This window comes from Schistocerca piceifrons, chromosome 5, assembly GCF_021461385.2.
Source record: "Schistocerca piceifrons isolate TAMUIC-IGC-003096 chromosome 5, iqSchPice1.1, whole genome shotgun sequence".
Classification (NCBI taxonomy): Eukaryota; Metazoa; Arthropoda; class Insecta; order Orthoptera; family Acrididae; genus Schistocerca; species Schistocerca piceifrons.
The window spans coordinates 405844267-405988445 of record NC_060142.1 but is presented as its reverse complement, the minus strand read 5'-3'; the positions used below and the strand labels follow the sequence as shown (position 1 = coordinate 405988445).

Sequence of the window (144179 nt, the reverse complement as noted above, 5' to 3'; positions counted from 1 at the left end):
TCACTGTATGTAGTTGGACTGGGCCATGCTTAGTGGAAGGAAGGTAGAGGCCACCATGATAAATGAAAAGATGGTAATTAACACCACTAGAGGTTGTCCACAAAGAGGAGTTTTGTCCCCTTTATTGTGGAATCTAGTGATGAATGAACTCATTGGGGAACTAAATTTAAGACAATGCTTTTGCCAAGAATATACAGATGAACTTGTAATAGTAATACATGGTAAATTTACTGACAAAGTTAAGAATATGGCTCAATGTGCGCTGGACATTGTGCAAGACTGGTGCGTCAAACAGGATCTAAGGATTAATCCTAAGAAGACTGTTGTGGTACCATTCATGAAGAAGCATATGCAGCACTCAAGCTGGAATCTAAAGCTTTTCAATGAAACTCTACCTGTGAAGGGGATAGTGAGATATCTGGGGATAACCTTAAATGAGAAACTAACATGGGCCCCTCACATTAAGAACATGTGCTCCAAGGCGAGAGGTACTCTAGTGAGTACCAGAAGGGCTTGTGGCAAAAACTGGAGCCTAAGCCCCAGAGGTATGCACTTGATATACTCCATGGTGGTTAGACCTAGGATCTCCTATGGGGCCATAGTGTGGTTGAAGCAGGTAGAACAGCTGGTTGCAGCTAAGGAGCTTGCTAAGGTGCAGAGACTGGCCTGCCTAGCCATAACAGGCCGAATTAGCAGCACACCAACTGCTGGGATGGAAGCCATGTTGGACATGTCTCCATTACACCTCTGGGTCAAGATGAAAGCAGCAGCTGATGCATAGAGACTCAAAACTGGTAGATACTGGATCTCATTGAAATATCCAGAATCACATACTAAAATAGTGAGTGAGGTAAACATAGGAATGGCAGGGGAAATGCTGGCCAACTATATAATAACTCCAAACTGCTTCAACAAGCCATACAATATAATAATTGGAAGCAGGGAGCTGTGGGAAAAACAGTTTGACACCATACGGGGGACATTGTTTGGTTCACCAATGGATTGAATTCAGACCAAGGTGCTGGGACCAGGGTGTATGGTATTTAGCCAAGACTGGAGAGCATCATGACTCTAGGAAAACTGGCCTTGGTATTTCAAGCCGAAATTACTGCAATCAGGGCGTGTGTGGAGGAGAATGTGCATAGGGATCAGTGGTAATGAACGAGCCAACAGATTGGCCAGAATGAGGGCAAAGACTCCATTCATTGGACCGGAACCTGTCCTAACAATCACCAAGGCTATGATCCAACTAGAGCTACGGAACTGGCTTAGAACACAGCATGTGGAATTCTGGACCAAGGTCTATAAACAAAAACAAGGTAAGGTAATGATGCCAAAGCCATGTTTTAAAAGAAGCTCTGTAATCCTGGGCTTGAACAGGAAAGAGATTAAAATCATCATTGGCCTGATGACTGGCCACAGGACTTTCAAAAAACACCTACAATCAATGGGCGTAATGGAATAAGACCCTAAATGTAGGATCTGTGATGAGAGTGAAGAAACTGCATCACACCAAATCTTCGAATGCATGGCATTGGGGAGCAAGAGACACAGACTTTTTGGGACTACTAGACCTGAAGATATTGTATCTAACAAAGAACTGGTAAAGGGACACCTTGCACTATTTAAGGGCATTGGTTGGCTTTACTAGATATACATGGAGTGATACCACACAATAAACTCAGTTTTGGTGTGGGCAGTAGCGGGTTGGACCAAAGGTGTTTTAGCTTCCCTGCCAAAATCAAATCAAATCAACAGTTTGTGCAGAGAGATCACGAGAATATTGAAAATCTCATGTGACGTGAACGCGCTGTAACTCAGGTGCTTTTTGTAGGCCAGTTTGAGGTAGTTTTCTGACTTGATACACCACAAGCATCCTGTATCAAAATGTTTGTCTCAACTTCCTCTATATTACTGTGGTACATTGTAAACAATGACAATGAATAATACATAAAATAAATAGAAAGGTACATTAAAAGTGTTCTATCTCAGAAACCATTTGGAATAGGGCATATGTCCACATCAAGTTTTTTGTTCAGAATCAACGAAACACTTACCTTTCCTCCTGACTCACCCTGTATATACACTAAACCCACCCAAAGATGTAAACAACCATGCATGAGCAGCTCCTATTCGATGGAGGGGGTCCAACAGCTGATCAGTTCCAATCATTCCACCAGGGAGGGGTACACACCTTGCGTTGTCTGTAGTTCAACTGTACCTAGATGGTCAATACCACAGTTCGATCATGTCCGCATTGTTACTTTGTGCCAGGAAGGACTCTCAAGAAGGCAAGTGCCCAGGCATCTCAGAGTGAACCAAAGCGATGGTGCTTTGACATGGAGGAGGTACAGAGAGGCAGGCTGCCCAAGGGCTACTGCTGCAGTGGATGATCGTTACCTGTGGATTATTGATTGGAGAAACCCTGTCAGCAATGCCACAATGTTGAATAATACTTTTTGTGCAGCCACAGAATGTACATGTTATGACTCAAACTGTGCGCAATAGGCTGCATGATGCGCAACTTCTCTCCCGACTTCCATGGTGAGGTCTATCTTTGCAGCCACAATACCATGCAGTGGAGTACAGATGGTCCCAACAACATACCGAATGTCCACTCATGATTGGCATCACATTCTCTTCACCAATGAGTGTCGCATATGCCTCCAACTAGACAATCATCGGAGACATCTTTGGAGGCAACATGGTCAGGCTGAATGCCTTAGACACACTGTCCAGCGAGTGCAGCAAGGTGGAGGTTTCCTGGTGTTTTGGGGTGGCATTATGTGGGACCAACGTATGCCACTGGTGGTCATGGAAAGGGCTGTAATGGCTGTACGATATGTGAGTGCCATCCTCCGACCAATAGTGCAACCATATCGGCAGCATATTGGCAAGGCATTCATCTTCATGGGCAACAATTTGCACTCCCATTGTGCACATCTTGTCATTGACTTCCTTCAGGATAACAACATCGCTTGATTAGGGTGGCCAGCATGTTCTCCAGACATGAACCCTATCAAACATGCCTGGAATAGATTGAAAAGGGCTGTTTGTGGACGACTTGACCCACCAACCACTCTGACGGATCTATGCCAAATTGCTGTTGAGGAGTGGGTCAGTCTGGACCAACAGTGCCTTAATGAACTTGTAGATAGCATGCTACAATGAATACAGGCATGCATCAATCCAAGAGGACATGCTACTGGGTATTAGATGTAACGGTGTGTACAGCAATCTGGACCACCACCTCTGAAGGTCTCATTGTATGGTGGTAAAACATGCTATGTGTGGTTTTCATGAGCAATAAAATGGGTGGAAATGATGTTTATGTTGATCTCTATTCCAATTTTCTGTGGTCCCATACTCCAAGGAGCGTAGGCTGTACTAGGCAAGGTCCTAGGGGAGGTGGTTTGCCATTGCCTTCCTCTGACCAGAATGGGGATGAATGACGATGATGAAGACGACACAACACCCAGTCATCTCCAGGCTGGAAAAATCCCTGATGTTCCAGTTTCAAAATGCTGTATACTACTGATGCAGGATGAAACATCATGGGACCAAAATAAAAAATTAATGAAAATTTGACCAATAGATGATGCTGTAAGTATCATAATATGCAAATCAGATAAGCACAGCACACAACTATTTCTCAGTTTGCATCTGAGACATCCAGAAAGACTGTCTCCATGAAGGATCAAGTGCTCTTGATAAAGCTCTTTTAGAAGAACGGGTACTTAGCGACAGCAGCCCTGCAGAAGCGCTGGACAGTCAATGTTACAAAAAAGCCATTGTTTTGATGTCTGCTAACGGCGTGGAGAAAATTATTACAAAATTCGAAAAGACAGTTTCTTCTGAAATGTAGTGTGGTAGCGGGAGAAAAGCAGTTGATCCAATGACTGTCAAAGATGTGGGTGCAACATTGTAGGAGCGGCCATTTTGTGTGGAATTTATTGCTCACATGGAAGTATACAATGAATGGCCATGAACATTCTGTGGACAGACCAAGACTATTTCTGTCTCTAAGGAAAACAATGTGCAGAATTCCATAATACGGGCAACAGAAAATCTGCATGCCCATCAACCAGTATCATTTCATATCTGCAAAGGTGACTCTGTGGTGTGGGTTAATGGCATTCTTTATCACAGGGCTGTTTTTTTCTTTTTTTTTTTAATAAAGAGATGAGTCTTGCAGGTCTTGTACTTGTACCTTCAGCGGTAAACACTATGAGAGTCTTTTGCACACCAGTGTCATTCCAGGCCTTCAACAGCATGGATGTGTGGGTAGCACATCTTTAAGCAAGGTTGCACTCCTCCACATATTACACAGCCAGTGAGGCATTGGAAATGCTAGCATTACCAGCCATCATTTCTGTACAGCCTGGCCATCTATATCACCTGATCTTAATCCCTGTGACTTCTGGCTGCGTGTTTACCTGAAAGATGTGTTCAGTGCTCCAATTATGAAAGTAGCTGATTTGAAGCATGCATTGTGCAACACATTCTGAACAGGAACTCTGAGACATTCCGATCTGTTGTGGAATGTGCTGTTTCTCAGAAAATGGTAGACAGCATATGGAATATGTCTTGAACCAGTTTCATGATAATGAGAAACCAATGCCATTTTGCTTTTTCGTCTCAGGGCAATTACAAACTGATTTCTCCCATCCAATGTGGTGGAAGGGTTTTCCTGATTAACAGTGTCACAACTGTTGACTGCCAAACTTGTGCAGTTATGCACATTGAACAATACAATGGTGTAATGTGCAACTCAAACCATAGCCCTTGTATTGAGATTCATCTATCATTTGTAGAATTTGACATAATTCTGAGCAGTGGTTCTTTTTATACAGTGTTTTGAAACTAGAATTTTAATATGAAAATGAATGACTTGAGTTCAACAACTAGATTTATTTGTTTCTCTTAATATATTACAGTTAATATGTTTTCTTAGCATTAAAATATTCCCACATGTTGAAATAGTCCATTTCCACATAATATATGTTTCAACACAGAAAAAGCAATATGCCTAACACCTTGGAATTTACATTAATATTTGTTTCAACACAGAAAAAACAAGATAAAGAATATTTAAAAAATAATTTAGATATAGATTCATGCATATAAAATGAGTCTGACAGATAAATATCACTTTTTCTACAGTTGATGGAATTTTATTCTTTGAACTGCTTAGAATACTCATAGCACACTTTACAAACAGTTGATGCATTTATGCATTTTTCTTCCAGCCACTTGGAATAGTCATAGTATATAAAGTTGTAGTATGTGTGATATACATTTTATGTACTTTAAGTACATATGACATGAAATATTTTGTTTGGCCAGCAGCAGTGAAATGTAAGCTATTGTACAAAGAAAACACATGGTGTACAGAACAAACTAACTCACACACACAGTGTGCAAAAAAAAAGCACATATATTGTGCAGAAAACAATATGACTCACACACATGGTGTGCAAACAACAAGCTAACTCTCCACATGTGTTACTAGATATATATGCACCTACATACATGCACTATGATATATATATATATATATCAATTAATGGAAGGAAACATTCCACGTGGGAAAAATTATATATAAATACAAAGATGAGGTGACTTACCGAACAAAAACGCTGGCAGGTCGATAGACACACAAACAAACACAAACATACACACAAAATTCAAGCTTTCGCAACAAATTGTTGCCTCATCAGGAAAGAGGGAAGGAGAGGGGAAGACGAAAGGAAATATATATATATATATATATATATATATATATATATATATATATATATATATATATATATATATATATATATATATATATATATATATATATATATATAAAAAGAAAGATGATGAAACTTACCAAACAAAAGCGCTGGCAGGTCGATAGACACACTAACAAACACAAACATACACACAAAATTCTAGCTTTCGCAACCAATGGTTGCCTCGTCAGGAAAGAGGGAAGGAGAAGGAAAGACAAAAGGATATGGGTTTTAAGGGAGAGGGTAAGGAGTCATTCCAATCCCGGGAGCGGAAAGACTTACCTTAGGGGGAAAAAAGGACAGGTATACACTCGCACACACACACATATCCATCCACACATACACAGACACAAGCAGACATTTGTAAAGGCAAAGAGTTTGGGCAGAGATGTCAGTCGGGGCGGATGACATATATATATATATATATATATATATATATATATATATATATATATATATAGACACACTCACACACACACACACACTGCTTTATCGACCTAGCGAATAAGGTATGTACTGCCGAGCAGGCACTTGAAGTAATCTACAAGCATGGGAGCCATTGATGCCACATGCCATACACCCTTAGCTCTGTGTCTGTGTGGTATACATAGATTTTTGAGCAGAGATCTACAAGGTCCACAAGCAAAGACCCTTTTGCCTTGTCTTTCATCAGGCCAATAACTTTATCGTTAACCAGCTTTATGTCATAAGGATTGTTAGCTGCATATCCAGACATGTCAAATGTGTTAGGATGGCACCTTATTACTTCATTCAGTAGATGAAGCTGTCCATAGACATATAAAACAACTCTGTATCTGTGAAATAGGTTTTCAGAAACTCATAATCGAACTGGTACATATGGAGTTCACAATATACATAGACCCACATAAACATGTGTTTTGAACTGTATCAAAACCTTAGCCATCTCCAGTGTGACAAAATCTTTGTTGAAGCCAGCAGAGTGGTGTTGGAGGATAGATTTCAGCCTGTGCTGTTTCAATGTTTCAACGTCCACTCAGAGCAGACGCATATCATGGTGGCTCTTAGGGTAGAGTGCAAGGGATGTGGTTTTGAAATAAGAAGACAGGCTAGACAATTTTAAAATAATTTATTTATAATCCAATTAAACAGTACTTTTACAATGTCAAACGTGTACGTACTTGCAAAATAAATAAATAAATAAATAAATAAATGAATAAATAAAATAAAATAAATTCTTCTTCCTCTTCTGTCCAAGGTGATGCAGTGGATGACATCTATATCTTGTAAATGTCATGTATAGGTAAAGATTTCTCACTACCTTTCATGTCATCAACTGAGTGTGTATGATCGAAATTTCAAATTATTGTTCAAAGTAATATCATTAGACCTTCAAAAATCATTCCGCTTTCTTCCCAGTTGATGCCACAATAACACTGACTCATCTGTAACACATGTCTAAGCATTTTGAGGCAGCAGATGTCATATAGGAGGCTTATAGGAGCTACACTTGTTGAAAATGTGATAACTCATCCTCATTTGTGAAGGTGATAAATGTGATGTTTGTAGATATGGAATGTCCAAACTCATTGAGGAAGCCTTGAACATATATTATAATGTTAGCACTTGGAGGTGCAATTGTTAAATGCTTTAGTTGTTATGTTGCAACTATCAGTTCATACAAGTCTCTGCACAGTTCCAGTGTGATCTGATTGTATAGTACTAGTGAGAATGTTGCCACATTCTCTGGGAAGTTTTTAGAGGCTTCAAATTCAAGATGAACATCAATAGGACTATTCTTCTCTGACTCATTTTATTTGTAATTTCCATAACAACAATTGGAGGCAGCTCCTTTAATTCACTTGGACTGAGCAGACATCCCTTATTTTCTTCACTCTCATGGAATGAAGGATGTTAGTTAGTATACATGTCAAAAAGCTGACAGTATGCATTATTAGGCCAGTTTTGCCATAAGTTGTCATATGGGAAAATTACAGAGTTTAAATAAACTCTTAAAATCATTAAATTACAATTGTTGAATTCACTTGAATCATTTTGGGGTTTGCTTTCCTATTAGTTTGAAATATGAGGATGATAAATCAAAGTGTCAAACAGTTACCATAATATGAAATCTAAAGGCAGCTGAATTCTACATTCAAGTATTTTTAAAAGTTTCAAATGCATTTCATTGTTGTAGAGATGTGAGGCACGTTTCAGATTAATGTCTTGTGCACAATACTTTTCTCTTTTCTATTGACACTTTGGATATATGCATTACTATCTGTTTCACTTCTTACTAATGTAAGTTACTGATTCACATTAACTAGAAAACTCCTCATATCCTCAAAGTACCCCTTAAGCATTCTGAGAGGTATGCATGCACTAAATTGCTTGTACTCATATGTTGATGATCCATTAAACATCCTACATTTTTTAAACTATTTGAGCCTGATTTCAACACTGTAATGTGCACTTTTGAGGCTGATGTGATATGTACATTCCAACTATGGTCAGTCTCAGTATCATCCAGTTTTTACTTATTTCCTGAAATAAGAAGGCAAATGTGTTACACGTAAGATAGTATGCTGATGTGCAACTCCCAGCCTTTCTTGTGAATTTACCCTCCAAGTATAGGAAACTCCTGCTTGGAATGATCAAAGTATCCAGGTGTTGGATCACAATCTGATCTCATCATTGTTCAGAAATGTTGCTGAAGCAAAGGTTTGTGTGAGTAGCATTCCTGACGAATGACTCATTCATGATATTGAACTGGGGTGATTATGTTGAGTGAAGACATTGTGTTTGTGTGGTTTCAAGCAAATTGATAGAAGGAATTGATGGTTCTTTGGTGTACCACATTGTATTTTAGTTATAAAGTGAAGTGCTGTGGATTGTGTGTGTTGGTTTTATACTGCAGCCCTTACTGCTTTGAATGGAGGTGTACCACGATCCCCCCAATGCAAAAATCAACAAGACTGCACTCTGGTCCACAATTCACAACTCAAGATGTCAAATGTCTGGAAAATGACTAGGAGATAAATCACATTGCTTGGCGTCTCCACAAATTTTGTATTCTGAATTGCCTGTAGGGAAAGAATCTGTAGATTATATGGACCAATTTGTTATTGAGAAATGAATTTGTCACTTTTCACACTCAACTCAAATTGTGCTAACTGCGTAAGTATATCCAGTGAATGAGCTGACTTGTAAAATTTATTCTGGTCATTCTGCAGAATTTAACTATTTTGAAAACCCAGTAGCATTTGTTTTGAATTTTCCTTTGTAGTGTCTAGTAGATGCTTGGTCATTCTCAAAACAGTTTTAAGTATGTTGAAGTTAATGCATAACTCGAAACCTGGCACTGTCCTTTTTAAATATTCATTTAAATCATCAATGTCATATGTACCCAGACATACTTGCACAACTTTACCACTTCTCAGATGTAGATTGTAGTTTAATGCTGTGATATTAGTTATGGTGTTGCATGTTTCTACAGCTATCAGTGCAATGCTCCAAACCCCTTTGCTTGGTTCAATTCATCATCATCATCATCATCATTAGCCAATTCAATCATTAGATGATGTGGCCTCTTCGAGTTGTGGATTCAGGTAGCTTTCAGAAGTCTTGTCCAAGTGGGACGGTCTTGTGTAGTTCTCTGCCAGGTGTTACCAGCGATCTTCTTGATGTCTTTGTCCCATCTGTCTGGTGGTCTTCCTCTAGGCCTCCGGTGCTCTCTCGGACTCCACTCCAGTACTAGCTTCGTCCATCTGTTGTCTTTTCTTCTTGCAACGTGGCCAGCCCACTGCCATTTCAAGGAACCTACTCTCTCTAAGATGTTATTAACCTTCGTCACAGACCGGATGTCATCTGCCCTTTTCCTGTCCTTTCTTGTATAGCCCAGCACTGATCTCTCCAAGGCTCTCTGTGCTGTCCTAAGTTTCCCTTTTGTGAATGAGTTCAGTGTCCATGTCTCGCAGCCATACATCATCACAGGAAGAATGCATTGATCAAATACTGCTTTCTTCAGATTTCCTGGCATTTTTGATCTGAATACTTTTGAATTCTTTCCAAATGCTTGCCAGCCAAGCTTGATGCGTCGATAGATTTCTGGCCTTATGTCTCCATTTATATTTATAATATTTATAATTTGGTTCAATTGGTCAGGTAATTCATACTTAGTACTGATGAACCACCATTTAAAGTCAAAGTGTGTGACATCGCTCCTCAAGCTCAGCTGAGGATCACTATTTTTATATCTTCTTTGTAGCTGTCAGAATGAACATGAGACATAGGTGTCTGCAGAGATGCTTAGTCATTCTCATTTCAGTTTTAACCCTTAACTGGAATTATGGGTCATTTTGGCTGACAACAATAAAACTGTCTAACAATGGAAACGCGTCGAGTTTCAGTTTTGCGGACAAATGTAATCTCAGTACATTGTGAGGTGCACCAGGGACCAGGAGCTCGCTGCTTGAAATTTACTGGAAATGGAAGTAAGTGCCACCCCTGGGTCCAATCTGACCTGTGATTCGAGATACGGGACTTCTTTAGTCAGTGTATAATGACTTATTTTGTGGTGTTTCAGGCACTTTATTGCCACAATGCAGCGGGGTCTCACTGAAAAAGAAATCTGTGAACTATTATTAGATGAAAATTATTCAGACAACGAATCTTTAAGTGATTTTCAACCTTGTGATGAAGAGAACATAAGTGATGATGATATAAGTGATGATGAAAATACACAAGAGATTTCTTCTGATACAAGTAATTCATAGTCTGATGATTCAGTAGAGAGAGATAGCCAGAGGTAAAAATCAATTCAAGTGGTCAACTAATCCACCAAACAGGTCCAGAGTCAGAAGCCACAACATCATCACTCACCTGCCTGGTATCATCTGTACAGCTCGTGAAAAGCGGAACATTTCACCAATTGAATCATGGCAGTTGCTGATATCAGATGAAACGATCACACACATTTGCACTCATACTAATCAGAAAATAACAGAAAATTCAGAAAAGTATAAAACTAATGCCACTTACACTAACCATGTGAGTATTATGGAAATGAAAGCATTCTTTGGTGTATTTAAATCTGGTCATGAAGATATAGAAAGTTTATAGGCAACTAATGGAATAGGCCAAAATATATTCAGAATAATGATGCAGTAAAGCAATTTATGTTCCTGTTATCTGCTTTGAGATTTGATGATGTAAATTCTAGGGAAGAAAGAAGAACTAATGATCGCACTGCTCACATCTCAGAAATATTTGGAAATTTCATTCAGAACTGTCAAAAAAAAAAAAACTATGGCAGCTCAGAATTTGACAGATGATGAAATGCTTTGCCCTTCTAGAGGGAAATGTTTTTTCAGGCTTATATGAAATTGAAGCCTGCTAAATACGGCATCAAGATTATGTGCCTTTGCGATGCTAAAACACAGTATTTATACAATGCTTTTATCTATATGGGCCAAGCAGTCACTAATAAAACAAGCCAACATTCAGTTCCAATACAGAATGCATTGCAGCTTGCAGACCCTTTGTTTGGAACAAACACAAATATAACTGCCGATAACTGGTTCTCTTCTGTGGAGCTGGTTGACAAACTGATTGAAAATGGTTTGACTTACACTGGAATGATGCGCAAAAATAAAAGGGAAATTCCACCAGAATTTTTAGCCAATAAACAAAAGGTAGTAGGATCTACATTATTTGGTTTTGTGAAGGATAAAACATTGGCATCTTAGGTCCCAATAAAGAATTGAAGCATACTGGTGATCTCATCAATGCACCATGACAATTCAGTCAATGAAAACAGTGGAAAACATGAGATAATTGAATTTTACAACAGAACAAAAGGTAGTGTTGATACATTAGACCAGAAATGCACCAATTATTCAGTCTCTAGAAGAACTCAACGAAGGCCATGTGTAATTTTTTCAGCAGTATTGAATGTTGCATGTGCAGATGGATTCATATTATGGAAGGCATCAAAATGGTGGAAAAGATTTGAAGAGTAGGATAGATAATTTTGTAGGGGTAGCTGATGAACAACAAAATGACCTACGACTAGAAAATTCATCTTGTAATCAAATTGGCTCATGAAATAGAGGAAGATGTTATTAATGTGGTCCTAAAACTGACAGAAAACAATCACAAAAACGTGACAGATGTTTTAAATTCATCTGTAAACGACATGCAGAAAAAAAGTGTTGTGTACCAAGTGTCATTCTTAGTTCAGGTACTGATATAGATATCATTTGGACACTTCCATGTTCCGTTTTCATTATTTTTGTTTCTGACTGATGGCATAAAGAGTCCCTATTTATGTTAAGGGGAAGTTATGAGAAACTCCAAAGTATATTTAGGTTTTTTAATGTAAGGCTTTTTTGTAATCATGTGGCATTCCAAAGTAAGTTACTAAAAATTCTCGTAAAATATGAGACATTGGACTTAAAGTTAAAAAAATAACACAATGTGAAATTTTTGCTCAATAAAAGTTGATTTATATTTGAAATAAAACCTATTTTAATACAATCATTACACATTTACATATGAATTATATCTTTTATGGGGATTATGTTGAATTTTTATTTAAGGGTCCATTTGGACCCGCGATTCTAGTTATGTACATCAAAATGTCGATTCTGGTTAAGAGTTAAGCATGTTAAAGTTTGCACATAACTTGAAACCTGGCACTGCCCATTTTAAATATTCATTTACATCAACAGTGTCTTGTGCAACCTGACGCACTTGCACAACTTTACCACTTCCCAGATGTAGATTGCAGTTTGATGCTGTGATATCAGTTACAGTTTTGTATGTTTCTAAATCTATTAGTGCAATACTCCAGTCCCCTTTGCTAAGTTCAATTGTTAGGAAGTAATTCACACTTAGTACTGATGATCAACCATTTAAAGTCAAAGTGTGTGACATCACTCCTCAAGCTCGGCTGATGAAATGGTGTCCACAATTACTGTTTTTATGTCTTCTTTGCAGCTGTCAGAATGAACATGAGACATAGGAGTCTATAGAGATATGTGTAGAACTTTTGGTAGCATAGAAAACTGTGAAGTATGTGATTATAGGCAAAGTAGTGGCACAGTTCTTCTGGAGACAGTAAATTGTCAAATGTACTGAAGTATAGACACTATTTTGGGTTCTTTTTCCTCTTTCATATGCCACCTGGAGAGTTCCAGGTCCTCCCACAGTGTCTTAATTCACAATTACACATTCATTAGATTTCCACATAGTCTTGGGTAGGGTTTTGTGCATGAACTCTCCACAAAATCTTGGGATAAAGAACTTTTTGATGAATTTAAGAAGGTCAGTATTTGTAAGTGGTATAGTTTCAAATATAGTCCTTTGCCAGCAGCCACAGATGACATTAATCTATTATGCTTTTCGACCTCATTAAGCTGCTGCGTTGCATTTTCTGCAGAATCAGGCATGACTATGGGAAAGATAGTTGCCATCTACAGGAAAGTTACAGACCTTCTGAGAAACAGCTGCATGAGTATTAGCTCAAAGGGCAAGGAAGTACTAAGGAAAGAAAAGAAAGCTCAAAGGTAGTAGGAATATATAGAATTGGTATACAAATGAGATGAACTTGACAGTGTTATGAAAAGAAGGGGAACAGTTGGGAAACATAATGAAAGATGTGATACTCTAGAAGAATTTGACAGAACACTGAAAGGCATAAGTCAAAACTGGTCCCCTAGGGTAGAAAACATTTCTTCAAGATTATTGAGATCCTTGGGAGAGCCAGACCTGATAAGGCATGCAAGATAATAGACAGGCAAAGTACCTGCTGGTTCTTCGAGAAGAATCTAATTATTCCTATTCCAAGATGGCAGATGCTGACAGGTATGAATATTACTTAACCCTAAGCTTAATAAGTCATGATTGCCAAGTACCGATGTGAATTATTTCAGAACAGTGGAAAAACTGGGAGAAGCCTGACCTTGGGAAAGATTAGTTTGGGTTCTGTAGATATGTAGGATTGCATGGAGCAATACTGACCCACATAACTTATCTCAGAATATAGACTAAATAAAGGTAAAACTGCATTTATAGCTTTTGTTGAGTTAGAAAAAATTTTTGAGATTTCTGACTGGAATACATTTCTGGAAATTCTAAAATTAGCAGGGACAAAATATAGTGAGCAAAATGCTATGTGTCACTTATACAGAAACAAGATTGTTCAGTTACAGGCGTTGGGAATGAAAGGGAATCAGTAACTGAGAAGGGAGTGACAGAGGTTTGTAGTCTCTGCTGTTATTTGTCATTAGACAAAAAAAAAGTATGAAATATGTTCTTTATCAATATGTCTAATTGTGGATCATGATAAACGAGATAATAGAAATAATGTTTTCAATGAACACAGTGGATTCTTTGCTGTTATCACAAAATAATTGTCCCTCTAATGGCAAGAATTTTATGCAGTAAGGAAGATGATGATAGTACCAAGGACAAAATTCTGTATATCAACATCAGCAAGTTGTGAAAAAATTTCTTCATTAAGCAATATACTTTCCTGTTTTCCTAGTGGGAACAAATGGAAAACAGATCTAGTGCTATTTCTTGAAGGAATATTATATGAGGTAAGAAGTACTAATGTTTTTGTTCTGTCACTTTCACATCATCATAGCCTGGCAGGATGATCTTTTGTAAATGAAGTGGAAAGTGTGGATAGTGAGACATGGTATATATTACAGCAAACTGAAAATTTAACATTTGTAGAGGTAAGCAATTTGGGAAAAAGATTCCACACAACACATGGTTTCTACCTCAATCCACTATGTAAAACTGTCCATTAGGGAGTATTTTGGAAATATTAAATAAGAAAATTATGATAATATTGACGCTTCATATACCTTCACTCAAGGACAATAATTAGTAATTATTATGACAATCTAATGTGTAATCCACTATTACGGAAGCATTACCACTCCAAGACAAGTATGATGTTTGGTTAACTCAAGGAAACCTTCAAGTCAAGTTGTTCACAGACAAGCACAATAGAGGTAAAACCAACACCTGAAGTATCTGCGACAGCAATATTAGCAGTAACAATAACATTAGCAGCAGCAGCAATGACAATAACATTAACAGCAGCAATAACAACAACATTGTCAATGGCAGCAATGAAAATAACACTAGCAGCAACAACAGAAGGTGCACGAAAACTGTACTGCTTAAGCATACCATACTAGGATACCATAAGGAGCACCATATAATGTAACTAGTTTTCATTGCAACACTCAGTGTCTTAGAGACAAACCATTAGATGTTGAGGGAGCAATGGATAGTGTATATATTGACTGCATGTGCATTATGGCGTACTGGTGCAGAAATTTTGAACTAAGTAACGTAAGTAACAAATTAACTGTGAACAACAAAAAACAGTTTGGATAAGCTTCAGACATATAACAAACAAACTAGGAAACAAACTAACAGAAGAACTTGGGCAGTGTATGATAGAGGAAACACCTTTATTAAATTTTTAGGAGTATGGCTATATGAAAATTTAATGTGGGGGACACATACAGAAGTGTTAAACAAAAAATTATGTCAGTATTGTTATGTTCTTAGAATGCTAAAAAATTCTAGAGTATTGATGCAGTACTTTGTTTGTACTTTGTGCTCATACGTAGCACATTAATATATGGCACCATATTTTAGGGAAAACATTCTTGCTTCACAGGAGAGCAATAACGATAACAAAATGAGTGACACATAAAGAATTGCATCAACATTTTTTCAGGGAATTAAAAATCGTGATCCTACCAAGAATCTGTATTTATGAAAGTATATATTTGCTGGGGGCACACCATGACCAGTCCGTGTTCAACAGTCAAGTCCCAAACTATATAACAAGAAAGAGAGATGATTTTCATAGAGAAATTCACACAAAAGCTGTCTATCAAAATGTGCTCTTTATCAGTCTAAAATCCCTTTTAGTGAATTGCCAAAGGAAATTTAAAGAATATCAGAATTCCACATATTCAAAAAAGAACTCAAAATGATGATTATCAAGAGTTTTTATAGTGGCAAAGAATACTTAGACCATTAGCATTCAGAATAGAGCAGCTTGTTTATTTCATCATAGTGACCCGAAGTGCTCATCTGAAAAATAAACTGTATTCAGTTATTATTCTAATTTAGTATATTATGACTGTTGTTATATGAATGGTTTCATGTTATACATAAGAATATTTATTATCCAACATATAAGTGTAAATCTTTCATGTCCTAGAAATCAGAAATGTGCTCCTTATACTCACTTTAAACTTGCCAGTGTGTCCTGTGACAACATCTGTGAACTTGCCATCTCTGTGTACCCATAGACTGAACTTTTGAGTTCTGCCGCAGTACATGTATCACCTGAGTCCATTGTCAGGTACAAGTGGACTCGACTCACTCAAAAAGGAGAGTGAGTACATGAATTCACAACTATAACCGCAGACTTGTGGCATTTCCGCTACATATGCAACCATTCTAAAAGAAATTTTCACAGTTAAACTGTAAATTACTATTCAATTACTTCACACAGTCATGATTTTGGCTTTATAGCCACTCACAAGTGCAACCTGAAATGTCAGACAATGTCCAACCAGCCTAAATGACAAAAGCAAATTATGTACCAATATAATGACTGATCGTTTAGCAGTGAATATTGATGTGTTTATACATACATCTATGCAGATAAAACTTTTTTAAAGACTGCTATAAATTCATTTTAATATTTAACATCCATTCAAAGAATGTCTAACAACTGTGTTGACGTATACACACTTTCAAGGCATTACTGAGTTTGTACCAGCACCAGAAAAGATGACATGAGGATGAAGTACAATCTCTAATTGGTGATTGATTATTAAAATAAATTATAGAAATGAATAATAAGCTAACTACTGACTGTAAGCCCATAAACACAAGTTGCCATGACCAAATGAATATAGAAATAGTATGATTTTTTGTCACAGGGATATAACGGTGACATTGCTCTGTGCCCAGTTTTCATATAATGTAGCACATAATTTTTCTTGTAGTGGAGATGGAATAAACAAGAATACAACTGTTTTGCTGGCATTAGACAAAATTTGTATGTTTTCCATCTTAAGTGTGGAATGTAGCATGGAATTTATTCCAGATATCATCTCTCCTCTAATGGAACACACTTGGAGTTGTGTACTTTACATAATTTAATTTTCATCTTACATCCTCCACAGTCTCACAAAAAACAGCTTCATTAAAGGCCATTGATTCTGACAATTAGTCACTACATCTTGTTAAAATTTCGTGTGACGATGGCCTCCGTCGGTTAGACCATTCACCTGGTGCAAGTCTTTCGATTGGACACCACTTCGGCGACTTGCGCATCAATGGGGATGAAATGATGATGATTAGGACAACACATCACCCAGACCCTGAGCGGAGAAAATCTCCGACCCAGCCGGGAATCGAATCCAGGCCCTTAGGATTGACAGCCTGTTGCACTGACCACTCAGCTACCGGGGGAGGACATTACATCTTGTTAATTCTACGTCACATCAGCAACATCACACACTCATCTTCCATAATGACAATAAGTCATGACTAGCCTTACACTCCAGCATGCTTTAGAAATATAGAACGAGTCGACGAGTATGAAGTGACCACAGCACGGTGGTTCTCAGACTCATCATACTTGCAGAACTACAGCAGAACCCAGTATGTTGTCCTCGATGGTGAGTGTTCATTGGTGGTGAGGGTATCATTTGGAGTGACCCAGGGAAGTGTGGTAGGTCCGCTGTTGTTTTCTATCTACATAAATGATCTTTTGGATAGGGTGGATAGCAATGTGTGGCTGTTTGCTGATGATGCTGTGGTGTACGGAAGGTGTCGTTGTTGAGTGACTGTAGGAGGATACAAGATGACTTGGACAGGATTTGTGATTGGTGTAAAGAATGACAGCTAACTATAAATACAGATAAATGTAAATTAATGCAGATGAATAGTAAAAAGAATCCCATAATGTTTGAATACTCCATTAATAGTGTAGCGCTTGACACAGTCACGTCAATCAAATATTTGGGCGTGACATTGCAGAGCAATATGAAGTGGGACAAGCATGTAATGGCAGTTGTGGGGAAGGCGGATAGTTGTCTTCAGTTCATTGGTAGAATTTTGGGAAGGTGTGGTTCATCTATAAAGGAGACTGCTTATAAAACACTAATACGATCTATTCTTGAGTACTGCTCGAGCATTTGGGATCCCTATCAGGTCGGATTGAGGGAGGACATAGAAGCAATTCAGAGGTGGGCTGCTAGATTTGTTACTGGTAGGTTTGATCATCATGCGTGTGTTACGGAAATGCTTTAGGAACTTGGGTGGGAGTCTCTGGAGGAAAGGAAGCATTCTTTTTGTGAATTGCTACTGAGGAAATTTAGAGAACCAGCATTTGAGGCTGACTGCAGTACAATTTTACTGCCGCCAACTTATATTTCGCGGAAACACCACAAAGATAAGATAAGAGAGATTGGGGCTTGTACGGAGGCATATAGGCAGTTATTTTTCCCTCATTCTGTTTGGGAGTGGAACAGGGAGAGAAGATGCTAGTTGTGGTACGAGGTACCCTCTGCCATGCACCGTATGGTGGATTGTGGAGTATGTATATAAATGTCAATGGAGATGAACCCCATTACCACTGATGTAACAGAGGCATCTTGATTTGTGAAGTATGCAGCCCAAACATTAGCTCATACTCACCATGTTTCTGATCTCTAGTCTTATTATCTACATAAGATTATGTATGACAGATCCTATATCATTTTACAGTGCTGAGATACAAGGATGCAAAATAAACAAATAAATAAATAATTACCAGTAAATTAACATTCACTTATATTAGTTAGCATATCAGTATAACAGAATGAATGACAAAACTGAGTGTATGTTTCCATACCAAATTGAGTATAAAAGGTGTGGAACAGATTCATTTAGGAGGAAAAACATTCCAAAGCAGCAGCTGTTGTGCAGCTTTCAAAGTACAAGTCATGGCAACATATAGACTACCCACTGGGAATATATAAATAGTCATTAATTAGTTAGAAACCCTTCTTAACATTCTGTTTACCAAAAGAACCACTGTAGCTCTGTGTGGAGACTTCAATACGAATCTCAAATCTCGTAAATGAAAGTAGACAGCGCCTTTCTTAAATTTCTTATGTAACATTAACCTTTTCCTTCATACATGGACCTACAGGAATAACAATATGGTAGTGAAAGTTCATGCAGAATGTAAATAATTTAGGAGTTAAGGCAACGGCTTGTTGAATAATAGAAGTGTTGAGTTGTTGACAGGCACCAAAAAAGAAATGAAAACTTCACTAGCTTTTATCACTTCTTGTGATAAATTATCAAATTTTCTGGTTTATTAACTAGTGGGTCTACCATTGTCTATAGGAAACATATTTTCCAAACTGCCTGGTGATACCCTCCAGTAACCTACCTCCCACAGTTAGGTATTGTCAGTGAACTGGCCCTTATTGTGCTGGCTATGATGGGAATTACAAATTACACCCATACTGGTACTTTGTACATTCATTAGCCAGTCCACATGTACTTAATTCAAGTGGCTGCCAAACCAAACATTTATCATTAGATTGGTGCACTTAGCTAAAGACTGCAAGAGGCAATGAAATGTTTTGTTTCAGTTTGCTTAATGCTAAAATTTATTTTAATTTAAAATATTGAGCTACAATGATTCTCTTGTAATTGAACAACTGAAACTGCAATACAGTTTTCCTGTTTGTAATACAGATGAATGATTCTCATTTCAGATTAACTAGCTCAACAAAGTCCTTTGCCTTTTATTTTGACAGTTATTTTCTTTCAATACTTCGAGTCAGTCTTGAAAGTTCTGTTACATTAATGTTGTTGTTGTTATTGCTGTGGTCTTCAGTCCAAAGATTGGTTTGATGCAGCTCTCCAGGCTACTCTATCCTGTGCAAGCTTCTTCATCTCCAAGTAACTACTGCACCCTACATCCTTCTGAATCTGATTAGTGTATGCATCTCTTGGTCCCTCTCTATGATTTTTACTGTCCATAGTTCCCTCCAATACTAACTTGGTGATCCCTTGATGCCTCAGAACATGTTCTACCACCCAGCCCCTTCTTCTAGTCAACTTGTGCCACAAATTCCTGTTTTCCCCAATGCTATTCAGTACCTCCTCATTGGTTACGTGATCTACCCACCTAATATTCAGCATTCTTCTGTAGCACCACATTTCAAAAGTTTCTGTCCTCTTCTTACCCATCCATGTTTCACTTCCATACATGGCTCGCTCCCAACAAATGTCCAGAAAAGGCTTCCTAACACTGAAGTCTGTATTTGATGTTAAAAAATTTCTTTTTCAGAAATGCTTTTTTGCCATTGCCAGTCTGCATTTCATATCCTCTCTACTTTGGCTATCATCAGTTATTTTGAGGTCCAAATAGTGAAACTCATCTACTACTGTAAGTATCTTGTTTCCTAATATAATTCCCTAAGCATCATCGGATATAGTTCAGTTACATTCCATTATCCTTGTTTTTCTTTTGTTTACGTTCATCCTATATCCAACTTTCAAGACACTGTCTATTCCATTCAACTACTCCTCCAAGTCATTTGCTGTCTCTGATAGAACTTCAAAGTTTTTATTTCTTCTTCCTGAACTTTAATTCTTACTCCATTTTTTTCTTTGCTTTCCTTTACTGCTTGCTCAATATACAGATTGAATAACATCAGTGATAGGCTACAACCTATCTCATCTCATTGTCAACCACTGATTCCCCTTATTGCCCCTCTATTTTTGTAACTGTCATCTGGTTCATGTTCAAGTTGCAAATAGCCTTTTGCTCCCTCTATTTTACTCCTGCTATCTTCAGAATTTTGAAGAAATGTTTACAGTCAACATTGCCAAAAACCTTTCTCTAAATTTAAAGATGCTATAAACATAGTTTTGCCTTTGATCAACCTATCATCTAAGATAAATTGTAGGGTCAGTGCTGCCTCACTTGTTCCTACATTTCTCCAGAATCCTAATTGATCTTCTCCAGAGTCAGCTTCTAGTGGTTTTTCCATTCTTCTGTAAACAATCTGTGTTAGTGTTTAGCAACCATGACTTATTAAACTGATAGTTCAGTAATTTCTGAACCTGTCAACAACTGCTTTCTTTGGAATTGGATCTATTACATTCTTCTTTAAGTCTGAGGGTATTTTGCCTGTCTCACACATTTTGCTCACCAGATGGAAGAGTTTTGTCATGGCTAGCTCTCCCAAGGCTATCAGTAGTTCTGACATAATGTTGTTTACTCCTGGGGCCTTGTTTTGGCTTAGGTCTTCCAGTACTCTGTTAAATTCATCTCAGACTAGGATTGAATGTAACAATATTATGAGAAGGAAAGTTTCTGCTCACCAGACAGTGGAGATGCTGAGTCACAGAGATTGTCACAAACAAAGCTTTCAGCCAGTAAGGCCTTCATCAAAAATAAACAACACACACACACACACACACACACACACACACACACACACACACACACACACACACACACACACACACACACACAAAATCATAACTCACACACACAACTGCAGTCGTCTGCGTGAGTTACTTATGTCTGATAGAGAGTGTGTGTGTGTGTGTGTGTGTGTGTGTGTGTGTGTGTGTGTGTGTCATCTGTTTTTGATGAAGGTGTACTGTTAAATTCTTCTCACAGTATCATATCTTCATATTTATCTTCATCTACATCCTGTTCAATTTGTATATTATTGTCTTCAAATTCGTCTCCCTTGTATAGACACTCCATATACTCCTTCTGTGTTCAGCTTGCTCTTCTCTGATTAGAACTGGTTTTCCATCTGAGCTCTTGATATTCATACAGGTACTTTTCTTTCACCAAAGGTCTCTTTGATTTTCCTGTAGGCAGTATCTAAATATCTTCTCCTTAATTTTTACATTTGTTTTCTAGCCATTCCTGCTTAGCTATTTTGCACTTCCTGTCAATTTCATTTTTTAGACATTTGTATTCCCATTTGCCTGCTTCATTTACTATATACGAGGCGTATTTTTTAAGTAAGGTCCATTTTGTTGTAGACACTAGTAGTTCACATGCATACAACAATGAGCACATGCATAGTGTACCAGCATGCCTCAGAAACAACTGTGCTCAGTTTCAGCTCTGTACCTAACATGTACAGTTGTGTTCTGTGCTTTCAAAATGTTTAAGGCTATCAACTCACCCGTCGCATGTGAGGTTCACTCAGTGATACAGTTTTTGTCAGCAAGGAACCTGTCTGCTGCAGAAATTCACCATACACTGTGAAGTGCATAAGTGGGTATGAGAATTCAAAGATAGCTGTGACAACGTCCACGATGAGGACCGCTCCAGTCCCCCTTTTTTTGATTACAGATGATTTGGTGGCTTCAGTTGAAGTGAGGATTCATGAGAACAGGTGCTTCACAATAATAGATCTCTCAAACATATTTTCTAACATGCTGAGATCAGTGCTTGACAACATTGTTTCTGAACACTTAAAGTTTAGGAAACTGAGCTCATGTTGGGTCCCAAAACTCCTAACAGAGGACCACAAAAACCAAAGATTTGAGTGTGAAATGAAGTTCTTAACTCGTTATCATGAAGAAGGTGATGGTTTCTTGAGTCAGATCATAACTGGAGATGAAACATGGATTTCGCATATCACGCCCGATTCAAAGCAACAGAGCATGGAATGGAGACACACACACTCACGTGTGAAGGTGAAGGCCAAACAGACTCTGTCCCTGTGCAATATCATGGTGTCAGTGTTTTGCGATAGACTTAGTGTTTTGTTGGTTGACTTCATGCAATGAGGAACTACTATCAATGCAGAAGCATACTGCAAAACCCTGAGAAAGCTATGCAGGGCGATTCAAAACAAAAGATGCGGCACGATGACAAAGGGAATTGTCCTTCTCCATGACAATGCAAGACCTCACATTGTGGGTCAGACCCATGATTTGTTGGACAGTTTTGGCTGGGAAGTTTTAGACCACCCCATCCTACAGTCCTGATCTTGTGCCGAGTGATTACCATCTGTTCCTCCATCTCAAACAACACCTCAGTGGCAACCGTTACAATGATAATGATGACGTGAAATCGGCAGTGAACTCTTGGTTATCAGAGCAGGGGGCAAGTTTTTATGAAGAGGGTATTTTAAAATTGGTTGAAAGGTATGATATATGTTTGAACAAACTGGGCAACTATGTCAAAAAATAGAGTGAAGTATGTACTTTCTGAAAATAAATTTACTTTTTTGAAATAACTTCTCATTGTGTACTTATGTTCAAATGAACATTACTTACAAAATACATCTCATATTTATATTTTCTCCTTTCATTTATTAAATTCAGTACCTTCTGTGTTATCCAAGGATTTGTCTGTTCTAGGCATCGTCTGTTCTAGTCAACTGTTGCCTAATGCTCCCTCTGAAACTCTCAACCACCTCTGGTTCTTTCAACTTATCCATTTCTCCTTCTATTTCTTTTCCTGTTATTGAATTCCAGTCCCACATCACAATTAAATTTTTGTCCACCTTAACTACCTTGAATAATTTGTTTCACCTCATCATACATTTCTTCAGTATCCTCATTATCTGTAGATCTAGTTGACGTAGAAAGTTGTTTTACTGTGGTAGCTGTGGGCTTTGTGTCTGTCTTGGCTATGACGTATAATACATTCATAAGACTTGAAAGAAAAAAAAAATTTCTTCCCACCTACAATATGTAATTGTCTTGAATTTACTATAATTACTTGTTTCACAAGTGTCAATATTTTACATTTTACATTTTGACATTTATTTGGTTTCCATAAAGTACTTTTATATACAAAAAAATTGCTTTCCCATTCAAGTTCCTTGGTGTTATTTGCTAAACACTGCAATGAAATTTATTTTCCTGCACATTGTTTAACTTAACAAATCTAATTTTTTCTGCTTGTAGTCTATTGAAATATTTCAAGTTGTTGTATCAAAGGCAAGAGTCCTCCCTTTTAATACCCACAAAAATATGAACGTTCTGCCTGATGTTGCCAAAACAAGGTTCTGAAGAGAATAAAGATATTTTATTACCCCTAGCGAGTCCTTATGTAACTTCAAGATTTGGACCTACTTCATTTCATTTCTGCATTTATTATTAACCATTTACTCATTTCCCCTTGTACTGTGTATGTGTGTCTTTTTCTAATTCTTTAAACCTCCAATTTCTTTCTTAAGTATAAATTCTGTTGCTCTTTTGCCGCTAGCCTTCTCTCATTAGTCTCACACTCACCATCCAATAATTTTAAATTGACTTTATCTCTTACCTTACCTTTATGATCTCTCCTGTCCTTTCAGTGAGCAATGTTATCTGCAAGTTAAGTTATTATCCCTTCCTTTCTTTGCTTAATTTCACATTGTTTCCTCCACTAAAAGTTGTATATCTTTACTATCTGGTTTTTTCAAAATAGCTTTATTCTTTACTCCACAGCGATATTGGTATCTATAATTCATTATTTAATTTTTTGTAACTAATTTTGGCACTATAAACAGGTGCAATGTTATCATTTATTTTTCCTGTTTAATGTAACCATATAACATTTACTAACTATTAAATCTATTGCTAGTGTTTGGTTGCCTAAGTTAGTGTGCATGCTTGTAGTGATGAAGTCCAATAAAAGTGACTGCCAAGGCACTCTAGCTCATTTAGCATTACCCAGGGTGCACACTGTAGTGAAACTGGTCTGACTGCATCGTGGTCTATGTACCATGTGTAATTTCCAATACGAGATGTTTTAAGACACATTTTGTGATACTCTTTTCAACTGTCATCAAATTTGTAAATATTTCATATAAAAATTGTATTGATTATTTTGATGAATGTAAATGTCAGAGATGTATGCAAGGTTGGAGAAAATGCTGTCATGTGGTTAATGCTGGGAGAGTGTTGCATTTTATGTCTGAATAACAATGCTCAAAAATATCTTTTTATAATTATGAACCACACAGAGAAAGTGTAATTTAAAATTTGTGAAATGTTTCAAGAATATATCAACAAAATGAAAACTGAAACGTGCTCATTGTCTTGATTAGAATTGATACAACAAGATCAAGCCTGTGAACTCCCAAAAATCCAAGTATTTTGTCAATATTCTACAGGAAAGCAAGAAAGAAGGCTCCTAGACATGGACCATGAGAAATAATCAAGAAGAATTTTACCAGATAAATACCAATTATTTCAATCCATCAACATTTCTGAACTATCCACCCTGTTTGTTCAGTATCTGTCCTGAAAATCAGCAGAGACAGAATTTATATAATTTTTTATATTTTTTTATTTTTTTACAGCAGAGTATTGTACTTCAGTGTGGTGTAATAGTTTTCTTACCAGCCTCATCAGTGAGTGGGAATGGTTTGAGAAGTATAACTGTGGTACTGTGGGTGTTGAACTTGATTGGAAAGTGGGTCAAATCCGACTGGTTGTGGTCCGTGCTCTGACTCACTCTATAAATGGGGTATTGTGGAGTCTCTGAATTGTGACTGGTGCACTCAAGCAGTCTATCACACATATAAGAGAGGAATGCATCCTACTGTGCTATAAGGGCACGTGGAATTATTTTATGAATGCCAATGCCACAATGGTGAAATGGATTAAAAACCTAGATTCATTCATTCATTTCATATAGGCCCTCTTTGGACCACATTATTTCAACTGTCTTGCTTTACATGTTCTGATGTTTGCCCAGTGCTCCTGCATTAAAAACCTAGATATTAATATTTAATCATTTTACTTTTGCTTTATACAATGACATTCACTACATGTTATAAATGTACTACATGTGTGTGCCATTGAATGGTGATGAATACTAAATCCTATTTATACTCAATAAGCAAGAATGATACCATTTTGTTACCCCTCATCCGAAAAATAATTTTCTCCTAAAATTATCTCTCATATGTTTTCCGTCCACTCACTCTCTTTGTCTACTTTCCATCCTAGTGACTGTTGCATCACAGAACAACACCTCTTTATATGTTCTTTTATACTGTATCTCCATTCTTGTTGACTAATACACTCAGCTTCTCACTCAAATGGCCATTCTAAAACTAATATAATGTTTCCTTTGTCTAGGTATCTGCTGTACTGAGGGTTAATGCCTGAAGTGTCAGCAACTAACATCACATTAGTGCTTCAAAGATGCCTAACACACAGCTCCAACCATACACCAGAAGGCCACCCAAGCACTGCTAGAGGCCGTGGACGACATGGATCTGCTCCTTTCCACAAGACACATGATCAAAAATAGGTCCAGCCATATTCTAGTACGGAGTTGTATTTAGGTCAGCTCTCAGGCCAGGCCGGACCAGACCAGTTTGCTCCAGGTGAGTTTCCTGGGGCAGGCACCAATTCCACAAGGATTTCATCAATCAGGATTCTCACTCAAGACCTGTCTCCATGAACTCACTGCCATTCACATCTGACTCTTGCGGCCCCAGGAGCTGCCAGCTGTAGACTTAAGTGTGCTCTTGGCCTCCTCGCTGAAGAAGACGGGGACTGTGTCATGATGGCAGACTTGTGGACTGGTAAGTTTATTCCTGTTTAACTTTCAAATTGCTATGTACTGGACTTAGACAATTTTACCTTCTACGAGACTTTGACTTTTACAGAGTGTTTGTTTAACAAACTTAAGACTCCGTGATGATCTAACTGACCTTTGGCCACCAGAAATATTACTGTTCTATTTGAAGAGGAGTTATTTTGTTTTTAGTTACAACCTTCATTTGTATAGAAAAACTATTAATCTTTGATAAATAAAACTCTTCAATCATTGCTACGTGGATACTTTTTGTGCCGCCATTGGTGGTTATATCAGTTGGCAACGAAGTTTTATATTTACATCAGACTCCGGCATGTGCCATGATCACTCCTTGCATGTGCTTTCCTGTTGACAATATGCTCATTATAAAATTGCTTACAGCATGACTGAACTGGTGGATCCTTCTGCCCAGCTGTTAAGAATACTCCAGCAGATGCAGTGCACCCATGAAATCCGAAATCCTGATCAAGAATCTGGTGGTCACCTCCTCATCACATCCAGTTATCTCCTCCCACATCTCCATTATAAGCACCATATCAGCTCCAAAGTCAAGGGATTCTGCTCAGCAGCACCTGTTTTTCAGCCATTTGACAAGAAGGCCAAACCAAGAGCAAACTATGCCACATGCATGATGGAGCAGCACCTCTAGTGATAATCTGTGACTCATTTTCTTTTTGGCAGACATAGGCCCAGACATTTATTATCTATTACAACATCTACCCCCCCCCCCCCGCCCCCGCCATGAACCATGGACCTTGCCGTTGGTGGGGAGGCTTGCGTGCCTCAGCAATACAGATAGCTGTACCGTAGGTGCAACCACAACGGAGGGGTGTCTGTTGAGAGGCCAGACAAACGTGTGGTTCCTGAAGAGGGGCAGCAGCCTTTTCAGTAGTTGCAAGGGCAACAGTCTGGATGACTGACTGATCTGGCCTTGTAACAATAACCAAAATGGCCTTGCTGTGCTGGTACTGCGAACGGCTGAAAGCAAGGGGAAACTACAGCCGTAATTTTTCCCGAGGGCATGCAGCTTTACTGTATGATTAAATGATGATGGCGTCCTCTTGGGTAAAATATTCCAGAGGTAAAATAGTCCCCCATTCGGATCTCCGGGCGGGGACTACTCAAGAGGATGTCGTTATCAGGAGAAAGAAAACTGGCGTTCTACGGATCGGAGTGTGGAATGTCAGATCCCTTAGTCGGGCAGGTAGGTTAGAAAATTTAAAAATGGAAATGGATAGGTTAAAGTTAGATATAGTAGGAATTAGTGAAGTTTGGTGGCAGGAGGAACAAGACTTCTGGTCAGGTGACTACAGGGTTATAAACACAAAATCAAATAGGGGTAAAGCAGGAGTAGGTTTAATAATGAATAGGAAAATAGGAATGCAGGTAAGCTACTACAAACAGCATAGTGAACGCATTATTGTGGCCAAGATAGATACGAAGCCCACACCTACTACAGTAGTACAAGTTTATATGCCAACTAGCTCTGCAGATTATGAAGAAATTGAAGAAATGTATGATGAAATAAAAGAAATTATTCAGATAGTGAAGGGAGATGAAAATTTAATAGTCACGGGTGACTGGAATTCGGGCGTAGGAAAAGGGAGAGAAGGAAACGTAGTAGATGAATATGGATTGGGGGACAGAAATGAAAGAGGAAGCCGCCTGGTAGAATTTTGCATAGAGCACAACATAATCATAGCTAACACTTGGTTTAAGAATCATGAAAGAAGGTTGTATACATGGAAGAACCCTGGAGATACTAAAAGGTATCAGATAGATTATATAATGGTAAGACAGAGATTTAGGAACCAGGTTTTAAATTGTAAGACATTTCCAGGGGCAGATGTGGACTCCGACCACAATCTATTGGTTATGGCCTGTAGATTAAAACTGAAGAAACTGCAAAAAGGTGGGAATTTAAGGAGATGGGACCTGGATAAACTGAAAGAACCAGAGGTTGTACAGAGTTTCAGGGAGAGCGTAGGGGAACAATTGACAGGAATGGGGGAAAGAAATACAGTAGAAGAAGAATGGGTAGCTTTGAGGGATGAAGTAGTGAAGGCAGCAGGATCAAGTAGGTAAAAAGACGAGGGCTAGTAGAAATCCTTGGGTAACAGAAGAAATATTGAATTTAATTGATGAAAGGAGAAAATGTAAAAATGCAGTAAATGAAGCAGGCAAAAAGGAATACAAACGTCTCAAAAATTAAATCGACAGGAAGTGCAAAATGGCTAAGCAGGGATGGCTAGAGGACAAATGTAAGGATGTAGAGGCTTATCTCACTAGGGGTAAGATAGATACTGCCTACAGGAAAATTAAAGAGACCTTTGGAGATAAGAGAACGACTTATATGAATATCAAGAGCTCAGATGGAAACCCAGTTCTAAGCAAAGAAGGGAAAGCAGAAAGGTGGAAGGAGTATATAGAGGGTCTATACAAAGGCGTTGTACTTGAGGACAATATTATGGAAATGGAAGAGGATGTAGATGAAGATGAAATGGGAGATACGATACTGCGTGAAGAGTTTGACAGAGCACTGAAAGACCTGAGTCGAAACAAGGCCCCCGGAGTAGACAACATTCCATTGGAACTACTGACGGCCTTGGGAGAACCAGTCCTGACAAAAATCTACCATCTGGTGAGCAAGATGTATGAAACAGGTGAAATTCCCTCAGACTTCAAGAAGAATATAATAATTCCAATCCCAAAGAAAGCAGGTGTTGACAGATATGAAAATTACCGAACTATCAGTTTAATAAGTCACAGCTGCAAAATACTAACACGAATTCTTTACAGACAAATGGAAAAACTAGTAGAAGCCAACCTCGGGGAAGATCAGTTTGGATTCCATAGAAACACTGGAACATGTGAGGCAATACTAACCTTACGACTTATCTTAGAAGAAAGATTAAGGAAAGGCAAACCTACGTTTCTAGCATTTGTAGACTTAGAGAAAGCTTTTGTCAATGTTGACTGGAATACTCTCTTTCAAATTCTGAAGGTGGCAGGGGTAAAATACAGGGAGCGAAAGGCTATTTACAATTTGTACAGAAACCAGATGGCAGTTATAAGAGTCGAGGGACATGAAAGGGAAGCAGTGGTTGGGAAGGGAGTAAGACAGGGTTGTAGCCTCTCCCCGATGTTGTTCAATCTGTATATTGAGCAAGCAGTAAAGGAAACAAAAGAAAAATTCAGATTAGGTATTAAAATCCATGGAGAAGAAATAAAAACTTTGAGGTTCGCCGATGACATTGTAATTCTGTCAGAGACAGCAAAGGACTTGGAAGAGCAGTTGAACGGAATGGACAGTGTCTTGAAAGGAGGATATAAGACGAACATCAACAAAAGCAAAATGAGGATAATGGAATGTAGTCGAATTAAGTCGGGTGATGCTGAGGGAATTAGATTAGGAAATGAGACACTTAAAGTAGTAAAGGAGTTTTGCTATTTGGGGAGCAAAATAACTGATGATGGTTGAAGTAGAGAGGATATAAAATGTAGACTGGCAATGGCAAGGAAATCGTTTCTGAAGAAGAGAAATTTGTTAACATCGAGTATAGATTTAAGTGTCAAGTCATTTCTGAAAGTATTTGTATGGAGTGTAGCCATGTATGGAAGTGAAACATGGACGATAAGTAGGTTGGACAAGAAGAGCACAGAAGCTTTCGAAATGCTGAAGATTAGATGGGTAGATCACATAACTAATGAGGAAGTATTGAATAGGATTGGGGAGAAGAGAAGTTTGTGGCACAACTTGACCAGAAGAAGGGATCGGTTGGTAGGACATGTTCTGTGGCATCAGGGGATCACCAATTTAGTATTGGAGGGCAGCGTGGAGGGTAAAAAACGTAGAGGGAGACCAAGAGATGAATACACTAAGCAGATTCAAGAGAATGTAGGTTGCAGTAGGTATTGGGAGATGAAGAAGCTTGCACAGGATAGAGTAGCATGGAGAGCTGCATCAAACCAGTCTCAGGACTGAAGACCACAACAACAACAACATACAACATCTAAATCTGGCAACAGAGCACAACAGCCTTCTGCAAGGAAAGTTAAAGACCAATTTACTTGAGTAATATGACTCCTGAGAGCATGTGGTGGAAGCCCACCACAAGCTTTATAGTTTTCCAAAACTGGAAGGACTGTCACACAGAGAATGGATTACCCGCCTACAGGATCTGTCTTGTGACTGCCATTTTCCATTTAATAACCCCAAGTGCAAGCAAATATATGCAGCTTCCTTGGTTAGATGTATGATTTTCATGCATGCTGATCTCATGAAGCTCAAGGACCCATCTCTAGAAACTTGTCTTCCCACCATCAAAGCATTCAAACAACTTCTTCAGTCCCTGCTACACTACCCCTCACAAATGTTTGCAACTTGGGCAATATGTCATCCTCAAACTCAACTATGCATATCTGCCCAATCAGTTTTCCAACATTCAAGCAAAGAGACAGTACTCTGGTGCCATCACCAACTTGGGTCTTCCTGCAGTCAGTGTTTTGTCAGTGATCAGCAACACTAATGTCACTACCAGTCAGCAAGGTGCAACCTCTTATGGGAAATCCAGACATAAGCCTGAAGCGCGTCAATCAGCTTTGAAGATTCCATTGGACTCTGTTTGCATGGGCTTCTCAGATCTGAGGGCAGACGATATGGATGAACTGTACCCAGACATAGCATATACTTAATCAATATTCCCACACTCTCAGAATCAATATTGTACCCATCTCCATGTAGGTACACTATCTGTCATGACCATTATTGATTGGAAATCATATTATAGCATAGGGTCCCCTCCCCTCCAACCCTTAAACCCCCTCATTTGAAGTTACAGCAGCGACTTATAAAAATTAATGGTCCAAGTACAATATTGGTCCCACAATATCATGGCCAATTTTGATGGTGGTGCCCTAGAACTGTCAGTCTTTTAGCCATGTACCTTTTTAATGCATTTGGGATAGAAGTTCATGACTCTAATTCCACAGCCAACTCCCTGGATAAAAACCCGCACGTCAAAGCATTTTTTTGTTTTCCAGCCCTGTATTTTCACAACTCTCTTCAGATGTTAGAGACATTGAAGCCCATGTGACCCTCCTTCTATCAGCAGCAGTGGAGTTTTTTAAGGCTACCAAAGTTCCTTTTGTGATCAGGTATAAGCTTCAGGGGAAATTAAAGCACCTATGATAGGAGAGCGTCCTCATTCTTATTCCAAACAGTCAATGGGCCACACTCACTGCCACTGCTGAAAAACCAAACAGTGTGATACACATTTATGGAGGTTTCAACATGACCATCAACACCCAGCCCATCGATTATGACAGACCCATTACCTAAGGTAAAGAATAACTGGGCCTGTGAAGCAGATAGAAAAGTGTTTGCAAAAGTTGATATGAGGGACCCATTCTTCCAACTGCTGTTGGACAATTACTCCTGGTGTATCCTAGTTATCAAGACTCCCTTTGGGTTGTTCCAGTACAACAGACTTCTGTTTGGTATAGCCAGCACCCTGAAATATTTCAACAAAATCTGGATGACCTCACTCAGAATGTACCAGGGACACAGAATTATTTATATGATATTCTGGCCATTGGCAAAAATGTCCACGACCTGGTCAGCAACTTGGATGCTCTGTTAATGGTCCTCCAATAGGCAAATCCAAAATGCAACAAGGACAAATATTTGTGAAGATGAATACCTTGGACAAATTTTCAGTGCTTCCAGAATCTGCCACATGTCTCAGTACACCGAGGCAGTAAAAAGCTTTTGATTCCTACCAATACCAGCCAGTAGAAATCAGTGTTGGGACAACTGAATTCCTAACAAACATTTATTCCCCATGCGACCAGCATTGCTAAACCACTACTGTGCCAAAAAATCTGTTGGCAGATGAAAAAACTTTCAGAGACTTAAAAAATGGTTCAAATGGCTCTGAGCACTATGGGACTCAACATCTTAGGTCATAAGTCCCCTAGAACTTAGAACTACTTAAACCTAACTAACCTAAGAACATCACACACACCCATGCCCGAAGCAGGATTCGAACCTGCGACTGTAGCAGTCCCGCGGTTCTGGACTGCAGCGCCAGAACCGCATGGCCACCGCGGCCGGCTGAGACTTAAAACATGCCCTCCTCTGCTCCTCATACCTGATAGCATACGAACATGCCAGCACTCTTATACTGGCAGCATATGCATCATATTATGGGCTGGGGGCAGTCTTGTCCCATTTGATTGAAGGTGTGTAATGCCCAATCACTTTTGTCCCCAAAACTGTCACTACTGCTCATCAACATTATGGGCAGGTTAAGAAAGAAGCATTAGCCATCAGTTTTGGCATTAAAAAATTCCATTATTAAGTGTATGGCAGGCACTTCACGTTGTTTGACAACCATAAACCAGCTTCAGCCAATATTCCCTCCAAAACCACATGTCACTTTCAGCGGTGGGCCCTTTTCCTGTCAAGTTATAATTATGATATTCAGTATTGATCTATGACACAACCACACAACACGCAAATGCTGATCTCCTTTCCCAGCTACCCTTTGGTCACAATCCAGTATATGACAAGGATCCTGAAGTGTGTTTCCACTTTGATATCACTGTAAAAGAAGACATCACCAACCTCCCTTTTGACACCAAGCTCGTCACACACCAAACCACAGAGTTCTCATTGCCCTGTGAGATCCTCCACCTGGTATACAGTGGTTGGCTGCCAGACCACAAACAGTCCTGGTAGTGGGAGGAACAGGCTACTGGCACTCAACACTGAATGATGTGCTGCTGCACCAAGGAGAAAGAGGCCGCACTTGGATGGTCATCCCTGCATCCCTTCATCAGTGTGATTCTGACGATTCTCCACACTGGGCACTGGGACGTGGTGCTCACTAAACATCTGACATGGGCAGTGCTATTACGCAATTGGTATCCTCTTGTACTACCTGCCACAGCAAACAGGCCACCCCTCCACGCCATTTTTCTCCATGGCCAGACGCTTCCAGTTCTTGGTCCAGGCTTCATTCGGATTTTGCAAAAGGCCACAGGACAGCTTGTCTGCTGCCAAGAAACATCAAGGCTGAGCCCATCAGTCCCTCCTTTCTGTCCTTCACCCCACAGTTCACAGTCCCCTGTTCAGTGGTCTAGCCACCACCGTTTTTCATTTAAAGACCCAGTGCAGACCCTTCCATTTACTAAGTGGTGCTAACACTGGTTTCCAGCAGTAATTTCCAAATCTAGGCTGGGGCATAGCCAAAGTGACACTTCAGAATAGCACACACTGTGCCATGTCAACCAAGTATGACCTCACCACAGTCATTCTCCTGACACCAAGGACCAACCGCTTTTTTCTCTTTCAGAGATGGAGCCACCCACCATCTCCACCCCAGACATCACTGGGCCATCTCAATTGCTGCTGGTGACCAGCTCACTGGAGAGGCCTTCAACAGCTCCACATACTACATCAGGATCAACACCAATGGATGTGGATATCATTCCACCAACCCTCTCCGCCCCCCCCCCCCCTCCACTCCCAGCTCCTCTGAATGCTAGTGTAACCTAGATCACCCAGGGATGACTAGATTCACCACCTCCTCCCCTCCATGGGGCGGGAGAGATGCTGTACTGACGCTTAACATCTGCAGTGTCACCAACCAACATCACATCAGACATCAAAGATGCCTAACAAACAGGGGACAGTTTTCTGGAGGACAGATGGCCATGTTCCAACCATACACCAGGAGGGGACCCAAGTGGGCCACATGAACCTATTCACTTCCCCAAGACACATGATCAAAAATAGGGCCTGCTGTATCCTAGCACTAAATGTTATTTAGGACAGCCTTCGGGGAAGACCACACCAGCTTGTTCTGAGTGAGTTTCCTGGGCTAGGCACCAATTCCACAAGGATTCCATCAATCAGGATTCTCATTCAGGAGTTGTCTCCATGAATTCGCTGTCATTCACATTTGACTTTGCAGCCCCAGGAGCTGCCAGCTGTGGCTTAGAGTGTTCATGGCCTCCTCGCTGAAGATGACGGGTACTCTGTCATCATAGAAGAGTTGCGGGCTTGTAAATTTATTCCTGTTTAACTTACAAATGGCTGGCTATATATAGGACTTAGAAAATTTTGCTTTCTGTGAGACTATACTTTTATGAAATATTTGTTTAAAGAACTTAAAGACTCAGTGACAATCTATCCAACCTTTGACTACCAGATGTATTATTGTTCTATTCCAAGAAGTGGCATATTTTTTCTTTTATTAATTTATTAATTTTTTGCAGTTCATGTTGGAGTAGATGTGCATTTAATCTTTGATAAATAATCTTTTTCTGGATATTCTTTGTGCTGCAGTCAGCACACATATCAACTTGACTTAAATGCATATCATTAATGTTGAAATTAATGACTGGTTCTTTGGTAACTTTACTAATGTTTTTTCATTCATTTCTTATATATGTAATCTAGTTACTGGACAACACAGCCCGTATGGTCCTCCAATGCTGTTCCAAAATTCTGCTTGTATTAGGCTAAAAGTAGTACTTGAGTCCAATATTATTCTAACTTCCATATTATTCACCATTTCCTCGACTATAGGGATTTTCAACTAAAATGTTGTTCTTCTATTTGCATTATCTTAGCTCTTCTAAGATTTCATCACTTACATATTTACACCTTTCATCCACCAACTTTTTTTCAGCTAATACTACCATTATCCTTTGTGCTCTCATTACAGTCATATTAGGTTCATTAATCTGTTGTACCTCATCTCATACATTTACTCGTTGAACCTCACTCATCATCTTATCCTGCCATTCTACGCACTTCCTAATACGGTTACTATGTACACCCATATTTTTACCCCAGTACTGGTTCACTTTAACTTTCTCATGTTTTCTGATGTACATTACAAGTCTCCAGATTGCTAAATAATAATTTGGTTTTTCAACAAGTCTACTCTCAACTAAATCTTTACACCACATACATAGGATGCAAGAAGTCCATACCATCTATGCGAAATATTGCTCTGGCCATTTCCTCCACTTTTTTGGTTCAATTTTCCACTATTTCTTGTAAATATATTCCTTTCACTGACCAGGATATTATCTCCCTCCTCTCTTTCACTCCATTCCACCAAGTTTTGTCTGTCAGACATAAATCATAACCTGTGCCAGCTTTTAAACTTACAGTTTTCTCGTTCACTAGCCATTCAACAATAGGCCCAGACTAGACTATGTACTGTTTCTTCCCTCTCACAGAATTCTGCATGATTTGCTTGATTAAGAGACAATAATTCAATATTGACTTACTGGCCCTACCACATCTGTTCAAACAAATTTCAGGCTTGCAGCCGGTCGTCATTCAATACTTCGCACGATATTTCAACTGGGCACCTGCCAGTTGAACCACACAGCCCGCCGGCAGTGCCCTTGCTGGTGGAATAGCGGAACTCAGTCACCCTCTGCGTTGCTGTTTGCCACAGCCATCGACGCGCTCTGTCATCTTTGATTTGAGCAAATCGTGGAGATGATGGGATTCCATGCACTGTCCAGCTGGTAGCCGCTGTCACTGTTTAACAGATTTTCCGCCAGTCATATTTCTACAGATTCTTTAATAATGGAGTCCCAGAAAGACATTGCTGTGGACAAAATCATTGTTTTTTCATACTCCATTGAATGTCCAGTAGAAATACAATGTTCAGCAATAGCGGACTTGCTTGGCTGCAAAAGGCGGGTGTAACGTTGATGTTCAGTGCAGCGTTTTTTCACGGTGCGTGTGGTTTGACCTAAGTAAGCCATACCACATTGGCACGGTATCTTGTAAATTCTGGCCTTTCGTAGTAACATATTGTCCTTAACTGATCCCACAAGGTCCGCAATCTTCGATGGTGGATGGAAAACCACTTTTACCTGTAATTTTCAGAGGATTCTTGCTATTTTAAACGAAGTGTTGCCAACGTAAGGAAGAAAAGCTAAAGATTGTTCCGGCATGTTCTCCTCTTTATTCACTTCCTGCTTCTTAGTTTTAACTGTTAGTGCCCTGTTAATCTGCCAGGTGGAATACCCATTTTCACTGAATACTGTCTTTACATGGGCGAGTTCTTGAGGTAAGCTATCTAGATTTGAGACAGTATGAGCTCTATGAACAAGTGTTTTAAGCAAACTCATGGTTTGCAATGGGTGTTGGCAACTCGATGCTTGCAGGTACAAATCAGTATGAGTGAGTTTCCGGTAAACTGAATGCCCTAAAGAACCATCGGAGGAAGAATGATAGAAAATTTCCAGGGAAATGGCTTGGACGGAGAGGGCCAGTTGTGTGGCCTCCAGATTCACCTCACCTAAATTCCCTGGATTTTTTCCTGTTGGGACGTTTGAAGGAGCATGTGTCTTCTGCTCCATTGACACATGTAGAAGAACTGACAGTGTGTGTTTGTGCTGCTCTTGTGTCTGTGGATGCAGCCATGTAACAAAGAGTCCAGAGCTGTATGATCCAGTGGGACATGCAATGTTTTCATGTGCAGTGGGGTAACTTTTAGCATCTGCTCTGATGACAATGTATTCTTTTGTAAATGGCATGTAGTCATTAATATGGAAATTATTATTGTCACTGGTTGCTAACCTGTTACATCTGAGTGGACGTGCTGCATGTAATGTAAATGGCTAGTAGATGTTGATTTATTTAACTGTTCAATCATCTTTAGCATCTCAAAATTGATATTGTTTTTTAGTTATTCTGTCCTATAACAATCATTTGTTTCAACTGTCTGTTTCTGACTTGTCTGACCATGTTTTTCTTATGTCCACCACGACAAAACCCTGTACTATATAAATGTCAGGTATCTGCAGCTTAAGAAGCAGTGTATACTACAGTATTATGTGGCATAATGAAATTGGCAAATAAAAACAAATACGCCTCAACCCAGAACTAAACCTTCAACCTCCTGCATGCTAACCCAACATGCTATCTACTACACCAACTGCACAGCACTATTTCTACATGCTGTCAGAGATAGTTGCTGTACATGTCATTACAGTGTTGCTAGACTGCCAATCTTTTAACATTCATTTATGCAGGAAGTATGTGCAGGCCAAAAGAGAGAGAGAGAGAGTGGGGAGCGGGGAGGGGGGGGGGGGGGGGGGGGTGCATGGTGGTGCAAATTTAAATGGAAAAAAAAAACGGTGTCAAGGAGGCAGTGACTGTAGAAGCAGATTAGAGGTTTCCCCTGTGACAGCCATCAAAGTTGTTAATATCTTTCTATTACAAGTGGTAGTTCCTCTGTAATTATTGTAATTTGCACATGGTAAGAACCATTGCAGAAGAGGCAAAAAGAAAGTCAAGGAGAGGCAAGAGAGCGAAAAGTACAGGCAAGAAAACGAGGCAAGTCTTTTTCAAACATTTTCAAAAAACATTTGATAATTTTTAGAAAAGAGATGAACGATGGTTTCATCAAGAATGACAACAAATAATAAACTGGTAACATCAACTGCTTCAGTGACAGACCTTATTTTCAAGGAACAGAAGGAATGGGATGAGATTAAAAATTTACAAAAGGAACCACAAGTATTTAAAAAGGAAAGTCAAAGTGCCAAAAGGAGATTAAGAGTCCTTTGATCAGAAGGTAGATAAAGATATTGCTGAAATGCAATTTGGTAATTAAAAAAATCAGAGAATATAATTTTCTGTGAACAATATCAGCATCATAATTGGTGAATTATGCCTTGATGTGAGAAAACAGAGGTGTGTTAGTAGCCCTAATTCATGAAGTGTGAATCTGCATGGGATTTCTTGTGGTTTATGGATGTTCAATGTTGAGGTTATGAGCATAAATATGATTTGTAATGTACCATTTAGAAGATAGTTTGTTGCAGTTGGTATTATTAAATGCAGAGAAATGTCAACCATGTGAACAATTTGAGTGGGAGTTAAAAGCAAATTTTGGTCATCAGAGACCCAGAAACACTTAAGGCTTCAGGTATTAAGAGCTTGGGTTTATAATAAACTTTGTAGAATGCCATATTATTTGAGTTAAATATCTAGATGAAACAACTGATGAATCACATTTGATTGAAATATTAATTAGCCAGTTACCAAGGGTGCTAAAGATAAAAGCTAATACTTAGATATTGGGAGAATGTTCAGGTATTGTTGGAATTTCTAGATGGCTTGGTTACTTAAATTATTCTCGGGAAAATTGTGGGAGAAAGTAGAATAAAGTAACCCTAATATGGAGAGATGGTAGGGGTGGTGGTACACCTGAGGTGAATTGTTATCAAACAGCCCTGAGCTGCCTCCAAATTATAACAATGAATTTAGAGATGATAATATGAAAGGCCAGATGCTCAAAACAGAAAAAATGAGAGAGGAAATGGGTATGAGAGAATAGACTTTCTTGGAAAAACCCAAGAGCAGTGGGCAAATGTGAGGGAAAATAGATTTGGTAGGAATTTTAAAATTTTCCTGGCGAATTGACTGTTCAAACAAATTTCGGGCTTGCAGCTGGTCGTCGTTCAATACTTCGCACGATATTTCAACTGGGCACCTGCCAGTCATCTTCAGGTGAGCCGTCACAGACTGGCGAAAACGTCCTCCGTTCCGAAATATATATCGTACTGTAACTATTCTGCGCATGCGTTGAAAACTTGATAGTTGAACCACACTGTAGCACACTAATTCCAAAGTGTGGAGGGGCACTATCATGTTGGAACTATCACCTCTGCCATACATGATGTAGGACATATTCCAGTGTGTCAGGCAAATAGTTTGAGAGGAGTGCATGATATCTTTGTGCAGTCAACAGTCAGGCAACAAGTAGGGACTCAAACTCCTGTCTCCCAATATTCTGAACCAGATGTTGATGTGAAAGCGAATTTGATATCCATGGGCTTGGGTGATGTGCGTGTTAATGTCACGCCAATGGTAGGCATTGTGCATAATGAAGACACCTTCATGAGTGAACTCTGCTTCATCTGACCATATTACAGTGTTTATGAAATTGTCAGTGGCTTCCTGTTGTTGTTGCAACCACTCACAGAACTGAATCTGCATATGGTGGTCTGCAGGATTCAGGTGTTGTGTTAAAGAATAATGACAGGGGTGCAGCCAATGGTTGTGCAGTACATCAACTACCATTGTATTTGAGACACACAGCTGCCTTGCTACACTATGTGTACTTCATTGGGGTTCTTGGTGTACGGCCTCCAGAATAGCTTCCTCAGTAGCTGGTGTATGATAAGTCCCTGGATGACCTCTGTCACATGATGGTGGAAAGAGAGAACCTATCTCCTGAAGGTGAAGCTCTAGACATTGAAACACATTTTTATCTGGGTGATGTTGACGAGGATGACTAGCAGCATATCCATGAGTGGCAGTACCAACCCAGTTATCAGATGCACAAAGGACCAGAAGCATACCCAAATATTCATTGTCTGTGTATGCCATATGTCTGCTACACTGTTTTAGAATAACGCAAGAAGAAAATATGATGTGTGTATGAATGTACCTGGAGTCTGTCACAGGCGCATTGCTCTTCTAGCAGCTGCTCCCTGTCTGGTGAACAGTGCATACAGTATAAACATGTCGTTAGTCGCAGCGGGCTGTTCCACCTAAGGCGCATCACCTCTTTTTTGTTTGGCATGATTCATCCCAACACTGCCAATGGTGAAATGGTTGTTTTTGAAATATACGGTTTCCCTAATGCTAATGGATGTGGTGTTTCCACATTTCCATCAATAATAATAATAATAATAATAATAATAATAATAATAAGAAGAAGAAGAATAAGATATGGAGATACTTACTAAACAGCATTTGTTTATCAGACTCAATGTTGAAAGTCATAATCAGTGGTTCCAGCACATGAAAATGGTAATTGTGTGTGCAAATTATTTGCAAACCACGTTTTGTTAGTCCTACTGGTGACATAAGGCATTAATGAAATGTAATGAACTTGAAAATGGCAAGAATAATAGTTGCTACTAATTGATGGGACCACTGGAGGAGGGTACACAGGAAACAGGTTTGGAATTTAGTAGACGCAGTGGTGTGAAACAATTCATGTCCACGATGTGGCTGGACACTGTGGCCGAGTGGTTCTAGGCGCTTCAGTCTGGAACCGCGCTGCTGCTACAGTCGCAGGTTTGGATCCTGCCTTGGGCATGCATGTGTGTGATGTCCTTAGGTCAGTTAGGTTTAAGTAGTACTAAGTCTAGGGGACTGATGACCTCAGATGTTAAGTCCATAGTGCTTAGAGCCGTTTGAACCATTTGAATTTCCACGATGTGCAAAGGGCTTCTTTCAAAGCTGACCAATGAAAATCATTGTACTTCCATTTCTGTTTTTGTAGTATGTAAGTGTTATTGTTTTACAGAAGACCCATTGTAATCACTGTATGATAGTTAAGATGCCGGTTACCATACCATACAGACTACATTTAGCAAATAAAAACAGATATGCACCGACTCAGAATTGAACCCTTGACCACCTGCTTGTTAACTCAAAACACTACCCACTTCAACAACTGTACACCACTGCTCCTACATGCTGACGAAGTTAGTTACCCTACATGCACTGCCATATTGCCAATCTTTAAAGTTCCATTTACTGCTGGAAATATGTGAAGGATGAAATTTTGTGAGAAATATTTTTGTATTGCTTGTATGTGGGGAAACACACAGTGAAGTCCAAGTGGGAAATTGTTTCTACCCTGTATGTGACTCTGCTTGATCTTCTTTGAATTTTACATATGTCTACACAAGTACTACAACCAAAAGAAAGTATTGTTTATCCTTGTCCTTTCTTAAGTCAAAGTCCCATGTGGAACTGTACTGCTTTCATTTCTTGTACTGAAAAACTCTCCTTTTGATGTGTATTCTTTGTGTGTTCATAGAAAGATTTAAAACAATCTCAAAAAATCAGTATGGATTTCAAAAAAGCAAAACCACAGTATCTGCTATAATTAATTTTGTTGATAAAATTAGCTCATATATAGACAACTTACTGCATGCCACAGGAATTTTTGTGACCTGTCAAAGGCCTTTGATAGTGTGAATCACTCCTTGCTACTCTGTAAACTGGAAAAATATGGAATTGGGGGCACAATATTAGAATGGTTTAAGTCCTATCTAACAAACTGAAGGCAAAGAGTGGTTATAACATCGGAGAGAGGAACTTACACTTCAAAATGGAAAACCATTTCACATGGAATACCCCCAAGGTTCTGTCTTAGGTCCCATTCTGTTTTTGTTTTACATAACTGAGCCGCCACTTAATATGGGTGTCACTCAGTTTTATTTGCAGATGACACATCTTTAATCATTGAAAGTAACAGTACTGCTCAAATTCCACAAACTGTATTAAATACTTTAGAAAAATTAGATACCTGGTTTGATTTAAACAGGTTAAACATGGAAAAGACTCAGTTAATGCAGTTTAAAACAAAACAAGCAAAATTAAATGATTTTCAGGTCAGTCACAGAAACCAGGATTTGCAGGAAGCTGTGTGATATTCCTAGGAATGCAACTAGATAAAAATCTATCTTGGGGATCACATATACAGTACCTTGCAAATAAATTAAATAGTCTAGCATTTGCCATGAGAATATTGTACAATGCTACCAGTATGGGCATAAGAAAAGTAGTATATCACAGTGACTGAGTCAGTAATAAGGTATGGAATTGTTTTTTGGGGTAACTCAAACCATATGTGTCAAATACTAAAACTTCAGAAAACTATCATCAGAAATATGCACAATGTAGGGCACAGAAAATCATGTCACCTACTCCTAAAAAATCTAAGTATATTAAGTGTTCTCTCACTATACACATATGAGCTGATTATCTTTGTACACAATAACCCTGATTTATTTGTAGCAAATCATTTTCAAGATGATTACAACACCAGAAATCAAAATAATTTTATGCTGCCCACCCACTGTTTGAAACTTTATGGGTATGAAAATTTATAACAAAGTGAAAGGAGGAGAACTGCTCAGCATAAATTTAGAAACACTGAAAAATCCTTATATGAGAAACTAGTGCATAAATGTTACTATAATAGAAGAATTCATAAATGACAACTTGAAAATTTGAGGAGAGAGCAAATACGTAGGACTTTTAATCTTAAAAGTATGTTACGTTTGAAGAAAAATTATTAATTGCTTAATTAAGTAATTATTAAGTACTGTATATTATATTACTGGTATTGTGTTTTGACGAGTCTCCTGTACTTTAAGTCAATGGTTTGAAATTGTATGTTACAAGACAATAAACTTCTACTTCTACTAAACCAGAAAATGTGTGACTCAAAAACTTTCTCAGCTCAGCTGAAATTTGGAAAATATGGGCAGTATTCACGTTCTTCAAATATTTGTATCTAAATAAAATTTTGAGATAATCCCTTTCTACTATTGTAATATGTAAACTGAGTTTCTCTGTATTACTATTGTATACTGCTTGAGAACCAGATTTGAAAATACAGGTTCCCTTTACTGTTTACAGACTGGACTTGACCATAGTCACTTTGCCACGTCTTATGATAAATGATTAAATTTTCAGTTAATTAACAAGTGGGTCTATCACTGCCTTTAGGATACACAATACCCAAACCACTAGGTGATACCCTCCAGTAGCCTATCTTACACAGACAAATATTGTTTTCAGTCAGCTCTATCCCTTATTGCACTAGCTATGATGTTTGCTGAGACAGGAGTTTTGCCTACACTAGTAGTTACTTCATATATTCATTAGCATCCCACATGTACTTATCATATGTGGCTGCTGAATCAAACCTTTATCATCATCTTAATGCACTGAGAAAGAGTGTACATGGCAATGAAAAGTTATATTTCAGTTTGCTTAAAGCCATGATTTATTTCACATTAAAATTCTGAGCTGTAATGGTTCTTTTGTAATTACATAAACAAAACTACACTGCAGCTTGTTTTCCTATTCATAATTAAGATGAAAGTTTCTCTTGTTTCAGATCAACTCTCATCTATTGCCTTTTATTTTGACAATTCTTTTTTCTTCAGCAATTTCAAAATCAACCTCAAAAGTTCATTCAAAAGTATTAACAAGACTCACGAAAGTTTTTCTTCTTCCCACTTATCACACACTATAATATAGTTCTCAATTTATTTTAAATCATTTTTGATTGTTTCAAAGAGCCCACCTGTAGTGTTTACTGTCTCTGGATCAGAAGCTGTGTGTAGCATTTATTGTCTACAGATCAAGAGCTGCACTCTGAGAGCAAATATTGTAACTGTTTTTTGCCCTCTATTTCACCTCAAAGTACACAAAATTCACTTCACCTTGCATCGTTCATGTTAGAAACAAATAAAAACCTTCAGAATCCTATTTTTTACTGAGATATTTTTGTACTTATGTCACTTCTTTTTAATAAGATGGTAAAGAGTAAAATGAAAGGAAAGAGAAAACAATCCATAGCTACTACGCATGTCAGTAGCACACCACAATGCTCGTGTTCTCAAAATTCCTTTAATGTTATTGAAACAAACAAAAGCACATTTCATGTGTAAATGATTTTTTTCTGCAGAAAATGATGTAAACTTTGTAAATATGCTACTTAATGAGTCCTAAGAAGAGTCTCTAAAATATCAAACTTCATTATTGTCTCCCATACTTTCCTGCCCCTGACTTGATTTGTTTAGAACATAAGCTTCTCCATCTTTTCCTGCCCTCCCACCACATCTCTCTCCAATGTCAAGAATCAGATCCCACAGCAACACAGAGCCAAGTTCTTGGATCACAGGTGGCATTAAATACTCTTGTGGAACCCTAAAAAGACCAATATCTAAAATAAAAACATCCACAGTTTGTAGAATATCTTAAGAATAACAAGGGGGCCTATCAAAAAGTAATTGCTATAGCAAAATTTCTGAGTAAGGACAGCTTAATAAGACAGTCTGATAATAAATGAGAAGCTGTATGGGGAATTGCAAAAATTAAAATGGAGAGGAGATGTGAAGGACTGGAAATCATTATGAAGAGCACATAAAATGTTAATATAAAAAAGATTATTTGCCAAAGTATATAAATGCAGCAAGTTCATTAAGCTCAAAATTCACATATCAAGAAAAACAGAATATTCAATAGCTGCTTGTAACGTGAGGGTAGATCCAACAAACAGGTTAAAAGTGATAAAAAGCTTGAAACCTGAAATGTCGGCGGGAGTAGATGAGGTGTCGGTGTCTGTCACAATGAAAATTGCAAGACCCTTGTCATATATTGTGAGCTTATCATTCACTGATGAAGAGTTTCTGAAAAGTTTAAAATCTCAAAAGTGTGTCCTTGTTTAAAATTGACAACAACTTCAAGCAGGAAAAATCATCTAACAATATCACCACTCCTAAAAACAAAGATTCTGTAACTTACCAAATGAAAGCGTTGGTATGTTGATAGAGACAATAACAAACACAAACACACACACAAATTTCAAGCTTTTGCAACCCACGGTTGCTTCATCAGGAAAGAGGGAAGGAGAGAGAAAGACGAAAGGATGTGGGTTTTAAGGGAGAGGGTAAGGAGTTATTCCAATCCCGGGAGTGGAAAGACTTACCTTGGGGGGAAAAATGGACAAGTATACACTCGCACACACACACACATCCATCTGCACATATACAGACACAAGCAGACATATTAGAAAAAATGATAAAGCACAAAATTAACAAATATTTAGATGAGAATAAGTTATTGATCAGTAATCCAACTTGGCTTTCAGGTAGGTAAAAACACCAAAACAGGAGTAATCTGCTAAACTGAACAAATAAATAGAAATCTTAAAAAACTAGTATAGTTGGAGATAATTTATATGAATATCAATTTATATGAATATCAAGAGCTCAGATGGCAACCCAGTTCTAAGCAAAGAAGGGAAGGCAGAAAGGTGGAAGGAGTATATAGAGGGTTTATACAAGGGCGATGTACTTGAGGACAATATTATGGAAATGGAAGAGAATGTAGATGAAGACGAAATGGGAGATAAGATACTGTGTGAAGAGTTTGACAGAGCACTGAAAGACCTGAGTCGAAACAAGGCCCCGGGAGTAGACAACATTCCATTAGAACTACTGATGGCCTTGGGAGAGACAGTCATGACAAAACTCTACCATCTGGTGAGCAAGATGTATGAGACAGGCGAAATACCCTCAGACTTCAAGAAGAATATAATAATTCCAATCACAAAGAAAGCAGGTGTTGACAGATGTGAAAATTACCGAACTATCAGTTTAATAAGTCACAGCTGCAAAATACTAACGCGAATTCTTCACAGATGAATGGAAAAACTGGTAGAAGCGGACCTTGGGGAAGATCAGTTTGGATTCCGTAGAAATGTTGGAACATGTGAGGCAATACTAACCTTACGACTTATCTTAGAAGAAAGATTAAGGAAAGGCAAACCTACGTTTCCAGCATTTGTAGACTTAGAGAAAGCTTTTGACAATGTTAACTGGAATACTTTCTTTCAAATTCTGAATGGAGAAGAAATAAAAACTTTGAGGTTCGCCGATGACATTGTAATTCTGTCAGAGACAGCAAAGGACTTGGAAGAGCAGTTGAATGGAATGGACAGTGTCTTGAAAGGAGGATATAAGATGAACATCAACAAAAGCAAAACAAGGATAATGTAATGTAGTCAAATTAAATCAGGTGATGCTGAGGGAATTAGATTAGGAAATGAGACACTTAAAGTAGTAAAGGAATTTTGCTATTTAGGGAGTAAAATAACTGATGATGGTCGAAGTAGAGAGGATATAAAATGTAGACTGGCAATGGCAAGGAAATCGTTTCTGAAGAAGAGAAATTTGTTAACATCGAGTATAGATTTAAGTGTCAGGAAGTCGTTTCTGAAAATATTTGTATGGAGTGTAGCCATGTATGGAAATGAAACATGGATGATAAATAGTTTGGACAAGAAGAGAATAGAAGCTTTCGAAATGTGGTGCTACAGAAGAATGCTGAAGAGAAGGTGGGTAGATCACGTAACTTAGGCGGAGGTATTGAATAGGATTGGGGAGAAGAAAAGTTTGTGGCACAACTTGACAAGAAGAAGGGACCGGTTGGTAGGACATGTTTTGAGGCATCAAGGGATCACAAATTTAGCATTGGAGGGCAGCGTGGAGGGTAAAAATAGTAGAGGGAGACCAAGAGATGAATACACTAAGCAGATTCAGAAGGATGTAGGTTGCAGTAGGTACTGGGAGATGAAGAAGCTTGCACAGGATAGAGTAGCATGGAGAGCTGCATCAAACCAGTCTCAGGACTGAAGACCACAACAACAACAACAATTTATATGTCTCCAAAGAATTTGATACTGTTAATCATGGCATCCTTTTAGAAAAATTGGAAGCTCTTGGTATTCAATGGGAAAGCAAAATGTGGTTTGTACTATACCTGTGGAACCACAGACAGATTTTATGAGTGATGTTAGCTTATTCCAATCACAAAGTCAGTTTAGTATCAGATGAAAAAAGCCAGTGCTCTAGGTCCCATTTTATTTCTTATTCATATAAATGATGTATACACCTTACATAGTGAAACCAATCTCATGTGTTTGCAAAAGATACTAGTGTGATAATAAGCAAACCAAAGCCATTGCTGCATACAATTACATATCAAGTTTTTAAGCAGTGTAAAACCAACAAAATGCTACAAATTCATGTTGATCAAAACTTAAATTTTATGATAATTCAGTAAAGTGTACACAGGAATCCAGTTCAGCCTGTGTTGCTCAGAGAGTTATCTCAGACATTTGTACCTCTGATGATACCTGGATGGTGTACTTCATTTATATCCAGTCCATCACAACAAATGGAATATTTTGTGTTACCACCACTTGCCACCTAAAACAGTTTCTTTTCTGTTACAGAAGAATGCTATCCAAGTAATAACACACAGTCCTCCACAGACATCATACAAACCTATATTCAAAAAACTGAAAGTACTAACTATACCCTCACTCTATAAAAAAATGTGTTTTGTATTTCAGGGCCAACCTTGAAGATGTTCTGATAATTCCTGACTTCCATAACTACTGCTGAAATAGCACAGCAGTCCATACACAGTAAACTAAAAAAAGCTGACATACAAAGACATATGAGCCACATTAGTGTTACATTTTACAAGAGCTCACCAGTCTAATTGTAAAGTTAGAAGATGAAAATAGTTTTTAAGCAACATTTAAAAAACAATGTTACTCTGCATGTGAATGTTGGGTAGTAACATTATGCTAATATGTTTATCTGAAGCCAAAATTCAAAATACTCTTTTGCCCCTTAACATTTTCATTATGTTTATGTATCACAGACAACTATTTTTTGATGGCAAACTTGTACTGAATCAATGCTGTTTATAAATAGATTTGCTGTTTAGGAAGGACAAGAGTGTAAGCTTACAAAGAACAGACTATGACAGACTGTGTAAGTATGCAATTTTGTATGGGTCACTTTGTATTATCTTTTGTGTGTGCATGTGTTATTTTATGTGCAGTACATATTCATATGCTCCATTTCCTTGTAATGAATTAAAGTAAAATTTACGTGTACATTTGAACAACTTCCATACAATATTAGTCTAATAAAAAATGCTGAAAATTTGCTCAATGGTAAATAGAAATTTAAATAAAAATTTGTTATAGCTTCAAATTAACCTTGTTCTCTTACGACTTCATATTATATTTAAATGATACTTTAGATGAAGAATTGGTTTAGGCCCTACATAACATAGGGCACACAGCCTACGAATAATGATATGTTGAATTCTTACCATGGTGTTCTATTGCGAAAAGAATCACCACTTACTGCACGAGACCTGTGGTTTTGCAAATTAAAAATAATGGACTGTTATAGGAATAAATTTAAACTGGTATTACAGAATAAAACCAATAACCACAAATTCAGAAGTACAGCTCTCTCCTGAAACTGTCAATGTGGCCTATCATTTCAATGTAATGATGAGTTGCCACTTTAACTTAACAGGTATTGGTGCTGTGTAATTGAACTCTGTGTACTCAAATGATAACAAATCAGCAACATTAAATCAACTTTGATTCTGTTTCCTTTCAATCATATTCCCCACCCCCCCCTCCCCACTCATAAATATCACTTTGCTATGTCACATGATAGACAAGTAACAGCCATTTGTGCCACAAGATCCGAAAATTTTCATAGCTATTCTAACATTTGATGCAGCCATACTACACACATTTGTTGTAGCTTTTAAGCTACAAAAAGTTTTAATATCTCAGGAACATGACAGGTACTTTATTTGATTACTAGCTCACAAACACAGCATTGCCCAGGAATTCATTTTGCCAATTCTCTGTTAGAAACAGAAGCAAAAAATGAACTATGTTTGCAGTGCAAAGTTTCTGTATGTTGGGCACAGCTGCTTTGTGTGTCCACAATGCAATTCTGTAAATGTCTCTATGGCAACCGCTCTTCATAGCGCAATAGACAGCTATTGCTTTTGCCACAGCCATTTGCATTTTGTAGTTGAAAGCTTTCAAAAGTATAAGGCATTTTCTGAAGTTGACTCAACTGTGGGCCTGTCTTAGTGGTAAAGGAAAAAAGTGTATTAAAGCTTAACAGATGATGAGGCTTCTTTTTTTCACACATCTCAACATTTATGATGTCATATCTCTTGAACTATATGTTGTAAAATGATATATTTCTGTAGCTACATTCATCAGCATATGTGGACACTGTCTGTTAAATATGTTGTGAATAGAGTTAGTAGCAAATAAGTAATAAATTTAAATGCCATGCACAATGCAGCAGTTTTTCATGCATCTCAGCTTTTATGATGTCATACCTCCTGATCTACATGTGGTACCATGCTATAATTTTTTAGGTATATTAGGCAGTATATGTGAATACTGCTTGCAAAATTTGTTATGAATAGTGTTAGTAGTACAGAAGTAATAAATTTAGATGTCATGCACGACATGGCAGTTTTTGTCAGATTACATTGTTTACAACATAATATCTCCTGAACTATTATGGGTAGATGGTTCTTACTCACAAAGTTATTATTGCCTTACAGTACGGGATATGTGAACCAAGTTTTGCTGAAATTGGTTCAGTGGTTTAGGAGGAGATGTGGAACATACAAACATTTTTATAATATGTACAGTTAACAATCCACCTTTGTCACAATTTATTTACAAACCTGTTCTGATGATAACAATTTTAAATAACCTTAATTCACAAATAAAACAATTCTTTGCTGTGAAATTTGTCTATAAATTTCACTTGTAGTTTGATGGTTCCACTTAACATCTGCTGACAATGGTGTAGGCAGACAAACAGAGTACAGTGGGTGCAAACACAGTGAAGCATTGTATTTTGTACTTCAACTGGAGCTACATGTGTGTGAATTACAGGCAGATTTTGGTGTTGCTGTTCACATATATCACAACACAATGAACAGTACATTAAAATCTGCCATGCAGATTGATGGATGTACCAAAAAGGGGGGGGGGGGGGGGGTATTGCAGGACCTCACCTCTGTTACTTTTATAAGAACAAGAAGAGAAGGAAAGTTGCTATTCACCATATAGCAGAAATGCTGGGTTGCAGATAAGCACAACAAAAGACTCACAATTATAGTTTTCGGCCATTAAAGCCATTGTCAACAACAGACACACACATATGTATACAGACTCACGCAAATGCTACTCAGACACATGACTGCAATCTCAGGCAACTGAAGCCACACTACGAGCAGCAGCACCAGTGCATGATGGGAGTGGTGACTGGGTGGGGGTAAGGAGGAGGCTGGGATGGGGAGCGGGAGGGATTTATGGTGGAGGTGGCAGACAGTGAATTGCTGCAGGTTAGACAGAGGACATGGGAGAAGTGGGGAGGGGGGCAGGGGAAAAGCATAAAAGGAGAGAAATAAAGAGGCTGGATGTGGTGGTGGAATGACGGCTGTGTAGTGTTGGAATGGGAACAGGGAAGGGGCTGGATGGGTAAGGACAATGACTACTTTCCCCTCCCCATCTCTCCCGTGCCCTCCGTCTAACCTGCAGCACTTCACTGTCCGCCACCCCCACCATAAATCCGTCCCCCACCCCACCCCAGCATCCTCCTTACCCCCACTCAGTCGTCACTCCTATCATGCACTGGTGCTGCTGCTCGTTGGTTTCAGTTGCCTGAGACTGCAGTCATGTGAGTTGCATTTGCTTGAGTGTGTGTGCGAATGTGTGTCTATTGTTGACAAAGGCTTTAATGGCTGAAAGCTATAATTGAGTCTTTTTGTTGTGCCTATCTGCGACTCAGCATTTCCACTACATGGTGGGTAGCAACTTTTCTTCTCATAATATTGTTACATTCCATCCTGGATTTTCCATTGTTTGATTTTATAAGAACAGCATGAAATTGAAGTCTGTATGTGTCTCAATCATGCAAGGTAACATGGGACAATGTCCTAGATAGCCTCACTGGAAAGTACAGGTTGTCACCATTGTGAACCAAAATACATTGCCAAAAAATGGTTCTGTTAAATAGAAAAAAAAGCAACTGCACATTTTGAGTGTAACAAGATGTGATACAAATTATTGCTCATTGGTGATACATGGTCATAATGGACAAAGACTAGTAAAATTATTTTCTTCTAGATGTGTTGAACTATCACCCAAGACTATGCTTCTTAAAATAGTAATTTGAAACGGTGATAAATTAACACATTGACTGCCATATGCACAGTGATGGATATTTCACCACCAGTCCAGGCCTTGGTGTCATGCATAAAGGCTCTGTTGTGGTCACCGGTGGCTACATGGCAGGCAAAGTGTTGAAGGCTGAAACAGGTTTCCTTATATATTAAATATGTCCATTTTCTATAGCATATTTTACATTATCTGCTAGTCGCTTGATAGTTTGCTTATTTGTTAATGGTGGAAACTTCCAAATTTCATGAAATGGAATAAATTCTTCTCCTTCCATTAAGCTGGGTTTCGGTTTGTCCTGGTCATCCAGTGTGCTCTCTGCCACTGCTTCCAATGACATAATGAATCCAAAAATTGAGAATTGTTTTACCTCAGCTTCAAATATTTTGTATGGGTAAACAACTTGTGGATCAGATCCCAAATCTTGAATCATCTCAGAAAGACTTTGGTGGTAAGTTTTAAGTAAATCTGAGATATTTGACTCTCTCAATTCCTTGGATGTGCTTGAATACAGAAAGAATGAGAGATCACATACTGGATTTGCCCACCGTGACATTTGAAAATCAATTATACGAACATCTTTTAAATGTTGATCATCAGAACCATCATACAGGAATAAAAAATTTGGACCCCATGTATCTCCATTCAGAACTACAGAGTGAGGTTTGTCTGGCTTAACCAGATCAATGGCTTTATCATAGACTGCACTTTCACAGAATTCTCTCATCTTTTGTTCATATACGCTGTCAGGATATTCTAAGGAAACTGCCTGCATAGAATAATTTAGTACATTTTTCATCATTCCTTGGTACCATTCTCGTTGTGCTTCACTGTAGAGCACTTCCTGTAATAAAGGAATTTGCTATTAAACATTGCTAACTTACTTATATAATATTTAAGAATAATTAAAAAAACTAACAAGGCAAATACAAAATATACAATTTGCTCCCAGAATGGTTCATGGTGGAAGGAGGAGGGGTTCAATGTCACAAATCCATGGATAAACTTTTTAAGCAGGTTTAAGGGAAAAGGCTACACAAATCAGGAGCTGGGTCCTTATTTACACATCAATTAAAAATACAAAAACTTGCAAATCTCAGACAAATGGTATGATAGTTTTCATCTATGGTCAGGCAGTAGACAACACATATATTTAGCAAAATGAGTCACCTTTTTACAAAATTCTGATCCTGTAAATTACATCATAAGAATTTGGAGTGGCCATCTTCAGCTATGCTGCCAGTTCATTCAGCAATCTTTGTCAAGAAGATAGGAGACAACAAGTTACACTGTTAAAGCAACATGAAACTGAGATGTTTATCAGGCAAATCCTGAAGAGATAAATCCCATCTGCAAGAAAGACTTTAGACTTGTGACAATCATGTCAAGTTATACTGACTTAAACGTCTGAAACAGAGTCAGTTAAAAATAACCAACAAATTAATGAAAATGAAGTTTTCTATGAAGGCAAAAGAACAATTGTGTGATAATTATTTTTCAAGCTTTCAAAGCCGAACTTGGTATGTATTTCTGAGAAAAGTAGAGAGAGAGAGAGAGAGAGAGAGAGAGAGAGAGAGAGAGAGAGAGAGAGAGATTAGTTAGTTGTAATCAAAGATTTTACATTTTATTCATAAGCTGAAGAGTTTTCGGTATTTTCATTTGTGACTATTCTCTACTCACTACCACCTGCATTTGCTGAGTACTGATATTCCTCTTATATGTATTAAGATTAATCCAGTGGTAGAGTATCAATTTTCTACAATGTATGTGGCACATTCCAGAATTTGATCCATTGCTTAATTTTCAGCAAGTAGTGATGTTACCTCCAAATTGGCAGCAGCAGTTCTGAATTCTTCCAGTTCCTGGTCTTTCATAGCAAATGAAAGAGCATGGAACTTAGCCATGCATTTCAAAACTTCTGCACAATGTTCAAAGTTATATGTGTCTTGTCCTTTTGCCGGCTGGAAACCAAACACACTCAGGTCTTCCAAAACAATGAAGTCATGATCACCATCTGTAAATGCCTTATAGCACCTGTGAAATTGGAATTTAGTATCAGAGAATTAAAAAAGTAAGTTTTATAGCATTAAACCCATGAGCAATTGAATTAGAAATAGCTGTTATACAGGAGAGCACTTCTGCCACCATGACAAATAGAGCTGTCCAGGATGTCATACAAGTGGAATTTCAGTGAGACATTCGAACGCAGTGTAAGGAAGATCCATGACAAGCCACCATATGACTGCAACCAGACAGTAGTTGTCCATTTCATGGTAATGCACTCTATTCCTGAGGTCATGCAGACACTATGCTATCCATGTGCCATCTCGTCAAGAGTATATCATAATTTTGGAAAGATTGCTACTGCTAGAGCCAGGTGCAGTGGACAATAATGTGTTCTTGGCTTGGGTTGCCAATGTTTATGATATATACTGTAACAGCATATAGATGTACCACAGTGCAGCTCATCATTTACTAGTTCATTACTGGACAACACAAAGTGTGCCTTAGCCTGCCATCATCACAGGTCTCAGGAATTAACATTAGCATAGGAACACAACCAATGGTAGCTCAAAGTGTGGTGAAAGTATACTGGGACTGATGGACCACTGTATATGCTGTACTTGAATACTGATCATCTGTAATGGATCTGTATTTCATAGTACTGATAAGGGAAAGGCAGCAGATCCAAAGAAGAGAAGCACACTTTGTTACAGGTTCATTTAGTAAGCCCAAAAGTGTCACAGAAATGATCAACTAACCCCAGTGGCAGACACTGAAAGAGGGGCATTCTGCATCATTGTAGAATTTATTGTTAAAGTCCTGAAAGTGTATGTTCCTAGAAGAGCCAATAAATATATTGCTTCCTACTACATATATCTCACAAAAATATTATGAAAATAAAATAAGAGAGATTCAAAGCCACACTGTGGGTTACCAGTAATTTCTTCCCAAAGAACTATTTGCAATTGGAACAGAAAACAGGAGGAAGTGACAATGGTACACCAGGTGCCTCTACCACATTCTGCAACGTGATTGTGGAGCACAGCTGTGAATGTAAATGTATATGCAATGGCAGGCCATGTTTACGTAAAAAACAACATGACAGAACCTACCTATATATGGCTTTAAGTACTATGGGACTTAACATCTGAGGTCATCAGTCCCCTAGTCTTAGAACTACTTAAACCAAACTAACCTAAGGGCATCACACTCATCCATGCCTGAGGCAGGATTTGAACCTGCTAACTGTAGCAGCAGTGTGGTTCCGGAGTCAAGCACCTAGAACCACTTGGCCACCACAGCTGGCTCATGACAGAATACATCAACCTGCCAACAGGACACAATCCAGGCAACTGGAGGTATTCTTCTGTGGGGGATGTTTAAACAGGAGACTCCAGAAAAACTGCCACCATGCCTCACTAGCAAAAGATAACATACTGGAAAATGGAGGTACTCTCCTGTGAGGGATATTTACACAGGATGAAATGTGGGCTCTGATACAACTGCCACCATGCCTTGCTATAATACCAGGACATACTATTTTATAATGCATAGCTATTTGCTCAGCAACAACACCTGTAACTTCAGCAAGACAATGCACCACTTCATTCTTCATAATCTGTGTCAGAATGATTGAAGGAACACTCTTGAGACATGAGAGTGCTTGAGTGCCCTCTCTAGGTCACATAACCTCAGTCTTATGGAACACATCTACATCTACATGTATATTCTGCAAATCACTGTGAAGTGCATGACAGGGGGCACTGAAAAATTATCTGGACTGTGTCAGTCAGTAATGTCCACCGATATAAAGTACAACACAGTTTGGCAGCCCCGAAAATTGTGGTCATATCATCTCAGTAGCATAAGAAATGTTTAAAAACAGTCCATAGCCCACGCTCATTTTGTGAGGGAGGAGTAAGAACTACAATAATACTAAAACTAAAATGCTATAATGACTTACACCTATGAAATAGTTAACCAAAATAATATTCTCGCAAACTCTACAGCAATATGTAATAGTCCTGTCACATCTATGTGCACCAAGCATTGTGCCACAGTGGTTAGCACACTGGACTCCCATGTGAAAGGATGATGGTTCAGATCCTTTTCCGAATACAAAGTTTACTTAATAGGCATAATCCTATAGAGGCCAGAGGTGGTAGGCCTCTGTGGTGGTTGGTGGAACTGGGATGCAGCTTCAAACATGAAAGAAAATTTGTAACATCAATAAAATATTAATGGATTACTTTTGATAATCCTACAGGCTAGATAGCGTGTAAATTTCTATTTATATTGTCTGTAAGGTCATTAAAGTACTACATGGTTCCGAGACACTTTGCTGGGGCACACCTGAAGTTACTTCTACATCTGTTGATGACTCTCCATCCATAGGTACATGATGTGTCCTCCTCACAAAGAAATCCTCAATCCAGTCTCAAATTCTCACTTGACACCATATATGACCATACTTTTGATAACAAGCCAGAGAGTCAAATGCCTTTCAGAAGTCAAGAATGAGTGCATCTATCTGACTGCCTTAATTCCTGGCTTGCAGGATGTAATGTAAGAAAAGTGTGTGTTGGATTTCACACAATTTCTATTTCCAGAAACCCAAACTGTTAGAATGGAGGACATAAATCAGTTTGAGATACCTCATTACATTTGAACTCAGATTCTTCAGCTAATGGATGGCAAGGGGATTGGTTGATAATTTTGTGGATCACTTCTGCTGACCTTCTTGTAGATGGGTGTGACTGTGCTTTTTTTCAACCACTGGGCAAAACTTTTTGTTTGACGGATCTTACACTATCAAGTGAAAAGTGTTTGTCTTGGCAGCAGCTTCCATGAACTTCCATGCTTTTGATTTATGAATCGCAGCTAAGTCATCACATATTAGGGTGCCTCTCCTTTGGTTTCAGTGTCTTGTGTTCATACCACAGTGTTTCACCACTGACATCAGTGCAAAAGGTAGGTTTGCATATTTCAGTTGCTCATGAGTGTGTATTTCAGCACAAAAATAAATTTTGTTTTCTTAAAATAATATTTTATTTGGTCTAAAGGAACTATATGTTGTTTGAAAGCACAACCCTGGCAATGTTGTAGATGACATGACTTCCACTGCAGTTCATCATATATCTGTAAGCTATGCTTTTTAAGTTACAATCATACTTGTGTTGGCAAATGATCTGAGATGTCAGGTTTTGGAACTAAAGGTTCCCCAGTCAGGAGCTAAGAAATTTAGATGTGAAGAAAAGTAGTACAATTCTGGCAAACATAGCACCAGAAGAACTAAATGACCACAGTCCAGATACGTATAAAAGATAACAAAGAAAGAGGGGAAACATCAAAAGAACTTGGTAAATGAATTTAGTTTTTCTTTATGAAGAACAAGAAAGATATGCACACATGCATTTGGGTATTATCCTGCATGACAACTTTCTTTTAATAACCCCCAGCTACAGAAAGCATTGTGTGGCCTTCTAACAAAAGAGGCAATTATTTGTATAACTTTTTTTCAGATTGTTTGTTTTCATGACCTCAGCCACCATAGATACTTTTTTTTATTTATTTTACTGAACTAATAGTTTCCAGGAGAGATATTAAATTAATAATCCCATTGTTGTTGAAGAACCAGACCATGATGTCCCTCTTTATTTGAATTTGCTATCTGACTATAGGGCTGTGCCAACAAATACAAATTTAATTACCATGATGATTTGCAAAAGAGAATTGGGTCACTTTCAACATGTTTTTGATCAATGTTGTACCTCCTTTCCATTCAACAGCCACAGCACTAACTCTGCCACAGTGTTTCTTGTGACAACAGTACCCCAGACAGCAGGCCTGTATTTCTGAACTGCAACTAATATTAAAGCAGTATTTTCTGGACTCATACATATCACTGTAAGTAACTGTGCCCTATTCTTATGAGCTCTTAGATACCACCAGATATTAGGTTGTTTTTTATAGCACCTGCTAATTTAAAAGTAGTGGGAAAGGTGGCATTATCAACGCAACAGATCATTACATATGCTACACAAGAAAAAAGTAAAGAAAAGAAGATGAGGTACTAAAGATGAAATTATTGTTGGCTTAGGCATGGTGAATGACATAATTATGTGGAAGGTGTAACCCACTGCATTGAAAAAATAAAAGTGTATTCTCTATAAATAAAAGAATGGGTAGCAGACACTAATTATGTACTATGTAGTCAATTTGTGGTTGTTTTGAGTTATGGATGGAGAAATGTAAAAGTACATCATTAGATAATGTGTGACAGATGCATCATTTTAGTAACTCCTTTGCTGTGCTGCTTTAACAAACACAGTTGGACTCTGTCAAAGTAATCAATTTATGTTTGATGTAAGTGTTTTTATGAAGCAAAGTCCAGGAAATGGAAATATTAACTAAAAAAGAAATTTTCATCTTTTTCTGATTACTTTGTAATGAAAATTGTTGGATCTCATACTGTTTATCAACATAAATATTAAGAATGTAGTAGTAGGTAAACACTGGCTATTCAGCTGAACAACAGCACCAGTAGCCTTTGCTGCCTTCCTGCAAATTTTGTTGTATCCATTTTTATTTGCATAAATACAAATAATACATAGCAGTTTAATCATGGATAACTTTTAATACAGCACAGAGAAGTACTTTTTGACAGCCACTTTTGTTATTGATTTATATTTTGGCTCAATCTATACTGCTGAAGGTTCTCCTTCCTGATGCGACCTACAGAACACAATCAATCACTTGTTTTTCCTAACAATGTTCACTTCTGTTCAGTGGAAATCATGTCTTCAAACTAACCTTGGAATTTGTGTAAAGGGATTTTTTGGCTTTTTCTTCTTCTGGAATGCCATCAACTTCTCAAATACCTGAAATGTAAAATGAAAGTTATAGACAGTTGCTGAATGTTAAAAGAAGTTATACTTGTAGATACTAGATCTTCTAATCTGGTGGATTCTGAATGGGGCAAAATTCAGCATGGACTTCCCCAGCGATCTGTCCTTGAACCCTTGCTGTTTTTAATATATGTTAATGATTTACCCCTGTCCATTAGTAAAAATTGTGAATTCACAATGTTTGCTGATGATACAAGCATTGTAGTAGATGGTAAGTCTACTGCTGATCTGGAGACTGATGTGAATGATATACTCAGAGAAGTTACAGCTTGGTTTTCAATTAATTCTCTTTCAATTAATATTAAAAAAACTAATTTTATACAGTTTCACACAAAAAATAAAACTCTAGAAAATATAGTAATTGCTCATGACAACCAGGAACTACACTCCGGGAAATTGAAATAAGAACACCGTGAATTCATAGTCCCAGGAAGGGGAAACTTTATTGACACATTCCTGGGGTCAGATACATCACATGATCACACTGACAGAACCACAGGCACATAGACACAGGCAACAGAGCATGCACAATGTCGGCACTAGTACAGTGTATATCCACCTTTCGCAGCAATGCAGGCTGCTATTCTCCCATGGAGACGATCGTAGAGATGCTGGATGTAGTCCTGTGGAACGGCTTGCCATGCCATTTCCACCTGGCGCCTCAGTTGGACCAGCGTTCGTGCTGGACGTGCAGACCGCGTGAGACGACGCTTCATCCAGTCCCAAACATGCTCAATGGGGGACAGATCCGGAGATCTTGCTGGCCAGGGTAGTTGACTTACATCTTCTAGAGCACGTTGGGTGGCACGGGATACATGCGGACGTGCATTGTCCTGTTGGAACAGCAAGTTCCCTTGCCGGTCTAGGAATGGTAGAACGATGGGTTCGATGACGGTTTGGATGTACTGTGCACTATTCAGTGTCCCCTCGACGATCACCAGTGGTGTACGGCCAGTGTAGGAGATCGCTCCCCACACCATGATGCCGGGTGTTGGCCCTGTGTGCCTCGGTCGTATGCAGTCCTGATTGTGGCGCTCACCTGCACGGCGCCAAACACGCATACGACCATCATTGGCACCAAGGCAGAAGCGACTCTCATCGCTGAAGACGACACATCTCCATTCGTCCCTCCATTCACGCCTGTCGCGACACCACTGGAGGCGGGCTGCACGATGTTGGGGCGTGAGCGGAAGACGGCCTAACGGTGTGCGGGACCGCAGCCCAGCTTCATGGAGACGGTTGCGAATGGTCCTTGCCGATACCCCAGGAGCAACAGTGTCCCTAATTTGCTGGGAAGTGGCGGTGCGGTCCCCTACGGCACTGCGTAGGATCCTACGGTCTTGGCGTGCATCCGTGCGTCACTGCGGTCCGGTCCCAGGTCGACGGGCACGTGCACCTTCCGCCGACCACTGGCGACATCATCGATGTACTGTGGAGACCTCACGCCCCACGTGTTGAGCAATTCGGCGGTACGTCCACCCGGCCTCCCGCATGCCCACTATACGCCCTCGCTCAAAGTCCGTCAACTGCACATACGGTTCACGTCCATGCTGTCGCGGCATGCTACCAGTGTTAAAGACTGCGATGGAGCTCCGTATGCCACAGCAAACTGGCTGACACTGACGGCGGCGGTGCACAAATGCTGCACAGCTAGCACCATTGGACGGCCAACACCGCAGTTCCTGGTGTGTCCGCTGTGCCGTGCGTGTGATCATTGCTTGTACAGACCTCTCGCAGTGTCTGGAGCAAGTATGGTGGGTCTGACACACAGGTGTCAATGTGTTCTTTTTTCCATTTCCAGGAGTGTAGAACAGGTGCACTCCACTAAATTCCTGGGGGTTCACATTGACATTAGGCTCAACTGGGAACAGCATGTGTCCCTTACTGTAAAAAGGCTTTCATCAGCAACTTAGGCTCTAAGAATCATTACTCATTTTGGGGACATCAAACATTTTAAAATCAGCTTACTATGGGTACTTTCACTCATTAATGAGTTACGGAATACTATTCTGGGGTAATTCACCAGCCTCAAAAAAAAATCTTAACTGCTCAGAAGAGAGCAGTCAGAATCATGTGTGGGGTTCCTCCACGAACCTCATGTAGAAAACTTTTCACTCAGTTAGGTATTCTGACCAAAACAAGTCAGTACATATACTCTCTGATGAATGTAGTTAATAAAGACTATGCTCAGTATGAAACAAATTGTTCATACCATATCTACAATACTAGAGGTAAAGATGATCTACATGTTGAACTAACTAATTTATCACTTGTACAGAAGGGAGTAAAGTATGCTGCTATAAAGACTTTTAATGCATTGCCTAATAATGTTAAATGTACAAGAGAAAAAGAAACGCTGTTCAAAGGTACGTTAAAAAGAAAACTGCTTGACCATCCACTGTACTCCTTTGATGAATTCTTTTCCAGAAGTAATGCACTCCCTTAATAATATATGTATTTAGTCTCTTAGTTATTAGATGGATGATACAATATTATGTTAGTGTTATAGTGTTAATGTTATAGTTATAGTGTTATAGTGTGAATTGCTATATTAGTTAAATGACAGCTTGTTAAGTGAGAAAAAGTGATACTTATTAATATCTTTATCATTGTATTATATTACTATTCTGTAGCATTAATTGTATTTGTACAATTGTATGGACACATTCCACATCCAGGTGAATCACTTGCATGTACGGATCCATGGAATATGCATACCAAATAAAAAATAAACAGCACAACATAAATATAAAGGTACATGAAGAATAACCAAATATGAACATATGAGAGCACTAAAAGAACTTTCCTAATCTTCTAATTTGTTCAACTCTTTTCTTTATCACTTCACTAACTTTATTTTGTCTTTTTTCTCCCTACTTAAGAGACAGGATCTTTAGTTCTGGAAGACAGTATCTTGGTGCGCCTTTTCTGAGTATCAGCTTATAATTTCAATGCTCCCTGATGAGTAACAGTGTATTACTTTGTCATTGTTCTGACTACCTATCAAAAGGTCTGTTAGGAAAAGCCTAATGTAACTATAAAAATTACTCTTTTTTAACATTGTCTTCTACAGTCTTTCCGAGAAGTTCCATAAAATGTGCCATGCATATGTGAGAGATACAGCTGTTCTCTCCAACTAACATAGTTATGAGTTTTGCAACTCTCCACTGGTTGTCTTATAATTATCTTTCTAAGCTTATAGTAGTCCATTCTATCATTTTATTTCCCTTAGTACGACTGAACACACATATTTCTTAAAAGAAGCTGATATCAGAAAACTGGAAAAAGTTACAAAAGGAGAGATTGGGATAGTTTGAAACATAATTAAATAGCTTGTTCAAATTGTCCACAGGTTTGGCTACAATTCTTCTTGTACTACTGCTAACACTGTGATTCAATTGTTATTTGTGACTGTACAGTAAGACAAAGTGTAAATCAGATCAACCATACATTCCTACATTATTTCATAACTGAAAACAAATTCTCAAGAGCTGTTTCAATACCTCTCTCTATTGTAACTCTGAGCAATGCTGGTTAAGGAATTCATATTAAAAGTGCTGGATTAGCAATAACTATTAGTGGACAGCTCAAGTGGTCATATACCATGTGGTTATATTTATATTTCCACTATTTTAGAGGGATCCAGGGACAAATGAGTAACTGTAGGACAATGACACTTTGTGGAAACATTTTTAAGGACATGCAGAAGAGAAATAATGAATAAACCATTGAAAGAAACCCATTTTACATTACACATGAGAGAGGAACATTTGTTAACTGTGTACCTTGTTTACATTAAGATTACAAATGTTCCTCAGTGTGATGACCATGTGCATCCAAAACAGTCTGGAATTGCACTAGACATTACTCTACTGCTACCTGAAACAATGGCTGGACCATGGAATGTTCAGCTTTTGTGACACAACTTGTGCATTGCTTGAAGATCGCACATTGCATCTAGCATTTTCAGCCATGGCATTAGTACCTTTTTAACAATTTGTGGTACAATTGGTCATTGCCCTCTCCCGGGAGCAATTGTCGAAGTGCCAGTTAATGCAAACTTCCAAATCATATTTTTAAATCCCAGCGAGGAAAGAAGACCTCTCAGCATACTTTTAATGTCTCAATACTCATGATTAACAGCAGCACTATTGCTGTTGTTTTGAAAAAAAAAAAAAAAAAAAAGACTGATGCTTTTGTTTCAACCCTGCATTGCCATACCAGTACCAGTGCCTAGTGGGCAAGTCATGACACTAACACTACTAACAATGCAAGTCATGCATCACAGTCTGAACATTGTTCCTATTAAATTGGGACCCATATGACACTACTTCAACAACTTACTAAACAAAGAAAAACTATTACAGATTTATAAAATTAACAACATAAATGAAAAATTTCATATCTTCATTAATTCATTAGACCATTACTATTAAATTATATTTCCACAGAAAAATGTAACTGTAAGGGGCAATGCTAGGTGAAAAATTTGGATCACAATTGGGAAGAAGGATTTCATGCTAAAAGAAGAGACTACTACATAAAATCTTCAACTTGAATAATCCTTCAACTGAATTACACATTTATTATTAAAAAGGTATTCCAAAATACTAAGAAAAGTAATAAGAGTAGCAAAAATAATGCATAATGATAAATACATACATAATGCAACAAATAAAGTGTAGACCCATGTGGACTGTTATAAAAAAGAAACTGGTGAAAACAGAGTATCATGTAAAAATATAAGGCTCCAAAGGTTTTGCAGATAATATGATATAATCAAACAGAAATAAGAATACCCAATCCTAAATATACGAGGGCCGTTCAGAAAGTAACCTCCGGTTGATTTAAAAAAATACGCCAAGTTAAATAAAAATATTTTAATATATACATCTTACAACTACATCTTTGCACTATTTTTCTACATAGTCTCCATAGCGATTGAGGCACTTATCGTATCTCTTCACAAGCTTTGAAATTCCTTCTGCATAAAAATCACCCGCTTGTGCCTGGAGCCAGCCTGTGACCACATCTTTGAGCTCTTCGTCATCATCAAACCGCTGTGACCCGAGCCATTTCTTCAAATGCATGAAGAGGTGATAATCACTTGGCGCCAGGTCTGGGCTGTAAGGTGGATGGTTGATAAGGACTCAAGAAGGGCCATTGTTCTGCGAGCAGAGTGAGGACGGGCGTTATCGTGCAAAAAAACGATACCGGAAGTCAGCATACCACGGCGTTTGTTCTGTATAGCCTGTCGTAACTTTTTTATTGTTTCACAGTACACGTCTTGATTAATGGTCGTACCATGTTCCATGAATTCAACCAACAACACCCCTTTGGCATCCCAAAACACCGTTGCCATCAGTTTTCTGGCAGAAAAATCTTGTGAGGCTTTTCTTGGTTTGGTAGGCGAATTTGAATGTGCCCACATCTTTGATTGTTCTTTTGTCTCAGGGTTCACGTACTTAATCCAGGTTTCGTCACTGGTCACGATTCTGTTTAGCAATGGTTCTCCTTCGTCCTCATAATGTGACAGTCTAATGCAGAGGCCAGTCTTTGAGTTTTGTGGTGGTCGGTAAGTATTTTGGGCACCCATCGTGCACAGAACTTACGGTAACCCAATCTTGCTGTCACTATCTTGTACAAGAGAGTCTTAGAAATCTGTGGAAAACCAGTAGACAACTCCGACATTGAGAAACGTCGATTTTCACGAACTTTTGCATCAACTGTCTGAATGAGTTCGTCAGTCACCAATGATGGTCTACCACTCCTCTCTTCATCATGAACGTTTTCTCATCCACTTTTAAATAAACGTACCCATTCACAGACAACTCCTTCACTCATAACTCTTGGTCCGTACACGGCACAAAGCTCATGATGAATAGCTGCTGCAGAATATCCTTTGGCTGTAAAAAACCTTATGACAGCACGCACTTCACATTTGGCGGGGTTTTCTATTGCAGCACACATTTCAGACTGCCACAAAAACCAAACTAGCGCAGGTACGACGTTCACTCGACCACGGCTTGATGCCGACTGACCTGTTGAGTGCGTGAACGCACAGATGGCGTCGCTACTCCCCCCACAACCCGCACTGTGACCAATCGGAGGTTACTTTCTGAACCGCCCTCGTATGAAATACACATATTTAATAGGTATCTGTACATCAGCACATCACACAAGATTAAGCAGCAAAAGCAGTAAAAGAACCAAAAAATTCCAACTCCACTGTGCATTGCTTGAAGATCACACATTGCATCCAGCATTTTCATGTTCTAAACTTATTTTAACTACTTATATACTTGTGTGAGTGCTCACTTCAAGCAGATACTTTGCCTGATGTACTGAAAATGTCTGAGATAATTCCAATATATAAAAAAGGCATGAGAAGTAATGCAAATAAATACAGGCCCTAACAGTTTCCTCTTGTTTTTTAAAAAATATTAAAAGGTTATGTATGACAAACTTACGGAATCTAACAATATTATGAAAAGGAAAGTTGCCACTCTCCATACAGTGGAGACACTGAGTTGCAGATAGTCACAACAAAAAGACTGTCACAATACAAGCTCTTGGCCAACAAGGCCTTTGTCAAAAATAGACAAAACACACATGCACACACACAAACGCATCTCGCACACACATGACTGCAGCAGTCATTGAAATGAATGATGTCGTGTTGGGCAGCATGCTCAGCAACAGGGTAGTCCACTTGGCCATTCATGCAGACAGACAGCTTGTTGGTTGTCATGCCCACATAAAATGCAGTGCAGTAGTTAAAGCTTAGCTTATAGATGAGATGACTGGTATCACAAGATGTTTGTAACTGGACTGGAGTAGGTGAAGGTTGGAGGATGTATGGGACAGGGCTTGCATCTAGTTCTGTTACAGGGATATGAGCTATGATGTAAGGGGTTGGGAGCAGGGGCTGTGTAGGGATGGATGAGTATATTGTGTAAGTTCGGTGGATGCTGGAATACCAATGTGGGAGGGGTGGAAAGGATAGTGGGCAGGACATTTCTCAAGTCAGGGCACGATGAGAGGTAGTCAAAACCCTGCCCCAGTCCTAGGTGGAAATGAGTTACAAGGGGAATGCTTCTCTGTGGCCAGATGGTGAGACTTTGGAAGGTTGTAGGATACTGGAAAGATAAGGCACGGGAGATTTGTTTTTGTACAAGGTTGGGGGGATAATTACAGTATGTGAAGGCCTCATTGAGACCCTCGGTATATTTCAAGATGGACCGCTTGTCACTACAGATGCGATGACCATGGGTGGCTAGGCTGTATGAGAGGGACTTCTTGGTATGGAATGGATGGCAGCTGTCGAAGTGGAGGTATTGCTGCTGGTTAGTAGGTTTGATATGGACAGAGCACTGATGTAGCCATCTTTGAGGTGGAGGTCAACATCTAGGAAAGTGGCTTGTTGGGTTGAGTAGGACCAAGTAAAGTAAATGGGAGAGAAGCTATTGAAGTTCTGGAGGAATGTGGATAGGGTGTTCTCACCCTTGCTCCAGATTGCAAAGATGACTTCAGTGAATCTGAAAAAAGTGAGGGGTTTAGGTTTAGGCCTCTGGATGTTCAGGAAGGATTCCTCTAGAGATGGTTGGCTCAGGATGGTGCCATGTGGGTGCCCATAGCCATATCCCGGATTTGTTTGTAGGTAATGCCTTCAAAGGAGAGGTAATTGTGGGTGAGGATATAGTTGATCATGGTGACTAGGAAGAAGGATGATGGTTTGGAATACATTGGGCATTGGGAAAGGTAGGGTTCAACAATGGTAAGGCCATGGGCATTACGGATGTTAGTGTAAAGGGAGGTGGCATCAATAGTGATGAGCAGGGCATCGTGTGGTAAAGGGACCAGAACTGTGGAGAGTTGGTAGAGGAAATGGTTGTTATCTTTTATATAGGAGGGTAGGTTTCAGGTAACAGGCTGGTGTTGGTCTACAAGAGAAGAGATACTCTCAGTGGCAGCACAGTAACAAGCCACAATGGAGCATCCTGGGTGGTTGCGTTTAGGGACTATAGGATGCATGTAGGAGGTAGGCGTGTGGGGAATTGTAGGGGTGAGCAGAGAGATGGACTCTGAGGAGAGGTACTGGGATGGGCCTAAGGATTTGAGGAGAGACTGGAGGTCCTGCTGGATTTCTGGAATGGGGTCACTGTGTCAAGGTCACTGTATCAGACAGCCAGCAGAGTCCTTCTGCCAGGTAATCCTTGCGGTACAAAACAACAATGATGGAGGCTTTGTCTCTAGGTAGGATTATAAGGTTGGAATCAGTTTTTAGATGGTGGACTGTGGTTCTTTCCGTGGATGTAACATTAGTTTGCATGTTGAGGAATTTGGGGAATGATGGCAAGGCAAGATTCGAGATTAAGAAATTCTGGAAAGTTAACAGGGAGTGAATTGGGGGCAGTGGGGGTGGATCACAGTTGGATGGAGGAGTGAACTCAGTCAGGCAAGGTTCAACATTGGTCTTTGGTTGAGTCTGATCAGTAGTGTTGGTGGTGAAAAAGTGTTTCCACTATAGGGAATGGGAGGAGGATAGAAAGTCTTTAACAAGTCTTGCATGATTGTATTTGGGAGTTAAATAATGTAGGTGGTGGTGTGTTTGTGTCTGTTGGTAGTAGTTTATCTTGAAGTGAAGTTGAAATAGATAGTTCCTGCAAATTACTATGGGTAGAGGTTATACTCAACAGTCGTACCAAAATAATAATTGGCTCCTTCTACCGACCCCTGACTCAGATGGTATAATAGCTCAACCGTTCAAAGAAAATTTGAATTCATTACAAATAAGTACCCCACTCATACAGTTATAATTGTGGAGACTTCAATCTACCCTCAATTTGTTGGCGAAAATACACATTCAAAGCCGGTGAAAGACAGAAAACATCTTCCAAAATTGTACTAAATACTTTCTCTGAGAATTACTTTGAACAATTAGTTCATGAGCCCGCACAAATTGTAAATGTTTGTGAAAACACACCTGATCTCTTAGCCACACATAATCCTGATCTAATAGAGAGCGTCATGACTGATATAGGGATTAGTGAACACAAGGTCTTGTAGCAAGGCTCAAAACCATATCAACTGAAACCACTAAAAATAAACGCAAAATATATCTATCTAAAACAGCAGATAAAAATTTGTTTGATGTCTTCCTAAGAGAGAGTCTCCATTCCTTCCAAACTAATTATGTAAGTGTAGACCAGATATGGCTCAAATTCAAAGATACAGTATCGACAGCAATAGATAGATTCATACTGCGTAAGTTAATAAGAGATGGGACTGATCCACCATGGTACACAAAACACGTCAGAACACTGTTGCAGAAGCAACAAAAAAAAAAGCATGGCAAATTCAGATCAACGCAAAATCCCCAACACTGGCTAAGTTTCATGGAAGCTCGAAATTTAGTGCATATGTCAATGCGAGATACTTTTAATAGTTCCCACAATGAAACATTGTCTCAAAATATGGTAGAAAACCCAAAGAGATTCTGGTTGTATGTAAAGTACACCAGTGGCAAAAAACAGTCAATACCGTTACTGTGCGATAGCGATGGAAATGTTACCGATGATGGTGCCACTAAAGTGGAATTACTAAATCAGTTTTCCGTAATTCCTTCATGAAAGAAGACAAAGTAAATATTCCAGAATTTGAAACCAGAACAGCTGTTAGCATGAGTAACATAAAACTATATATCTTAGGTGTTGCAAAAGAACTGAAATCACTTAAGAAAGGCAAATCTTCCAGTCCAGATGGTATACCAATCAGGTTTCTTTCAGAGTATACAGACACAATAGCACTTTTCTTAGCAATCATATACAACCGCTCAGTTGACAAAAGGTCTGTTCCTAAAGACTGGAAAGTAGCACAGGTCACACCAATATTCAAGAAAGAAAATAAGAGTAACCCATTGAATTACAGACCCATATCACTGACCTCAGTTTGCAGTAGGATTTTGGAGCATATACTGTACACGAAAATTATGAATAACCTTGAAAAAAAAAAAAATGACTTATTGACACATAACCAACACGGATTGAGAAAATATCATTCTCGTGCAACACAGCTAGCTAGCTCTTTATTCCTATGAAGTAATGATCGCTGTCGACAAGGGATCTCAGATCAATTCCATATTCCTAGATTTCTAGAAGGCTTTTGATAGTGTTCTGCACAGGCGACTCTTAATCAGATTGCATGCATATGGAGTATTGTCTCAGTTGTGTGACAGGATTTGTGATTTCCTCTCAAAGAGGTCACAGTTCATAGTGATAGACAGTAAATTATTGAGTAGAACAGAAGTCATATCTGGCATTCCGCAAGGTAGTGTCATGGGCCCTCTGCTGTTCCTGATTTACATAAAAGATCTAGGTGATAATTTGAGCAGCCCCCTTAGATTGTTTGCAGATGACACTGTAATTTACCACCTAGTAAAATCATCAGATGATCAATTCTAATTACAAAATGATCTAGAGAGAATTTCTGTATGGTGTGAAAAGTGGCAATTGGCACTAAACAAAGAAAAGTGTGAGGCCATCCACATGGGTACTATAAATCGCACAATTCTAAGGGCTGTCAATTCGACTAAATACCTAGGAATTACAATTACAAGCAACTTAAATTGGAAAGACCACATAGATCGTGAGGAAGGTGAAACAAAGACTACGCTTTGTTGGCAGAACACTTAGAAGATGCGACAAACCCACTAAAGAGACAGCCTACTTGTCCGTCCTCTGCTGGACTATTGCTGCACGGTATGGGATCCTTACCAGATGGGATTGACAGAGGACATCAAAAGAGTGCAAGGAAGGGCGGCTGTTTTGTGTTATCACGCAATAGGGGTGAGAGTGTCACTGACATGATACGCGAGTTGGGGTGGTAGTCACTGAAACAAAGAAGGTTTTCTTTGCAGTGAGATCTATTTACGAAATTTCAATCACCAACTTTCTCTTCCGAATGCAAAAATATTTTGTTGACACCCACCTACGTAGGGAGAAATGACCATCATAATGAAATAAGAGAAATCAGAGCTCGAACGGAAAGATTTAAGTGGTCCTTTTTCGCACGCGCCATTCGAGAATGGAACAGTAGAGAAGTAGTATGAAAATGGTGCGAGGAGCCATCTGCCAGGCACTTCAGTGTGAATTGCAGAGTAACCATTTGGATTTGGATGTGGATGGAGCTGAATTCATAAGAGCTCAGGATTCTGTCTTGGGAAGCAAAGTGAATTCAAAATTAATTGTGTATGTTCATGACATTATAGTCACTGAAAAACTTTTGGAACAACATTTGGCTCTGTTAAGAGATGTGTTTTGAAAATTAGAATCAGGAAGTATGACTTTGAAAGTAGGTAATTGTAAATTTGTTGTGGAAGAAGTTAAATTTTTAGGACATGTTATATCCCAAACTGGAATTTCACCTGATAAAGAGAAACTTGATGCTATTGCTAATTTTCCTCTGCCTCACAATAAAAAACAGCTTAAATCATTTTGTGGGTTAACTGGATTTTATAGAAAATTTTGTAGCAGCCAAACTTTGAATGCTCCATGCTTGTGTGAACTTTTGAAGAAGAATACCTTTTGAGATTGGAATCAGGAGTGTCAGGATGCTTTCGATGAGATCAAAGTCAGATATTGTTCAGACCAGATTTGTATCTTCCTTTTTGTATTATAACAGACAGTAGTGATGGATTCAGTGCTCATTTATTTCAGGAGGTTGAAGTTGATGGTGTTATTGAACATAGATCTCTTGCGTTTGCTAGTAGAGTATTACAGAAACATGGAAAGATATCGGGCGCTGATAACCTCGCTGTTGTGCGCCCTAAAACACTAATCATCATCATCATGAAAAGATATGCACTATAACTGAGAAAGAACTTTTGGCTGTACATAGGGCATTCAACAAATTTAAAAATTATTTACTAGGTCAAAAAGTTATTATTTACACTGATGTTATCCTCAGATGTGTAAGCTGTGCCATAACAGAATTAATCATTGGGCCTTGTTTTTAGAGCAATTCAATTATGAAATCAGATACATTAAGGGCACAGATAATGTAGTTGCTGATTCTTTGCCTAGGCTACCTTTAGGAAGTGAATCATCTAACAACTTTGGAGAAGGTGAAAAAGAGTACTTGAGAGGTATGAAAGAGGAAAAAGAGATCTTGAAAATTTGCAAAGACATCCATAGGTATCAAAATCATAATCAAAATTGGAAATTGGTTAAGAGCACGTTGGGTAAGAAAGGAGGAGAAAAGACAAAACAGTATTCTAAGGTACACAAGGGTTATTTTATTCAGGAGACATAAGACTGACTCAGGGGATTGGAAACTATGTTGGCCAGAACAGTGTGTTGATACTTTAATTACTATACACATGAGGGTTTTGGTAACTGTGGATCAACCAAATGCCCACAAAAGATTCAGGAAAACATCTATTTTTATAACATAGGCAGGAGAATCACGAAGAAAATTGCCAGATGTGACAGATGTCAAAGAGTGAAGGTAAGTAACCAAACAAGTAGAGGCCAAATATAAAACATACTGCCTCATAGTAACCTAGGTCTCATGTCTGTGGATGTTTATGAACCTTTACCTAAGTCTAAGAATGGATTCTGTTATGTTTTCGTGGTGGTTGATGTATTTTTGAAGTTCATAAAGTTGTTTCCTCTTAAGAAAGCTACCAGTAAGGAAATCACCTCTAAGCTTGAAAACATATTTTCATCTGGGGTGTACCAAAAACAATTTTATCTGATAATGGTTCTCGGTTTACATATTAAGCTTGGAAAGATTTTGTTGATCATGCAAAAATAATGCATATTTTAATCTTAGTGTACCATCCTTCGACTAATCCTGCAGAAAGGTATATGAAAGAGATTGGAAGACTGTTTAGAATATCATACCATTTGGATAGATTATGTCAGAAGAAGATTTTGAGGTTATTATGAACAGCTTACAACATTCTTCAACAGGTTTTTCACCATTTTAAATCATGTTTAATTGCAGAGCAGCTAACTTTATCCTTGAAAATGTTGAGTTTCCACCAAGTAGAATTCTGCCACCACAACAGAGGGAATAATGTGTTAGGGAGATGATGAAAAAACAGGGGTATAGAAGAAAGCAGAGACATGATGGCAAAGGTAGATTTTCTAAGTTTGAGGTAGGAGATCTTGTGTTAGTGAAAGCCAAAGAAAAATCTAATGTGTTGACATCTGAGATAAAGGAATTTTTTGATATTTATATTGGACTATTCAAAATTCTTGAATATCCATATTCTAATGCCTACAGACTTGTATATCCAAAATCTAAAAGTTGTTTGGATTACGCAATATCACTGAACTGAAAGTATATGGACATGATTCGTAAGTATCTAATTTTTGTTTGTTTTTTATTTTTCCATTGTCATGAATTTAGTAAGTAAGATGATGTGATTTCTATAGTTCTGTATTATCCATTGGCTGAGTTGAAATCCATTTGTGGATTCATAAAATTGTATAACTGTGTTTTGGTTGTCTGGAATTTAGTACGTAAGTTGATTTGATTTTTGAAGTTCTGTCTTAACTGACTGAGTTAAAATCTATGATACAATATATAATTATGTTCTGTATTAGATTTGTGCTTTAGAATTTGATACATATATGAGATGAGACTAAATTAGATCATTTTGCAATTTTGAAATAAGACAATGTTCATAATTTTTACTGTAAAAATTAGGAATAGTATCTGAGCATATATGTGTGTATTACCTTATTAGTCCATTTTTATTGCATTTCATTCTGTTTATTAATATTTCTTATGTGAAAACTTTTTAATCACACCTGACATAAATCCCATATAACTGACACTGATAAATAACTAAGGAGAACATGTCTTGTGCGATGTGAAGAAGGTATTGAACAGCATATTCAGTACACAAAACTATGTTTCAGGATTTGGTGTGAATGCTAGACGGGAAGTTACCTACTTGTTGAAGTGTGTGATGAGAACTCTAGGGAGGAAGCTGAAAGATGCGGGTGGATCCACTCCCCTCACTGCTGTATGGCTGTACCCTGCTGGACCAGTCAACCTGCAAGAGATCGTGGGTGCTGGGTAACGTGCTTGAGCATCTCTCGACTAGATTTGTGTTGTGACTGATATTTGTGAATTGTTAGCCAAGACTGCTAAAGGCAGTGCTATTTGGCATAATGCATGCTTTTTTTCCCCCTCAAGTAGGGGGATTGACTTTCGAATACATTATGTAACTTTAAATCAGTATGTATTTTTTTTATCATTTGTAAATGAATCTTTTAGGCTTTATGTATGTTGATTAGTTTGTATGGACAATTAGCAAATAGTGTGGAAGACATTTACTAGTATGGACAATACAACAAGATATATACACGTCTCCTTTCATACTCTGAGTTTAGTTCTCAAGCTACTGGATTGTGTCATCCTTCAAAGCTATTTATGACTATGTTTACCTGATTTTATCCTGACTATTGCAATATTGTATATGATAGGAACTTGAGTTGTGGACAGATTCACGCTTAGCTCTGTTTTGGGGACTTCTGGTCATCACGACTGTGATTATGTGTACTCAAGCAGAACGTACAACCATTGATTGAGCTTAGATGCTTTCTACAATTACTCTTTGCATATGATTGAACTTACTGATGTGATTAAGAAATTTATTCATTTTGTCATGTCAGAACAATTTTTGCTGGTTTGTACCTGGTGTGGTTTGGATTCTTGGGTCGATCTCCACATTGTAAACTTAGGCCCTAATATTTCCATTATTTTGGTCTTTCATGAGTCAATATATCCTCAACTGACTGATTTTATACTATATGCCTATTCAAGGTTGAGTATATTCTTCTGGTCTGTACCCGTCTTCTGAGTTTTTTGAGTCAGCTCACTCATTGTACACTTAGGCTCTGAAATTTTTCTCTTATCTTTTGAAGGTTTGAGTCTATGGATTACACTTACAATTTGTAAATCTAGTAATTCATCTTGCCTCTGTAATTATTTCTATAGTTTAGTGTTGCAATGTTGTAGTTTTGACTTTATATTTTTTGTCTTGTGACATTATGTTCCACAGATCTGAAAATCTGAATGCCATATACTGATATATGTATAACTTATGACTTGTATAGTAGATATTTTTTTCTTATGTTTTCTGTAATATGTTATGTGTCAGATACTTCTATACATCTATATTCTATCTTTTGTGCATTGTTTTGTACACTGGAATGACATTATCACTCTGAAGCAGAGTGTGCGCTGATATGGAGCTTCCTGGCAGGTTAAAACTGTGTGCCGGACTGAGAGAGGCAAAGGTCCTGAGTTTGAGTCTTGTCCGGCATTCAGTTTTAATCTGCCAGGAAGCTTCATTTTGTACACTGTTTGGCAAACCTTATAGTCTGTCACAAAATATTGTAAACACCCTGTATCCCAATTTCGTGAGGGCGTATTGTAATAGAACACCCTTTTCTAAAATAACCTTTTTTTATAGAAATAGCTGATACCATTTATACTATCGATTCTTGTATAGGTGAACATTATATCAGCTGTTTAACTGGATGGACTTCATATGATTCTGTATATGATAAATTTTATTTCAGTCTAAAATGTATAAAAAGAAATTAATTTGTTAGTACTCTGTACATACAGCCAAAATCAGTCTTCTTTTAGAAATACTTGAAATTACAAAATTTGTGGCACACTTAAAAGTCATTTTATTATTAATTGCACAATATAATGTAAATTACTAAATTTATTTTTGGATTCATTTATAAAATAATGTTACATTTTGGTGATGATTCTTCTTTTGTCAAGAAAGTTTGTAAACTCTTTTGCTTTGTAAACTCTTTGGAATTTTGTGAGTACCGCAAAATGTTAAGCAGTCGTGGGCATGCCTCTGATGGAGACAGACATATTTATATGATCTACACTAACAATGTAATTTGGAATATTAAGTGGAAATTGTAAAATCAGTATGATATTTAATAATGTGACAAAGAATAACATTCAAGAAATATACAGGCAAATCTTAATCAGTTATTTAGTCATCAAGAACCCACAATGTTAAATCAAAATTTCTGCTGCAAGAATGTACCCCTAGATGCAAGACTTGGAGGCAACAACAAGAAGAGAAAATGAAGATAAGTAAAAAGCTTTTCTTTTGTTTATGTTATGCCTCTCAAAGTTTTTGAAAATAATGAAGACACTAAGAGAAATTTAATGGTGATGTGTGGGAGGGTAAGATTTCAACCTGTTAATGCACAATCAAATCAACTGCCACAAAAACCATTTGACAATGTAGAATATTGATTATGTCTATATTACCACAAATACATTAAAATAAAAGTCCACATTGATCATGCCAAATGCTGAGAAGTGATTTAGTCTTTAGCAGCAGAAATGGAGCAATACTGAAATTGTTTTATTTTAGAAGAAATGATTAGGAAAAATAATGAGAAATCTCTGAATAGATCAACTCCTTCTTCATATTACTTTCAACAGTTATCACAAATACATAAAAATAAAAATTAGACTTTCATCAGGAAAAGGAGCATGATGACTTTAGAAATGGATATAGCACAATTGACTATTTTCAAGTTATGAACAAAATTTTAGAATTACAAATGTGTATGAATGTCCAGCCAATGGCCTAGCCACAGTGGTAACACTGGTTCCCGTCAGATCACTGAAGTTAAGCACTGTCAGGCTGGGCTAGCACTTGGGTGGGTGACCATCCAGTCTGCTGAGCACTGTTGGCAAGTGGGTTGCACTCAGCCCTCGTGAGGCAAACTAAGGAGCTACTTGATTGAGAAATAATAGCTCTGGTCTTGTAAGCTGACATATGGCTGGAAGAGTGGTGTGCTGACTACATGCCGCTCCACATCCACATCTGGTGGCAACTGTGGGCTGAGGATGACATAGCTGCCAGTCAATACCATTGGGCCTTCCAGGGCCTGTTCAGATGGAGTTTAGTTTTAGTATGAATGACCACTTTGTCTGTGATTTGTTAGTTTTTGGAAAGCTTTAGATTCTGTGGCAGTGCACTCATGTATGCCACTACCATGACTGCAGAATTTCTATTTGGAACATTCAGCAAAAAGTCAAAACAAGACTGCCTGCTTTGCTCACTGTCAATGGACAAGTGGTCCTAGTGGCATGCCACCAGTGTAGCCTCATCCTTTCTCACTTTAGCCATGCTCAGTGAAGGTTCTACTTAACAACTAGTATCGTCTTGTGATATTGTATGGTTATATGTTGTCAGACTCAGCCGAGACTGCAAATCTTCTGTTAGTATTCTCACATGACTGTGTGATTTCAGTACTATGTTTACTGTCATTCTATATTTTATGTGTTGGTTGTTGTCAATAAAGAACTGTAGATACTACATTTTCTGGGAACAAGGATGTTTCATTTCCATGTGTGTTCTGTGAGTACAATGTACTTTGTGTTGGTTACGTTATTACAACAACAGCAGCAGCAGCTACGGCAAGAGCTGTTTGCATGGCAACAGCAGCAATTTGATCAAAGACCGTCTGAGCACAGTCTGAGCAACAACAGCAGTTTGTTGGTTACATATTCGCAAGGTGCCATGGACCCTCAACAACTGCCCTCTACATGCCCGACCACTCCCCCAAGCGTTTTCACTGTTCCAAGAAGTGATGGAAAATTTGGACTAATAGATGTAGTGTCTGCAGCGAATTTTTGCAGTGTTTTAGGCAGCAGATCTGTCATTGCAAACATCTTTTTTCTTTTATTGAATTGCATCCAAGCATTTAATTTGCTTCGAAAATTTGCTCCATAGTGATTCTGCAGTGTCGTCATTTTCTGAAATGTGAGAGATGCTCAGTGTTTATTACTTTAAGGAAATTCACATTGTGGCTCCCCACATGGAGTTTTGCCAGTGACAAAAGAAACCGGGTCAGTCTATCAAACACTGGTAGCTGACATCAGAGTGTTACGTAGGAAGTGACAGTTTATTTGTGCTCACTGTAAACAATCCTATGCTGGCACCGTGATACAAGATGATGATGCCCATTTGGCTCCAGACAGAGAGGTACACTGCAAGGATTTGTGTTTAGAATACCCTACAGTCAAGGAGTTTCTGGAAATCACTCACATTTTCAAAGTCTCACAGGCTGCTACTGAACAGTTTGAGGACATCATGGATGTTGTGTTGGTGCATTAATTTCCATAGAAATTGAGTCATTCACTGATGCACTCATTGTGCTCATCTGATTCTCACTGTTCGCTATTGGACTGTGCCCATTTCTGACACAGGTTTCCCTTGTGTCCTGACTGGTTCCATATGCATGCCAGTTGTTGCTGTCCACACTGGCAGGCACAGTATGCGGCTTGCCATAATCATGGGCATTTGGCAGCTGTCTGCCCTAGCTGCCCACATAACAAGTCCTCGGATGTGGATACAGTTTACAGAGGTTGATAACATTGCATTGGTGCACAGCTGGGTGTTTAGCATTCCCAGCGAGATCTGTATTACACTGCAAATTCAGCATTAACTGTTCTGTATCCAGGTCAATATGAGAATCTCTGCCTTTCTTGTGAACTTTGACAATTACCATTGCTTGAGGCATCCTGCTCTTCCCTCCACAAATCGTCATTTGTTTGGCTATGGAAATCAAGAGCTTCCTTTTAAAGGCCATTTCATGATCAGTGTTGAGTATCAACAGATCACGAGCGGCAATAACATTTTTGACTGTCAACAAGGGAATGTCAGAGAGCATTTTTGTTTCCAATTGATTCACAGTCTTTGGACGACAACTATCACAAGTTCAGGTCTCTATTTTTGCTTTAACTGGCTGCCGCAACAGACTACAAGGCTCACGTCACCCTTAAACCATCACCTGTTGCTAAATTTTGTCATCCCCAGCCTATTCCTTTTGCTCTGTGTCCATCTATCAAGCACGATCTGGATGACTGCAGGAATATCATTGAAACCATTTCTTCCAGCCAGCAGGCTATGCCTCTGGTTGTTGTTCGTAAGCCTACGGGGACACTTCATTTGTGCATAGATTTTAAGTACACCATTACCCAAACCATAAGTAGGTTGCTACACTGTCCCTACCCCAAGAAATACTTACAAAGCTGGAAGGCAGTGAGTGTTTTTTGAAAAATGATTTGAGAGAGGCATATCTGCAGCTTCACCTGGATTCCATCTCATTTCCAGAGAGTCTTAGAACAGTTAATGCAAGGTGTCTTGTGCTGTGCAAACTATCTTGATGATATTGTCACAGGTATTGGCAAAAACCTTTTGATCCTGTTAACTGCAAGATGCAGGCTTTACGTGTAATCTGTAGGAGACAAAGTTTTATCAAATAGAAACAGAATATTTGGGCCACCTTCTTTCAAAGGATGATGTCAATCCTACAGAACATCATGTAGTGACTACTGTCAACCCACCTAAACTATGGAACCTTAAGAAACTCCAATCATTTTGGGGTAAAGCCAGTTATTACTCAAAATTTTTCCCCTATACAGTGGATATCACTCACCTATTAAACAACTTGCATAAAAAAAGGTGTTCCTTTTGTTTGGTTAGCAGACTCCAACAGAGCCTTCACCTGCATCAAGTCATCACCATGACTTGATACTTTTACGCTGGGTAAATAGCTTGGGTAAATAGCTTGTCATGACCACAGATAGCTCCAGTTTTGGCCCATGGAAATGCTGATAGCTCTCATATATGCCATCAACACACTGACAGCCACTAAATGGAATTATCCTCAGACAGAAAGGGAAGCTTTGGCCATCATGTACATAGTCCAGAAGCTCCAGTTTTTTTCTCTGTGGAATCAAATTCCATCACATCGCTGACCATAAACCACTTATTGTAGCACTTTCTGGCCCCCATTTGCAGTTTCCCGACAGAACCACACTATGACTCCAAGAGTTGTGCTTTGTTTTTGAGTGCTTATCAGTATGAGATTCATTACTACTGACTGCACAGCATGGTAATGCATTACTTGTAGTCATGCTTGACAAAGGGACCTGACCTGATCTTCGACAAACCTGAAGTTGTTTGTTACTATACCAATGATCACATGCAGCATGTGGTGGATAGACTTCTGGTAACAGGCCATCATATGGCACAGGCCACCTGGCAAGATCCCATACCATGTCAAGTGGTTCATTTTGTGCACAATGGTTGGCCTGAGTGGCTGCCCACCAAGAAGTCTGGTCCACTCTGTTTCCTCCTCTATCATTGGCTGGCAGCAGTCAATAGTGCACTCCTCCTTAGCAGTGATTGAGACGATCCTCATATCATTGTCCATTTGGTCCTGTGGGCTTGCATCCTTGCTCTCCTGTACCCTTATGAAGGCCCTCATGCAGCATATTATCTACTGGGCAGTGATTGTTTCTACAATTGAGAAGGTTCTCAGTGAATGCCAACAGTGCACTGAGTAGCAGACAACACTACCATGGATTCCATTCCATGGCCCATGGTGAGCCAGCCATGGGACTGCATTCTCATCAGCTTTGCAGGCCCCTTCTGTAACTCTATGTGGTTGACAGTGTTTGATAAGCTGTCCAATTATCCATACATCATATATACATGTTCCAACATGGTGGAAGCTACCATGCAGGCTCTCATCCATGCGTCCCTGATCAAAGGGTTGTCCTAGATTATCATCTCTGATAATGATCCACAGTTCACTTTGGCATTGTCTCCTGATATCTGCATCTGCAGTGATATTACCTACCTCATGTCAGCTAAAAGTCAAATGGACAGGTGGAGTGTATGATGTGCACCTTTATGATGTAGTTAAAAAAAATGCTTGGTGTGTTCATTTGTAGGATGGGCACTACCTCTGTTTCTCAGAACCTACAGGACCATCCCACTAAATGGCCAAAGCCTGGTGGAGAACCTCCATGACCAACAGCTGTGGATGCTGCTGCACTTGCAGAGCCCTGCACCCTGGCCTAAGGTGCATTCACACCCTTCATCATAGGACCAAGGCAACCCTGTCTGGAAATGTAACTTCAGCTGGTGTCCTGGATGGGTACTGGCAAAGCAGTAAGTGACACACAGTCAGCAAATGTTTACCATGGACACCAGCAGTGTGCTGCTCTCCTGCCATCAAAACCAACTGCATCCATGGTGGGGCACTGACACCCTGCGACCGCAGCCACAAGGCCCAGTGGCTGCTAGCAGGGAGCCCTCTTGCAACTGCTGCTCCACTCCAGGGACTGGGCACCACATGGCACTTCTGTTTGATGTGCTGTTGGACAATAGTGACATCGAGATGCAGCTGCCAACCACACTTTATCCTCAGCCAAAGTCTGATGGTGGCTGCTTGGATGCTGCCCTTGCGCAGGAGCACCAAATAGCTCCTTCTCCAATATCACTGCCACCATCCCTCGCCACTGACGGTGCAACTTCTGCACTGTTGCTTGGCTTGTCACTGGGCTACTCCTGGCTATATGCCTCCCTGGCCAGAGACAGCTGACAGTTTAGCCCCGCAACAGCAATACCTCATCGGATGCCAGTAAGCCAAACAGCATCACCTAGAAGCTACTGCCACCATTGCTGTGGGGTCACTTGGGTGAATCCCGTGGCCTCCTAAGCCACAGCAGCCTCTCCCTGGCAGTACCACATGGCTGGCTCTCCTCCTCCTCCACCAGTGCCTGTAGCACTGGCTCCATGGAGGAAGAGAGGGATGTGGCAGCAAACTGACCTATGCTGCCACTATGACCGCAGAATCATATTCAGTGCTGCCAGTGAGAAGTCAAAACAAGAATGCCTGCTTCACTCACTGTCAATGCCACCACCAGATGAGTGGTCCTAGTGGCACGGCAGCATGCCACCAGTGCAGCCTCACCCTCTTGCTTTAGCCATACTCAGTGAAGGTTCTGCTTACTGACTATTACAGTTCCATGATATTGTATGCCTAACGTTACATGTTATTGGTTGGCCTGGACTGCAATTTTTCTGTTAATGTTCTTATATGTGTCTATAATTCTGATGCTTTCAGCAATTGTATTTATTGTGCTGGTTGTTGTTAATGGAGAACCTGTAGATACTACAGATTTAATTTCAACAAAGTATGTACTACTTTATAGAATGAATTTTCACTCTACAGCAGAGTGTGTGCGCTGATATGAAACTTCCTGGCAGATTAAAACTGTGTGTCGGACCGAGAATTGAACTCGGGACTACTTTTCCTTGAGAAACATGGCACTGATTCATCCAAAGTTAGTGTACTGAACACAGTATCTGCAAAGTTATGGGTACCATTAGGGTAGTGAGAAATAAAGGATTCAAGCAGAATTGGTATCAACAAAGCTATTATTTTCAGCACCCCATGGGGAAGTTTTCATTTCCTTAATATGGGAAAATAAATGTAGGATATGGGTAATATCTGAACCTCTTTCATTTCATGGTAAGGCTTTACTGTTTGCCTCTACTGCAGATACATGTTAACAACAAATTGAAGAACTTAAAACAGCTAGTGGGAAAGTAGGCCAGAAAATATCAAATATAATCAGATTAAAATATTATATAACCAAAACATTGAAAAGATGACAATGGTGGTAGCACATTTATTGTCATAAAGAGCTTGATATTATGTAGTGAGATTACAACAGCAGTCAAATATCAAAGGTAAGTTAGATATGGTAATAGGATGCTTTTATGAACCATCTGCCTCAGGAGCTTTAGTGGCACAGTAACTAACAGACCCAAGCTTTTCAACTGAGTTAAAGTAGATGAGGATGTTCGTGACTGTAAGACTGTCATAGCATCATTGAGTACATATGTCACAACAAATGTTATGAAAGACAGGTAGATGATTTTGATTAGTAATAGGAAACAAATTGCAAAGTATCTGAATAGTAATCAAACATTCAACGATGGGGACAAATATATGGAGCAAAAATGGATGAAATTCAGAACCATTTACTACATGCTGTACATCAATAAGTGCTGAACAAAGTTTTGAGTGATGGTACAGTTCTGCCATGGTGCAACAGACATGTTAGAAAGTTGCTATGAAAGCAAAGACAGCTTCATCACAGATTTAAGTGAAATAGAAGTCTAGTTGACAAATAAAAGCTGAACAAAGCCACATTGAGCAGAAGGAGAGCAATGCAAAAAGCAGTGAATGAATTCAAAAGTAAAATGTTGCCTACTGATCCGATTAAAAATATAAAGCAGTTCTGGTCTCATTTAAAGCTAGTAATCAGATCAAAATAATCTATTCATTTGCTCATTGATGAAAATAGCACCGAAATGGAATATGATGGAGAGAAAGCTGAAATACGGAGTTCAGTATTTCACAACTGTTTCACTGCAGAGGATGGTAATACGGTTCCTCCATTTAATCATCACATGAATTACAAATGGCAGATACTGAAAAGTGATATTGGAATATAAAATCAATTTGACCTATCACCAGTGGAAATGAATCTGAACCAGATGAGATACCTGTGAGATTCAACGGATATCATCGAAAGAATTTGCTCCCTTTTCAGCAGTAGTTTATCATAGGTCGCTGGAACAACAAAGAGTACCAAATGATTGGGAAAAAGTACAGGCCATTCCTGTTATCAAGATTAGCAACTAAACTGATGAACATAATTATAGGCCTTTATCATTGAAATCAATCTGTTGTAGAATTATGGAATGCATTCCATGCTCATGCATTATAACATTTCTGGAGAACCAAAATCTACTCCACAAAAATAAACAAGGACTCCATACATAGAGAGCTTGCAAAACACAACTGGCGATGTTTGTCCATGGAATAAGAGCAGCATAAGCAACGGTACCCAGGTTGATACCTTGTTCATTGACTTCTGGAAGGCATTCAATACAGTTCTGCATTGTTGTTTAGAGAGCAGTATGAATATGGGATGAGATTTGTGACTGGATGCAGGATTTCATAAGATATTGAACTCGGTACTCTATTCTTAATGGGATGAATCGACCAAAGTAAAGGTAATTTCTGAGGTGCCCCAAAGGAGAGTTACAGGGCCAATAGTTTTTTCAGTATGTATATAAATGTTCTGGAGGATAATGTCAGAAACTATATGAGGCTTTTTGCAAATGATGCTGTTGTCTACAGGAAGATGGTAATGCAAGAAGTCTGTAGCAAAATGCAGGAAGACCTGCAGAGGCTCAATGATTGGTGCAAGGACCGGCAGTTGATCCTGATTGTTAATAATATAACAGATAACACATAAATACACTCCTGGAAATTGAAATAAGAACACCGTGAATTCATTGTCCCAGGAAGGGGAAACTTTATTGACACATTCCTGGGGTCAGATACATCACATGATCACACTGACAGAACCACAGGCACATAGACACAGGCAACAGAGCATGCACAATGTCGGCACTAGTACAGTGTATATCCACCTTTCGCAGCAATGCAGGCTGCTATTCTCCCATGGAGACGATCGTAGAGATGCTGGATGTAGTCCTGTGGAACGGCTTGCCATGCCATTTCCACCTGGCGCCTCATTTGGACCAGCGTTCGTGCTGGACGTGCAGACCACGTGAGACGATGCTTCATCCAGTCCCAAACATGCTCAATGGGGGACAGATCCAGAGATCTTGCTGGCCAGGGTAGTTGACTTACACCTTCTAGAGCACATTGGGTGGCACGGGATACATGCGGACGTGCATTGTCCTGTTGGAACAGCAAGTTCCCTTGCCGGTCTAGGAATGGTAGAACGATGGGTTCGATGACGGTTTGGATGTACCGTGCACTATTCAGTGTCCCCTCGACGATCACCAGTGGTGTACGGCCAGTGTAGGAGATCGCCCCCCACACCATGATGCCGGGTGTTGGCCCTGTGTGCCTCGGTCGTATGCAGTCCTGATTGTGGCGCTCACCTGCACGGCGCCAAACACTCATACGACCGTCATTGGCACTGAGGCAGAAGCGACTCTCATCGCTGTAGACGACACATCTTCATTCGTCCCTCCATTCACGCCTGTCGCGACACCACTGGAGGCGGGCTGCACGATGTTGGGGCGTGAGCGGAAGACGGCCTAACGGTGTGCGGGACCATAGCCCAGCTTCATGGAGACGGTTGCGAATGGTCCTCGCCGATACCCCAGGAGCAACAGTGTCCCTAATTTGCTGGGAAGTGGCGGTGCGGTCCCCTACGGCACTGCGTAGGATCCTACGGTCTTGGTGTGCATCCGTGCGTCGCTGCGGTCCGGTCCCAGGTCGACGGGCACGTGCACCTTCCGCCGACCACTGGCGACAACATCGATGTACTGTGGAGACCTCACGCCCCACGTGTTGAGGAATTCGGCCGTACGTCCACCCGGCCTCCCGCATGCCCACTATACGCCCTCGCTCAAAGTCCGTCAACTGCACATACGGTTCACGTCCACGCTGTCGTGGCATGCTACCAGTGTTAAAGACTGCGATGGAGCTCCGTATTCCACGGCAAACTGGCTGACACTGACGGCGGCGGTGCACAAATGCTGCGCAGCTAGCGCCATTCGACGGCCAACACCGCGGTTCCTGGTGTGTCCGCTGTGCCGTGCGTGTGATCATTGCTTGTACAGCCCTCTTGCAGTGTCCGGAGCAAGTATGGTGGGTCTGACACACCGGTGTCAATGTGTTCTTTTTTCCATTTCCAGAAGTGTACATTGCACAGATATACGCCCTCGCTCAAAGTCCGTCAACTGCACATACGGTTCACGTCCATGCTGTCGTGGCATGCTACCAGTGTTAAAGACTGCGATGGAGCTCCGTATGCCACGGCAAACTGGCTGACACTGACGGCGGCGGTGCACAAATGCTGCGCAGCTAGCGCCATTCGACGGCCAACACCGCGGTTCCTGGTGTGTCCGCTGTGCCGTGCGTGTGATCATTGCTTGTACAGCCCTCTCGCAGTGTCCGGAGCAAGTATGGTGGGTCTGACACACCGGTGTCAATGTGTTCTTTTTTCCATTTCCAGGAGTGTAGTTAAAGAGATCCATTACTGTTCAATAACGCTATTGCTGAAAACTCAGTTGAAAGGTGGCAAGCATAAAACACCTAGAATTAACCTTCTGGGCTTGCTTAAAGTGGAAAGACCACATGAAGTTAATTGTAGAAAAGCAGAGGTGAGGCTGAGATTCACTGTAAGAATGTTAAGCAAATGTCATTCACCCACAAAAGAAGTGCTTTACAAAACACTTGTTTGGCCAGGATTTACATAAGAGATAGGGAAGATCCAATGAAGAGCAGCATGTTTCATATGAGGATCATTTATTTGGCATGAGAGCACTATAGAGACACTCAATAAACTTCAGTGGCACTTGCTACAAGAGAAGTGTAGTGTAGAGTTATCACTGAAATTCTGAAATCATACATTTTAAGAAGACTAGGGCCATATATTTCTTCCTCCCACATGTTGATGTTGTTGTGGCCTTCAGTCCAGAGACCGGTTTGATGCAGCTCTCCATGCTACTCTATCTTGTGCAAGCTTCTTCATCTCCAAGTAAGTACTGCACCCTACATCCTTCTGAATATGCTTAGTGTATTCATCTCTTGGTCTTCCTCTGCGATTCTTACCCTCCACGCTGCCCTCCAATACTAAATTTGTGATCCCTTGATGCCTCAGAACATGAGTTACCAACCAATCCCTTCTTCTAGTCAAGTTGTGCCACAAATTCCTCTTCTCCCCAATTCTATTCAGCACCTCCTCATTAGTTACATGATCTACCGATCTAATCTTCAACATTCTTCTGTAGCACCACATTTTCAAATCTTCTGTTCTCTTCTTGTCTAAACTATTTATTGTCCATGTTTCACACCCATACATGGCTACACTTCATACAAATACTTTTAGAAAAGATTTCCTGACACTTAAATCTATACTCAGTTTTAGCAAATTTCTCTTCTTCAGAAATGCTTTTCTTGTCATTGCCAGTCTACATTTTACATCCTCTATACTTCCACCATCATCAGTTATTTTGGTCCCTAAATAGCAAAATTCATCTGCTTCTTTAAGTGTCTCATTTCCTAATCTAACTCCCTCAGCATCAGCTGATTTAATTAGACTACATTCCATCATCCTCATTTTGCTTTTGTTGATGTTCATCTTGCAGTAGCCACCAAAAAGATTGCAGGAGGTGCACATCAGCATGACGCATCACGGATGGTAGTTGCCGCAAGTAGAGTCTTGTCCACCAGAGGGCACGCGAGAATTCAGCCGCAACCTCTGCTGGCGGGACAACAACAACAGCTCAGGCAGCACAGGCCATGCCCAAGCAGTTCACATTGGGCATGCCTAGGAGACAGTTCCCGGTCTACGCTATGTGAAGTGCGATGGAAAACGTGAACCATGTTACTACACAATTGGCGACGAGTAGGGTCGTTCTTTCGCGTGTTGCGTCGTCGTTCCGGTTTCGCAGCTTATCCGCGGCATGGAGGATTTAGTGCGGGTTTTGGTTGAGCAGCAGACGGAGCTCATGGCAACCATGAACCAAGTGCTTCCGGCGTTGCTCTCCACGCAGTCTGCTTCAGTGCCATTCCCTCCTCCCTTTCCCCCATATGACGAGATGGCGGAGGATTGGGACGCATATGAACATCGCCTTCGGCAGCATTTCCAGACGTTTCATGTTGCCGATGCGGAGGTATGTCGTGCTCTTTTCTTGTCTTGGATATCTCCCTCACTGTATCAAGTTTTGCGGCAGCTAGCGCCGTTGCAGGAACCATTGTCCTTGTCTTTTCACGCATTGTGTTCATTGCTGTCTTCATATTATCACTGCCGCACGTATGTTGGGGCGGCTAGGGTCGAGTCCTATCAATGCAAGAAGCAGCCCCATCAGGCTTACCGGGCGTGGGCCGCTACCCTGCACGGTCTTAGTCGCAAGTGTCATTTTGTCACGGAGCAGTTGCAAGAGTCGTATGCCCATGTTACGTGTGCGACGTCATTGTTCATTTGGCCCCTGATAGGGAGGTCCGGCAACGGGCCCTGCAGTTAGAAGACCCTTCCCTTGAGGAAGTCTTGTCCATTGCTCAATCGTATGAAGTCTCTCACACCACAGGTCAACAGTTGGAAGCATGGTGCGACGTCACAGTGGTTCAGGGCGGCGCAGCCACGTCCACTGCGTCTGGGGTGAACGACGTGCGAGCGGTACAATCCGGCCGTTATGGCCGCTCCCGCACGGCGCATAAACAGAGTTCCGGATGCCGGCCCCTGTTACTGCCCTGTGCGCCGTGCTATATACATCATGATCTATCAGAGTGCCCCCTGTGTTGGGCCGTTTGTCGGAAATGTAATAAAAAAGGACACATTGCTAAAGTTTGCCGCTCTGCCTCAAAAGAATCTAAGGAAGCAGGTACAGAGGACATGGACACTGACATTCAGGAAGTTTCATTCGGCCAGGCTCCCAACACGTCGACACACAAACTCTTTATCGAGGTGTCGGTTCAGTCGCGCCAATTACAATTGCAAGTAGATACGGGCACAGCAGTTTCTTTGTTGAATGCACAAACTTACTCTGACCTTGAGTCGCCCCTGTTGGTGCCAGTTTACTGGCGTCTACGCGGTTATGGTAAACAGTTCATTCCCCTACTGGGTCAATTCACTACCGACGTGACTTACAAATCAGTCACTTGGCCTATTACTTTTATTGTTGTCAGTGATGCGAGCTCCGCTAACCTTTTTGGCTTGGATGCCTGTCAAGCTTTCAGCTTTTCTATCGCTGACACCATACAGTTGGTCTCTGAAGACGTTCCCTATCAATCACTGGAATCTTTCATCTAAGACTTTCCGGATATCTTTGAGGAGGGCCTGGGGCGTGTTTCAGACTTTGAAGCTCACTTAACGTTGAAGGCGTTGGTTCGCCCCTTGGCTCTCTGCCCTCAGGTAAAAGAAGAGCTAGACCAGCTGACAGCCCTAGGAGTCGTTCTTCCCATTTCTTCTAGTGAGTGGGCTTCGCCCCTCGTTATTGTCAGGAAACCCTCGGGAGAATTATGTCTTTGTGGCGATTTAAAGGCCATCATTAATTCCCAATTCGTGGTGGACACCTATCCTTTGCCTCGTGCTGATGAATTGTTCTCCGCCGTGGCAGGAGGCCAATATTTTTTGAAAATCGATCTTTCGGAGGATTATCATCAGATACCACTTGATGAGGACTCCAAACGGCTGGCAGTCATCAACACCCCATTTGGCCTTTACCAATACCAGCGGTTGGCCTTCGGAATATCCAGTGCCCCGGCGATATTCCAGCGTTATCTTGAGCACGTCACGTTGACAATCCCTCATTGTATTAATTACCTGGACGACATAATTGTCACAGGCCGCAGCACGAAGGAACACTTGCACAACCTTCGCATCCTCTTTCTCAAAGTTAGGTCCATGGGCTTGCGTTGCAACCTGCCTAAGTCAAACTTCTTCCAACCGTCCACTGAGTATGTGGGCTACACCATCTCTCGGCACGGCATCCAGCCGCTAGGAAGTTTGGTCCAAGGTATCGTCGACCTTCCGCGGCCCACTTCACTGAAGGAGTTACAACCTTTTTTTAGGCAAGATTGCCTATTATCACTGGTTCATGCCCAGGGCTTCCACCATAGCCTGCCCCCTGAACTGCCTTCTGCGCAAGGGTGTTCCTTTTGACTGGTCATCTGCATGCGAGTGAGCGTTCACCTTGTTGAAGGGCCTCCTCACGTCAGCGCCTTGTTTGGCTACTTTTGACCCCCATAAGCCATTGGTCCTGGCTACAGATGCTTCACAGTATGGGGTGGTGGTGGTCCTGGCCCATCGCAACGCAGATGGCTCCGAGCAGCCACTGGCATTTGCGTCTAAAACTCTTAGTCCCGCACAGGCCCATTACTCCCAGGTGGAAAAAGAGGCTTTGGTCATTGTCTACACTGTTATCAAGTTTCACCCTTTCTTGTATGGCACGAAGTTTCAGTTAATCACTGACCATAAGCTGTTATTATCGTTATTTGGCCCCACCCCTCAGATTCCGGATAGGGCGGCCCACAGACTACAGCGCTGGGCATTGTTCCACTCTAAGTACCATTATGACATTCATTTTCACCCTACCGGACAGCATGCCAATGCAGACGCTCTTTCCCGTCTTCCGGTGGGCCCGGATCCTAAGTTCGATCGAGGGGAGATTGTGTGTTTTCATTTGGATGTGGCGTTCTGCCAAGTGGTTGATGGCTTCCCGATCACTAGTTCTAGAGTCGCCAGGGAAACGGCAGCTGATCCAGTTCTCCGAAAAGTAGTTCACCTCATTCGGCAGGGGTGGTCATCCCGACCTCCAGGCAGGGCCTCGGACCCTCTTCGTAATTACTTTGTTCTACGAGACCGCCTCTCCATCTTGGAAGGAGTTCTCCTTCTGGCTACCAATGATACAGCTCCTCGCTTGGTTGTTCCTGCAAGTTTGCGAAGGGAAGTCCTCACATTATTACAAGAGGGGCACTGGGGTGTTTCCCGTACTAAAACCTTGGCTCACAGACATGTGTACTGGCCCGGTATTGACAGAGAAATTGAGCACTTGGTGGCAGCCTGTTCCCAGTGTGCGAGCCAACAGGCATCTCCCAGGTCAGCGTTTTCTTCATGGCCCCCTGCAACCCAGGCATGGGAACGTGTTCACATCGATTTTGCAGGCCCGTTTCTCAATGGCTTTGGCTCATTGTCATTGATGCTTATTCCCAATTCCTATACGTGGTTCACTGCTCCTCAACCATTTCAGAAGTTGCAATCCAGGCACTAGCAAAAATCTTTTCTGTGGAAGGTCTGCCAGTCACCCTGGTCTCGGACAATGGACCTCAGTTTATTTCGCAGACCTTCCAGGATTTTTGTAGGTGCTTCGGTATTCGGCACATTTGCTCTCCCCCTTTTCATCCACAATCGAATGGGGAAGCCGAGCGCATGGTGCGCACATTTAAGACACAGATGAAAAAGTATGTGCACGAATTTCCTGCGGAGGAGGCGTTAACATTTTTCCTGACGGAATACTGGACCACACCAATGGGAGAACGCAGCCCCACAGAGCTCCTCCGCAGGCACCAACCTAGGACTCTGCTGCACCTCCTCCGGCCTGGTCCTCACCAGTCTTCGCAAAACGGAGTATCCGGCTTTCCACCAGGTATGTTGGTCTGGACACGTGGGTTTGGTCGCAATCCATGTTGGATACTGGCGATGGTCCTGCACCGAAATGGCCGCTGGCTCTATACCTTGCAGGTGGGGGACCGGGAGGAACATCGTCACCAGAATCAGCTATGTTCACGTTTGAGCGCCCACCCTCCGACCCCTCGGGCACCGGCTTCCCCATTGCCGGCACCCGTGTTGGTTTCTCAGGGAACGCTACCGCCCCTCCCCCCTGTGACTCCGCCACACTGCGATGTTTCTCAGCCTTGGCAGCCTCCAGTAGCTCGAGCACCGGCATCGCCATCATTAGAGATGCCCCAGCGACAGCCGGCCCCCCTCGCAGACCCAGGTTCTCAGGAGGCTGGTTCACCTGTGGTTGTCCCTTCCCCATTGTCTCCACCACTGGGTCTTGCCCCTCCCGAGGTGGACCAGGATCCAGAGTTCGACGGCTTGTCTCCCATTCTGTCCCGGGCTCCAGTGGTGGGTCGATGGGGGCCTCTTTGTGTGGGTCACTTCCAGCCGTATTCGAAGATTCCAGCTTGAGGGTTGGCAGATCCCCTCGACTCCAGCCTTCCGATGGACGTGGAGGTCATCGCTCCTGCATGACGCTCCACCTTCTGATGCAGTGGATCACAGTGGCTTCAGCGCCCAAAGGAGGAGGAGTGCAGTAGCCACCAGAAAGATCACGAGAGGCGCACATCGGCACGGTGCGTCACGAACGGTAGTTGCCGCAAGTAGAGTCCCATCCACCAGAGGGCACGCGAGAATTCGGCCGCGACCTCTGCCAGCGGAACAACAACAACAATTCAGGCAGCACGGGCTGTGCCCAAGCAGTTCACATCAGGCTTGCCTAGGAGACAGTTCCCGGTCTACGCTATGTGAAGTGCAACAGAAAACGTGAACCGTGTTACCACACATCTTATACCTTCCCTTGAAGACACTGTGACACTGTCCATTCTGTTCAACTAATCTTCCAGGTCCTTTGCTGTCTCTGACAGAATTGCAATATCACCAGCAAACCTCAAAGTTTTTATTTCTTCTCCATGGATTCTAATTCTTACTCCAAATTTTTCTTTTGTTTCCTTTACTGCTTGCTCAATATATAGACTGAATAACATCTGGGATAGGCTACAATCCTGTCTAACTCCCTTCCCAACCACTGCCTCCCTTTCATGCCCCTCAACTCGGATAACTGCCATCTGGTTTCTGTACAAATTGTAAATAGCCTTTCGCTCCCTGTATTTGACCCCTGCCACCTTCAGAATTTGAAAGAGTGTATTCCAGTCAACATTGTCAAAAGCTTTCTCTAAGTCTACAAATGCTAGAAATGTAGGTTTACCTTTCCTTAATCTATCTTCTAAAATAAGTTGTAGGGTCAGTATTACCTCATGTGTTCAAACATCTCTATGGAATTCAAACTGATCTTCCCCATAGTCAGCTTCTACCAGTTTTTCCACTCATCTGTAAAGAATTTATGTCAGTACTTTGCAGCCTTGACGTATTAAACTGGTAGTTTGGTCATTTTCACACCTGGCAACACCTGCTTTCTTCAGTTTTGGAATTATTATACTCTTCTTGAAGTCTGAGGGTATTTCGCTTGTCTCATACGTCTTGTTTGCCAGATGGTAGAGTTTTGTCAGGGATGGCTCTTCCAAGGCTATCAGTAGTTCTAATGGAATGTTGTCTACTCCTGGGGCCTTGTTTCAACTTAGGTCTTTCAGTGCTCTGTCAAATTCTTCATGCAGTATCGTATCACCCATTTCACCTTCACCTACATCCTCTTACATTTCCATAATATTACCCCCGAGTACATCACCCTTGTACAGACCCGCTATATACTGCTTCCACCTTTCTGCTTTCCCTTTTTTGCTTAGAACTGGTTCTCCATCTGAGCTCTTAATATTCATAGGAGTGGTTCTCTTTTCTCCAAAGGTATCTTTAATTTTCCTGTAGGCAGTATCTACCTTACCCCTAGTGATATATGCCTGTACATTCTTACATTTGTCCTGTTGCCATCCCTGCTTAGGCATTTTCCACTTCCTGTTGATCTCATTTTTGAGATGTTTGTATTCCGTTTGCCTGCTTCATTTACTGCATTTTTATATTTTCTCCTTTTATCAAATAAATTCAGTATCTCTTCTGTTACCCAAGGATCTCTACTAGCCCTCGTCTTTTTACCTACTTGATCCTCTGCTGTCTTCACTATTTCATCTCGCAAAACTACCCATTCTTCTTCCACTGTATTTCTTTCCTATGTTCTTGTCAATCATTCCCTAATGTTCTTTCTGAAACTCACTACAACCTCTGGTTCTTTCAGTTTATCCCAGTCCCATCTCCTTAAATTTCCACCTTTTTGCAGTTTCTTCAGTTTTAATCTACAGTTCATAACCAATAGATGGCTGTCAGAGTCCACATCTGCCCCTGGAAATGTCTTACAATTTAATACCTGATTCCTAAATCTCTGTCCCACATGTGTCATAAAATGACAATAACCAGAAAATCTTAGAAATTAGAGATCATATGGAAGTTTATAGAGAGGCACTACTCCCATGCACCTTTTCTAAATGGAGCAAAGAAGGGGAAAATGCTAGTGCTACCAAAGGTACCCTCTACCACATGCCATAATGTGGCTTACAGAGTACAGACATAGATGTAGGTGCAGAGAATATTAAAGACTGATGGTGGAGTCAACAGACCAGCTGGTGAGTTTTTATAATTAAGAAAGTTGAAAACAATGGCTGGATGGAAACCAAAAGAAATAAAGACAATGAGAGAGTGATACTGTCAAGACCATGCAAAAACTGAGAGTTTCTCAGCTATCAAGGACAGATTAAAATGGATTCTTCCCAGAATCTCTGATGGTCTGCTTTCTTCCCATTTAAAGTAGTCCCACTTAGGCTTTCTTTGTTTGGTATGCACAACATGACTAAAAAGGACTGAAACTCCAACAGAAAATGTTGATGCACTAACTGTTTCAGTAAGATGTTATTTTTGTGGGAAATGATGGTGAATTTCTTAAATGTGTTTTTGGAAAGATTTTATGAAATTCCCATTCGAAAAATAAATCACATGATCATACCCTGCTGATATGTCGGAAGAGTGCAGAATAACATTAAAAACGCAATTTCGACCATGTAAAGTTGAAAATACTACACATTTGATCTAGCTGCCATTTTGTTGTATTGCAGCTTATGACTAGCTGATCATCTCACTGTATCATCATTGTAACACATGATGGGTGTAAGTGGCACGGCCTTATTGTTACTCAGTCTGTATGAAACCGAGGTAGTAGCAGTTTGTCCTATGGTACAACAGAGCAACGAAGACCCGTAGAAATATTCGCAGCTGAAAAAAATTTACACTGCATAAAGTTTCTAAACTTAAAATAATCCAGTCTCCAGTCTCTGTGACAGATAATTATTTGGTAGTATATTTTAACCTCCCTGCTGATGTCTACAGTCTCGTTTGAAAATCCATGTGCAAAATCTGGTCCCGGACCCCCCAAAACCATATTCCAGCCACCGAGTTCATTGGTGAGGGATGAAGACTGGAATGGGGGCACAAAGTGCCTCCAATCCTGGCATTTGTTGTAGCAATGTTCCTTCGTGGTATCCATCAGAGACTCAGCTTCCCTTCATGCTGTTGAACCTCATTCAAGTGCAATTCCTCTTCCTCCACAGTCGTTATTTCATCATGACACATAATTAGCAGGTTCTGAATCTATTTCATTTATGTAACTTATAATATCTGTTGTGCTGTTGATCCCTGAAAACAATTATATATCTAGAACTGAAATAACAAGGAAAGTCTAGTCAGCAATGTTAGGTAGGAGTTCTCTCTTATTTGTTGCAGTTAAGTTACCAATACTGTGGTCAGATTTTATTGTTTTTCATGCAGGAGGATTTGATATGCTGTTGAGTTTCAAGAAATGAGTTCTCAGGTACACAATGTCTACAATATGAAGTCAACATGTGTATTAATTCATTGCAGAGGCTCAAGGGTAAGTAACTTCTCTTTCCTGTTGCTTGAAGATGAGTTCCATATCAAGGACCCAGGGAGATCAATGTCAGATATCAAATTAGTCAAGAAACTTAAGCATAAAATTAAAGAAATTGTAAGAATTTTCAGACAAGACACCTAGAGGATAGTGGGTTGGATATTTGGTTGTGGTGTCACAAAGAAATTGTACTGTTTTTCCATGACTGTTGCTTGCAAAAGAAAATGCTAGGTATGAAATGACTTCAACACTAAGAGATGTTGATGTTCTTGGATATTTATCACAGAAGATAAATAAACACGAGTGGACTGAATCACTTATGACTGCACAGCTAGAACACAGTCTTTTAAGGAAGTGTGATACTGGACAACAACTGGCTGGTGCTTATAGGCACTCAACTGAAAGACACAATGACCAGTCACAAAAATAATTGCATACTCTATAAAATTGTGGATTTTATTAAATTTTGTGGCGATTTTAAATTCATGCTTCATGGACGTGACAACACAATGATTCATCAAATCCAGGAATTTTCTTCTACCTTATAAATTTGATTGGTGAACTTGATATTGTGCTTAGTGATCACCTTTCAAAGGCTATTGTTTCCAAAGACACTTCTAAACATATTTAAAATGTTTCAGTTTCTTGTGAGGTTTATCATGAAGAAGTAAGAAATGAAATTGCTGCTGCTGATTTTGTGTCAATTAGTAGTGATGAGACATTTGATATTTTCAACAACTTCTCAGTTTGTCATGAGTATCAAACATGTTTTTTCTGAGGGTAAGTCTGCAGAAAGATTTTGGACTTTCCTCAGCCCTCATGAATATGATGCAAAAGCTTTAGCAGAATCTCTTAAAGAAACTTTACTGGATACTGTGAATAATTCAGATAAAGTTATAGCTCAGAGCTACAATAGTGCAGCTGTTACGAGCAGTTGTCATTGACATATGAAGATTCTTCTGACAGAGCATTTTAAACATGCCTGCTTTGTTCATAGTTATGTCATAAGCCATAAGCAGAATCTGCTTTTCACCCAAGCAAAGAGTCAGAATATTTTCTCTGACCTTAGTGAGATTCCCAGAGTTTTCGTACTTCTTCATAGTGAACAGTGATGCTAACTGACATAGTGAAGAGGTGGAATTTTAAATCAAGAACTGAGCCAGTTGTGTGCAAAAATAGAGTGTCACATGTAGAATGCCTGGAGCAAACTGAGCTTACATTTCAGCAAACTGCAACAATTACTTAAGCAAGATGGCGCCACCTGAAAATAGAGCATTCAGCATTTTGATTTTGGTTGTCTGTATTCAGCCATGTTATGCCACACATTAACATATTGTACAGCCTGTTACTAAAATGAGCATTTTTTATACTACCTGCTGCATCAGTTACCTGATTCGAATTTCTCTCTCTTCTTTCAATGTGTGATTAAATATGAACAAATTGTGAAGGAAAGTTGAGTGCACAGTGAGGTGTTTAAGACTGCTTTCCATACTATAACTAACACATTCAGTTTCAGTTTTGAAAGTGTCATCATGATAATCTCCATCATCAATTTAATTTGTGAAATTCAAGACCTTTGTTAAGTAGCAAGCATGGTAGTTAATATGACAAATTTCTTGTATGCCAAAATAAATATGATAGTAGTGCTGCATCATCTTGTAATTCTAACTCAACATTAATAAGAATGAAATTTAATTTGACTGAAAAATACAAAAATAAATCTTACAAAGAACATTTTCAAGATGAAGCGTACTGTGTTTAGTATGTCCTACAGTGACATTTTTAAATGTAAACTTCATTGCACATTCTTTTTGTCACATATATATTAGCCCTTCTTCTCACTCATATACCTGAGATTGTATTGTCAGATTGGTTAGCATCACAGCTCATCAGGCTGATAATTTAACAATGTGCAGATTAGTCTCAAGAAGTTGGCAACCTTAATTGTGTGAGTATTTAAATATTAAGTAATACTGTATTTATTAAGTTCATAATTATTTTCTTCAAGTAATGCTTGAAAATATTTGTTGTTAATCATACTTATGATGATGAAACTAAAAATCTGAATGTTTGTGTTTTCACTGAAATGAATTTTTCTTACCTCTTTGTAGAAGTTTACTTCATTTCTGTAGAATTCTACCAATTTAAATGATTTTCTGTGGCAAATATTAGATGGTAAAGCTTTAATAATAACTGATACAGAACAAGCTTTAGAGCCATTATGTGATGTGCCTTCAATTCGTATTCTTCGAATGTCACTTGCATAGCAGTCTGCCTGATCAGCCATGGGAGACAATGTGTAGCCCTTAAGCGCTGCATCTGGTTGCCCACTCATGTCTTTTAATATATCAGTGAGAAAATGTTCCTTGAACATGGGTGAAATCTTCAGTAACTCTGTTTGTGTCCCAATGACTTCAGTCATAGTTTTGTGTTTAATTACAGCACCTGCAATTAATATAACTCAAGGTTAATTTGTGCTAGCAATATATTTATTACATTGTTAAGGCCTTTTGAAAATACAGTGAGTGACTGAAAAATAACTGTTTACTTTCATTATCTTTACATGTCTGAAAAAATGATAAGCATTGTAATGCATCTGTTGACTTTTAATACCTTCTTTGCATCAATATTTCTGCTTATTAAGCCTGAATGGTAGAAAAGCACATCAGCTTTGCAAAGACATACCATTTAATTTCTCAAATTTTTGAAAAATTTTACTTCCACATTAAAAAAAGTCCTTTTAAAAACAGACACAGCAGTCTTCTGAAACTATTTATATAACCTTTCTATCATCCAACTTTACAGTTAAGTGCAGTAGCAGATTAGTACATCAAATAATTTCCAATTCTGTAAGAGGTTTGTATTGTTTCTCATTTTTTATGTGTATAATCTCACACATCTTGAAAATCCTATACATTCCAGTAACAATGGTCTGAACACTAACTGAAATACGTAGAATATTTTTCATATGTCAATGACTTTCTGAACTGTTCAATTTGTAGTGTCTAACATGAGCGTTGTCATGTGCTATTGCAGAACTAAGTGTCCGCATAGTGTTGGTGGTGCAGTGTCACATGATGTAGTAAAGCCAACCACGCCTTTTAGTCCTTGTTTTGTTAATTCACATGTAATGATTGTTTGTTGTTACCTTAAGGTGCAAAATAGCTGAAGTCATAAGCACCCATGTCATAACTTAAAAAGGTCAATTATCAAAAGAATTTGAACTCAATAATACTCATAGAGCCGAATCAGCTGGAGTAGAGGAATAACTAAAAATAACCTGAAAAGGTCGTTCATTTGGGTGAAAGTTACATTTCCTTCACCATACTACTATGATGAATAAAAAGTAGAATGTGACCTACAGTTCATGCTGTATCTGCTAAAATAATGGATAATTCAGGTGGCAAACCTACATTAAAACGAACAGTTAAAAAATTGGAATTGGGTCAGAAAATGATGCACTGTCAATGGTTGGTCGCAGTAAACAAAGAGTGGTGCAGGGTCTACATTTAATAAATGATGGTGACTGAAACACCAGTGCCCAATACACAGCCTAACTGTATCTTCTCGAGACAAGAGGGGTGAAAAGAAGTTGTCCAAGCCACTGGGAGGTGTTTTGTTTCCTAGTTTCCCGTGGTCTGATAGCATATTGAGAAGACCAATGTTTTGGCCAGAATGACACCATGTGCCTATGTGTGACAAGACAGAGATAATATGAAGGGACAGAACAACTAAAAGGCCTAGGCAGTCAGACCGCAGCCATGGCAGCAGCATTAGCAGCTTCATTTACTGACACTCCAATGTGACCAGGGACCCACATGAACATCATATTGCCTCCACCACCAGACAATAAGTGGAGGTATTCTTGGATTCATTGTATTACAGGAAGAGGGGGGGGGGGGTTATATGTAAAGACACTGGAGGGCACTAAATGAATCGAACATAATACACAATTGAGAAGCCTGTGTTGTCAAATGTACTTGGTGGCCCGATAGAGTGTGAAAAGCTCTGCGGTGAAAACTGAGCATTGTTCTAGAAGCTGGAATCTAAAATGTTTGTTACCAGTGACAGAGGAGTGTCCAACAACATGCTCCATTCTAGAGCCATCCGTGTAGGTGAAGGTGCTGTCTCAGAGTTATGTGCAAAGTTCAAGAAACTTACAGTGGTAGGTTGATTCTAGAGTAATGTTTTTGAGAAGTGAACTAAATCCAAGATGAATGCACACCTCTGCATGAAGCCAAGATGATGAAGATCTCTCACCCATCACACCTGATTATAACACACTGTAGGGATGTGAAATGGAATGGACATATAGGTTCAGTCATGGGTAAAGCAGGTGGTAGACTTTGGTTTATTGGTAGATTACCAGGGAAGTGCAGTCAGTATACAAAGGGGATTGCTTAAAAATCACTCATGCGACCGGTCCTAGAATATTTTTCAAGAGTGTGGGACCCGTATCAGATAGGACTAATAAGGGATACTGAATGAATACAGTGAAGTGCACCACGATTCGTCACAGGTCAGCTTAATCCAAGGGAGAGTGTCACAGAGATACTGAAGGAACTGTACTAGAAGATAGATGTAAACTATCCTGAGAAAGTCTATTAACAGAGTTTCAAGAACCAGTTTTAAATAGTGACTCTAGGAATATACTACAACCCCTGCATATTGCTCACATAGGGACCATGAGAATAAGATTAGAATAATTACTGCATGCACAGAGGGATTCAGACAATCATTCTTCCCATGCTCTGTACATGAATGGAACAGGAAGAAACCCTAATAACTGGTACAATGGGACATACCCTCTGCCACACACCTCATGGTGGTCTGAAAAGTAGAGATGTAGATGTAGAATGTGGCAGGTAATGTAAAGATAAGCTTCCGCAGCAGTAACTCAAAGCGCCCTCTGGGAGGCAACAAAGAAGTTGCACTTGCCCCGTATTGGCAATCAGTGATGTCACAAAAAAAGAATGCATAGGATGGATGAAAGGGAATAGAGGACAGGTGGCATGCTTATCTGCTGAGGAGAACACCATTCTGGTATGACAGGGGTAGTTCAGCAGCATCATAGACACTCGTAATTGGGCTAGTATAGAAAGCTCCGGTGGCCAAACATATGCCTCAATGGCGGATTGTGTTGAGATGGTGTAAAATAGATGGTGTTGTGCAGATGAATAAATTAGACACCCACAGTCCATTTTTGATTGGACAAGGGACTGGTTTAAGCAGAAGAGGATTTTCTGATCTGCTTCCCATGAACTACCACTTAAAACATGTAGGATATTTAGAGAGAGGGTACAGCATGCTGCGAGGCAAGATACGTGGGAGGACCACCAGAGTTTCCTATCGATTGTGAACCCCATGAATTTTGTGATTTCAACAAATGGAAGAGCAACAGGACCATCATGTAAGGGTGGTGAAAGAAACTCCTTACACTTCCAGAAATTCAGACAAGCAGTTTTTTCAGTGGAAAAGTGGAAGCCGTTGTCGATGCTCCACGACTAAAGATGATCGAAACATTGCTGAAGTCATAGCTCAAGCAAACAGATTCGCTGAGAGCTGCAGCAGATCGCAAAGTCATAAATGGAAAGAGAGTCTGAGATGGCTGTTGGGAGACAGTTCATGATAGGGTTAATTGCTGTGGCAAACAGGGCTACACTCAGCACAGAGCCCTTAGGTAACCTGTTCTCCTCAATAGAAGTGTTTGACAAAACTGAACCCACATGTACCTTGAAAACCTTGTCTTATAAAAATAAAATGTGACAGGCGGTCTTGGAAGCCCCACATGTGCGTTCTACAGAGGATGCTCGTCCTCCAGCAATTATTGTAAGCCTTCTCCAAATCAAAAAACACAGCTATGTTTACATATCTTGTGTTTGCTTTTTGCTGTGTTACTGTTCTGGTGACTATGTTAACTAGTTCCCTTGGACAAAGAACCCTGTTTTCTGCAAAGGATCAGTACATTAAAATACAATAATTCTTTTCTATCTATTAGCAAGAGTGCCAATAGATGACACACTCACAATAAAGTTCTTACACCTCCAAACGAGTGTTTGATTGCCAGTTCTGGTTATGATCGCATCCAAGCAAAAGCCAATCAGCCAAAGTTGAGCAGAAACTGACAAGTGGTGACCGTGACATGATCCAGACATGGAAGGAGCTAAACAGCAACTGATTTGCATCGCATTTACAGCATGTCAGAAGAATCAGCTGTGTCACGACTAGCAGTCCATTTGCCTCTGTTTTGGCCAATAACCCAGGCCTGCAGGATGCAGGGGTGGAAGCAAGTTGCTGCTACACTGGAATCAAGGCTGACGCAACAAATTTCAGCTTTGTAGTGAGCCAACTGGTTCATCACTTTATGCCTGAGTTGCAAGATGTCATCACTACATCCCTTTGAGAAGCTCAAGACGGAATTTAAATGGAGAGTTGCTGCCTCACAGGACGATCGGATAAGCGAAATTCTTACACAAGAGGACACTGGAGATGGTAGGCTGTAGCAATATCTAAGGCATCTGCACAGCAAGGTAGATACAGTCACTGTACCAGACAATTTATTGTGCACTCTGTGGAGCAGTAGATTGTCACCATAGCTAAAGGCAGTAGTGTCATCTAAAATGAACATGTCATTGGACACTATGGTGGAATTTACAGACAGGAAGCTATCGGCCACGCTCAGATTAGTGCTGTTGCGACACTGTGCAGCAGTAAAATGGCCTCACTGACAGTAGTAAGCACTGACAACAACACACATGCAGTAAACATGAAAATGTTATGCACACAAGTCAGCATGCTGTTGCCACAAAGCAGCGCTGGAAACAACAGAAGGTACTACCCCAGATGTCTGAGAAGCCAATCTGCTAGCAATGCTACATATACTCAGCGTGAGCAGCCTATGTGTTGATATCACTGGAGATTGGCGAGCAGGCATGAAAATGTGCAGTGATGTGCTTTCACTCGAATTCCAGTGGTGGTCAGTCATAGGTGCAACCAGTTGCCCATCACCATTTCATCTCCTGTTCATTAGCAACAGAAGTTCTGGCCTGAAATTCCTGGTGCATACTGATTCAGATCTGAGTATCCTACCATGATCTCCGAAGCATCACTGCAGGCTGCCAACTGTCTTCTGTCTATTGACTGCCAACAGTTTGCCTGTCATGACCTACGGCAGCCAGAGGATGGACTTGAACTTAGGATTATGCCATCCATTCACTAGGAATTTTACTGTTGCAGACGTCACAGAAGCTATAACTGGCGCAGATCTCTTGGTACATTACAACCTCTTGCCAGATGGTCGACTGTATTTCTGGGTTAATTTTCACTGGGTGGGTTAATTTTCACTGGGTTTCATCACAGTGCAGCCATACAAAGTGTGAAGCTGATGCCTGCACAAGAGAATGAGTATGTTTCTCTACTAAGTCAGTTTCCAAATTTGACCATACAACCAGGACTGCCTAAGCTAATGCTACACAATACTGTGCACCATACTGAAATAAAAGATAGATCACCAGTGTCATGGAGAACTAGGAGTTTGGCCTTGGACCACCTCGCCATTGCTAGAGTGGAGTTTGACATTATGCCACAAGAGGACAATATCAGACCATCGAGTAGTCTCTGGTTCTCTGCCTTACACCTAGTGCCTAAGACAGGTGAAGCCTGGCACCCCTATGGTGAATATTGTGCACTTAATTTGAGAACAGTGTTTGACCATTACCCTGTGCCACTCTTGTGGGACTACAATCATGCATTACATGGTGCAGTGATATTCATTGTATTGGAATGTGCAAAATCCTATATGCAGATTCCAGTGACAAAAGAAGAAATTCCGAAGACCATAACTATAGAGCCATTTGGACAGTTTGAAAGCATGAATATGATATTGGGATTACGGAACACAAGGCCAACATGGCAGAGATTTACTGACTCTATCCTCCAAGGCATTCTGTTCTGTTTTTCATATCTGGATGATGTGGCCATGTTTACAACTACCCTATATTTAAGCATCTGGAGAATTATGACAACCTGAATTTACTTTCTTGGGACACAGAATTCCATTTGCAGGCCCTCTATCTTTCACAGACAAGGTTGAAGCAATTCTGCACCTAAGTAGACCAACCAGAATTGAGGAACTGAATTGGTTTCTAGGTATATTGAACTTTTATCATTGTTTTCTACCTCACACAGCAGAATTGCAGGAACCATTGATTGTGGTGCTGGTGTGACCTAAAGTGAAAAGTAGATCCCTAGTGTAATGTCCTGAGCTATGTGCTCTGCATTTGAGGCCACGAAATGCAGCATGTTTAACGCAGTGCTCCCTGCACATTCCAAGCTCAAAACGCCTCTAGCACTAGCAGTGAACACAAGCCAGACAGCTTTCAGCATGGTGTTACAACAATAGTCAAAGAGCTCATGACAACCACTGGTGTCTTTCTGTCCTCATCTCAGGGAAAGTGTATTACATATGACCGTGAGCTCTTGGCTGTGCACAAAGCTGTTAAATATGTTCACCTGCTTACTGGGGCACAAATATTGCTGTGCTAGTATTAGTCTTAGTCGTAGAAAAGACGAAATTTTATCAAAAGTCAATGAAGGTGCAGTTGGGCATGGCATCTGAGGCCACTGGCAGGGTGTTGTACCAGTCGACAACTAGTACGCCAGGAAATGCAAACATGGCACTCGCGAGTGCAGTGCAGTGCCGCGACAGCAGTATTGCAGACACAATTTGCTTTGTGTGAAGCAACAACGAGGCAGCTTGAAGTTATTGCGATATGAGGCAAGGTACTAGGCCAGAGCCAAGTGGTGATTTGTAGATGGCTGAGAGTGTGTGTGTTGGGGCTCATGCGCGCTCAACGTCGAGGTCATCAGCGCCCTGACACACATTAAAAGGAACGAATGTGGACAGACCTAATAAAACTGAAGCACACATGCAAAGAAAGCAGGAAAAGAAGGAAAATGCTACACAAGAAAGTAAAACGTAAGAAAAGGGACAACGCAGCAACAAGAATGCCACAGGAAATTGTAATTGGCTGGCCACTTACATAAAATATGGGCAAGCTTGTCACACAGTGAGCAAATTAAGATCCTCTCCCTAAAATCTTTGTAAAAACATTTGGCATGGCACAGAACTTTAAAACTTTTAACCACATTCGTCCGAGTGTTGCCTAAAAGAGATGGCAGGTCCGCTGGCAAGTCAGCCGCGGCCCACTGGTCAGAAAATAAAACGCAATCCAATAAAACATGGCGCACAGTGACCTGGATGTCACAAGCACCACACATTGGAGGGTCCTCTCGCTGGAGCAGGAAGCCATGCGTCATAGGGCTGTGGCCTATCCAAAGCTGAGTGAGGAGAACCTCGTCCCGTCGACGGGGCTGAAAGGAAGTACACCACACAAGCGTTGTGGGCTTGACTATACGGAGCTTATTGTTAGTCACTTCCAGCCACTCATCCTCCCACCGATGCACGACTTGTGAGCTCAACAGCGAGGTGAGTGCGTGCAGGGGGATAGCACAATGAGATACTTGTGGATCGAGACACGCCTCCTTGGCTGCGAGATCTGCCCTTTCATTGAAACTTCCTGGCAGATTAAAACTGTGCCCGACCGAGACTTGAACTTGGGACCTTTGCCTTTCGCGGGCAGGTTCTCTACCAACTGAGCTACCGAAGCACAACTTACGCCCGGTCCTCACAGCTTTATTTCTGCCAGTATCTCGTCTCCTACCTTCCAAACTTTACAGAAGCTCTTCTGTGAACCTTGCAGAACTAGCACTCCTGAAAGAAAGGATACTGCGGAGACATGGCTTAGCCACAGCCTGGGGGATGTTTCCAGAATGAGATTTTCACTCTGCAGCGGGCAAATTCTCTACCAAGTTTGGAAGGTAGGAGATGAGATACTGGCAGAAGTAAAGCTGTGAGGACCGGGTGTGAGTCATGCTTTGGTAGCTCAGATGGTAGAGAACTTGCCCGCGAAAGGCAAAGGTCCCGAGTTCGAGTCTCGGTCGGGCACACAGTTTTAATCCGCCAAGAAGTTTCATATCAGCGCACATTCCACTGCAGAGTGAAAATCTCATTCTGGAAACATCCCCCAGGCTGTGGCTAAGCCATGTCTCCGCAGTATCCTTCCTTTCAGGAGTGCTAGTTCTGCAAGGTTCGCAGAAGAGCTTCTGTAAAGTTTGGAAGGTAGGAGACGAGATACTGGCAGAAGTACAGCTGTGAGGACCGGGCATGAGTCGTGCTTTGGTAGCTCAGGTGGTAGAGAACTTGCCCGTGAAAGGTAAAGGTCCCGAGTTCGAGTCTCGGTCGGGCACACAGTTTTAATCAGCCAGGAAGTTTCATATCAGCGCACACTCCGCTGCAGAGTGAAAGTCTCATTCTGCCCTTTCATTCCCAGCAATGCCGACATGCCCCGAAACCCAGCAGAAAGCCACCACCTTCCCCAGTCGCTGTAGTCGGAGGAGGGCATCCTGGATGGTCTGGACTATTTTATCTGCTGGATACAAACATTGCAATGAGTGAAGGGCACTTAGTGAATTGGAACAGACAAGAAATTTAGGACAGGAAGAATGTCTCATCTGCTCCAGTGCCCGCAAGATCACAGACAATTTTGTATCAAAGACAGTAAAAGTCTGAGGCAGTCAGACCTTGAGGACACAATCTGGAGAAACAACAGAGCAACCAATGGAATCCCCTTGTTTTGACCCATCTGTAAAAACAGCTACATAGTCGTGGTGCTCAGATAAAATGGCAGAAAATGCTGCATTAAAAATGGTGGCAGGAGTGCAATCTCTCTTGTACTGCAATAAATCTAAAATCACTCTGGGCCTCTTCAGTAACCAGGGTGGCAGGCGGTTAAAACCCAGGATTTGGGGTTGTACAGACTCCACACTGAGAGACTCTAGCACACGTTGCACACAGATCCCAAGCGGCGACGTAGCCAGAGGACGGAGGGAAAAAAAGACGATTCAGGGGTGGATGAGCAACAATATGGTGAGCAGGTGAGGTTGGAGCTGCAAGAAACTTACAAGCCTGGCACACCAGCAGGAGCTACTGCCGGATGGTAAGTGGCGGTTCCCAAGCCTCAGCACAGAGGCTGGGTATGGGACTGGTCCGATAAGCACCCGTGGCCATTTGAATCCCAGCATAGTGGACAGCGTCAAGGATCTGCTAATAAGATGGCCTCACTGACCCATACACTGTGCACCCTTAGTCCACCCGTGAACACACAAAAGCCCGATAAAACTGAAGGAGATGCACCCTATCCGCTCCCCAAGACCTGTGGCTGAGGCACTTGAGGATGTTCAGTGCCTTCAGGGTTCTGGCTTTCAAGTCTTGTAGGTGTGGCCATGACAACCTGGAGTCAAAAATTAGGCCCAGAAACCGCACTGTGTCTCTAAAATGTAGGACAGTATCCCCCATATGCAAGGCAGGCAAAGTAAAAAGACAAAGAGAATGATTAAAATGAACACAAACACACTTATCGGGAGAAAACCAAGAACCCGTCTTTGCAGCCAACTCCTCTAACCACCGCACTGTTAGCTGCAACTGACGGCCCACGGTTGCCACACTGGAGGAGGAACAGAAAACAGCAAAGTCATCCACAAATAAGGAGCACTGTACTGGACACCTCACTGTAGACGTTATACTGTTGATGGCTATGGCAAAGAGGGTAAGACTTAAAACACTGCCCTGGGGGACACCGTTCTCTTGCTCAAAGCAATCAGACAGTGTGTTACCAACTCAGGTCTGAAAAAACCGCTGAGACAGGAAAGACCGAATGAAAATGGGGAGGCGGCCACGAAAACCCCATTGATGCAGTTGTGCAAGAATACAGTGTCTCCAAGTAGTATCATATGCCTTACTGATATCAAAGAAGATACCGATACAGTGATACTGATGGAGGAAAGCCTGCTGAATAGCTGCCTCTAGGAGGGTCAGGTTGTCGACCATGGACCGAAATTGTCGGAATCCACACTGAGAGTGGCTAAGGAGCTGTCTGGTTTCTAACAGCCAGACCAGACAACGGTTAATCATCCATTCCAGGGTCTTTCCGACACAGCTCGTCAAGGCGATACTCTGATAACTACTGGGACATCTGCGGTCCTTTCCTGGTTTGAGGAGAGGGATGAGCATTGCCTCCCTTCAGGAGGTGGGGAACACTCATATCTGCCATATGAGATTAAAACGTTTGAGGAGGATTTCCTTTGACACCGCTGGCAGATGTCGAATCATGGAGTACCGGATGTGGTCATGACCTGGTGCAGTGTCAGAAGTCTCAGTAAGTGCCGATTCAAGTTCCCACACGGAGAAAGGGGAGTTGTAGGCCTCAGAACTGTTTTACCGAAAGTCCAAGTTTGCTCTTTTGACAGTCACATGGTAGCGAAGAAACACTGGATCCTGGTTTGCAGTGGCAGTACTTTGTGCAAAATGCATGCTCTGCCAGCATCTGAGCAATGGCACTGGGTGTCATTTGGAGGCATCCCTGGTTCAGGACTGCAGCTATCGGTAAACAGCGGCGTTTATCGGAAATCCTCAGGATGGCTTCCCATACTTTTGTGGAACAAGTGGAATGGTTGATGGAGTCCAGGAACTCCTGCCATGACCTTTTCTTGCTCTCTTTAATGACACGGCATGCCCTGGCTCTTGCGATTCGAAAGGCGATAAGATTGACTGCTGTTGTGCAGCATTTAAATCATCAAAGAGCCGCACACCTGTTCCGAATGGCTGAATGGCACTCTTCTGTCCACCAAGGCACAAGGCGTCGCTTAAGAGGGCCAAAAGACTTTGGTATGGACAGGTCAGCAGCATGATGGATCAGAAGTGTGATGTGATCCACCCATTCCTGTATGCTGTTGCGGTGGTCAAAGACAGCCAACCGACTGAACAGTGGCCAGTTAACCCTGCCAATCATCCACGATGGCGGCCTCTGCTCCAGCAATACACCACCCAGGAGATGAATGCGGATGGGGAAATGATTGCTGGAATGAAGGTTGTCAATGACCTCCCAGTGAACAGAGTCGGTGAGGGTTGGAGAGCAGAAAGATAGGTCAATGGCAGAGAAATGAGTGGGAGTACCAGTGTTGAGGATGCACAACACTTGAGATGTCAGGAGGCTCTCCAAACTCAACCTTGAGCGCAAGGAGAAGTGGAGCCCCACAGGACATGATGGGCATTGAAGTCGCCCAGGAGGAGAAATGGGTGGGGGAGTTGTTCAATAAGATCTGTGAGAGCCTATAAGTTCACTGAATCCAGAGGAGGTAAATAAAGGGAGCAAACGGTAAGCCTCCGACGTGAATGAACTTCAACTGCAACCATTACTGACAAACACGGCGACTCCACCTTTGGCCCTTTCCTCAGTCAGGTCATCCTTGCGATATAACGTATAGCCCCTTAGTACAGGAGCATCACATGGTTTTAAATGTGTTTCCTGTAAACACAAGCACAGGGGGGTGTTGCTGTGCTAGGAGTTTCAGTTCCTCCACATGTGTCCGGAATCCATTCATGTTCCACTGTATAATGGGAGCCATCTATTGGGGTGGGAGTATCTTCATCCTCACTTTCTGTCGGGGAGGAGAGCCCACAACAGGTGGAGGCTCAGTTTTGGGGTGAGATGATTGCCCCAGGCTGACATCAACCTCCATTGCCTCTGAAGAGGAATCGAGACAGACGTCAGAAAGAATGACATCAACATCAGCAGACTGAATAACTTCAGTCTCCTTCAGCGGGCAAGTCTTTACCTTTGGCTTAGATTTTTTGGTCTGAGGTGGCATTGAAACCAAAACCTCAGAAGCAGTAGGGGGTGTAGCAGCGCTGGGCAGTGCACAAGACTGGACCCGGGAAGAGGCAGGAAGGTCCATGATGTCAGCTACCACGGCCTGGTCAGAAGGCCGGGGGGAAAAAGGGGGGGGGGGGGGGGGGGGACAGCAGGCTTCACAGGAACCGCAGCACACGTACATTGACAAATGCAGGTGCTAGTGCTCACACAGTAGCAACCTCCGTTTGTGTGGCGGCATCAGTTTTCGAGACTGGCTGTTTCAGAACAGAAGAAAAGGAGGCAGCATACATGGGCGGTTGTTGCATGGACTTGTATATTTTCTTTGCCTCACCATACGGGATGCGTATTGTGGTTTTAAGTTCCTGGATCTTCTGCTCCTCAGGGAAAACTCTGCATTCCCTACTCCACACAGGGTGATCCCCAGAGCAGTTGACACACTTGGGAGGAGAGAGCAACCAACTCTCTCATGAGTGGCTTTACTACATTTCCCGCAAGTGGCTTCCCCTCTACAGCCGAGAGTAGTGTGTCCAAAGTGTTGGCATTTAAAACACCACGTGGGGTTGGGGTAATAAGGCCATACACTGAGACGTAAGAAACCTGTCTTCGCATGCTCTGGCAATTTGGTGCTGTTAAAAGTAAGGATAAATGAGTCGGACTCCATGAGAGCACCATCCACCCGTTTCATAACGTGTTGCACGTCAACAATTCCTTCCCGGGACCATTCAGCCTTCAGTTCATCTTGGGGAATGTCAACGAGATCTCTGCAAGTCACAACACCTTTGCTGTAGTGCAAGGGGTTGTGAAATTCAGTCTCTACCACAAACTCCCCAAGCAATTGTGCCTTCTGAAGGTTCTTGATTTGCTGGAAGCTACATGTTTTAACCAACAAGGTTCCATTTCACAAGCGATTGACAGATGTTAAGGTGCCAGAAATGCCTTCTAAGCCTTTCTGTATATAAAATGGTGAAACTTTATCGAAACTCCCCTCTTTTCTTTTAATGATAAGAAACACATTCTGCGAAGCAGTTTGCATTCTGTTACCAGTAACTGAATCAGGACTGGCTACAAGGGCCCTCTTGTTGTATTAGGTGTTAGAACCTACCAGCGGCCCACCCTTTCCGCTGGGAGGAGAAGAATAAAAGTTCGAGGGTTCCATCTTGGTCCCACGAGCAGCTAGGGAAATAGAAGTCCACCTAGACAGAGCCCCAAGTGCCTAGGTAAGCCTTGTACAACTGAGGTGCAGCAAGTTCCCCAGAGGTTGCCCGCTAACGACTGTTCCACCTCAACAGCCATACATCTCATCAGCGCGCAGCACACCTTGAGATTGAGGGATTGTTTATGGAGGTTTATTCCATCCTTGCGATCTGGGTGGTCAAGCCACAATCCCCATTCCCTGAGACATACAACATTCCACCACCGCGCCGCTGAAGTATGCTCAGAGCTTACGGTGACAGGGGACTGGCGGCGCTTACCAGTCCCCAGCTCATGAACCCTGGGGTCGCCAAGCCCCTACCCAGCAAATGAATGCTGAGCCCCTGGGGGCTTGTAGATGGCTGATGTGTGGGAATTTATCCCTGCCATAGTTTCTGCCTCTCTCTGACACTACATCAAGAGCAAGGAGAAAAGCAGTTTAAATAGACAGGTACTTTCAGCTTGTAACGTCGAGGTCAGGTCAGTCGAGAGTCGGGTTGGACCTGTGCTGGTCTACGTTTATAGAGGCCAGTCTGGCAGCAATGTTGTAATTATTCTGTGTAACCTATTCTTTATTTCTATGTACTTGTTCAGGCTGTATTCTGCCTCTGGGGACACAACACAGGGATGGGACGGCAGCCGGATACTTGGAGATTGCATGGTCTGCCTGTAGGAGGGTAGTGACAGCGGTCTGCAGCGGGTCCAGGACGGGCCACGTTTGCTTCCCACCTGTTGTACCGGGGTCCGGGCAAAGCGTGCGCTGCAGGAGGTGCGGCAGCACCAGAATCGGCAGCGGGTGTTGCCATATGGCAAGCGCCACTAGCGGCAAGTTATGGCACCGCATGAAGGAGGGTGCGGATTTGAGTCCGGTCCTGTCCTGGGAGCAGCAGTGGCTGAGGGCCATGGCTAGCCAGTACAACCACCTTCACCCCATGGTCAGACAGAACAGGCCAAACGGGGCGGAGGGTGGCAGGTACCAGGGACAGTAACAGTTTTTGGAATCGCAGGCAGCTACACGGTGCAAAACGTGACGCTCGACGGCAGCGACTGGGCAAGTGCCGCTGACTTCCATCGTCGGGCGGTCTTGTTGACCGCAGCAGCGGTGTCGGCAGTCCAGGAATGCTGAGACGACCAGACTCGTGGGACAATGCCGCGGGCGGCACACCGACATCACGCTTCTGTGAATTATGTGAATAAAGCAATGCTTCCGAATACCGCTGTATCACTCTGCACTGCCCCTGGACACTATTGAACTTGCTCGGCCTCCTGACGAAAAGTGGTGCGGTGGGTCCCAGCTTCAGCTCGGCCATCTGGAGTCCCGGGTTCAACTATTGATGCCCCACAACAATATTTACAATCTTCATGGATATAAACCATTGCCCTATGCACTTAAGCAGAACAGTATCACCTGCTCTCCTCACCAATATAACCATCTCAAATTTATAGCGCAATTCAGTACTGACATTAAATGCATTTCAAGCACTGATAATGTGGTGGTTGACTGTCTTTCACACGTCAACAGTAGAAGCCATATTGACTTTTCATACTGGACTGAGTACAGAAAGATGATGATGAACTCTGGATGTCCATCGACAATGCTACCTCAGCTTTATGACTGCAGCTCATCGACATTCCAGGAGAAGATGCCAGGCTGTACTGTGACATCTCCCAGGGAAAACGTTAACTGTTACTTCCATCAGCATTCAGATGACGAACTTTTGACAGCATCCACAACATGTACCATCCAGGAGTCCCCCCACCTTTTGTCTGACGCCTTAGTGCTTTGTTTGGCTGGTAATGGAAAAATAATGTTGAAATGGGCGCAAACATGTCTACAGTGCCAACAATTTAAAGTGTCTCACCATCTGCATGGGCCAGTTGGTGGTATTCTGAATGTAACCATATGTTTTTAAACATGGTTGTCTTGATGTAGTGGGACCACTTTCTCCATCCAACAGTCGACATTATTTATTGACCATGATAGATCGTTTCACCTGCTGACTAGCGGCAGTGCCCATCGGCAGCAAAAAAAGTATGTAAGCTGAGCAGAGATGGATGGGGAATTACTCTAGTGAAGATATGTGCTGCAAATGGAGAAATCCAGTGAGGTAACAACCTTTGCCACAGCGAAGATTAGTATTATGCACAGATTGTGAATGAGTTCCTCAAAAGTGGCAAAGCTGGTTGAATGTTCACGTGCTACTCTCATGGGCATCTATCAAAAGGGTTAGAAGGGCAGTGGAGATACCACTAGGTGCCACGTGGCTGTACATTTACGACTCTTCACAGAATGTGGGGTCTGGAAGCTTGCCTGCTCTGTAAAGTAGGATAAATGGCAATCTGTGGCATTCCTGGTGAAAGAGCACAATGCTGATGGATGCGTATGTGTTTCAGAGCACACCATTCAGCGCACATTGTTGAACAAGGGGCTCCGCAGCAGATGACCCTTACATGTTCACTTGTTGGCCCAGCAACATCATCAGTTATGATTGTAGTTGGCTCGGGATCATCGAGATTGGACTGTGTATCACTGAGTATATGTCAGCTTGTTGGATAAATTACATTTTTGCTACACTAGGTTGATGGTCATCCACGCAAATAGCTGTTTGAAACAGGCACAGCACCATGGACACAGGCTGGTGGGAGCAGTATTGTGTGATGATAGACATTCTCTTGTGCTTGCATGGGACAATAGCTGTTTGAAACACGCACAGCACCATGGACACAGACTGGTGGGAGCAGTATTGTGTGATGTTAGACATTCTCTTGTGCTTGCATGGGAGCTACGGTAGTAATTGAAGACATGTCAGCTGTGGTCCATCTGCATCTCTGTATGTTTGATGTCTTCCCTGATGATGATTTTATGTTTCAGTAGTATAATTGTCCCTGTCTTGATGTCAGACTCGTGTTAACAGTAATTTGAGGAGCATGATAGTGAAATCACATTAATGTCTCGGCCACCAGATTCACCTGATGTGAATCCGATGGTTCCCATCTGAGTCACTATTGAGTGCCATCACTGCATACATGAATCAGCGGCCTGTTATTTACAGGAATTACATGGCTTGTGTTTAAAAACCTGGTGCCATAGCTCCACAAGTCAACATCAACTGTAGAATCGATGGTATGCAGAGTCGCTGATCTATTGCATTACAAAGATGGCCCAACAAGCTATTAAGCACGTTGTCATAATGTTTTGGCTCATCAGTGTTAAAGACATGGAGCTGGTCTATGGAGAGACAGTGCATCTTCTGGATGAATTCAATAATGCCAATGCCCTGCATACACCCACACAATCCAGCCATAATTATAACATCATCTGAGGGACCATATTGCTCAGAACTGCTCTTCGAAAGCTTCCTCTCATGACACACTAGCTTTTTATGTGTTTTATGCTTACTCTGTTTATTCCTTTTATTCCTTATTTTGTGAATGTTCAAGTCTTGTGTCTGATCCTCGCTGTCTTACTGTTACTGGTGACAATGTTGACTAATTCCCATAAAGAATTCTATTTTCTGCAAAGGATCAGTACATTAAAATACAATAACTCATTTCTACCATTTAGCAAGGGTGTTGGTAGACGACACATCTGCCATAAAATTCTTACACCTCCAGATGAGTGTTTTCCAGTTCTGGTTATGAGCATGTCTAAGCAAACGTCAGTCAGCCATAGTTGAGCTGAAACTGACAAATTTGTATTTCAGGTTTTTAATGTTTACTGTTAACCTAATGGTGTATGAATAAAAATCTCTCTTTTGAATATTTTCTAGCTCTAATTCTAAACATGATGATTTATCTGGACACTTTCTGGACTTAACCATATTTTGACATAATTTCATCAGTAACAATTTCAAGCTTAAATGATTTCAATGATGTATAAAAAAGATGTACTTAGTATGTAGGCATGAAATCATGCTGAACTTGTAAGTGACACCATAGTCTAACTACAAAAATATACTGAGTAGATAGCCATCAATTCTCTGGAACATAAGTGTTCTTTCTGTTCTTTAGGGCAGACAAGACACTGATTAAGTTATATGAAGAAGTTTTTAACTTCCCTCATGAATAAAAGGCATAAACAAACAAGTCTAAATACAGATTCATCTACCTCCCTCCAGTCATTTCTCCATTTTTAGAAGGTAAACCATAACTGAGAAAGCATCCACATTTCTGAACACAGCTTGACAACTGTCTTCCAAATTGGCTTCCATGTTGGGTTCTCTATGCAAATGTCATTGTGAAATATGTGGAGAACACTGTAATCAGTTAGGCTTTGGCCTACAGAAAACAGAGTGGTGCACAAAGTTTCTAATAGATTACCCATGTTAAAGTTACATTTTAACATAATGGGATGATGAAATAATGAACATTTTAAATTATTGGGACTTGAAGGTAGTTAGAAGGTTTGCTTGGCACCTTCACATTTGAGATCTGATGCACAAACAGTGTATTATGAATCATGGTACTACTGGAAGGAAATAAGTATTGGACATCTCTTTCTAGAAAAATACCTTTTTCATGTTCCACATATTCACATATGAGAAACTATTGTACTCATATGGAAACATATGCTTGTTCTGTAAATCTGATATCAGTATCATTGCTTCCACCTTGTTACTGGTACATTCTTACCACCTCACAGTGAATGCCTTTGAAGTTGTGACCCTGTGCACAACCACAACACGCAAAATGTGAATTTTTATTATGAGCAGCCTACTACACATTAACAATGCAGCCATCTTTTATTGGATTCCCAATGATTCCAGCTCCATACAAAACCACATCTGGATGGACCTTGAGTGAAGTGCACTGACAGTGTAATTACTATGCTCAAAACCACACAGTGATAAAATTTGAGTGTGCCATTGTTAAATGACACACTGACTGCCATATTGACAACCATCATGTCACAACAGTGGCAGACATAAGACAAGCTATTGCTAGACTTTGAACAGATTCCTCTGTGAATTCAGATCTCAGTGCAGTAAATCAATATGTGACAACTGTGTCTAATAACAAAACATTTCACAAAACTACTGTGCCTACCACAAAGTGTTTTGCTCGAACATTTGCACTGCCTGCATCAACATCATGAACAATCAGTTATTATCCACATCAGTGTGTACCAAACCAACAAATGGGCATCGCTACTAACTGTGAAATTCACAAATCAACTATCAACTATGTTTCCTCACAAAATGTGATGTGTCTCAACAGTTGCACGTCTTCACACACACACACACACACACACACACACACACACACACACACACACACACACAACAAACTTGCTAACTTCTGTAGTGCATAGCAGCCTAAATTCTAAAATTAATGTATTGCTCATGCTTTTAATGTGCTCTATCCAGATTAATTTATTATCAAGGTAAGAGAGAAAGAGAGAGAGAGAGAGAGAGAGAGAGAGAGAGAGAGAGAGAGAGAGAGAGAGATGGAGGAGTAAGAGTGTTTCACACACACATAACACACACACTCTCACTCTCTCTCTCTGATACACATAAACAAGAACAGAAAACAGAAGTTATTTTAAGAAAAATGAACAGGTCCATCAGTACAACACAGGAAACTGCTGGAAATAGAGAACAATTCAGCACTGGTAAAGTCATTATGAAAGAAAGTGTAACGTACATGGGACTGTATCTATTTTGACTGCCTTCCAGGCAATATCAGCCAAATAAAGAACATTAATGCCTTTAAGCACAGTCAAAGATTTATTGGAGAAAAATCAGTTTTATTCCTTACATGAACTTATTCATTATTGCAAGGAAGATAAAAAAAAAAAACTATGACACAGGCAAAAGCCTGAAAATACAAGTAACCATCATTCGATCTTGATAAACAATATACTTGTATGTAAATTTAAACATAAGGAAACTAGTCATGTACTGTCAAGAAGAAATGTATACACACTAAAATATTACAGATGTACTATGCTGCAAACTGTGCTAACAATGTACAAAATTGTAGAACATATTGTTATTGTCATTATATAACCAAATTGTCAAGGCCTATATGAGAACCACATTATGCATCCTTGGAAAACAACATAACCTATTTGGGAAAAAAAATCACCATTGTTGTCGTAGCAATGATTGCCACGACTTATTGGCAAAGGCTAAGAGCCACTTCGTCTGCATTTGACTGTCAATTTTGCACCACAAATCCACAAGCTACAGTGAAAACTGTAGTGCTGTGACAGCAGACAAAGTGCCATGGTCTGTGAGCTGTGTAGTGTTTGTAGGCCTTGTATTAGGTTGTGCGTTGTGACATCATGAATGTTGCAATTGCCAGGTGCAATAATGGATGCTTCCAAGCCAAGAGCACAATGTATTACTGAAAGTGCAACAATGATGTCAAATGGATCTGGAGTTTAAAGGTATACAAATATGTTTCTTTTGGAGAGTAACCTCAAAACCATTCCAAAATGACCTTAACAAAATGTCAGAAACCTTACGCATTCCACTTCTTCTTCCATTTTTTGGGGAGAATATACATCTTCAAGTGCAGACATTCCAAACAAAGATTCTTCTCTGAATGAAAATAATTGTAACAATGATTTAACTTCAAGTGTACTTTTGGGTAAGGAAACATGATCAGGCTATAAAATGTAATGAAGATGAGAACTGCAGATCCGGGAGTAACCACATTGACAAAGATGAAAATATACTTGAAGAAATCCCAAAGTAGAATGTGTGTACTATTGAAGCACAAAATAACATTCCTGGGCCAGATAGAAATCAATTATTAAAAGGTACAGGGTGTTTCAAAAATGACCGGTATATTTGAAACGGCAATAAAAACTAAACGAGCAGCGATAGAAATACACCGTTTGTTGCAATATGCTTGGGACAACAGTACATTTTCAGGCGGACAAACTTTCGAAATTACTGTAGTTACAATTTTCAACAACAGATGGCACTGCAAGTGATGTGAAAGATATAGAAGACAACGCAGTCTGTGGGTGCGCCATTCTGTACGTCGTCTTTCTGCTGTAAGCGTGTGCTGTTCACAACGTGCAAGTGTGCTGTAGACAACATGGTTTATTCCTTAGAACAGAGGATTTTTCTGGTGTTGGAATTCCACCGCCTAGAACACAGTGTTGTTGCAACAAGACGAAGTTTTCAACGGAGGTTTAATGTAACCAAAGGACCGAAAAGCGATACAATAAAGGATCTGTTTGGAAAATTTCAATGGACTGGAAATGTGACGGATGAACGTGCTGGAAAGGTAGGGCGACCGCGTACGGCAACCACAGAGGGCAACGCGCAGCTAGTGCAGCAGGTGATCCAACAGCGGCCTCGGGTTTCCGTTCGCCGTGTTGCAGCTGCGGTCCAAATGACGCCAACGTCCACGTATCGTCTCATGCGCCAGAGTTTACACCTCTATCCATACAAAATTCAAACGCGGCAACCCCTCAGCGCTGCTACCATTGCTGCACGAGAGACATTCGCTAACGATATAGTGCACAGGATTGATGACGGCGATATGCATGTGGGCAGCATTTGGTTTACTGACGAAGCTTATTTTTACCTGGACGGCTTCGTCAATAAACAGAACTGGCGCATATGGGGAACCGAAAAGCCCCATGTTGCAGTCCCATCGTCCCTGCATCCTCAAAAAGTACTGGTCTGGGCCGCCATTTCTTTCAAAGGAATCATTGGCCTATTTTTGAGATCCGAAACGATTACTGCATCACGCTATCTGGACATTCTTCGTGAATTTGTGGTGGTACAAACTGCCTTAGAAGACACTGCGAACACCTCGTGGTTTATGCAAGATGGTTCCCGGCCACATCGCACGGCCGACGTCTTTAATTTCCTGAATGAATATTTCGATGATCTTGTGATTGCTTTGGGCTATCCAAAACATACAGGAGGCGGCGTGGATTGGCCTCCCTATTCGCCAGACATGAACCCCTGTGACTTCTTTCTGTGGGGACACTTGAAAGACCAGGTGTACCGCCAGAATCCAGAAACAATTGAACAGCTGAAGCAGTACATCTCATCTGCATGTGAAGCCATTCCGCCAGACACATTGTCAAAGGTAAATTTCATTCAGAGACTACGCCATATTATTGCTACGCATGGTGGATATGTGGAAAATATCGTACTATAGAGTTTCCCAGACCGCAGCGCCATCTGTTGTTGAAAATTGTAACTACTGTAATTTCGAAAGTTTGTCTGCCTGAAAATGTACTGTTGTCCCAAGCATATTGCAACAAACGGTGTATTTCTATCGCTGCTCGTTTAGTTTTATTGCCGTTTCAAGTATACCGGTCATTTTTGAAACACCCTGTAGATCAAATAGGGGACAGAAATGTAAGTATGAAAACCAAGACAGAGAGACCAGGAAAAAAATGTTGCATCCAAAACTAGGGCTATTTTACTCAAAGAAATGTCTTCTACTTGCGTCCCTGCAAACGTTTGGAAAAAGTAGGAGAGAACAATGCTACAAAAGAATATAACCAATTTTATAGTGCTGAATCTCATGATGCTCAGCATGCATTGATTTGCTCAATCATTTCTGAGTTCAAAGAGAGAGAGAGAGAGAGAGAGAGAGAGAGAGAGAGAGAGAGAAAGCAAGGAAGTTTAGTATGTCATACAAACTGTATGGTATGGGTGTATGTAAAATTTCTTTTTACAGATTTTGAGGATATTAAATGCGCTGAAGAGGTTCATGATTGTCATACAGAAGGTGGTGGAAAAAATTTATCTTATGATACTTGTGTACAAGAAGTAACTGAACATATTTAAATAGTCCTAAAATATAAATCACACTATAGAAGGACAAATACTGAGACATAATTTCTTACAGGAGATACAGCTGTAGAAAAAAAAAAAAACATCAATTGTACTGTGAAGAAGTAACTAAACCTGTAAGCTTGTCATATAAAAAACTGTTTTGCTCAAATTCAACCTACATAGGAAAATGCTTGACAAAGACACATGTAACATGTGTGACAGATTAGAAGTAGAAATAGAACATTGGGATGATAATGTGAAGCTGCAAATGTTAAAGAGAGAGAAGAGTTGTCATTTTGTAAAAAGCAGAAAAGGCACAAGATATGAGGAGGGAAGACATGCTAGTAGCCAAGAATAATCCTGATGGTGAAACCTTGTGTTTTGATTTACAAAAACATACCCTCAGCCTAAGATTCCTAACAACATTGTATATCATAATAGGCAGTAGTATGTGTATAATTTATGTATTCACAGTGACAAGGATGGCAAAGGCCACTGCTATGTCTGGGTTGAGGGTGAAGTTGGCTGTGGAGCTCAGGAGGTTAGCAGCAGCCTCAAAAAACATCTATAAAAATATGTTACTGCAAAGGAACTTATTCTTTAGTCAGACTCATGTGGAAGCCAAAATCATAACATAAAAATAGTGCTGTTACTTAAAACAGAGTTGGAAAATCACCCCACATTAAAAAGATTACTTTGTGCTTTATTCTTCTAGGGCACAGCTTTTTGCCCAATGGCAGTGATTTTGGAGGCAGTGTATGCACTGAAGCTACAACAATGGTTGTACATGAAGAAAACAGAAAACTACAGAAATTGGAGTGAGAAAAGACAAACCTCTAAGCATTTTTATGAAAAGAGACTCTGACCAGGAGACTGCTGTTAAAACAAGCACTCAGAAAAGGGGAAGAAAAAAAAGACCTTCTTCCCACCCATTCCAATTCACTGAACAATTAATTCCACTGTGCCCATGGAAAAAAACCTGATTTCTAAAGAAAAATTTGAAGACTTGAAGTCCTGCTACTGATCACAAAAGAAACATGGACCACCCCAAACAAGTTGATGAGTAAGAGTCGTGGCTTTTACGATAAACTGGCCTTTCTCCATCTGCAAACCTATTTTTTTTCCCCCCCATGTAGTGGATTGCTTTTGGTGATGAGCTTATAGCAAACACAGTGGGCATACATTCCACATAGTTTTTCCTGATTGATTTAGGGAGCTGTAAGTGAGAGGGGAGCTGCAGGGGGCACGAACAAATAAAGCTGGGGTGTGAAAGAAATTTATGTGTGACCTACACCCAACATATGAGAGGTATGCTCATCAGGTGTATACCATTTGGCTGTCAACTTTTGTTTATTTCAAGTGAAAACTACGGGCAATCAGAACATTTTTACTGCTATGCTGACACACACCTTTTAATACCATGAAATGGGATTACAAAACGGCTGTAGATGTAACTCAGTTATCATTAAACAACAGAAACTCCAGGTTGGAATGTCAACAGCATAAAGAAAAGATTGCTACTTGTGCTGAAGATGGCACTTTTTGTTGCAGACAGGGACAACTAAATGACAGTTACACATCAAATTTTAGCCACAGCCTTCATCAGAAAAGGAAACACATACACATTCACCCACACAAGCAGGCATACATAAAAAACACGACCGCCATTTCCAGCAACTTAGACCAGCATTCCAGTTCGAGCTACCAGACATGGTGGACGTGTGTGTGAGGTGTTCTCACTTTTGTGAATGAATATTTGTATGTTTCCTTTTCTGAAAGTCACTTGTCTTTTAAATCTTGCACAATACGCAAGTGCTCATGGACAGAAACAGTGGAAGTATTGAAAAAGAAGGGAATTCTAAAAAGACTGGAACTGTCCTGAGCTAATAAGATTTTAAATTACGACTATCCCTTCCTCCCCCACAAGCATATAAAAGAGAAACTACTATTGGATACAAACAAGTTTCTGCACTAACTCAAGCAAGCAGTTCTCAAAAAAAGTTTGACACCAATAACAGTGCAGTGCATGAAGTATTCTTTGGGAGAAAAAAAGGTCTGGTGAAGTGACAACAAAATAAGTCAGGCTATGAATAGAGGAAACAAGCTAAATGTCCTGCCAGGAAAAAGTACAGTTGCTCGAATTTCTATGATGTCAGCTAAAGCCTATGAACAATCTAGAACTAATGCACACATGGAGGAAAGTGCAATCTTCTACCAAGGTCTCATAGTCTATATATATATATATATATATATATATATATATATATATATATATATATATCCACACGAAGGTGACAGACAAAGAACCAACCAACAGTATAGTGTCCATTTGTCATTGTTGACCCAGAGGCAGGATGCAATGGTTGATTGATTAATTTATGTTAGATGCAGGGAGTACCCCATTGTCGGCACCCAAATAATAGCATCATCAAATTAAAACAGACTCATTACTTCAAAACATGATATTTTATAATGATTAACTTTGAAGGTTGGCGATTTCCCTGGAAGGAGAGTGAAACTAAAGATGGGGGATACATAGTGAGCATTATACAAAATGATCAAAAGTTTTTGGAAACAGCCGGTGCACTAACAAGAATAAATTTTATACTTCAAGCACAAAGTTTGGCGTTTTATATACTCAAGACAACAAGATTGGTGGGTAAATGAGGGCTCTTTGAGGTCAAACATTTAATTAATGATGGCCTAAAGTTTCCATTTTACCACTGCCAAAGCAAAACCAGAAGTCTTTGGCAAGGAATAAAATTTCCTGTACGGCTCGTAAAATGACGCACCCTAGTGTACACCCACATTTTAAACAAACACTTGTTAATGGTATTTAAAACTATGACAGACATCTTTCCCTACTACTTCAAGATAAAATTACTACTTTCAGAATGGTGCCCCATCTGCATGATAACATTAAGACAATTTCAACATGTTTTTCTTCTTTTTTTTCCTGTGGTTATTGTAGACTAAGATTTGCGCTATACCTATCACATCCAGAAAATATGTCTCGGTGCATCCCTGATGTTCATTTTGCGAAGTAACAAATAGGCCTGTGTTAAAAGCTGTCCAAAGTAACACCACCTTCCAGTAGCATATATTGTACAAAAACGTTTATTTTCATTCTGCCTTGTTCGAGATAGCAGCTGCATTTTGGTAGAAGGGTATTTTTGTAATACAGTAGTGAATTAATAATGAACTGCAGCACAGCGTCAGTTCTGTCTTTCCTTGAAGCATCAAATGTTTACATCCTCAGTCACTCCATCTAGGGACTGATGACCTTAGCAGTTGTCCCATAAGATTTCACACACAACAACAGCGTGAACTGTCGGGCGGTATTTGCCAAAAGTGAATGAAATGACATTGATTATGAATTTTGGCTGCTACAGAGTGTGGTAATCAGGTTACTAAGTGGGCCTATTGCTAGCCTAAGGAAATTAAAATTTACCTCACACTATGTCATGCACGCAATGACGGAACTTTAATCAAGTGTAATTTGTCAATGGCCGGTTGATAAACTAATTGAAATCCATATAATTCTGAGTCACGAGGAACAGAAGAAAAAAGATATTAAATTTTCTGAAGTCAGTTTCAAATCACGATTTAACAAGCAAAACCAAGATTTCTCTGCCCTTCATTCCATCCAGATGCAGGTATTAACACCGATGTATTTATTTATTTTTCGAAAGATCACGCCTCTCATTACTTCCAAGTTATTACCAAAATTTAATAACGCATCCGACGGGACTTAAATGTGGCTACTTTTTTAAAATAATTCTGTCATTTGCACTTTGTAATTTTACACATGCTGTTAAACTCCTACGAACAGTTCAGTAATATAATTCGTTTTCTTGTATTTCATTTATATACAATTAATCTGTTCTCTTCACGTGTCAGACTTCTGTGGGAACTATTTAACATAATTCACGACCCATAGTTGCACCACTGTTCTTAGTATACATAAAATTGTAGTCTTAGTAGATGTCTCCTATCCCCGAAATGGTTATACGTCAGTTCTCAGGTAGGTGGAAGCTAGACCACACCAGCATTTTGATGGACTACAGCTTTAAATAACGCAACCACTCCTCCAGTGTAATTTATCAGAATGAACGTAACGCAACTGTCTGTGATATCTTCACAACATTCGAGCATCTTTACACTTGACTATAGATCTTCGATCATAAATCTATAGTCGAAGCTATAGATACACACACTAAATATCTTAGTTGTTCAAAGATATTATCGGTCACTGCTGGCACTTGAAGATGAGACTTAGAAAATGTCTCACAGTAATTTTTGTCATGTTGATACCAGCTGCCAGATTAATACTAATAAGTTATGATAGAAGTGTCACAGGAAAGTTTATCACGATGGACAACACTAATATCATTGGACGATAAGGAGACATTTATCTAGGCAACAGCCAACTTTAATCTCATTTACTCACAATAAGCAAACGGGCGCAGCCGAATGTTTTGTCAACTTCTGTAATACTGATGTCTTTGAAGAGAGATTGATAACGTTGCAGATGAAATCTCAGGAATGATGCCTCGAAGTACTATGGAGTCTGACGGTAATCCTGATAACTTAAGCTTGCATTATACCTCCGTGTACAATTCTGCAGCAGCGCACCAAGCGTACATGTTTGGAACTGCAAACTGGTTCACGTCACTAGCGTCTCGGGGCAGTAAAGTGACAAGCAGTTTCCGGCTACTTGGCGGTGCATGCCAGTACTCCCTGTGACTTACCGATACCAGTGATTTCTGTGAATGCTACGTGTCGGTAATTGATATTTATCCGATGTACGCGATATTTATCCGACGTACTCGTTGAAAAGAAAGTGCCTTACACACTGATCGGAAAAAATCACAACACCAAAAAATTATTAATGTAGAAAAATGAAATTTTGGGAGTACAGTTATCTAGGTAACATATTTAAGTGATTAACATTGCAAGATCACAGGTTGAAGTAAGTGCGAGGTAAGCCATTGGAACTGCGGGCTGCTGGTTCATCAATAACTGGTGTAAATGCCAGAATGTTGAATGCATGCATGTCTGGATACACTGTGTTGCACAGTTGTTGTATCTCTGTTTGAGAGATGGAGTTGCATGCCTGTTACATGTGGTCAGTTAATACATGCACAGTCAATGCTGTATGCGTATGATGTTGAAATTGTCGTCAGATGATGTGCCATATGTGCTCAATTGGAGACAGATCTGGTGATCGAGCAGGCCAGGGCAAGAGGTCGACACTCTGTAGAGTATGTTGGGTTACAACAGCGGTATATGGGCGAGCGTTATCCTGTTGGAAAACGCCCCATGGACTGCTGTTCGTGAGTGGCAGCACAACTCGTCGACTCACCAGACTGACATACAGATCTGCAGTCAGGATGCATAGGATAACCACGAGAGTGTTCCTGCTCTCATATGAAATCGCATCCCACTCTATAACTCCAGGTATAGGTCCAGTGTTTCTAGCACACAGTCAGGTTGGTTGCAATCCTTCGACTGGTCTACTTCTAGCCAACACACAGCCTTCAAGGGCACTAAGGCAGAACGAGTTTTCACCAGAAAATACAACAGACCTCTGCCCTGTCTTCTAATAACCTCTCGCTTGACCCCACTTAGGTCGCAAATGGCAGTGGTTTGGGGTCAGTGGGATGCACACTGCAGGGTGACTGGCTTGGAGCTGTCCTTGAAGTAACTGATTTGTAACAGTTCGTTGTGTCACTGTGGTGCTGACTGCTGCTCAGATTGTTGTTGCAGATGCAGTACGATGCACTGGAGCCATAGCTGAGCACTATGGTCTTCCTCCCAGTGGTGCCATGTGGCCATCCAGAGCCTGGTCTTCTTGCAACCGTTTACTCTGTGACCACTGCTGCCAACAATCATGTGCAGTGGCTACATTGCTTCCAAGGCTTTCTGCATTATTGCAGAAGAAACATATCCATCGTCTCATATCCCTAATACATAATCTCGTTCAAACTCAATAAGGTGTTGATAATGGCATCCTTGTCACCCTGTAAGCATTCTTGACTAACATCACTTCAACACACCCAATCAAAAAGGTAACAATGCTCACAGCCATTACACCGTGTATTTAAAGCAAATCTGACTTCTCTCCTGTAGCGGCACTCTTGTGAGACTGGAGTAAAATCTGAATAGACATCATTCTTCAGATGTAGAAACACGCCTACTAAATTTATTTTATGTCGCACAACTCTTTCTTGATGCTGTGATGTTTTTCTATCAGTGTACATACAATGTAAATACTGTATGTATAGCTGATGGCCCTGGTGAAGCCATAATCAAAAAGTGACAGAGGTTAGCTAGCTACGAAAATAATATCAAAAGAATTCAGTTATTGCACGTTTATTTCACAAGAATCTAAAGACAGCAAACATCTACATTCAAAACTAATAAAATTCACATGAAGCATTAAACTGTCGCCGTTACATATAATACACACCTGACTGGCCCGCAAGGCACTGGATAATGTTGTATAAAAAGTGATGTTACCTCGAGAGATCACAACTGAATCAACTTTAAATGACATGGCATAAGTATCTGCTTCACACATGGTACAACGAGAGATGCTATTCAGACATACGCAGGTACTACGAGTGTGGTTTGAAAAATTTGTTGTACGATCTTATGAGACCAAACTGCTGAGGTCATCGGTCACTAAGCTTACACACTACTTAATATGACTTAAACTTACGCTAAGGACAACATGCTCTCATGGCCCAGGAAGGATTTGAACCTCTGATGGGGGGAGCTGCGCGGACTGTGACAAGGCGCCTTAACCCACGTGGCTACCCAGCACAGTGAGGGTGGTTTGAAAAATTCTTGGAATGGTATAGAAAAAAAGTACTTACATCACTGAAACATTTTTTATTTTTCAATGTAGTTTCCTTGTAGATTAATGCACTTGGTCCAACGATGTTACATTACCTTGATCCCACCTCGAAATAGAGTTTCCTCCAGGTCTGCAAAATAGTTGTCACCTCTGTTGAAGTGAATCTTCGTCCACCAAGAAATATTTTCAGTTTTGGGAAGAGATGGAAGTCTGACGGAGCCATATCAGGTGAATAAGACGTGTGTGGCAACAATTCATACATTAGTTCGTGTTATTTTGCCACGGTGACAGCTCAGGTGTGCGGGTGCACATTGTCTTGATGGAAGAGGACTTTCTTCCTTGCTAAACCTGACCTTTACCTGACCTTTTTTCACGTATCTTTTGTTGCAATCTGTCCAAGAGGTTAGCATGGTATTATCCAGTAATTGTTTACCCAGTGGGGAGATAATCTACAAACAGAATCCCCTTTGCATCCCACAACACTGATGCCATGACCTTTCCAGCTGAAGGAATTGTTTTTGCTTTCTTTGTTGGGAGAGAATCAGCATGTTTCCACTGCTTTGACTGTTATTTTGTGTCTGGGGTATAGTAGTGCACCCAAGTTTCATCTGTTTTCATAAACGGGTGCAAAAAAACCTTGTTTGCTGCTCCTAAAATGGGCCAAACATTGTTCAGATAATTTTTTCATTTCTAATTCTTCATTTGAAATGTGATACACCCTTTCAGAGGACATCTGGCAAACATGGGCAATTTCACGCACTTTCAATTGGCGATTCTCCATGACCATTTTGTGCACTTTTGCAATGATTTCTGGAGTAGTGACACGTCTTGGCCAACCACTGCGTGGATCATCATCTAAGCTCTCCCAACCAAATTTAAATTCATTTGTCCGCTTGGCAACGGTTGAATATGAAGGAACAGAGTCCCCCAATGTATTCTGGAAATTGGCATGAATGTCCTTTGCTTTCATACCTTTCTTTACGAAGTACTTAATCACCGCTCTAACCTCGATTTTTTCCATCTTGCAAATCACAACGTGGGAACAATAACAGAGCCACATCACCGCCACAGCTCTCTTCCAAGAGCACTGACGTGGCACGTGTTTACAGTCCAATGAATATCACGTGAACAACCCATGCGCTAGAGCTGACCTCTAGTGGTGATTCCGAACTTTTCAAACCACCCTCGTAATACATGCACTTGGCAAGGCAATAAGGAAGACATGATAATTAAAGATTCACCGTGTGAGAATCCACTTCTGAATCGTGAAAGAACTGAAATAACATAAAAAGAATAGTGAAAAGGGCCATAATCGAAATCTAACGTTATTATGACATTTCTAAAATTCACGCGATACCTAATCAACTACATCCCATTCAGTCAGTTAAATTCAAATACAGAAGCGAGAACATCCCCCCCCCCCCCCCATCTGCTGCCGTGTCACCTGTATAGTGCTGTTATAAGTGAGTGTTCAGTGTTGTGTGTTCTCTGTCAGTGTTGCGAACAGCGACCATACTGTCGCTAGTTGTGTTTTTTATCTCGTGTGAACAGAAATCAGACTGTCGCCGTGTTTTTTAATAATTTGTGCCTGTCTACTTCTTCTGTGTCTTCATCCGCATCATCACCACAGTGTTTTTATATTTTAAATTCCTCAACTTATCGCCATTTTACAGTTTTTTTTACAATGTCACCGTTTTCTGGCCTGTTTTTCTTGTTTGTTTCTATTCTCATTATGTTTTTTTAACTTTTCTGTAGGCTGTAGAGCAGCATACGCTGCTGCCAGCCCCCCCCCCCCACCCCAAATCCAATAAAGGAAAAAAAGAGGACATTTACTAGTCTTCACCACACCAAAGTCGGAAACCGATTGCTCAAAAAACTTTGCGTCTCCCTAATTCTGGCGTTCCTTTGAAAAGAGTCCGCCAAAAACCTGCGTCAGCCAACCAAGGCTCGAGGCTATTTATTGCCCTATCAGAGAAGAGGAAATTTTCCACTCGATTCTCCCCCTCTATTCTGATGAATCTCAGAAAAAATGCAAGCAAAAACATTAGTAGCCAGTCAGAGCTCTAGGCTCGTTGTTAGACTGTGAGACAAGAGGAAACACTAAGCCTTCCCTTCCCATTGTGAGTATTACTGAAAAATCTTGACCATACTAACGTATCACGAAAAAAGGCGCGCGCTTACTTAGCACACAGTTATCCGCTGCTGCTGACGCTGCCGAGTCGTCCGTTGGCAATACCCTCGTAAATCAGAAAACTAGCTGCTCCAGCACATTCCAGCCAAAGCTTGCCACACTCCTGCCTTTCATGAAAGACCAGCGACGGACCCTATGCGCTATGGTGTCGCCTGTGTATGCGCCCTAAGACAAAAAATACGATGTACCACAAAGGAATCATCCGAATGGGACGGGATTGGTAGATGTGATCTTCATGTGCAGCCAAATAAATGATTACAATTTCAGAAAAAAATGGGTGATTTATCCAAGAGAAAGAGCTTCACAGATTGAGTAAGTCAGTAACATGTTGGCCTACCCATGGCGCTTATGGAAGCAGTTATTCAGCTTGGAATTGATTTACTGAGTTTTTGGATGTACCCCTGAGACATATCCTACCAAATTCTACCCAACTGGCGTGCAAGATCGTCAAAATCACGAGTTGATTGGAGGGTTCCTGCTCCTAATGCTGCAACGTTCTTAATTGGGAAGAGATCCAGCGATCTTGCTGCCTGAGGGAGGGTCTGGCAAGCACAAAGACAAGCAGTAGAAATTCTCGCCGTGTGCGGGAGGACATTATCTAGCTGTAATGTAAACCCAGAATGGCTTGTCATGAAGGGTAACAGAATAGGAGACAGAATACCGTCGACGGACCGCTGTGCTGTAATGGTGCCGCAGATGACAACCAGAGGGGTCCTGCTATGAAATAAAATGGCGCTCCAAATATGGCTCTTGTTTGTCAGCTTGTATGGCGGGTGACAGTCAGGTTGATATCCAACTGCTGTCTGGGGCGTCTCCAGATACGTCTTCGCTGGTCTTTGGAGCTCAGTTCGAAGCAGAACTCATCACTGAAGACAATTCTACTCCAGTTAACGAGGTTCTGGCCGAATGTTCCTTTCACAACTGTAAATGGGCTTGTTGATGTACAGAAGTCAATGGTAGTTGTTGCAAGGGGCGCCGGGAGTTCAGACCCCTTTCTGTGAGCCGCCTATTAGTGGTCCTTGTGGTCAATGAAGCACCAATTGCACATGGCGTCGATGATAATGATGAATCCAGGGCTCCGAGTGCCTCTCTGAGGACTGCTCGATCTTCATGTTCTGTCGTCGCTCTAGGTCGACTGCTTCCTTCCTGAAGCTGTGTTGAGCCATGGTGCACCCATTCCTGTCAACATCGTCGAATAGTGTCATTGCTCGTATCTAAATGTCGAGCGGTTTGTCGATTACGCCAACAAGCTTATTTGAGCCCAGATACACGACCTCTCTCAAATGCTGATATCTGCATATATGGGTCACACGCCTGTTTGCCAGGCATAGTTACTGTCCAGCTGAGTACACAGAATGAAATTCACTAAGACTTAATGCACTGGTAACGACATGTCCCCTGTTCACTATCCTTGCCAGCTGTGCGGTGAATTTGCATTGCAGCATCACACATTCATCCATCGGCAGCCGAAGTTTACAGTTTCGCATTTTCCGTCGCTACATGTATGAATATCAATTTGTGACCATTTTGCATAACTCCTTCATGGTGCTCGTTTTCTTTGTCTTAGAGTGTATTATGCGGAAGGAGTCTCCATTTTCTCATAAACAGTCGGCCTGCTTAGCTGAGTGATTAACGTGCTTGCCTACCATGCAGCGGGCCCGGGTTCGATTCCCGGCCCAGTTGGAGATTTTCTCCGTTTGTGGAGTGCGTGTTGTGTTGTTCTCATCATCACTGACCTGCAAGTCGCCCAACGTGGCGTAACCTGAAATAAGACTTGCTCCCGGCGGCCGCACTTCCCCGGGCGGGGCCACCCGCCCAACAATGCCACCCGATCATTTCATTTTTTTGTCTGGGAACCAAACGGGCATGCAACTCAAGTAAGAACCCTATCAGGTGAACGCTACACCAGATAGTAAATACTGTTATTTAAATAAAATTTGACTTACTTATTTCTTCCTGTGTTAAGAGAGACATTTAATTATAGGTAAATAGTAGTAAAAGGAGTTAAATAGTGTCAGAATTAAAACCAGAAAGCTTCCTGTGTGCAGCAGTAGTCATCTTTATAATTAATGTCACAAATAGGACAGTAGACAGAGCGCTCGAAAATTCCTGTCAAAGTTCTAGGACTTGTAGAGGGGAGTGAGTACATAAAATTTTGAATAGGGACCAATGTCCGGAAATGTACCGTTTCTGATCTACGGCGGTTTCAGCTCAGATGTTTAATTCATCCACTTCTGCTTCAGCAGTTCAATTAGGCATGACGCAGTACTATTATTAGGTAACAATTCGAAGATAACATAACGAATCATTCATTTATCACTTAAGCACATTTGTTTGTATTAACACACATACTTGTTTACATTATTCCAAAACAAAAAGGAACCCAGCATACTGTACGTACAGAACAGTGCTGATGCATTATAAGAGCAGCTCGACTTGGTGATCACCAACATTTTTACTGACATTGTACCTATGAAGCTTGTTTTGTTACACATTCGCCATCCCACCTGGTGTCTATTAATTTCTGGAGCAGTGGCCAGAACTCCTGTTAGCAGATCTTCCTCTCTCTTTCTACAGGAATCTCGTAAATTAAACATTGCGTACGACCCCAAAAAATTGTCCACAATAGTTATTGTCTACTCTATTGACCACGAGGACAAGCAACTTTGAGGTCTTTCTCTATCCCTCAGCTGACGTGGACGTGGTACGCATCTGAACTGAAACCGTCATAGAACGGAAATGGTACGATTCCAGACCTGGGTTTCCTATTCCAAATATTATGTACTTACTCCCCTCTTCAGGTCCTAGAAGTTTGTAGCGGGAATTTTCGAACAGCCTGTATGTGTTCGCTTTTGCTGTCTAACACCAACTGTTCGCAATAAGCTTTCTGGTTTTAACACTAATGCTTGCACGTTATGTGCTCGCTTTCAGATCGGATATATCGCCGTTCATTAACAGGGTAAATGTACAACACATCGACACCTGCTGGGCTTGAAAGTGGCTTGTAGGGCTCAAATTGGCCAGTCGTGCAGGGTATAATAAAGTGAACACTTGTGAAAAACAGCCGAGTTGGAAAACTTCGAAATGTCCTTTGACGAATATGCAGCCATGGTGCCCAACATCAAAAAGATGCGAGCTGAGTTGATGACCCTTTTCTCACAGCTCCGGCTGTGTTGCTTCCATCACACTGGTTGAGGCTGCTGCCAAGGGGCATCACTGTGGGGGGTCAGACGCGGGGATGTGAGGCACGTCAAACCCATCCCACGTCTCCCCCGATTGGTCCACTGCTGTGGCCACCCTGGGTACTGCCTGCACTGAGGTCAACCCCTCACCCATGGTCAAATTGGAGACCACTCCAAAGTCTACATCTACATTTATACTCCGCAAGCCACCCAACGGTGTGTGGCAGAGGCCACTTTATGTGCCACGGTCATTACCTCCCTTTTCTGTTCCAGTCGCGTATGGTTCGCGGGAAGAACGACTGTCTGAAAGCCTCCGTACGCGCTCGAATCTCTCTAATTTTACATTCGTGATCTCCTCGGGAGGTATAAGTAGGGGGAAGCAATATATTCGATACCTCATCCAGAAACGCACCCTCTCGAAACCTGGCGAGCAAGCTACACCGCAATGCAGAGCGCCTCTCTTGCAGAGTCTGCCACTTGAGTTTGCTAAACATCTCCGTAACGCTATCACGGTTACCAAATAACCCTGTGGCGAAACGCGCCGCTCTTCTTTGGATCTTCTCTATCTCCTCAGTCAACCCGATCTGGTACGGATCCCACACTGATGAGCAATACTCAAGTATAGGTCGAACGAGTGTTTTGTAAGCCACCTCCTTCGTTGATGGACTACATTTTCTAAGGAATCTCCCAATGAATCTCAACCTGGCACCCGCCTTACCAACAATTAATTTTATATGATCATTCCACTTCAAACTGTTCCGCACGCATACTCCCAGATATTTTACAGAAGTAACTGTTACCAGTGTTTGTTCCACTATCATATAATCATACAATAAAGGATCCTTCTTTCTATGTATTCGCAATACGTTACATTTGTCTATGTTAAGGGTCAGTTAACACTCCCTGCACCAAGTGCCTATCCACTGCAGATCTTCCTGCATTTCGCTACAATTTTCTAATGCTGCAACTTTTCTGTATACTACAGCATCATCCGCGAAAAGCCGCATGGAACTTCCGACACTATCTACTAGGTCATTTATATATATTGTGAAAAGCAATGGTCCCATAACACTCCCCTGTGGCACGCCAGAGGTTATTTTAACGTCTGTTGACGTCTCCCCATTGATAACAACATGCTGTGTTCTGTTTGCTAAAAACTCTTCAATCCAGTCACACAGCTGGTCTGATATTCCGTAGGCTCTTACTTTGTCTATCAGGCGACAGTGCAGAACTGTATCGAACGCCTTCCGGAAGTCTAGGAAAATAGCATCTACCTGGGAGCCTGTATCTAATATTTTCTGGTTCTCATGAACAAATAAAGCGAGTTGGGTCTCACACGATCGCTGTTTCCGGAATCCATGTTGATTCCTACATAGTAGATTCTGGGTTTCCAAAAACGACATGATACGCGAGCAAAACACATGTTCTAAAATTCTACAACAGATCGACGTCAGAGATATAGGTCTATAGTTTTGCGCATCTGCTCGACGACCCTTCTTGAAGACTGGGACTACCTGTGCTCTTTTCCAATCATTTGGAACCTTCCGTTCCTCTAGAGACTTGCGGTACACCGCTGTTAGAAAGGGGGCAAGTTCTTTCGCGTACTCTGTGTAGAATCGAATTGGTATCCCTTCAGGTCCAGTGGACTTTCCTCTGTTGAGTGATTCCAGTTGCTTTTCTATTCCTTGGATACTTATTTCGATGTCAGCCATTTTTTCGTTTGTGCGAGGATTTAGAGAAGGAACTGTAGTGCGGTCTTCCTCTGTAAAACAGCTTTGGAAAAAGGTGTTTAGTATTTCAGCTTTACGCGTGTCATCCTCTGTTTCAATGCCATCATCATGCCGGAGTGTCTGGATATGCTATTTCGAGCCACTTACTGATTTAACGTAAGACCAGAACTTCCTGGGATTTTCTGTCAAGTCGGTACATAGAATTTTACTTTCGAATTCACTGAACGCTTCACGCATAGCCCTCCTTACGCTAACTTTGACATGGTTTAGCTTCTGTTTGTCTGAGAGGCTTTGGCTGCTTTTACACTTGGAGTGAAGCTCTCTTTGCTTTTGCAGTAGTTTCCTAACTTTGTTGTTGAACCACGGTGGGTTTTTACCGTCCCTCACAGTTTTACTCGGCACGTACCTGTCTAAAACGCATTTCACGATTGCCTTGAACTTTTTCCATAAACACTCAACATTGTCAATATCGGAACAAAAATTTTCGTTTTGATCTGTTAGGTAGTCTGAAATCTGCCTTCTATTACTCTGGCTAAACAAATAAACCTTCCTCCCTTTTTTTATATTCCTATTAACTTCCATATTCAGGGATGCTGCAACGGCCTTGTGATCACTGATTCCCTGTTCTGCACTTACAGAGTCTGTTTGTTATCAGTAGGTCCAAGATGTTATCTCCACAAGTCGGTTCTCTGTTTAATTGCTCGAGGTAATTTTCGGATAGTGCACTCAGTATAACGTCACTCGATGCTCTGTCTGGCAGGCAGTGAAAGACTTTTCGAGGGGCTGACCGTAGGGCCTCCCCAGTTCGTTTGACGAACAGGTTTCAGGCGTTGTCTGTGGCTGAGAAAGTCTCTGAGCCAGATGCAGTCATCTGCCCTGTTCCAGAGGAAGCCAACGTTAGACGTGTAATGGGGCCCTTTAGGAAAATGGCTGCTAAGGAGGGGAAAGAAGCCAGTGTGCACTGCATGTGGACACCGAGGGGAGTCATTCCAGATGTGGATAGGGTATTTCTGGATACCATGAAGAGTACAGGGTGCAACCAACTGCAGGTGGTGGGTCATATCAGTACCAGTGACGTGTGATGCTTTGGATTGGAAGAAATTCTCTCTAGTTTCGGGCAGCTAGTGCAAATGGTAAAGACTGCCAGTCTCACTTGCGAGATTAAGGCGGAGCTCACCATCTGCAGCATTATCGATAAAACCGACTGTGGCCCTTCGGTTCAGAGCCAAGTGGAGCGTCTGAATCAGAGGTTCAGGCGGTTCTGTGACCATGTAGGCTGCAGATTCCTTGACTAACGCCATTGGGTGGTGAGTTCCCAGTTTCCACTTAATAGGTCAGGAGTCTACTACACACAGGACGCAGCTACACAGGTAGCGGGGGCTGTGTGGAAGGAACTGGACGGTTTTTTAGGTTAGAGGGTCTCAGGAAACCACAGAAAGAGTGTCTGTCTAAAAGGGGACAGGTAAAACACAGTAAGGTAGTTGCAGAAACGATCGGTATTGTAGTTGTAAATCGTCATAGCTGTGTTGGGAAAGAACCAGAGCTCTAAGCCCTAATAGAAAGCAGTGAAGCTAAAACAGTTATAGGTACAGAAAGTTGGCTAAAGCCGGAAATAAGTTCAGCCGAAATTTTTTCAAACAGTCTGGCAGTGTTCAGAAAGATAGATTAAATACAGTTGGTGGTGGCGTATTTGTTGCTGTCAGCGGAAGTAGTTTACTTTCTCTCTCTCTCTCTCTTTTTTTTTTTTTTTTTTTTTAAAGGGCATCCTCTCCTGTGCTAACCTCTTCATTTCAGTGTAGTACTTGCAACCTATGTCCTCAGTTATTTGCTTGTTGTATTCCAATCTCTGTCTTTCTCTACAGTTTTTGCCCTCTACAGTTCCCTCTAGTACCATGGAAGTCATTCTCTCATCTCTTAACAGATGTCCTATCATCCCGTCCCTTCTCCTTATCAGTGCTTTCCACAGATTCCTTTCCTCTCCAATTCTGCACAGAACCTCCTCTTTCCTAACCTTATCAGTCCATATAATTTTCAACATTCATCTGTGGCACCACATCTCAAATGTTTTGATTCTCATCTGTTCTGGTTTTATCACAGTCCATGTCTTACTGTCATACAACACTGTACTCAAGATGTTCATTCTCAGAAATTTCTTCCTCAATTTAAGGCCGCTATTTGATATTAGTAGACTTCTCTTGGCCAGGAATGTCCTCCTTGCTCTGTCCATCATTGGTTATTTTACTGCCTAGGTAGCAGAATTCCTCAATTTCATCTACTTCATGTCCAACAATCCTGATGTTAAGTTTCTCGCTGTTCTCATTTATACTACTTCTCATTACCTTCGTCTTTCTTCGATTTACTCTCAATCCGTACTGTGTACTTATTAGACTGTTCATTCCGTTCAGCATTCACTCAGGATAGCAATGTCATCAGTGAATCGTATCATTGATATCCTTTCACCCTGAATTTTAATTCCACCCCCGAACCTTTCTTTTGTTTCCATCATTGCTTCCTCTATGTACAGATTGAACTGTAGGGGCAAAAGGCTACATCCTTGTCTTCACCCTTTTTAATATGAGCACTTCGTTCTTGGTCGTCCACTCTTATTATTTCCCCTTGGCTGTTGTAAATATTGTATATGACCCGTCTCTCCCTATAGCTTACTCCTACCTTTCCCAGAATTTCGAACATCTTGCAACATTTTACATTGTCGATCGCTTTTTCCAGATCGACACATCCTATGAACGTGTCTTGATTTTTCTTTAGTTTTGTTTCCATTATTAACCTCAACGTCAGAATTGCCTCTCTCGTGCCTTTACTTCTCCTAAAGTCAAACTGATCGTCATTTAGCGCATTCTCAATTTTCTTTTCCATTCTTCTGTATATTATTCTTGTAAGCATCTTGGATGCATGAGGTTATCTATCTCTTCTACCTTATTTGATCTAAAGTCCTTCAAAGCGCTTTTAAATTCTGATTGTAATACTGTATCTCTCTTCTAAATCGACTCCTGTTTCTTCTTCTGTCACGTCAGATAAATCTTTTCCCTCATAGAGGCTTTCAAGGTATTATTTCCACCTATCCATTTTGTCCTCTGCATTTGACAGTGGAATTCCTGTTACACTCTTAATGTTATCACCCTTGCTTTTAATGTAACCGAATATTATTTTCACTTTGCTATATTGTCAGTTTGTCCATCCAACAATCATTCCTGTTTCGATGTCCTCACATTTTTCCTGCAGCCATTTCGTCTTAGCCTCCCTGCACTTCCTATTTATTTTATTCCTCAGCCTCTTGTATTTCTATATTCCTGAGTTTCCCAGAATACTTTTGTCTTCCCCTTTCATCGATCAATTCAAGTATTTCTTCTGTTAGCCATGGTTTCTTCGCAGTTACCTTCTTTGTACCTATGTTTTCCTTCCCAACGTCTGTGATGGCTCTTTTTAGAGATGCCCATTCTTCTTCAACTGTACTGCCTACCGAGCTATTCCTTATTGCTGTACCTAAGGCCTTTGAGAACTTCAGCCATATCTCGTCATTCCTTAGTGCTTCCGTATCCCACTTCTTTGCGTATTAATTCTTCCTGACTAATGTCTTAAAATTCAGCCTACTCTTCATCACTACTATATTGTGATCTGAGTCTGTGTCTGTTCCTGGGTACGCCTTACAATTTGGTATCTGATTTTGGAATCTCTGTCTGACCATGATGTAATCTAACTGAAATCTTCCCATATCACCTGACCTTTTCCAAGGGTAGGGGGGCTACAGGGGCATCAGCGCAATTTGTTAGTGTGGGTTGCCTACATCAGGGGCAGGTATACACTCAGGGGCAAACCTACTGTCCTCCTTTGATTGACAGGTCCTTAACCTACTGTTGTGCTAAAAGGATCCCTCCTTTTGGTTGACAGGCACTTAACCTATTGTTCCCCTGCCCCCTCCCCATCCCCCCAACTCCCCTCACCCTCACTGATTTACGTAGACTTTCAGGTCTGAGTTATTGGAATAGCTCCTCCCACTCTTATCAATTTGATTGAGTACTTAATTAAATTGATCATTTAATTAACCTCTCACACACTGACAAACCTCCTCCCCTCCCTCCCCCCAAAAAATGGCGGGAAATTCAAATTCCATCAGGAAAATGCAACACACCATGGCTACTTCTACTAACCTAAGAAAATTGCGAAAAATAATGGGGGGATGGGTATAAATTGACCAAATATGCACCAAAATGTGGGGAAATTGAGGAAGTACTTGCATATCTTCTGGTTGGCGCAGAGCAATTTGTACATGGGAACAAGTATGCGGTACCAGGAGGAATCCGAGAAAACATCGACATGGAAGCAAAGGGAAACAGGGAAGCAGTAATTTTTTTGTGTTGAGGCAGCATTATACTGCGTGTCTATTGAGGTACCAGTAATATATGCGAGTTGACTACTGTATTTTATGCATTGCAGGAAGACAGACAACCATCCACCTCTAAACTTACATGCATCTGCATTAAAGGATGACAGAGAGTAGATGGGATGATCGATTGAGATGGAGCTGTAATGATTTACAATTTAATGATAGACTGATGATGCATTCTAGAGAGGGAGAAGTCGCTGTAGGTCAGTTTCTCCACTGTTCTGTCAGGATGCATCAGTTGCGTGATACAGCCTGCATTCAACTTGTATACAGCCACGTGTTCGGTATGTGATTTAAAGCACTGTTTACTTGCGATCGTTAACGCTAAACCTGTCGGTCATCAGAGGACTTCCACCTCATGTGTGATGAAACGTGACACATTCCTCTAAACAAGCTATCGCATGTTGGATGTAACTAACTTCTTAACTAAGTTAGCGATAGGTGCTTGTGAGGCACTGCAATCCCAGTGTATACATTTGCACGACAGATGTGCTGTTTACAGAGTTAGTGGTGGAATGACTTGTAATTTTCACATGTCGGACACTGCTGCTTTGCATTTATCTGTTCCTTGTAAGAGATATTTCCCGTTACTAACCACAATTTTATATAGGGCTGATGCAGGCATACTATAATTTCTGAAACGTGATTGGATGTGAATAGTGGACACTATACATCTCTGGAAAGCTATATTGTGCTTGTATCACGTAGAGCCAGTGTTTTAAGGAATAGTTTTCTCATTTTACGGTTCGATAACTAGTTTATCGTAGAGAAACTGGGAAGAAAGATGTATGTCACGCGCTTGAAATATATTTCTTATATTGGAATATTAACAGCACTACATTTCATATGACTGATAGGTCAGAACGCAGGCGATCTAACGTTATAGCCTGCTTTAAGTGCAGAACGTTGTAGCCTTAGGAATGCATGTGTTTATGTTCTCTCTTACCAATACCTTCCGGGTACTGATCCTAGACTCTAGAATAATTCTTTAAAATTGATAGTTTGGTTGATTTACGTGAAAATGCTTCGAACTCCATCCGTCTGGAGCTCCATCGCGCATAAAAATACCCATTTCTTGTTCTTCTTCGCCGTTTGCTATTACATCACAACACTTTCCACTCAACATCGATAAGGAGTGCTAACCTCCTCGACATGTACGCATCTCAAGAAATCTTGTGCACTTGGATGGGAAAGCACTTGACAAGCTCCATTCATTCAGGAGACGTGGAATGTGGTGGTATACTTATGGTCGAGTGTAGATTAAATTGGTAACAGTGCTGCAGCGTGGGTTGATCAGTGACAGTGTGAGGGAGTCTTTCAGTCTCTAATCTTACCCTAAGACAGCGAGAATGCTCTGTGACGCTCATCAGCATAGAGATAGATCATAAATTAAGCACTATGCTCAAAGTGTTAGAAATACGTAGTGCACTGTCTGATATACTTTGATGATGGATGTGTTCAAGAATTAACAATGCGTGGACGTACTGCACAGTCATCTATCTACATTCGCAATGATATTTGCGAAGTGGGGGTGGGGGGGTGGGGAGGGGTGGTGCAGCTATGATACTGAAATTGGGGAGCATGCTGTCACATCATTGGTCGGTGTTGAAATTACTGCAAAATTCTTCACACAATCAACTGTAATGCTTATTACTTAAGTACATCGGGGGTGTCTTTTCCATCCCATATGTCCACTGGTATGCTGTTGGTTACCACATAATGATTCACTGACATCGCTTGTTTGAGTTGGAGAAAGAGTTTTGGTGGAGGGATAACATCTTCTGGGGACAGATAGCACCAAAACAGTGATCGTGTACTTGACTGCAAAATATGAGGAATCAGCTGAAATGGAATGCGGATCCATCAGCTATTCCGTCACTGTGACAGATGAGTTTAAATGTAGAGGTCGGCAATCACTTTCGGACAGCAGTTTGGAAACTCTCCACAATGCTGCCAAACTTTTCCAGTTCCCTTATGTTGTAACTGTCTTTTATTTAAAATCATCCAGAGCGTGTGGCATGTTATGCTAGGCGGAGTAACAAAATGATTTACACCGTGCGACATCTAGTTTTCTGTGAGAGACAATGGATCAGAATGTGTTAATGTCAGTTTAGAACCTGACACAGACCTCGAAGTCATGGTAGAAAAACAAAATGTATGGCAGTGTACAAAGCATGCTACAGCAGAAATAATGTTTCAAACAACGACGCAGGGTCACAGGGAGCACCTCTTGCGACTTACAGTATGGCCTGTGGGATACCGTTATCCTCCTACAGTACAGGTGATGAGACTTTATACCGCTCTGCGCAGTGGATCAATACCTGTATATTTAATAGGTTCATCACGTGTGCTCAATGCCGACACTCATTTGGTATTTGTTTTCGATACATGGGAGGAGAGAGATGCGGCAGAAATCTTATCGAGTTCTCTATTGGATGAAGTTAGTGGAGCTTTTATAGTTCGTAATTTTTCTCTGGTGGGTGGAATAGAATAACGATGATAGAATGTTGGGGTGATAGACGTGAATGAGCTCTGAGGGACGTGGATCTATAGTACCTGCTTGTAGTTTGAAGAAGCACCACAGTGCAGTAGCAAAATCCACATCCTTCCCCCAGTCCCTGTACTGCCTTTCATACTACCTCGTGTTGCAGGAGCAGGCTTCATTTCCGTTGAATGGTCAAAACACATTTCTGTTGCAGTAACTCAGCTTCGCCTGTTTCTACACGGTTTGCAGAAGGTGGTAGATAAAGTTTTCCTCCAGATCCTACTCAGTCCCGACTTGCATTGGAATGACCGCGTGCACAAAGCTGCAGGGATGGTAGTGAAGAGTCTGAGGGAGCAGTTGCAGGATGCATAGGGGCTACCTAAAACGAGGTGGGAATTTTACTCTAGCAGATAGGTTTGAGAAAGGTGACTTGTTTCGAGGTTGGCTCTGAGCACTATGGGATCTAACTTTTGAGGCCATCAGTCCCCTAGAACTTAGAACTACTTAATCCTAACTAACCTAAGGACAGCACACACATCCATGCCCGAGGCAGGATTCGAACCTGCGACCATAGCGGTCGCGTGGTTCCAGACTGTAACTCCTAGAACTGCTCGGCCACCCTGGCGGCAGACTTAACATCTGTGGTCATCAGTCCTCTAGACTTAGAACTAGTTAAACCTAACTAACCTAAGGACATCACACACATCCAATTCCCGAGGCAGGATTCGAACCTGCGGCCATAGCGGTTGCGAGGTACCAGACTGAAGTGCCTAGAACCACTTGGCCACACTGGCCGACAAACATGATTCACTTGTGGCTGTAATCATTAAAAGACTTCTCTCCACAGGATCCAATGCATGAATGCAGTTGAATGGAAAGACTTAATTCCAAATCATAGATATCATTTCTAGTGGATAGCATAGCACTAGAGATCTGAAAAGCTTGTGTACATTTCTAATGACCTCAATCAGCACAGCATCTACTACTGTTTGTGATTCTTCTCAATCAGTCATCACCTATAACTCAGTGGATATATCACAGAACCTCTGACATGGTATCAAGACAGAATACGTTACAAATACTGGAGAAATATCCAGTGGCAGCGGCATGAGAGGGTTGCAGATAGTGGTTTCATACCACGTTCCTTAGCCAATCACTTTCAAAATTCAACGATTTTATGACGAGGTTGCATCGTGGGCTACGTGTAATTGGAATGCTGGTCTGATAATATACACTTCGGCGATCACCATCTCGGTATTTGTCTGGAAAAACCACGTGGTTCGCAGGTAACGCCGTATGTGGATTTATAAAGCCAATATAGCTTTTAACACAGATCCTTGTGTGCACATGTAAAACCAAGGCTGCTTGTGACAGTAACATACAGTAGTTGTTAGGATCGGTTTTTCTTTAACATCTGGCGATTTGTAAGATAATTAAACCTCTCTGTCTATGACACGGTGGTATCACTCACGAGAAAAACTTATGACACATGTCGATCCAACGTTGATTTTCGGTCAGTATTCTTTCATATTGCCAGTGATCAGTTATTGACGAAGTATTATGCTTAGTAGTAGGGGGTGCATGATAGGCTCGCCTTGAGCATCAGGCTTATGAAGTATGTGTTTGTGTTCCAACATGTGCAATGGAAATGACTATGTCCATTCGTAAGGATGGTATGGATTTGAGGTAGAGTACTGTGATAACGAAGAGAAGAGTATGTCAAGTCATAAGAATGGTACTGATTTTTCTATTTCCAGAGACACAGCCTTCATCAGGGTGTATTTCCGATACTTCACACATTGTCGTATGTCATTCAACTGAGACTGTGATCGTAACATTTAGTTGTAAGTACAGGTATAAAATATGTGACCGATTTCTTAGGATGATGATTCTACCTGTGTGTGCTTGGCGTGCAGCGCTGGCGACCTGTGCGAGGATGATTCATGTCAGCAATGGTAAACACACGTGCTACCCAGAGGTGTCTCATGTATGGGACCAGTGTGAGCGCGCCTTGAAGTTCTGTGACGTCAGTATAACACTTGAATAACTGTAACTGTATACCCGAAACTAGACCCAACTTTCACCTGCTCACTGTAGGAAGCTGCGGCGTGAGAGCCATTGCTCGCGCTGTCTTGCGTCTGGTGGTGGCTCGTGGTAAAGTACCAACAAAGGGGCAAACATTAGGTTAAGATGCCTAGAGTACAGTGCTGAACATTAGGTTACGCAGCATGTTTACTCCATGTAATTACTTCTTACAAGACCTAGATGTTTCCAAACAGCAGAGAATTATGAGCAACAGAAATCCAACCCCCACAAACTGAGTTTTTCATAAATAAACAACACACCCTTGGATTTCCTGTTATGAGATCCTTCCTGTCCATCACCAGACCGCCATCTTGGATTACATCACGGAAGGGACGACAGGGCCCTCTGGTGACAGTACTATGTACTAGATCAGTTGGACTCTGGACCTCATGGCAAACAGGCCGAGTCCTTTTCCTGTCAATTCCTAGGAAGAGGTGGCGGTCGGATGACTTAGGTTAGTAGAGGTAGCTGTGATGTGTTACATTGTTCTGATGGAATCTGAACTTCCCGCCATTTTCTGGGGAGGAGAGGGGAGGGGGGGAGGGGAGGGGGTTTATCAGTGGTTGAGAGGTTAATCAAATGATCAGTTTAATGAAGTACTCAATCAAATTGATAATAGTGACAGGAGCTATTCCATGAACTCAGACCTGAAAGTGTACCTGTAGCAGTGAGGAGGGTGGGGCGAGGGAACAATAGGTTAAGTGCCTGTCGATCAAAGGAGAACAACAGGATAAGTACCTGTGAATCAAAGGAGAACAATAGGTTCGGGCCTGAGTGCATACCTGCCCCTGATGTAGGCAACCCGCACTAACAAAATGCGCTGATGCCCCTGTAGCCTCCCTACTTCCAAGTATACCTCCTCCTCTTGTCATTCTTGAACAGTGTATTCGCTATTACTAACTGAAACTTGTTACAGAACTCAATTAGTCTTTCTCCTCTCCCATTCCTTGTCCTAAGCCCATATTCTCCTGTATTCGTCTGTCGTCTGTTTTTGTTTTGAACGGCCAGTGTCAGTTGGTCACAGCTAGTGTGCTCCCTGCTGCCGTTGGATAAGGAGCTGCCAGCAGCAAGTCCTATACTCCTAGCTTACTTCTTTGTTACATAGTTTAATTCTTAATTTCTTTGAGTGTTTTTGGGTACTTGCATTGTTTAATTCTTAAATTTCGGGCGTATTATAGTATTTGAGAGTTGTAGCATCGCGCTTCAGTACCTGAATAGTGTAAATTCGCGTAGTCGTCTGTCTTCTGTTTTTGTTTTGAACGGCCAGTGTCGGTTGGTCACAGCCAGTGTGCTCCCTGCCGCCGTTGGATAAGCAGCTGCCAGCAGCAAGTCCTATACTCCTAGCCAGGGGGGTGAAACTCATATAGTGATTTCCGGTAACATGACGTTGGTTTGGTCCCAGGCCACTTGGAGCACTGCAAGTTTAGCAATTTATAGTCTCGTGTTCCTATTGGATGACGTAGGCTTCCATAATTGTTTTGGTATCGTAGCAACGTGATGGTGATTTTTTGTTTAAATTGCAGTGTAAGTATGTTGCTATTATTCTGCCTAATTTTTGGATGCATTCGTAATATTTGATGGAGTCATGATTCAGTATTTACTTTTTTACTTTTGTTTCATATAGAACACGAGGTTGTATCATCACATTACGTTCTGTGGACTCTTGTATATTTGTTGCTGCAAAGAAATACAATTTCCAGTGCTCAGTTCACTTAAAGGGTAAGTATATTTCTTATTTCTGTTCATATTTCCTTGTATTTCATAGAGAATCCCATGCTAGCAGATTTTCACATAGTTGGTATTCAACTTTCCGAATCCTGTAATGGAATATAATTCTGGCTTTGATTCATCTAACTTTTTGCCACGAACTACTCTTAGTGACATAATAAGTACCATTTATTGTGCCGTTTACTACACACCAAATATTGGACGTGTTACAATTGATTCGTAATGCCTCGAGTGTGTTCTATTTCCCGTTTTGGACAGTAAATATTCTGTACAGTACATAACACTCTATCCAGGTAAAAAGTGTTTGTTGCTGTTGTATCGACAAAGGTTGTGTTCTCACATAATAAGACATTTGTTTGGAAGTCACACAAAGCAGGTCCTTCAAGCAGTTGGACATTTACACGTATTATTGTGGCAATATCCAATGCAGTAGAAATCTTCTCGCACTTTAATGCTCAACACAATGTAATACAGATTTACAGCTGTAACTGTTACTGATAATGTACAGTTGAATTTGGTATCTACCATGGTATCTAGATGCTGAAATATACTGGAATGGTACAATAAGCAGTGTTTCTACTGCCTGATAGCACTGTTTAACGAAGTAGTGTTGAATATAGAATATAGTTCAACTACGCTCACGCAGTTATATATAGAGTGATGTGCATATCCGTAGTAGAAATGAGAATTTGTTTCGTTTTTTCACTATTTTGTAGCAATACCACATCAGATTACAAGCCATCATAACAGTTATCAATACTTCAGTACAGGATAGCTGCATTTAGACATAAGCTAATATGATTTTTGGTAGGGAAATTAATTTTACATTGAGTTTTCTTTAACATTAATCAATGTAAACCATACCTGATCTTTTTTCTCGTTCCTAATTTTTGGTTTGAATAACATTTCAGACACATGAGGATGGATCATACAAGAAGAGAAGAATCCAGTTTGAGACTGAAATTGAAATACTCGTGTAAGTCTCCCGGATGCAGGAGTAGTTATTATGTAAAAACAAATTCCAAACACAAGAATAAACATTTCTATAAATTTCCAGCTGCATCAAAAAGTGAGACTTTAAAGAAGTGGAAATTGATCTGTAATATAGATGAAGGTGTCAACTGTAGTTAGTTATTATTATGTGTGTGAGGATCATTTTTATGAATCAGATTTTGTGAACTTTACTAGACACAGGCTAAATCCTGGTGATATACCAAAGCAAATGGAATTGGTGTTGTATCACCCTCCCCCCACCCATCTGTGTTACACTGGTGGTGGTGGTGGTGGTGGCGGCGGCGGCGGTTTCACCACATCGGTTGCAAATATAAGTGTGCACAAGACAGGTCACAATGCAAAATCTACAGTAATACAACGAAGCAGTCCCCCTTTACAGAGCACAGATGATGGTGAGTACAGCTTTATATCCTCACCTGTTTATGATGTTGAAAGTAGTCCAGGTGTAATGGGATCTGGCGTTTCTAAACGTGATTTAACTCCAAGAAAACACAAAATGTATAAACTGCATAGAATTACAGTTTCCAGAGTGTGTAAATTGTAAAAACAGCTACAGAATGAGAGGAATAAATTGAAAATTCTAAAAGAGTTGTATGATGACAGGAAATTTCAGTTAATTGAAGAAGAGTTGAATTTATTAATAGTCAGTTAAGAAATGCCAATATGCAGTCCACAGCAGTACAGTGGTCTATACAAGATAAGGCATTTGTTTATCTATTTATAAGTGTAGTCCCCGGTTGTACAGATATTTGTCCACATACTTCTCCCTTCCATCTGTCAGGCTGCTCAAGGGAGTGCTTTCCCACATACTATTCGATACAGGACTTAATCCATCTTTATTAAACTTTTTAGCAAGGGAAGTAAGTAATATGCATGAAAATGACAAGTATTATGCTCTACTTTGTGATGAAATGTCTCTGGATGATGGTATGTACTATGATGCACACAAACAGCTAATCTATGGGTATCAGGACTTGGGTCATTTAGGACGTTCACCTGTAGCTGCTAGTCAAGCATTGGTTTTTATGCTGAAAGGCATTCACAGAACTTGGAGACAAGTTGTAGCATATTACTTTACCGCAACCACTTTCCACTACACCCATTTGAAATCACTCATTGTTCACATCATAAGTGAACTATGTATGTGACCAGAATGCAACAAACCAAAAGGCCCTTAAGCAACTGTGTGAAGCAAAGTTGTTGAAGCCCAGTATATTTCATTTTGTCGTCAATAATCAACCAATTGGTACCATTTATGATGTACCACATCTGCTCAAAACCCTAGAAACGCTTTGATAGATAATAAAATTCAATTTGAACCTCACAAAGCAGCAAAGTTTGAGTACATCAGTACAGTGTTCTTTTTGGATAAAAAAAACGGTTCAAAACTCTACCCAAATTAAAAGCACAACACTTTAACTTTTTTGATTCCCATGTCAAAATTAAGGTAAAAGTTGCTGCTGCACAAATGAGCCATACTGTTGCAGCTGCAACTGAAACATATGTTTCTACTCACACATTACCATCTGAAGCTATACACACAGCTGAGTTTGTGGAAAAGGTAGATAATCTCTTTGATTCACTCAACAGTAATGAGCAATATCCCAGGGATGGAAAACAATTTAGGTGTGCTTTATCAGAAAATTCACCACATTTAGAAATGTGGTATAGCATATTGAGGGAAATAGGCAGCTGGCAAATAATAGATTTAAA

General features: G+C 40.8%; 1 protein-coding gene and 1 long non-coding RNA gene across 2 annotated transcripts; one reads left to right on the top strand and one right to left on the bottom strand.

Annotated features, from left to right (window-relative positions):
* Nucleotides 1-50653: 50653 nt before the first annotated feature.
* Nucleotides 50654-121443, bottom strand: LOC124797837. The gene is made up of 5 exons (XM_047260883.1): nucleotides 121238-121443; nucleotides 95170-95513; nucleotides 57900-57967; nucleotides 52907-53117; nucleotides 50654-51927 (listed from the first exon to the last, which is right to left on the bottom strand). The coding sequence occupies exons 2-5, from the start codon at nucleotides 95488-95490 to the stop codon at nucleotides 51238-51240; spliced, it is 1290 nt and encodes a 429-aa protein (XP_047116839.1). The 5' UTR covers nucleotides 95491-95513; nucleotides 121238-121443; the 3' UTR covers nucleotides 50654-51237.
* A 19749-nt stretch (nucleotides 121444-141192) lies between these two features.
* On the top strand, nucleotides 141193-142479 carry LOC124797836. The gene is made up of 3 exons (XR_007016885.1): nucleotides 141193-141248; nucleotides 141349-141443; nucleotides 142364-142479. It is a non-coding gene; the product is annotated as an uncharacterized LOC124797836 (long non-coding RNA).
* The last annotated feature ends 1700 nt before the right edge of the window (nucleotides 142480-144179 follow it).

Coding starts and splice junctions, on each gene's coding strand:
- LOC124797837 (XM_047260883.1), bottom strand. CDS start 95,490: ATGACTGAAGTCATTGGGACACAAACAGAGTTACTGAAGATTTCACCC. Junction 57,968..95,169: donor AAGTAAACTTCTACAAAGAG/GTAAGAAAAATT, acceptor TTTACATTTCAG/GTATTTGAGAAGTTGATGGC. Junction 51,928..52,906: donor CTGCTGCTGCCAATTTGGAG/GTAACATCACTA, acceptor CCTTTATTACAG/GAAGTGCTCTACAGTGAAGC.